Genomic DNA, 144,179 nt, shown 5'->3' with positions numbered 1-144,179 from the left:
AAGTCCAAAATATGCACATGTAAGTTACTTGTGCCGTTTTCTGTATGTTTTAACACCAATAGTTAATGGAAGGGCCCTTTTGCAATAAAATGGTACTTTGAAGGAGTCAAGTGTCACGAATAGTAATTTAATGATATTACAAAATGGGTCTCAATTTGAGAGTAAGTATATTTTTCCATTTTTTTCTTTAAAGATTCACTAAATTAAAGCTTCACTAAACTAACTTCACCTATTGGGCCCAAGTAAAATATTTATTAAACCTAATTAAAGATCCATGGTATTTGAACACCTCTACCTAATTGCATTAGAATAACAAAAAATGAAAGCCTAAAAGAGATTTGAAGAAGTTAGTTATAGAAAAAAGTTCCCCCTAACTATAATTATTTTCAGGTTAATTAACAACTTGATGTTGAATACCTGCCGTGATAAATAGATCTTGAAGATCTTCTAATATTAACAGATTTTCTTTTATATTAAAGCTAAAATAACAAAACACAGTAAAAAATCTGGAGGCGTATATACTATAGCAAGAGGGGGGGAAAGAAAGCAAAAAAATGTACGAAATTTGAATAATGTACCCAATTAATTTACCATGTCTTAGAAGTTATGCTGTAATCACCGAGAGCAAGAATAATATCCAAGTACATGCAGAATGTCAGAGCTCTAATTGGTATCCTCTGACTCAGTCAAAAACCACCTATTGAGACACTCGGAAGCCTTTTTAACCTATAATACAAACAAGTGAAATTGAGGGATCTGGATCTGCAGTAATTTCGGTAGAAAATTTAAGATAGTTCTTATAGGATTCACTTGCCCTAGTAGGTAGGTACACTGTCCGAGATCTGTTGGGACAGGTGAATCTCATAGAGACTCTCATATTTGCTGTCTGAATTGCTAGCAATCCGAGTAGCAAAATTGTTGAAGATCTCTATCCGAAATGGAGAAAAGTCATTTCATGGTCAGAATTTAATTTTGTTGCATTTAACAGTGTAAACATTAATGCCACATTCTTTAAATTTTTTGAATGGTATGCCAAGTCGCCAACAGATTTATTACGTAGCATCATCTACACCGTTAAATACAACAATATAAAATCCTGACAATGAAATGAACATTCCTCCATTTCACTTAAAATTGAAAGAATCATGCTATTAGAACTTCACTTATTTACTTCAACTTAAAATTGAAAGAATCATGCTATTATAACTTCACCTATCTACTTCAACGTACCTGGTCATCCCAATCCAGTCTCCATATCACGATGGAAAGCACAAATGTTTGCATCAGCACTCCGGATAACAACCCAATCCACAAGCCCTACAAATTTAAATAAAGAAAAATGAAACTAGGCATAAAATACAAACAATTGTAGAAAAGAAAATATATATAATTTTGTTAAGAATGTAGAAGCCAACCCTGAATATATAAATCTCCTCAAGTCATTGAGAATGTTGTAACTAAGAAGGTGATACATATATATATATAGGTCTTAATTAGATGCAAAACTCCCTAGGCAGCTTTGCCACATATCTACAAATCATGGCCCCTAGAGCCAAATCCTTTCTTTGCCACTATCCATGACGATTTTTTTTTTTTTTTTTTATTTAAATTTAATTTAATATATATATATATATATATATATATATATATATATATATATATATGCTTCATTTACTAAAACAAACAAACCATTACAAAAACAATCCAAACCTACCCCTCAACTCAACCTCCTTACAAATCCTCTGCTAAACAAAACAGAGCAAACCACCTACCAACTACCCTTTACATTGAAATTTTGACACAAATTGGCAATTACTATAATTCCTACAAACAGACCACCTTCTATAGAAACCAACCAACAACAATTGACAGTATATTTGCTGAATCAAACTGAACAGATCATTTACAAAGGATTCTATCTTGCAGCCCCCATCTGCTTTCATATCAAATTTCCCGAATTTCCCAGTAAATAATTTCAGCACATTATCATGGCTAATATCATTCCTATGCTTCCAAATGTGATAAACCACAGTCCCAAATGGTAATTTGCACAATATTACTCTTAGAGTTTTTCCTTTCTCATCTTCAACTCCCCATTCCACAACCTCATTGGAATGGAGTTCTCTATTTTTAGAATTTTATAGAATTGTGTTTGTGATGAGATATTAGAAATGGATAGAAAATAGAAGAATTGTATTGATGAATTGAAGAAACAGAAAAGATAGCTGATTCGAGTTCAGCAAAACTCCATAACTGGGAGGATTCGAGCTCACCCAAGGCTCCAAAGTTCAGACAAAACTTGCAATCAATTTTTCATTCCCTCCTCCCAGATGCAACTGGGCTTTTATCACTCTTCTATCAACTAACCAACGAACCACTAACAAACTCTAACAACAAGCCCAAAGAAGGCGTAACAAACAAGCCCAATTACAACAATGAAATGGTGCGACTACAATATCAAAACGGTGCACTTGAGGACTTAATCGAAACGGTGCGTATCAAGCTTTCTATCAATACTCCAGAGTCTTCTTCTTCTGACGACTGAAATGACACTCCCCATCAACTCACCTTATTGCTACACTGCCCGAAGTCTCACCAGTTCAAACCACAAAGCAACGTTCAACTCCATTACTGCCTGACCTTGTCTTCCTACCTCCATTACAATCGCTCCCTCTTCAAAGCACCTTGGCTCAAGGTGGGGATACTTTGCTTTCAAAGGCCAAAAATCCTCCCAAGTGGCATCCTCCGGAGTTGTACCTTGCCACTGTACCAAAACCTCAGGACCAGCCTGGTTCTAAAACTTCCGAACACGCCTCTAAAGTATCTTCTGTGGCTCCGGTTGGATTGCACCCCCACTATCCACCGGAGGTAAGGTTGGTAACAAAATGGAGCGTTGACCCAATTTTTTCTTAAGGCACGAGACATGGAAAACTGGGTGGATCTTGGATTCTGATGGTAGATCCAGGCGATAGGCAACCTCTCCAATCTTCTTAGTTACCAAGAATGGTCCATAAAATCTGGGAGAAAGTTTCAAACACTTTCTGATGGCCAGTGTCTTCTGGCGATATGGCTGCAACCTCAGGTATACTAAATCTCCTGGAACAAAACTTCTCTCGGTGTGCCGTCGATCATACTGACTTTTCTGTCTTTCCTGTGCTGCCAACAGGTTATGCCGAAGCAAGGACAAAGTCTGCTCCCTAGACCGAAGGGTGTCGTCTACCGCCTGATTTCTGGAAGTGCCAGGTATATACTCTATCAACTTAGGTGGTAAAATACCATATAATGTCTCAAAAGGTGTAAGCTTTGAAGAAGCATGGTAATTGGTATTATACCAATACTCAGCCATAGCCAACCAGTGAGACCATGCTTTAGGTGTCTCCCTTGCATAACATCTCAAATAATGCTTTAGGCATTTATTAACCACCTCAGTCTGACCATCTGACTGAGGGTGATAGGCCGAACTCATAGCCAAAGACACACCCTGTAGAGTAAAAATTTCATGCCAAAAAGAACTTGTAAACACGGCATCTCTGTCTGTGACTATTGAAACTGGCAAGCCATGTAATTTAAAAACATGCTGCATGAAAAGACTAGCAATTTTAGAAGCTGTAAATGGATGTGCAACTGAAATAAAATGAGCATACTTGCTCAATCTGTCCACAACCACCATAATCACACTAGCACCTTGAGAAATTGGCAGACCCTCAATAAAGTCCATGAATATATCAGCCCAAACCTTAGTAGGAATTGGTAGGAGCTGAAGTAATCTAGTTGGAAGAAGAGTCTCATGCTTTTGTCTCTGACACATATCACATTCTCTGACATACCGCTTAAGATCAGCTCTCAGCCCTGGCCAGTAAAAATCATGCTTGGCACGATGAAATGTCTTCTGATAGCCTGAATGCCCAGCAGCAGGGCTATCATGAACTAAATGTAGGATCTTAGTTCGAAGAAACTCATCATTACCCACTACAATTCTACCTTTATATAGCAACAAGCCACCCCGTAAACTGTATTTAGACAAGCCTTCTGTATTTGCCAATAGATCAGAAATTTTACTCTGCACATTAGGATCTGAGTTATAACTTTTCATGATGTCCTCCACCCAAGTCGGATTAGGAAATGTGATACTGAATAACACCTCGTCATTAAGATTCTGTTCTGGAGTCTCCTCAAACTCTCTGGACAAGGCATCAGCAACCTTGTTTTCAATCCCCTTTTTATACTCAATCAAGAAGTCATAACCCAAAAGTTTGGTCAACCACTTCTGTTGAGTTGGAGTACCAACTTTTTGCTCCAGTAAATACTTCAAACTCTGATGATCAGTTTTGATTTTAAAAGTCTGACCTAACAGATACGGTCTTCACTTCTTCACTGCACAAACCAATGCAAATAACTCTTTTTCATAAGTAGACAAATGAAGAGCCTTGCCTTTCAAAGCCTTGCTGAAAAAAGCAATTGGTTGATGATCCTGCATCAAAACAGCCCCCACTCCTAAACCAGAGGCATCACATTCAATGATGAATGGTTTCTCAAAATCAGGAAGAATTAACACAGGTGGTGTCGCCACTGCCTGTTTAAGCAATTCAAAGGCCTGAGTAGCTTCTTCACTCCAAATAAAAGAGTCTTTCTTGAGTAAAGCCGTCAAGGGTGCAGCAATGATTCCATACCCCTTAATAAATTTCCTGTAGTAACCCGTTAAACCCAAAAATCCCCTTAAGGACTTGAGGGACTTAGGAACAGGCCATTGGAGCATACTGGCCGTCTTCTTAGGATCAGCTCTAACCCCATCAGCCGAAATAATATGGCCCAAGTATTCAATCTCAGAGCAACCAAATCTGCACTTGACTTCTTTAGCATACAGTTGCTGATGTAGTAACACCTCTAACACCATCTGCAAATGTACTAGATGATCCTCCTTAGTGCGACTGTACACCAAAATGTCATCAAAAAAGACTAATACAAACTTCCTCAAAAAGGGTTTGAACACATGATTCATCAACCCTTGAAAAGTTGAGGGGGCATTGGTCAAGCCAAAAGGCATGACCATAAATTCATAATGCCCCTCATGTGTCTTGAATGCCGTTTTAGGCACATCCTCAGGTTTAACCCTTATTTGATGATAGCCAGACCTTAAGTCTAACTTAGAAAAAATTCGAGACCCATGTAGTTCATCCAGTAGTTCATCTACTACTGGAATTGGAAATTTATCCTTGACACTAGCTTTGTTTAAAGCCCTGTAATCCATACACATTCTCCAACTACCATCAGCTTTCCTCACTAATAACACTGGAGAAGAAAATGGTGACTGACTTGGCCGAATAGCCCCTGATTCGAGTAATTCCCTCACAATCTTCTCAATTTCGCCCTTCTGATAATGGGGATAGCGATAAGGCCTAACAGAGATTGGAGCTGAACCCTCCTTAAGCACAATCTGGTGGTCATGAGATCTGATAGGCGGTAAACCTATAGGTTTTGCAAAAACCTTCTGAAACTGAGCCAACAATTCAGCAAAATAAGGATTCTTATCGGCATTAGTAGTCTGAATGTCTGAAGACACTAATTGTAAGACCAACCCCTTCCTTTTCACACTAGGCAATTTTGAAAATAACCCACCATCCTCCAATTTGGATTCAGTTGGGTTTAAACCTTTGAGTAAAATAGCCTTCTTGAACAACGTAAACTCCATAGTCAGAGCAGAAAAATCCCAAACAATAGGGCCCAATGTCTATAACCACTGGATACCCAATACCATGTCACAACCACCTAATGGCAGAATGTAAATATCAGCCACAAAAGAATTGCCCTGCATATGAACATTTAACCCCTCACAGACCCCTTTAGTGTGAATAATCTGTCCATTTGCCACCTTAACTGCAATATTACTGACCTGCTGAATCTCTAAAGCCAACTTTGAGGAAATTGATGCATCCAAGAAGTTATGCGAACTCCCGGAATCAATTAAAATGATTACCCCTTGATATTTAATCATGCCCCATAACCTCATAGTTCTAGGGTTAGGAGACCCTGTAATAGCATGTAAAGAAATTTCTGGATTGTCATAACATCCATTAATTCCTTCCTCAGCCATACAATCCGTGTTTTCAAGGAAATCTTCCTCACTCTGTTCACCAAACAAATCACACCCCTCCAAAACATAAATCTTCCCCTTAGTGCACACATGGTTCCTATTCCATTTTTCATCACAAGTGTAACACAACCCTTTTTTCTTCCTATCCTCCATTTGGGCTGAGGATAATTTCTGTATAAGAATATTAGATCGTGGAACCATACTAAAAGAATTATCTTTTTTATACCCCATCTCTACTTTGGCATCACTAGCCATATTACTTCTATTACTCTGCCAATTCAGATTCGTATAAGAACTGAATTTTGAGGTCCTTCTAGAATTTAAGACACATTCCTTCTGAATTTTAGCAATTGCAAATGCCTTATTCAAATTTTGGGGATTCAATAACCTCAAGGGCAGTCTAATGTCATCTTTAAGGCCACTTAAAAAACAACTCAATTTGTACTTCTCAGATAAATTTTTCAATCGATTAGAAAGTACCTCAAATTGGGTTTTGTAAAGAGTGACAGTAGAAGTCTGCCTGAGTTGAGTAATTGCCTCCATAGGATCATCGTAGGCCGGTCCAAATCTCAACAATAAAGCCTCTGAAAAATCATTCCATGTAGAAAAATATCCAGACTCATCTGATGGAGTTGAACGTTGCTTTGTGGTTTGAACTGGTGAGACTTCGGGCAGTGTAGCAATAAGGTGAGTTGATGGGGAGTGTCATTTCAGTCGTCAAAAGAAGAAGACTCTGGAGTATTGATAGAAAGCTTGATACGCACCGTTTCGATTAAGTCCTCAAGTGCACCGTTTTGATATTGTAGTCGCACCATTTCATTGTTGTAATTGGGCTTGTTTGTTACGCCTTCTTTGGGCTTGTTGTTAGAGTTTGTTAGTGGTTCGTTGGTTAGTTGATAGAAGAGTGATAAAAGTCCAGTTGCATCTGGGAGGAGGGAATGAAAAATTGATTGCAAGTTTTGTCTGAACTTTGGAGCCTTGGGTGAGCTCGAATCCTCCCCCCATATGAAAAGCAATCGTCTTTAATTTCTGTCGCTCTGTAGATTGATAACAGTCAAAATATTGCTCTGCCTTGTATAACCACCCAGTTGGATTGTCCCCATTAAACTTGGGAAAATCCAATTTTGCTGGTCTTTGCTGCTGACTTCTCTCCCAACGATCCTCATCAAAATCCCGGCCATACCTCCTCCTTTCTTGACGATTTTGGTGGTCAGATCCATACTGATTGTCCTCCTCATTCTGCCTCATCCACCTTTGCTTCTCTTCATGATAACCAGCTCTGCTTCTATTAGCTTCAGGAATTTCATCTTCTTGAAAATCTTTTTAATAAAAACTTCTGGTTACTCGTCGTGGTGGCACTTCATTATCATTTCCTTGCACTTCTTTATCTTTGCCTTTCATGTATTTCTCCATTCTTGCCATAGCTTGTTGTAACATTAACAGATTATTGTTGGTTTCATTTTTGTCAGCCGCCAAAGAATGAAATGACGCTGTCAACTGATCCAGTTGATTCTTGTTCTCCTGGATTAGCACAAATTGCTGCTTCATTGTCTCTCCCTGGTGCCGAAAACCATCTTCCAGCTGCTTCACAGAATCAGACAAATGGGTCATCCGTGTACCTTCCGCCATCAAGACCGAGTGCTCTGATACCACTTGGAATGGAGTTCTCTGTTTTTAGAATTTTATAGAATTGTATTTGTGATGAGATATTAGAAATGGATAGAAAATAGAAGAATTGTATTGATGAATTGAAGAAACAGAAAAGATAGCTGATTCGAGTTCAGCAAAACTCCATAACTGGGAGGATTCGAGCTCACCCAAGGCTCTAAAGTTCAGACAAAACTTGCAATCAATTTTTCATTCCCTCCTCCCAGATGCAACTGGACTTTTATCACTCTTCTATCAACTAACCAACGAACCACTAACAAACTCTAACAACAAGCCCAAAGAAGGCGTAACAAACAAGCCCAATTACAACAATGAAATGGTGCGACTACAATATCAAAACGGTGCACTTGAGGACTTAATCGAAACGGTGCGTATCAAGCTTTCTATCAATACTCCAGAGTCTTCTTCTGACGACTGAAATGACACTCCCCATGAACTCACCTTATTGCTACACAGCCCGAAGTCTCACCAGTTCAAACCACAAAGCAACGTTCAACTCCATTACTGCCTGACCTTGTCTTCCTACCTCCATTACACTCATCCCATTTAATTTTAGGATTCTCCACATCACACTTTCTTAATACCGCCCTCCAGATTCTCTGAAACCCCACTGAAAATATAGGTGATCCTTCCTTCTATACATCCTCTGCAAAAGGTACAAAATATTTCTCCTTTCTAGGTACCCCAATGCAGCAATCCCTCCCTAGTAGTTAGAGCATTCACTACAAAAATGCATGCATTTTGACGCGTGTCTACAGTACCCGTTACTGTAGACACGCGTCCAATTTGACACGTGTCTTTGGAGACACGTGTCTAATTGTACAGCCGTCACAAATTGACACGTGTATTTAATACACGTGTCCAATTGGACACGTGTATTTCATACGCGTGTCAAACTATTTTTTTTCAAATATAATTTTTTTTTAATTAAATAGAATTTCAACAATTAGACACGCGTATTAAATACACGCGTCCAATTTGACACGTGTATTTAATACACGTGTCCAATTGGACACGTGTATTAAATACACGTGTCAAACTGTTATTTTTTTCCAAATATAATTTTTTTTTAATTAAATAGAATTTCAACAATTAGACACGCGTATTAAATACACGCGTCCAATTTGACACGTGTATTTAATACACGTGTCCAATTGGACACGTGTATTAAATACACGTGTCAAACTGTTATTTTTTTTTCCAAATATAATTTTTTTTTTATTAAATATAATTTCAACAATTAGACACGCGTATTAAATACACGTGTCAAACTGTTATTTTTTTCAAATTTAATTTTTTTTATTAAATAGAATTTTAACAATTGGGAACGCGTATTTAAATACACGTCCCGAATTGGGCACGTGTACTCAGTACACGTGCCCAATTGTTTGGTTTCTCCCGGTTAAAAGTTTATTTTTCCCGCTTATATATGTGTGTATATATATATATATATATATATATATATATATATAATTTTTAAAATTCAAATAATATAATAATATAATAATAGATTAAATATATATATATATATATATATATATGTACATACAGATCGGAACCCATTTGGGTTCCGATCTGAATTCTCTCTCTCTCTCTCCCTCTCTCTCTCTCTCTCTCTCTCTCTCTCTCTCTCTCTCTCTCTCTCTCTCTCTCTCCGTCACAGTTTCACCTGCCAACGTCCGGCCACCGCGCATCAGCCCTTCCCGCCGGTGAGACGCCCTCTCTCCACCTCTCTCTGCTCGGTACAGTGTTCTCGGTCTCTCTCTCTCTACCTCTCTCTCTCTCCCTCTCTCTCTCTCTCTCTCCCTCTCCGTCACAGCCGCAGCGGCCAGCTTCCGGCCACCGCGCATCCGCCCTTCCCGCCGGTGAGCCGCCCTCTCTCCAGCTCTCTCTGCTCGGTCTCTCTCTCTATCGCTCTCTTCCTCTCTATCTCTTTCTCTCTCTCTTCCTCTCTATCTCTTTCTCTCTCTCTCTCTACCTCTCTCTCTCTCTCTCTCTGTGTGTATCTCTCCCTATCTCTCTCTGCCTCTCTCTCAGTATCTCTATGTCTCTCTCTCTACTCTCTCTCTACTCTCTCTCCCTATATCTCTCTGCCTCCCTCTCTCTCTCTACTCTCTCTCCCTATCTCTCTCTGCCTCCCTCTCTCTCTGGATCTCTATGTCTCTCTCTCTCGAAAATAATAAAATTTGGAAAAAAAAAAAACAAAAATTTATTAACCCAAATAAATTTAAATAAACAATAACAAAATTAAATTGAAAAAAAATTCCAAATTTGGAATTTAAATAAACAATAACAAAATCAATTTGGATTTTTTTTTAAAAAAAAAAAAAACGTTTTGACACGTGTATTTAAATACACGTGTCAAACCGTTTTGACACGAATATTACAAATACACGTGTCAAAATGTGCAATTAGAGTCTTGCACATCTGACACGCGTAAGACGCGTGTCAAAATACTCGTGGCAAACATTTTGACACGTGTACAGTGCCGTACACGTGTCAAAATGCACGTGGCAATTTGACAATATTTTTGTAGTGATTCCTAATTGCTTTAAATTTATTCAGTTAAAACAGAACAATGATTACTATAAACTTAGATCCTGTTTAGGATTGCGTTAACAGTTTTAAAAGCAATACATCACAAGTTGTAGTGGTCCGTACAATAAAAAAGCCCAAAACTGCGTTTTTGGAAAAGTTTGAAAATTAAGTTTTTTTAAGAAATTCTTTCAAGCTTTTTTTCATAAACGAAAGCTCTATTTTTCAACGCAATCCCAACATCCTCTTAGAGCACTGTGATGATTTTATATTCTGCATGTGGACTAATGAGTTATTACGTACCTTTACTGAAAGATCGGCCACATAACCGAGCAACAATGCCACGGGTACGCCAAAAGCATAGTAGAAGCCAATGTTAATAAAGGCAACAGTGCCTTGAAAACCAGCACCTATAGCCACACCTGACGACAAGAACCTAGGCAGTGGTGAGTCTTCTGATAAACATGTTTGTGTAACGAAGCTGTCGAATCACAGTAAAGAAATGAAAGTATTACCTGAAAGTACTGGCTGAACACTATTTAGTAAGATTGAGAAAGCAAGTAGAGTAGAGAGATTTGAAACTGATTCTGCAATCTCTTCATTACTTGTAAATATGTATGAAATTTGCTTCCCAAAAGCTTAACAGAGGGCAAAAAATATCACCCCAATACCAATTGATATACTGAGGACAACTTTGATGGCAAATTTTGCAGCTTTAGAATTTCCTCTCCCGAGCTCATTTGATACACGCACACTGTACAAATTACATAACCAGAATTCGAGGATAAGTGACGATTTAACAGAGAACTCGAGGATAAGCGTTGATTTAATAAAGAGAAATTAATGGTCATATATGGTGATAAAAGCCTTACCATGCAGCACCTAAGAATCCGAGGCATATCATAAATTCCCATGCACAGATATTGAGGCTACAAGCCTACAAAGAGAGGTTAAAAGTTGAAGAATCTCTCAAGTAAATGGAATAGTAAAAGAATATATATATATATAGATGGAAAATAATATAAATCTTATTAGATGGAGAAAGCTGAGATCGCCACCGTTGCATTTTGCAAATATCCAGCGAACAGAACTAGGACAGAATTGTACCACAGCTCTAAACTACTGAAGATAAAATAAAATTCAATAAAATGCATTTGATAATTCTCCCTAAAATGTTTATAAAGTGTTCCATGCTTCAACGAATGGCATAAACAGAAAAATAAATAAATAAATAAACAAAATAAAATAAAATTGGGTTTTTCCAGCCCAAACAGAAAAAAGATCTATGGATATATCACCTAAATTAGTGTGAATGGATGTGTTCATAGCTGGATTTGATGATGCAGAACATTTATAATTAATATGTTGACATCTATTGGCTGGTTTCAAGGACAAGATGAGGAAAATCTTTATTAACAAAGGAAGAACAGAGGCTATTTAACTTAACTCTCTCTCTCTCTGTGGTTAAAAAATTAGAATTAAATCTGAACCGTTAAAAAAGACTTATAGCACAATACCTAAGCCAAATCCATGACCACCGGATGAAACTTAGGTGCTGTGAGAGAAACGACACTGTAGTTTTTTCAACAGTTCAAATTCAACTTCATTCTCTTTTTTTCTCTTTCTTATAAAACACTTGAAATTAATCCGGACTTTAAAAAAAAAAAACAACACAGCACCTAAGCCAAATCCATGACCACTGAGATAAAGCTTAGGTGCTGTAAAAAAACAACCTATCTGCTGTAGCTTTTTCAACTGTCCAAATTTAATTCTACTATCTCTCTTTCTCATAAAAAAACTTAAAAACTAAATCCAAATTTTTTTTAAAAAAAGAAAAAGAAAAATAAGTATTGGAGCTGTAAAAAAAACTACAGCATATGTGCTGCAGTTTTTACAACTATCGAAATTTAACTTCACTCTTTATCTCTCTTTCTTATAAAAATCTTGAAATTAAATTTGAACAGTTAAAAAAATTACAAAACCTAACCCAAATCCTTACTCTTTCTTTGAGTTTTTCAAAACAAAGTATATGGTCTATAGACTATATGCTCCTTATAATTAAAGCAATCAAGGGATCATGGCAAAATATTGAAGACAATTTTTATGCAATGTACCACAGAAAGGAAGAAACGGAGGCTAATGAAATTACCAAAGCATGACGCCAGAGGATATTGAGAGCTTTATTACAGGTAATATATCATAGAAGGCAGCTTTCGTGAATCCTTTCCACGTATTTGGGCACCAACCTCCGAAGACGTACACATACTCTCCAAAGACCAACAACCAACTAGAAATGCTGTAAGCCCCCATGGCACCAGAAACACCCCAGTCAAGTATGTTCACGAATATCCACGACAGGAGTATATGAACTGCAACGAGGAAGTAGATAGAACTCCGACAATCATGTTCTTCAGCTGGGCTTGTAAGAACATCTGGATAGTCAAGGCAAAAACAAAAGAGTAGAGAATAGGAATCATCCATAAGGCTATAGGTCCAGATGCTACTGCTATCTCTTCTTCCTCGCCAAATACTATAAAGATGGGAGTTATGAAGACGAAGAGAGGGACCAGAATTGTTGCTGAAACAACATCAACTATCCATGATCTTTGCAAGTAAATGCCCATCATGTGGAGCTGTCCGGCTCCAAATGCTTGCCCACATAAAGTCTCTGTCGCACTGGACATGCCCAACTTCACAAAAGATATCAACAGAGAGATAAATTAAAGTACTAGAAATATATGACAATATAAATTAAGAGTACTAGTGCTATTTAGCAAACTATTATATGATTCTCATCCAACTAGAATGACGTGATAAAAAAAATCAACAAGAACTTGACCAATTTTCACTACCACCTCGTTTCAATCATACAACAGAATGATCGGAGACCATCGTACGTATGATCAGACCAAATCCCTCGAGAGGGCATTCTTGTTATTTCATTGAGCATAATAATTCTGTCATTCATGAATTTTTGGTACTTCATTTACATTATGGTTTTATCCAAAATGCACTCACTTCAAATCTGGTTTTCATTTTGCTTTCACTTGTGCTTTGTTCTGTGATCATGCATTTTTTTTTAATACATGTTTGTTTGTCTAGGTGTGTCTCGTTTTCATTATGCTATCTTTCCTGTCAATGTCATAGTGTCTGTGTGTGTCTAGGCAGTTGGTCATAGGAAGTGTAGGCAGTTTTACTTCATTGGGCTATGGGTTTGTTATGTGCATGGTTGATTGATGGAGATTTTGTTGCTTTTTGTGTTGTTATTTTCAGATCTTCATGGCGTCTTCCAATGGAAATGTGCGCCCCCACCTTGACATGAGCATTCCACGGTCCATAATGACAAGGCTGCAAGTCTTTTTCATTCCAAATCCTTACAAATCTCCCTGTTCCTGTGCCTAGTCTGGTCCCTGAATTTTATTTCAAAATTTATGATATCGGGGACGATTATTCATTTCATGTGTGCTTGATGATGTCTTGTTTCTCTCCATTGTGAGAGAGTGACCACGTTTGAGATCTGTAGTTCACATAGGCTGTTTTTCTCTCTCATCGATTTCTTTCTCGTCTTATCACCTCTAACCTTGTTCCCATCAAGCATTACGGTACAATCGGGATAGAAAGAGCTTACTTGCAATATGCTCTTAGCAACAGTTTAACTGTTGATTTTGGTAGTCTTTTTTGTGGGGTTGTAGTTGATCGCTTCGGGTCCTAGCTAAAATGAAACGTGGTCTTTCCTATATTTGCTTGATCACTCGATTAGCTTAGTTTGCACATATTACTTTTTCTGATTACGAGCACTGAGCACCTCTTCAGTCTCCCTTAAGTCTTGTGTGATGTCCCACATTATTTGGATATGAGAATAGGTATGTGCTTATAGTACATTCGCACCATTCTTGACACAGGGCGTTTTAAAGTCATGATAGTCATGAATTTATCAGAACTTTGCAGTTAAGCGTGCTTCTACGATAGTAGTATCGGGGTAGGTAACCTCCTAAGAAGTCTATTTTGAGGGAGCCAAAAGTATACAATATTGTGTCATTAGGGATAGATCGTTACTTCTTTGGACTAGTTAGAGGAGTCGTTCTCATGTGGCATAGCCCAGTTGAGTTGGAGTTGCTGTCAATGATGCTGATGATGATGATGTTGAGGTTGCTGATGAGGATGCTATTGAGTAGATGAGGATGATGACTTGGATAGGGACATTGATGACATTGCAACTATTTTTGCTACATAGAGTTGTTGAGCAGGCTGGTCCTTTTTTTGTCTCATTATCTTCTCGAGCTTAGCCGTCTTTATCTGACATTATGGATTGCATAGCAATGCTGATGCAGAGTCAGACTGAGTTACAACACTTTGTTATTTGCATCATAGACTTGATGCTAGAGTGCTTTGAGCGTCTAGAGCGTGAGATTAGAGATTTGTATATTTTGACTGTCTCGGTTGTATTTCTCGTTTGTCATTTCGGGACAAAAAAGTTGAGCAATTTTGGGAGTGTTTTCATCTATGTTGAAATTATTGGCTTATCTTAGAATCATGCAAATTTTGTGATTTTTCAGTGATAATATTCTATTCAAATATGTTATCTTGATGACACTATGATTTTTCCTATTCCACGTCTGTTTGATATGTTTCATTTAAACCACAAGAGTTCGTCATCAACAATAGCTTGAAGTCTACCGGCTAGTACCGGGTCCATAAGGAGATCAAGAAGAGGAATTGCGTAGCGAAGAACTGGAATTGCTACAACAAGAGGCAAGTAGGGGTGCTTGTTTGCGTACAAATATACCTAAGTCATTGCAGGGGTTGTAAGCAAGTATACTTTGCATGGAAAATGTTAGATTTACAACACCAATACAACAACTGTACAACAATCCCTCACATGAGGGTGGGTCCCACATACTGGGGCCCACCCTCATGTGAGGGGTTGTTGTATTGGTGTTGTACAAAAATCAAATCTCACTTTGCATATACTACAAATTCTCCTTAATGTTCATTTTCTAAATTTGACTGCTTTGATGTGGCTTTACCTCTAATGTATTATCCAAAGAAATTCGAATTTATACTTCGTCAACAAAATTTGTGTGGATTTTGCTGTGGCTTGTTAATTGTGATATATTTTGCTGCATATATACTTTTAATTAGCTATTATTGTTGCACCCCACCTAGTCATCTACATGTTATTTTTCAGGATAGTTAGGTGACAGAGTAGCCTCGATCATCTTCATTGTCACGATCGATGGTGGCGATCGAGAAGGGATTAGAACATGCCTCTTATCTACCAAGCCAAATTGTTTACCTGTTTACCATTTTTTTTTTTTTTTATTGAATTGCACCAATCATTCTTAATGGCTTATGTGAGGGATGACATCAGAACCTATTACAAAGGTTATTCATCAAGGTTTAAATCATTTATTAGGGTTGGAGTTTGTCGCATTAATCAATTAGCGCACTGTTTCTTGTACTAATTAACAAAAAAAGTCACATGGCTTGGAAGACCCATTACCCTAGCTAAGTGCTTTTCTAATTCCTGCCTTCAATTATAATATACTTCACTCTTATTTTACTAGATGGGTGTGATATAGTTTTTTATTTTTTTTATTTTTTATCCATTAGGAGTTGATTAGAAGGTTAATGAGCACTATCATATCAATGCATGCAATGAAATGAGGGTGAAATGGGGTATATCAAATGTTAAAGTATTAATTAAATAACTAAATTTATTTATTCCTATCAGCTTAAACTTTTTATACAAGTGATGGTTTAACATGATATCAGAACTAGGAGTCATAAGTTCAAACCCTGACTCCATCATTTATCTTCTATTTTAATTAAATATTATACGTGTTAGACCTAACATATTAAAAGGAAATTTGAGCCAACACATGGGGAAGAGTGTTAAAGTATTAATTAAATAACTAAGCTTTTGGGACAAGCGGTCAGTTTAACAATATATAATATTTCTCAAAAATAGGGAACAAAAGAAACAATATGCAAATCTTGAGGATGAAGGTGCAATTTTCCATAAAATAAAAAATAAAAATAATTAAAGCATATAATAATGGCTTACCAGTATCCCATTTGAGAATCGTAAAATGAGACTTTGTACGAGTGCATTAGCTGCAAGCTGGAGTTTGCCAACATGTCCAATAAAACTGTGTCACCACTATCATTCCAAAAGCAGTCACTCTAGCCAATATGGAAGGAAATGCAATCCTCCACAAAAGTTTTAATTCCACCCAGATCCTTTGCTTTAAATCACTCTGCTCTGCTGCTTCCAATCCAAGCAGCCTTTCTTGATCCACTCCATTATTTTCCATTCTTCAATTATGCAAAAGAGCATGGAAATGAGCCAATTGAGTCGACTTGGATTTCAATCTTCTTATACCAATGAAACTGTAACGCCCCCAAACCGCTAAGGATTAGGTTCGTCCATTTTCTTACACTAAAACCGCAAAGATTCATAATTTACTAGAAAGATAATTATTAAATTCAGAGTTTCAATAAATCCGGAAACGGTTAGTTTGAGAAGAGTAATTATGTTTGATACAATAAATGAAAATTCAAAGGAAATTAAATTTATCGTGCAAGTGCACTTATTAAGGTAACAGAAATGCAATATCTTAATTCTAGCTTATATCCCATCCCGGCTGCCTAAATCTCTCAACTCATAATCTGAAAACAAAACAAAATAAGGAGTGAGCAAGAAATGCTCAGTAAGGTAACCTTCAACTATAAAACGGTTGAGTTAACTTCATTTTCTTTAAAACAATTATTAAAACACACTTGAAACCTAAATTTCCAGAACACAAATATAAATTCGGCATCTTTACTTAACACATAAAATTTCTGCTTGATAAATAAAACTTCTCATATTTAGGGTCCGTGTACATTATTACACCATGTATACTATTATAACCGGAAGACTTATAAGTGAGAGAAAATATGTTGAAACAAGAAAAAAAGAAAAATTGTATGAGCCATTGATGTCTGATTTATGCCAATAAAAAGGAAATATCCAAGACAACTAAAAACAAAGGGGGCCATCAGGTGACGTTAGGACAAGAAAAAAGGAAGAAAAAAAAAAAGGAATACAATAAGGACAAAGATGATAAATTACAAGTCATGATGGATAGAAAGGAGAGAGAAGAGAGAAGGAAAAAAAAAATAGAAACTCTCCATTAGGTGGCGTCAGGAAGGGTAATAAGGAAAGAAAAAAAAAATCAAATAAAATCAAACAAAATCACAGGAAGGTGGTACTCATAAGAGACAAGGAATAAAAGTTCAAATGAAAAGGTCTCTCTCCTCAGTTTTCGCACGGTCAAGCACGCAACAACAATTGAAATTCCACAATAAAGTCTTAAAGTATATACATATATATCTATATCCTAGAGAGCCGTGACTCATTGCATCAGTCTGAGAGGAAGTCATTCAAAAAAAGAACGTGCAGAGAGGTCATAACGAGAGAGAAGAAAGAATATTATACCTGCAGCTTAGTGGCAATAGTAGACAAATCACAATCAGTGTACGAGGATGAGAGAGACGGCGCAATATTTCTAAGTTAAGAGCATAGGGCGACGGCTGAAAAGTGTATTTATAAGCTAAAGGTTTTGTTCATTTTGCATGGTAGCGGCTAGAGTTACGTAAATTAAGATTTTATAATAATAATAAAGAAAACAATATAACTTATTAAATATAATAATTGCCTTTAATATTAATATATCTATAAAAAAATAAGGAACCGGTATTTAATAAAATATAAAAACGGATATTTTCTTTTAGGATAAATTAATAAAAAAAAAAAATCATGTCTAATATTAATTAAATTATATAGTGTCCAATCTCATAGGTAGTAAAAGATTATTTTACCCTCGAAAGAAGGTCGAAATTATTACAGAAACTATTTCATAAAACTAGTGAATAGTATTATTTAGCACACTGGTATACGACTGTCTTACAAATAGAATGACATGGTAGTAAAAATCAACCCTTAATTAATATTTATTTTTCATTCACTATCATATCATTAGATTGTATATCAATAATATCACAGTATACCATACTCCAACTCAAAACTAGTTACAAAGAAATTAATGCATGTCCTATTTTGCCTACAACAATGAAACTTCTTATTGACAAAAGGAATTGACAAAAGGACACCACCAAGAGTGGAGTTTTCGCAATTGTTAATATATTTATATATAGGGGGCGGAAGTACCTCAAGGCTACGGGGGGTTCCGGGCCCCTCCAAATTTTTAAAAAAGTTGTAAATTTTTTAAAATCTTCTAAATTGTAGGTATTTTTATTAAATGGACCCCTCCAAATAATCAAAATGTTATTTCGGTCAATCAAAATGCTAAATTGAGATTAAAATTAACTAAACCCGACTTAACAGATTGTTAAAACGTTTGGTGAACTATTAATTTGATAAGCACTATTTACTCATAATAATTGAGGGAAAAAAAAAAATAAAAAAGGCGTTAATATTTTTTTAACATTCTATCTACCCTCAAAGAAAAAAATAAAAAAATTATTAAATATTTAAATAGAATAGTAAAAGTAAATAATTAAAACAGAGGGCCGAAAGTATGTACTTTAAAAAGTGAATAACTAGCTTCAAAAAAAAAAAAAAAAAGTGAATAACTAAAATAAATAAAAGTTATTTTTTAGTTAAAACAAAAAATTAAGTAATTGAGCCAGCCGTAGATACTTTTAGGGCTCGTTTGGTTCGCGGATTAGACCCATGAAAATGAATAGTTATTTCTATGAAATAGCTATTCCTTTGTTTAGTTTTATATTATTTAAGGGAATAGTTATTCCCACGGAATAGCTATTCCCTTACGAAGATAAATAGGTATTCCACTCAAAAATGAGTGGAATACCTATTCCTTTCTTGTATGAATAAACAAAATTCGTCTTTTGCCCAAAAGCTCCAACCCTCTCAACATCCAAGTCTCTTATCACTCTCTCTGTTTCTCAACTCATAGTGTGTTTGGATACGAAATTTTGAAAATAAAATATAATTCTAATTTTACTTTTTTTTAAAAAAAATAAATCATATTTTTTTTTCAACTTTTTATAAATCTATCATATTTTATTCAACTTTTTCTAAAAAATCAAACCTCAAAATTCACAAACAGAATAAGAATTTAATTCTGATTTTAAAAATTCAACACTCAAATGCACCATCAGTATCTCTCTCCATCTTTGCAATTATATTCTCATCCCCCTCTCTCTGTTTCTCAACCCAACTTAATTTGTTATGGGTTACTTCTTTTTTCTTTTTTCTTTTTTCTTTTTTTTTTAATTTTTTTTTTCCTATGATATAGCCTACAGAATGCACTTAGACATAGTAAAACGAGTATCAGGGGGGGACTCCAATTGCCTTGTGGAGGCTTAGGAAAAATTTTGTAAGCAAAGAACGAATGTTTGTTGCTGGAAAACAAATAAAAAAAGAATAAAATAAAAAGGGTTTTGCAGATGATCTACTCTTTTATGATGGTGATATGATGATTATGTATTTTTTTTTTTTCTTATAAATCATTTTACTTTGTAAGCAAATAACGAATGTTTGTTGTTGGAAAATAAATAAAAAGGAATAAAATAAAAAAGGCTTTGTAGATGATCTATATTTTTATGATGGTGATATGATGATTATGTTTTTTTATTTTTTATTTTTTTTCCTTATATATCATTTTACTTTGTAAGCAAATAACGAATGTTTGTTGCTGGAAAACAAATAAAAAAGAATAAAATAAAAAGGGCTTTGCAGATGATCTATTTTTTTTATGATGGTGATATGATGATTATGTTCTTTTTTTTTTTTCCTTATAAATCATTTTACGTTGTAAGCAAATAACGAATGCTTGTTACTAGAAAACAAATAAAAAAGAATAAAATAAAAAGGGCTTTGTAGATAATCTATTTTTTTTATGATGGTGATATGATGATTAGTTTTTTTTTTTAATTATTTGTTTTCTTCATATAAATCATTTTACTTTGTAAGCAAAGAACGAATGTTTGTTGCTGGAAAACAACTAAAAAAGAATAAAATAAAAAGGGTTTTGCAGATGATCTATTTTTTTATGATGGTGATATGATGATTATTTATTTATTTTTTTCTTATAAATCATTTTACTTTGTAAGCAAATAACAAATGTTTATTGCTGGAAAACAAATAAAAAAGAATAAAATAAAAAAGGGCTTTGCAGATGATCTATTTTTTTTTTTTTTTTTTTTTACTTTTGTAGGATGGTGATATGATGATTATGTGTGTGTGTGTGTGTATGTGTGTATGTGTGTTTTTTTTTTCTTATAAATCATTTTGTAGCGTAATTGTATATGAAAAAAAAAAAGAAAAAGCCATGAACTTTGAAATTAAAAAAAAAAAAAAAAAAAAAAAAGAAAAAGAAAAAAAAGAGAGGAAGAAGTCATAGTATGACCGTTTATGTTTCTAAAATAAAGAAAAAAAATGTCCTTAAGAATATAAATTATATTTGTGTTATAAGTGTGTTTTAAGAAATTTGATTATAATATGATTCCATTTACCAATGTATTTCACTGTACCAAACAAAAGAATACATATGCAATGTTCCATTCCACCGTTACAACCAAACAAAAGACTAGGAATAGTTATTTCATTCCACCTTCATCTATTCCCAGGAATAGTTATTCCTTTTCCTAATGGAATAGACATTCCGTAAACCAAACGAGACCTTAGTATCTCAAGTATTAAGGGCCTGCCTCGCATTAAAAATAACATGATATCTTCAGTTTGTTTTGTTTTGAAGTGATATCTTCAGTTATTGAATATGAACAGAATTATATCACCGAGCATTAAGTGAGTATGTTATAAAAATTTACGGATCACAACCAATAATCGTTGTCTAATTAGGTAAGGAATTATCTTATGGGAAATGATACTTACACATCACCCTCACAAAAACTACACTTACACAAGACACATTGTATTGGGGTTCAGTGTGTGGACTCCACTCTAATGTGTCTTGTGTGAGTGTAGTTGTTATGCACAAAAAGTGTAAATATCATTTCCCTTGAAACTAAGGGCTTTTATCCTGGACAAGTTTCCATCAAGTAGCTGCAAGGTTATTTGCAAAAGGTTTATAATGACCTTTTCTCAAAAGAGTGTAGTTGTGTGACCAAAGTGTGTACGGACATTATGCTTTTAATGTTATAAGGCTTATAATTAAGTCATCTACTTTGACTCTTCTTGTATGGATAAGAGATTTGCAAGAGGCCGGTCCATAAATTTAGATTGGGTGTAATGACCAATCAATACATTGAAAACAAAATAGTATGCAATATGTCACAAATAGAATACTACAACAGTATTTATTCAATAATAAAAAAAAAAACCTCGCAATCATGGTACAACAACAAAGCAACAAGAAAAGTACACTAAAAATATTGAAGGTTTCTTCACAATTCACACCATCATTGAAATTCCACCATTGCCCTCTTGCTCCATCGAGTTTTCGGTAGATGCTTGACGAAGAGGGTTGAAAATATGTTGGAATTTGCTGAATACTCGACATTTGAAAGCATGGAGCAACTCAAATATCTGCCAATATGAGTCGTGTAATGCCTTTATGAATACCAATGCACATAAAAACAAAAGGAATCTTCCAATAGGAGGAAAGAGGATGAAAACTAGTAAAGAACAGGCCACCGCATACAAAATGTCACAAAAGAGCATAGCAATAGGGAGGTAGCTCCAATTTGGAATTGCTCGAGTGATTCGAAATATCGCTTCTAACGCTCTTGTGTAAACATATGTGGTTACAACGAAAGTCGACATGATTGTAGCGTGTGTGTTGAATGGAGATTTGCCAGAATTTTGATACTTCATTTGGATAAGGGTAAGCAGCATTGAAATGAGAAATTGACGGCTGTTGTTGGCGTATCTATTTACTGATTGCTCACTTGCAAAACCAAAAAAAAAAAAAAAAATGAGAATTTTACCACTTTTATTATGAGTCATTTCTAAGTTTTTATTTTTTAAAATAAAATCTAAAAGGAATTTAGTTATGTATTGATAAGCTACGAATTTTTTGATGTTATAAGATTAATATATGTTTTGTAAAATTTAAAAGAAATTTTTAACCAAGAGAGGAGATAGTTGTATATCAATATTTGTAAGAAATAATAAAAGGAGGTTTGTTCCAAAAAAAAAATAAAAAATCCAGGTTTGTTTACGGGCAACAATGTTTATACTAATCAGATCAACATTCAATAATTCAAGTTTATTTATAGTGGGTGAAGCTTGGGTTAGCTCGTCAACAAGATATATCCTTGGAAGGCCCATTAGTTCTAGAATTGAGTGGTCCATTTCTGTTTTGATTTTTACCTCTATCTCTAGGTAAGTTGAATAGAAGCATGGGAAGGCACATACATAAGCAATTGCTACTTCAAAAGAAAAGAAAATGATAAATGAAAGAGAGCTCTAAAGGCCAAAGAGAAAGAGAAAAATGTAACACCAAAATTAAAAGCTAAGAAATTTAAACCAACCTTTCAAGATTGGCCAAGTTGGTGCCTTCCATTTTCTCCAATATTTTTGCTCTCTCGTTTCTGCGAGTGAAGAATTTGATATTTTTCCCCTTTAGGTACTTGCCAATTGCTATATATAATAGCCTTAATAGGTTCCTGGATTGAGTCGATTCAGACACTTTCTTTGAGGTTTCATTATATTATAAAAATATTAATATTTTTCTTTTCTAATTATATAGAAAAATATTAATAATGCATAAACAAAGTCATTCTATTGAAAGGAATAAAAATGGTTTCCCAAAAGAAATAGATCACTCAATTCTACAAGTTTGTCTTGTGTCTTTTTTATGTTTCTTTAAAAATGATGTGACTTTTAAAAATAAAACTACACATAAAAAAAAAATGTAATAGTAATCAATTATAAGTATAACAGTGATGTTTGAGATTAAGATTCCTTAAATTATGGTGAGATAGATAATATTTTAAATAGTAGTCGGACACTTGTACCATTAAAAATGCCGCAATTGGTCCCGTGTTCCACTGTGTATAATATTTTATCTGCTTTATTAGAAGACAAAAAGCACATCAGGTCACTCCCCTTAGCTTATTCGATCAGATCACTCTCTCTCTCTCTTCTCTAAACCATGGTTCTCTCCAAAACTGAATCCGAGTCGGATGTCTCTGTCCGCTCAACCTTTGCCTCTCCATATGTTCGAACATCGCTTCCTAGGTGGTTGATCATATCTTATACCGTTCAATTCCTTCTTCTTCTTTTTTCTTTTTTTTTCTTTTTTTTTTTTAATTGGTTTTTAGATTCAGTGATTGTCAATGACCACGCATTCATATATAATCAACCACTCGAATTCTCTCAAATTTGGGTAGATAATTTGAGAGAATCTTGATCTAAAAAATTGTCTCATTGGAGAGGAAAAAGAAATCCACCGCTAGAATAGGAAGAATAAGAAACGATTTGAATAAATTAAGTTCTCCCTTCTCAGAGGTGATTCGTGTATGAATAATAAACGATTTGAATAATTTTTTTAACTACGGTGATTCTACAACACCCATACCAGTTCTAATCGATTATCATATGTTTATCATTTCCAACAAAACATTCCTACTAATTTTAAACCTCATGGGTTTCAGTTCTTTTGTTCTTTTCTTTTTTGTTGAATTTTTTGTTAACGAGTTAATTAAGCTTGTTTCTTATCTGGATCTGTTCTTGCAGCGTACAACTGGAACCTCCTTCAGCAGATCTTCACAAGGCGTATGGGTCGACAAGACAAGGTATAGATTGGAATCTTCCCACACCAAGTGTTCGATGATTTTACTGTCTTAATTAAATTTTCAAATAATTTTTTTGTTGGGATCTAATTCTATTTCCCCTTTCTAAATATCCAATATTTTCATTTCTTATTTGCTAAAGGTTATCTTCTTTGTATTATCTGCAGTTTATGAGAACATTCTACTTGGAAATAAGCGGCTTTGGGAAAATGTGTTGGTAATAAACATTACTTGAAGACGTAAATAGACCGATCACATTCCTCGATGAAGGCCTTGAGTTGTTGCTTCATCTCTTGCCAATAGAAGACAGATTTTGATACGTTGTAGCCCCTTTTGGTACCCTTCATGAGCACTGTTATGAAATTCTTCAAGGATGGTGTGAGCTATTGGAGATGTTGCTTTGACAACAATTCGTCTTTAAAGAACAACCCTGATTGGTAAAGCCACGGCCCTACAGCCTCATCCTCTTGAATTCTTTTGACTAGCCCCTGGAGCACTTAATCATGATTCACTTTGGCATGGAGAGGTTCTATCCACTGCGGTACTGGTTGTGTAATAGCGAGTAAGGCTCCTTCTTTTTGGCGTGATAAAGCATCCCCCATAGATTTTTCAGTTCCCTTCTTGTATAGGGCAAAGGTCGTAGGTGAAAAATGATACACTGATCTGCCAGCTAACTAACGTTAACCAAGCGAGACTCGAATGTTCATTTACGATTTAGGGTTAGACGAATGTTCGTTGTACGATCTGACACACATGCCGAGCAAGCATATACCAAACGTGAATACCCCCTGAAGCAACGGGCAGAATACCAGTACATGTCATCGAACGTTATCGGTGGGAACTTCAAACATTCTTGGTAAGAACTTCAAATGTTCTTGTCTTAAGGCAAAAATTCAGTCAACCCAAAAAAAGTCAAGAAGGACTAATTTTCAATTAAGACCCAATTAACCCTAAAAAATAATTTGAGGCACTACATAGAAAGAGGTAAATTTAATCATTTAACCAAAACTTTAACATAGAGATCAAATCCAAAAGCTCAGTAAGAAAAATCTTAAACAGGCATGTGACGAAATTCGTTTATCTTCACTGGGCAGAGCACGTATTTTAGGTTTGAGATTGTGTATACCTTTAGTTACAAGCATAATGACAATACTCTATTAGTACACGATGTAGCTTGAGCAGGTTATCCAGCAAGTTGGGAAATTTGCTTACAAGCTTGATCTTCCATACAAGGCACACTTGTACTCCATGTTTTGTGCCTCAAAAAGAACTAGGATCAAACAAAATCAACAAACTTTTTCACGAGTCATTAAAGAAGGAATTAATTGTCCAACCTCCTGAAACAAAGCAATCCTGCCAAATGATACAAAAATAAGGAAATTAAGCTGCTACAAGCCCTAAGGGGTTGCTAAGGGGTTGGTTCAAGTGCTGAAAGCTTTGAACTTGATGGCATCCCCATCAGACCTAAGGTTCGAATCTTTTTGGGTGTAAAAAACTCTTTAGGGCTACGCTTGCGGCGAAGTCGAGTCTTATCGGATCCATGTGAGGGCACTTTATACGTACGGGTCCAAAATTTATATTTCAAGGATAGGTACATAAAATGACCATACTTAGAGATTTCGTAACCTTGACAAGAAGGTTGATTGAGAAAAAGAATTTTGTCTAATGATTGGGGAGTTGTGATAACACAATCCCAAAACTAAAAGTACTAATGTAGTAATGTTTTGCATTGAGATGCCCAATATAAAGATAAAATCACTTAACTAACTAGAGTAAAATATAAACTAATAATTAGAGCGATAATTTAAAGCTACAAAATCTTGTTGTCTTAATAAACTTAAAGAAGAATAAAAATAGTCTTTTACATCACATTTATTCATGTGCCAACAAGACACTTATTCTACTCTAATCACTTTATTTTTCATGCATGTCAACCGGTTATCCCGACATTTTGCCGCATCTTCAACTCTGTGGAAGGAAAATGAAGATGGTGAGTTTCGAAACACATCATGAAATACAACCAAACAATAAAATGGCCATGTATGTTAAAAGTTTTGTTTTTTCATCTTAAAAGAAATACATTAACAAACAATTAAAAATATAAAAATATTTTTATTTTTTGTCTTCTTTCCTTGTTTATCTTATCCTTTGCTTGATAAGATAATATAAAAATTAAAAAAAAAATAATAATAAATTAGGATGGCCTAAGTGAAGGAGGGATGGTCACAGCCACCCCTATGGTGGCCGGTCATGGTGGCCATGCGGGCACCCTAGTGCTGGTCGGGTTGGCTAGGTGGCCACCCTACCTTTTTCCTATTTTTATTTTTATTTTTATTTATTTATTTTTTACAAGTAGGGCTTTATATCTGTTTGTTTTTTTTTTTTTTTTTTTTTTTTTTTTTTTTTTTTTATCAAAATAAAGTTGTACTTTATAGAATATATTTTCTCATATGTGAACCTTACCAAAAATCAATTCTCAAAATTGTTTTCAATTTTATGTCAGACACTTTTTCAATCCAAAAACAAAAAAATTGCCCAAAACACATTAAATTTTACTTGGTTAGTTGGTTTCTCAAATTTAGGTTAATTCTAAATTGATTCAAATATAATAAAGAATAAAAACATTTAGATCTAACCAATAAACCAAAGAATGAAATTTTTCAGTAAAAAATTTTGGTTTGAAAACAAATTAAAGTTTATCTCGGCTGAAATGTCTAGACCGTTTTCTTTGATTTTTGTTTTATCAATTATAATTAAATCATATAAACTAATAACCCTATGACTATGATCATGCATTTGTGTTTATGAAATAAAACCCAAAAGATTTAATATTTAACTTCCTCTAACTAACACCTCTTTTACAAAGACTACATCAAGTTACCGTTTGTGACATTTGACTACCATTAAATTACAATTTGGTTGCAAAAGAGTCCCTCTATTAATTGTTAGCATTAAAATGTTAAAAAAAAAAAAAAAAATGGTGTTCGTGACCTACTACACGTGTATATTTTGGACTTGAAATGCCCAAATGTCTAAAATATGGATGTGTAAGTTATATAAGACATTTTCTATCTATTTTAATACAAATATCTTATGGAGGGACCGAATCTAAATGAAATAGTAGCTTGAAGAGGCCAAATGTCATTGGTTAATTTGGTTGGTAGTTTAGAGTGTATTTCCCAATAATAGTTTAGGGCAATTTTAGTATTTGAAGTCCAAAATATGCACATGTAGGTCAGGAGTGCCCTTTTTGTCCGCTTTAACACCAATAGCTAAAGGAAGGGCCCTTTTGCAATAAAATGGTATTTTGAAGGAGTCAAGTGTCACGAATAGCAGTTTAATGATATTACAAAATGGGTCTCAATTTGAGAAGAGTAAGTATATTTTTCCATGTTTTCTTTAAAGATTCACTAAACTAACTTCACCTATTGGGCCCATGTAAAATATTTATTAAACTTATGCTCCGTTTGTTTCGGCGTAAAATGATTTCTGGAAAATGGTTTCGGTATTTTCCGGTGTTTGGTAGGGGCGAATAATGGTCAACCGAAAAATGATTTCCGTTTGACAAAAAATGCTTAACAAATTTCGAAAAATGATTTACGCTTTTTAAAAGCATAAATCATTTTCCGTAGATGGTAGATGCAGTCGACTCTCTTTTAAAAAACACAGTCGACCTTTATGTTCAAGCAGTTGACTATTGCCGAATTTCAACAAGTCAAATTCCGACTCCAGTCGGTGCTGGAATTCGACAAATTAAGCCGAAATCCGGCGATGTCCGGCAGATGTTGCCGGATTTCGAGGATACCATGCCAGATTCCGGCCGGATCCGGCCAGAACTTCGGAGATCCGGCCATCTGGGCGGAATCCTGGATGGATCCAGCCGTCTAGCTGAGATACTGGCCGGAGAGGCCGGATCTGGCTGTTCTGGCCGAATCTTCGGCCAGCTGGCCGGAAACTGGCTAGGACGGCCGGCTTCTGGTCAAATGGCTGGGATCCGGCCATTTTTGCCGGATTTCGGCAAAGATCGCCGGATTCCGGCAACTTTTGCCGGAATTTGTATATGTCAAATAGAAAAAAAAAATATTTTTATATTATTTTATATTAATATTTTTTATTTTGTGAATAAAATTTAATTTTTTTAAATTAATATGATTAAATTAAAATATAAAAAACATTTGTAATTTTCTGTACGCGCCAAACACCGAAAAATGATTTCAACGGAAAATATTTCAGAAAAATGACTTCCCTAAAACTATTTTATTACGGAAACCATTTTATAGCGAAACAAACAGAGCATAAATTAAAGATCCATGGGTATTTGAACACCCCTACCTAATTGCATTAGAATAACAAAAAATGAAGAAATGTTATAACTCATTCTAGCGTATTTTTGGTGTCCTTCTGAATGATGTGGATTTAATTTTCTTGCTTAAAAAATTGCATTTCGTCGCCTTTTGAGATTTTTTTTTTTTTTTTTTTTATTTTTATTAAATCCATGTAACTATAATTATTTTCAGGTTAATTAACAACTTGATGTTGAATACCTACCGTTATAAATAGACCTTGAAGATCTTCTAATATTAACAGATTTTCTTTTTACATGCAGCATATTCAAGCTTCTAGGGGTGTAAACAAGCTGAGCTACTCGTGAGCTTACTCGAGATCGGCTCGAATAAATTCGACTCGTGCTCGAATCGATTATTAAATGAGCTACTCGTGAACACGAAAATCAAACTCGATTATTAAACGATGCAAACTCGTATAAACTCGACTCGACTCGACTAAAGCTCGTGAACCCGCTCGTATAAGGATCGACTCGTTTATTAAGGCTCGACTCGTGTATATATATATATATATAAAACTAGTTTTATAATATAGTATATTAATAAATAATATACTATATGTAAGCATAAATTAAGTAATAAATAATAATAGTTATTAGTTAGTATATATTAATTGGTTATAGGTATATAAAATAATAAAAGTGAATAATATCAATAATTAATTATTAGTCATATGATATAATGATAATTTGTATACTTAATCATATTATTCATGTTATATAATAAGATTATATGGCTATATGATCATATAATAATATAACATTGTGCCATATGACATGTAAATATAAAATATGCAATTACTTTATTATATGTTATGAGTTTATCATTAAATTCTTAATAATCATTACATCACGTGATCTAAGATCTAAGATCTAAGATTTAAGATCATACGAGTTGTTAAATCATGTTAATACATTAAATATGCTATCATATGATAATACTTAGATCGTATGATCATATAATATTAGTATTATTAGTAGGTAGTTATAAATTATGATTTATGACTCATAAATTCATAATGATCAATTTGACCATATTTAATTACTTATTATAGATTCATAGATAATTGTAATTCAGATTCTAGACTCATTGGCAATTGCCTTATTGTTTGCTTTTATTGCAAAATTCTAATACGTGCAAGTGCACATTATTTTGAAAATTTGTGGTTTAATTTTTAATTTTTTTTTTTTGGCTAAAGTCAATAATTTAAATTATGATACGAGCCGAGCTCGAGCCGAGTACTCGAGCTCGGGATTGACCAAAATGGCCGAGCTCGAGCTCGAGCTCGGACAATAGTTTTTGTTACGCGAGCCGAGCTCGCACAAGATTTTTCAGCTCGTGTCGAGCTCGAGCTCGAGCTCGAGCTTTACTGTTTGTTAAACGAGCCGAGCCCGAACAGGCAATACCCGCTCAGGATCGGCTCGTTTACACCCCTACAAGCTTCTAATCATTTTCAGAAGATAAATATCTACTTAAAGCTCATCTTTTGTTCTTTTATATTAAAGCTAAAATAAAAAAAATAATAATAATGAAAAAAAAAAAACACACACAGTAAAGAAATCTGGGGGCGTATATACTATAGCAAGAGGAAAAAAAAAAAAAAAAAAAAAAAAAAAAAAAAAAAAAAAAGCAAAAAAATGTACGAAATCTGAATAATATACCCAATTAATTTACCGTCTTAGAAGTTATGCTGTAATCACCGAGACGAAGAATAATATATATCCAAGTACATGTAGAATGTTGGAGCTCTAATTGGTCTCCTCTGAATCAGTCAGAAACCACCTATTGAGACGCCCGGATGCCTTTTTAACCTATAATACAAACAAGTGAAATTGAGGGATCCGAATCTCTAGTAATTTCAGTAGAAAATTTAAGACAGTTTTTATGGGATTCACTTGCCCTAGTAAGTGGGTAGACTGTTCGAGATCTGTTAGGACAAGTGAATCTCGTAGAGACTCTCATATTTGCTGTCTAAATAGCTAGTAATCCAAGCAGCAAAATTGCTGAAGATCTCTATTTGAAATGGAGATAAACCATTTCATGGTCAAAATTTAATGTTGTTGCATCTAACAGTGTAAATGATGTCACATCCTTTAAATTTTTTGAATGGTACGCCAAGTCGTCAACATATTTATCATATAGCATCATCTACACCGTTAAATACAATGATATAAAATCCTGACCATGAAATGAATCACGTAAAATTGAAAGAATTATTTTATTTTAACTTCACTTATCGATCTACTTCAACGTACCTGGTCATCCCAATCCAGTCTCCATACCACGATGGAAAGCACAAATGTTTGCATTAGCACTCCGGATAACAACCCAATCCAAAAGCCCTATAAATTTCAATAAAGAAAAATGAAGTTAAGCATATAATACAAAATATAGTAGAAAAAAAAAAATTATATAATTTTGTTCAGCATGTAGAAGCCAACCTTGAATATACAAATTAAATCTCCTTAAGTCATTGAGAATGTTGTAATTAAGAAGGTGATATGTATTATATAGGTCTTAATTAGATGTAAAATTCCCTAAGCAGCTTTGCCACATATCTACAAGTCATGGCCCCTAGAGCCAAATCCTTTCTTTTCTTTTCTTTTTTTTTTTTCTTTTTTTTTTTTTTTAAAAAAAAAAAAAACCCTCCTCCTCAACTCAACCTCCTTACAAATCCTCTGCTAAACAAAACAGAGCAAACCACCTACCAACTACCCTTTACATTGAAATTTTGACACAAATTTGCAATTACCATAATTCCTACAAACAGACCACCTTCTATAGAAACCAAGCAACTACAATTAACAGTATCTTTGCTGAATCAAACTGAACAGATCATTTACAAAGGATTCTATCTTGCAGCCCCCATCTGCTTTCATATCAAATTTCCTGAATTTTCCAATCTCCATAAATAATTTTGAGGATCTTTTCCACTAATTTCAGCACATTATCATGCCTAATATCATTCCTATGCTTCCAAATGTGATAAACCACAGTCCCAAATGCTAATTTGCACAATATTACTCTTAGAGTTTTTCCTTTCTCAGCTTCAACTCCCCAGTCCACAACCTCATCCCATATAATTTTAGGATTCTCCACATCACACTTTCTTAATACCTCCCTCTAGATTCTCTGGCTGAAACCCCACTGAAAATATAGGTGATCCTTCCTTCTATACATCCTCTGCAAAAGGTACAAAATGTTTCTCCTTTCTAGTAACCCCAATGCAGCAATCCCTCCCTAGTAGTTAGAGCATTCCTAATTGCTTTAAATTTATTCAGTTAAACAGAACAATGATTACTATAAACTTAGATCCTGTTTAGGATTGCGTTAACAGTTTTAAAAGCAGGACATCAAAAGTTGTAGTGGTCCGTACGATAAAAAAGTTCAAAACTGCGTTTTTGGAAAAGCTTAAAAATGAAGTTTTTTCAAAAAGTTCTTTCAAGCTTACGTGCTCTTAGAGTACTGTGATGATTTGATATTCTGCATGTGGACTAATGAGTTATTACGTACCTTTACTGAAAGATCGGCCACATAACCGAGCAACAATGCCACGGGTACGCCAAAAGCATAGTAGGAGCCAATGTTAATAAAGGCAACAGTGCCTTGAAAACCAGCACCTACAGCCACACCTGATGACAAGAACCTAGGCAGTGGTGAGTCTTCTGATAAACATGTTTGTGTAACGAAGTTGTGGAATCACAGTAAAGAAAATGAAAGAATTACCTGAAAGTACTGGCTGAACACTATTTAGTAAGATTGAGAAAGCAAGTAGAGTAGAGAGATTTGAAACTGATTCTGCAATCTCTTCATTACTTGTAAAAATGTATGAAATTTGTTTCCCAAAAGCTAAACAGAGGACAAAAAAAATCACTCCGATACCAATTGATGTACCGAGGATAACTTTGATGGCAAATTTTGCAGCCTCAGAATTTCCTCTCCCGAGCTCATTCGATACGCGAACACTGTACAAATTACATAACAACAATCCGAGAAGAAGTGGGCATTTAACATAAAGAAATTAGTGGCATATATGGTGATAAAAGCCTTACCATGCAGCACCAAAGAATCCGAGGCATATCATAGACTCCCATGAACAGATATTGAGGCTACAAAAAAAGGTTGTTGAAGAATCTCTCAAGTAAATTGAATAGTAAAAGAATATATATATATATATATATATATATATATATATATATATATATATCGAGAGAGAGAGAGAAAATAACACAAATCTTACCAGATGGAGAAAGCTGAGATCGCCACCGTTGCATTTTGCAAATATCCAGCGAACAGAACTAGGACAGAATTGTACCACAGCTCTAAACTATTGAAGATAAAATAAAATTCAATAAAATGTATTTGATAATTCCCCCTAACATGTTTATAAAGTGTTCCATGCTACAACGAATGGCATAAGAAAAGATAAGACAACGATTTGTGCTAAAAAAGATTTTTGGGTTTTTTCAGCCCAAACAGAAAAAAGATCTATGGATATATCATCTGAATTAGAGTGAATGGATGTGTTCATCGCTGCATTTGAGGATGCAGAACATTTATAATTAATATGTTGACATCTATTGGCTGGTTTCAAGGAGAAGATGATCAGGAAAATCTTTATTAACAAAGGAAGAACAAAGGCTATTTAACTAAACTCTCTCTCTCTCTTTTTCGTAAATCAATTGGAATTAAATCTAGACGGTTAAAAAAATTTACAGCACAGTACCTAAGCCTAATCCATGACCACTGGATGAAGCTAAATTAGGTGCTGTAAAAAACTACAACACAGCACCTAAGCCAAATCCATGACCACTGGGATGAAGTTTAGGTGCTGTAAAAAAGCTACAACCTATGTACGTACTGTAGTTTTTTCAACTGTCCTCTTTCTTTCTCATAAAAACCTTTAAATTAAATCCATATTTAAAAAAAAAAAAAAAAAAAAAAAAAAAAAAAAAAAAAAAACTACAAAACCTAACCCAAATCCTTACTCTTTCTTTAAGTTTTTCAAAGCAAAATGTATGATCAATATAGACTATATGCTCCTTAATTAAGGCAATCAAGGGATCATGGAAAAATATTGAAGACAATTTTTATGTAATGTACCATAGCAAGGAAGAAACGCAGGCTAAAGAAATTACCAAAGCATGACGCCAGAGGATATTGAGAGCTTTATTACAGGGAATATATCATGGAAGGCAGCTTTCGTGAATCCTTTCCACGTATTTGGGCACCAACCTCCGAAGACGTATATAAACTCTCCAAAGACCAACAACCAACTAGAAATGCAGTAAGCCCCCATGGCACCGGGAACACCCAAGTCAAGTATGTTCACGAATATCCACGACAGGAGTATATGAATTGCAAACGAGGAAGCAGATAGAACTCCGACAATCATGTTCTTCAGCTGGGCTTGTAAGAACATCTGGATAGTCAAGGCAAAAACAAAGGAGTAGACAATAGGAATCATCCATAAGGCGATAGGTCCGGTTGCTGCTGCTATCTCTTCTTCCTCGCCAAATAGTCTGAAGATGGGAGTTGTGAAGACGAAGAGAGGGACCAGAATTGTTGTTGAAACAACATCAACTATCCATGATCTTTGCAAGTAAATACCCATCATGTGCTGTTGTCCTGCTCCAAATGCTTGCCCACATAAAGTCTCTGTCGCACTTGACATGCCCAACTTCACAAAAGATATCAAGAGAGATAAATTAAAGTACTAGAAAAAAAAATATAAAAAATAAAAATAAAAATTGTTAGCATATGACAATATAAACTAAGAGTAATGTTATTTAGTAGTCTGTTATATGATTCTTATACAACTACAATGACGAGATAAAGAAAATCAATAAGAATTTGTAAAAAGAAAAATCAATGACCAATTTCACTATCACATCGTTTAAATCATACGACTGAATGATTGGTCCTAGAAAATAGACCAACGTAAGTATGATCATACCACATCCTTCGAGAGGGCATTCTTGTTATTTCATTGAGCAGAGTAATTCTGTAATTCATGAATTTTTGGTACTTCATTTACATTATGGTTTTATCCAAAATGCATTCACTTCAAATCTGGTTTTCATTTTGCTTTCACTTGTGACTTTGTTCTGTGATCATGCATTTTTTTTTTCTTTTTAAATACATGCATGTTTTTTTGTTTGTCTAGGTGTGTCTCGTTTTCATTATGTTGTCTTTCCTGTCAGTGTTGTGTCTAGGAAGTGTAGGCAGTTTTACTTCAATGGGGGGTTTGTTATGTGCATGGTTGATTGATGGAGATGTTTTGTTGCTTTTTGTGTGGTTATTTTCAGATCTTCATGGCATCTTCCAATGGAAATGTGTGCCCCCGCCTTGACACGAGCATTCCACGATTCCTCTTTAGGGCTATAATTGAACCAAGCCCAGCTGAGTATTGAATGTTCAAGCTCAGTTTATTTAATTTATTTCAAATATGAGCCGAGCTCAAGCTTATCATTGAACCAGATAATCTGTTCAAGCTCTGTTCATTTATTTTTTCTAACGGATTTGAACTTGTTCATGAGCTACTCAATTTATTTAGTCATTCCATATATAAAGTAAATGTTGTGTTTGTTTGATTTTTTTTTTTTTAAAAATTAATATTAGTTATTAGTTACTTATAAGGGGGGAGGTCGAGAGGCATCAAATGCCCCCCCTCACCTCCAAAAAATTCTTCTTACTCCAGGTTGAATTTTTTCGAATGTCTTAGTTGCCCACCCTCAACCATTAATCAGGGGGTAAATCTTTTTCAAGAAGAACGAGTTTTACGACCCCTGTCATTTTCGTTATGTTACTGTAATTAGGTCAGAAATTCAAATAATCTAACGAAAGTTGAAGACGTTCTTTTAGTTATTGAAAAAACGCACCGCTTAACTTTGTCAAAACTATCGTTTTAATGTTGCAAAAGCTTTGTTTAATGCACGCAACACACCGTTTGGCCTTTAGCATTTTTTTTGTTTTTGTTTTAGTCGCTGGACTTTGTTGAAAAGAGTACTGAATCGTTTCAAAATTACGACTTACAAGGTTTTTTTCTTTGGGAAGTGCTAGAATTCCCACCCCAATCCCACCAACCCTAAGTGTAAAAAGTTGAAAATTGATTTATTAAATAAAAAAATTAAAACACTTAGAGTTTGTGGGATTGGGGTGGGATGGGGGTGGGAATTCTAGCATTTTCCTTTTTCTTTTTCTTTTTCTTTTCTTTTCTTTGTTTAAGGATCCGAGATACTAGGAGGGTGGGTCAAACTGTCAAAGGCCAATATTTTTCTTTTTTTTTTCACTCGCTTTGGCCTTTGCTAATGGCCGGGACTTTGTCAAAATGAGCCATTCTGCCCACTATCATTGAGGTATAAAAACCTTGATTTTCAAAACAGTAAAAGTTGTAAAAATGAGTGTATTTTGGTTATTTGCATTTGTCAAATTGTCATTCTTCAAAAAAAATAGGAAGCGTTCAACAATTTAACAATTTGTAATTTGGATTTCTTTTTATAATATTTATTCTTACTTCAAGCCTTCGACAATTTAAATCAATTGCTTAGCTTTTTTTTTTTTTTTTTAAGCCTTAAAAGTATGTAATCAAACTTTTACATTGATTAAGATTTTATGTTTAGATTACTCTTCTAAATTAACTATCTATGAATATATATAGTTTTTGTTGCATATTTTAATTGTATGAAATATATAATTGTAATTACATGAGATTTTGGAGAATAACGAAGATTCTATTGAGCTCCAATCAAATTTTAAACGAGCTCATGCTAATAGATCCTTAAAGAAAAAAAAATGATTAACATCCTAATTAATGATAGAAACCAAATCCGAAAAGCATATCTATAGAAAAGACCTTGTCAATTCCAGTTAACCATAATTGACGAAATAAATTGTAAGTTACATTTATATGCTTTAAATAATAATTAAAATTTATTGAATTGCTTATTTATTTCGTTAGTTATATTCTTTAACATGTTATATTACGAAAATCTATTGAATCGCTTATTTAAAGTTATATATTATATTACGAACAACATTTTTTTTTTTTTTTAAAAAAAAAAATTAACATGTTCTCATTACAAAGCTAAAAATAATACAAATGAAGTTATACGAACTTATACAAGCCTATATGAGCCGAGTCAAGCCAAGCTTATACCAACCGAGCCTAAATTTTTTGTTTAAGCAGCTCTGTTCGAGCAGAGCTAATTCGAGCATGTTTACGAGTAGCTCTGCTCGCTTACAGTTCATTCCTGTTCCTATGCCTAGTCTAGTCCGTGATTTTTATTCCAATATTTATGATATCAGGGAGTATTATTCATTTCATGTGTGCATGATGATCTCTTGTTTCTCTCCATTGTGAGAAAGTGACCACGATTGAAATTGCAGTGATCACACCAGCTGTTTTTGTTAAATTACCATTTAATAGGTGATGCCCAACATGTGAAATATTTAATTGAAATTTGGGTAAATAACGGAGACAAAGTTTAAACTCAAGACCTTTGATTTTGATACCATATTAAATTATCACTTATCTCCAAAGGTTAAACTGATAGAAAGAAGTAAATTTAATTACTTAATCAATATTTTAAATGAAAGTAATCAAATCTGATTGATTTAATTATAATCAGATTTGATAGTAATCAAATCACATTGATTTGGTAACCATACTTATCTACCAAAATTCTCCATAATTCTCCTATAAATAGGAGTTTCATGTATTGTGAATTCATTGAGAGAAATAAAAGAATAATGTAGCCCTTTGGACTTTTCTCTATAGATGTAAGTCATAGACCAAACCATGCATGTAAAATTTATTGTTACCATTTTATTATTTCTACTATTGTCTTTATTTTCCTATATGATTATCTTTTCTTTATGTTTTTCTGTCTCTCAACAATTTCTTTCTCGTATTATCACTTCTAACCTTGTTCCCATCAAGCATTATGGTACAATCGGGATAGAAAGAGCTTAATTGCTATATGCTTTTAGCAATAGTTTAACTGTTGATTTTGGTGGTCTCTTTAGTCGGGTTGTAATTGATCACTTCGGGTCCTTAGCTAAAAAGAAACATGGTCTTTCCTATACTTGCTTGATCACTCAGTTGGCTTGCTTTCCACATATTACTTTTTCTAATTCCAAGCATTGAGCACCTCTTCAGTCTCCCTTAAGTCATGCAACTAGTTAAAGGAGTTGTGCTCATGTGGCAAAGCCTTATTGAGTTGGAGTTGATGATGATGTTGAGGTTGCTGATGAGGATGTTGTTGAGTAGATGAGGATGATGACTTGGATAGGGACATTGATGACATTACAACTACTCTTGCTACAGAGAGTTGTTGAGCAGGCTGGTCCTTTGTTAATTTGTCTCATCATCTTCTCGAGCTGAGTCGTCTTTATCTGACATTATGGATTGCTTAGCAGTGCTGATGCAGAGTCAGACTGAGTTACAACAACCTGTTATTTGCATTATAGACTTGATGCTAGAGCGCTTTGAGCGTATGGAACGTGAGATTAGAGATTTGTGCGAGCTTCAAGACTGATTTGACTTATGGTTGTATTTGTTTATTTTGACTGTCATGGTTGTATTTCTCCTTTGTCATTTCGTAACAAAAAAGTTGAGTAATTTTAAGAGATTTTTTCATCTATGCTGAAATTATTGGCTTATCTTATAATCTTACAAATTTTGTGATTTTTCAGTGATAATATTCTATTAAAATATGTTATCTTGATGATACTCTGATTTTTCCTATTCCACGTGTGTTTGATATGTTTCATTTAAACCATAAGATTTCGTCATCAACAATAATAGTTGAAGTCTACCAGCGAGTGGGTCGGTAAGGAGATCAAGAAGATGAATTGTCTAGTGAAGATTGGAATTGCTGCGACAAAAGGCAAGTAGGGGTGCTAGTTTGCATACAAATGTCTAAGTCATTACAAAGGTTGTACGTATACTTTGCATATATACTACGAATTCTTCTTAATCTTGATTTTTTGGATTTGGCTGCTTTGGAGTGGCTTTACCTTTGATGTATTATTCAAAGAATTTTGAATTTCCACTTCCTTAACAAAATTTATGTGTGGATGTAGTGATATATTTTGTTGTGGTTTGTTAATTGTGATATATTTTGCTGCATACTTTTAATTTGCTATTTTTGTTGCACACTGGCCACCTAGTCATCGAAATGTTCTTTTTCAGGATAGTTAGGTGAGAGAGTAGCCTCATCTTCATTCTCACGAACATTCCTCTTATCTACCGAGCCTTGTCATGGCATTCCAAAAACAAATTGTTTACCCATTTACCTTTGTTTTTTATTGACTGGGAAATGATTCCTATTACCTAAAGTTTTTTTTTTTCTTTGAATTGTCGAATCATTCTTAATGGCTTATGTGAGGGATGACATCAAAACCCATTAAAAAGGTTATTCATCAAAGTTTTATTGGGGTTAGAGTTTGTCGCAATCAATTAGCAGTGTTTCTTGTACTAATTAAAAAAAAAAAAAAAAAAAGTCACATGCATGGCTTGGGAAACCCATTACCCTAGCTAAATGCTTTCCTAATTCCTAAATATTGGTTATATGTCTCCTTCCGGTTGGCTGGCGTAGGAGGTTTTTGTCCCATCTCTTGCCTGATTGCTCTTCTCTGGTGTGAGGGAAGTGACCATGGAAGAGGAGCAAGGTGTTTTCAACCGGAAAATTCCTCTTATCAGGGGTGAAACAAAAGAAATTGAGATTGATGAGGACAATAGATGGGATCTATTTCAAGGAGATCCTGGACAATCTGTGGATTTTCGAGTTTGAAAAGGATACCGATAGAAGAAGGGTTCTGGATGGAAGGCCGTGGTCCTATGACTGCACCCTCTTGGTCCTAAATGAAGTTCACGGAAGAGTTCCACCCTCTCAGATGAAGTTCAACCAGATTCCTATTTGGGTGCAGATTCATGACATGCCTCTTGCTTGTATGAATAAGAAAGTGGGATATAAGATTGGTAGTTCTATGGGGGAGGTGGAAGAAGTTGCAGTGGCAGAGGATGATGTGGGGTGGGAGAGATACCTTCGGGTCCGGGTGAATGTGGAATTATTCCAACCACTAGAAAGGGGAAGAGCGCTGATTCAAAAAGGACAAACTTGCTGGATGACATTCAAATACGAGAAGCTCCTTATTTTCTGTTTTCAATGTGGCCGAATTCTTCATGAGCCAGAAGGATGCCATATTCGCTTTCAAAAACAGAAGAATCACCAGAGTGGAACCACTAAATGGGGCGCTTGGCTAAGAGCCGCTGATCTGTACAGAGGTCCTGAGTTATCTAAGGGCCACCAGATTTGAAAGCATTCCGCTAATTCAGGGGAGGAGACACGGGCTCTGGTGAAGGAAGGCCCCATTAATGCGGACTCCAACCAAAAAGGAAGGAGGGCGAATTCTGCGCCACCCAGTCCGGATGTGTCGGATGCGAATTCAAAATCCCATTATTCTTTCCATTCCAAGCGGAATCGCGGAAGGACAGAGACCGTTACGAAGAATGACTATTACGAAATGAAAGAGGAGAAGAAAGGAGGGAAAAGAAAGAATTCGGAGGATTTTGTGGTGAAAGATATTCAAGGACCATATACCAGCTGTCTTAAGGGGGAGAAGACCAAGCCTTTCTTTTCTTTTAAGGCCCAACGTGAGAGGAGTCAACCCAGAATGGTCTATAAGCCCAAAAAGGATGGCAAGTCAGCTGGGGGATCAAGGGGCAAAAAGGATAAAAGCCCACGTGGCAAGTTGTCAACTTATCCCTTAGTTACTTTATCTGATCCGAACAATTCCCTGGTTCTAGAAGGTAATGGCTCAGGTGAAGATCCCAAATCTTTCCAACAAGGAAATGGGAAAGCCTCTGAGACGACGCCAACGGGAGACCAAGGAAGCATGTAGGGGACACAGGGAGGAACCAAATCAGGTGGCAAGAACAAGTCGTGGATGAGATCGCGAGAGGGGATGATTCGGGAGTGGAAAAGGAGAAAGAAGGTTTTTCTCTCCCCCTCAAAAGGGTGCCCGAAGATTATGCAGAAGGAATTTCAGAGTTTAAACGTTACAAAGAAAGGAGGTATGACCATGACCTTCCATATTCCTTTTCTACATCGGTGGAGGCTGTTGAACAGCCCCACTGACAACAATGAGTTGCCTGAGCTGGAAGCCTGGAACTGTCGAGGGTTGGGGCTCCCTTAGACAGTTCATGATCTTCACCTGATGGTGAAGGAGAAGAAGCCCAAGCTTTTGTTTCTTATGGAAACTAAGCTCATGAATAAAAGTATGCAACGAGTGAAGTATAAGCTTAGTTTTTCAGGAATGTTCACAGTAGACCCTGTGGGGCGTAGGGGAGGGTTAGCTTTATTTTGGCAGGATACAAACGAGGTCAATATCCAGAACTTCTCCTTGAGACATATCAATGCAATGGCTACTCTCAGGGGGTCGGTCTATTCGTGGAAGTTTACAGGGTTCTATGGGAATCCGGATTGTGCGTTGCATGGTGCTTCGTGGAGCTTATTATTCGATCTTTGCCAGTTGACCCTTGACGATTGGCTATGTTTGGGTGATTTTAACAAAATTGCTAATCAAACTGAAAAGGTGGGGGGAAGGATCCGAAATGAAGCACAAATGAGAGCTTTTCAAGTTATTCTGTCAAATTGTTTGCTTAATGACTTGGGATACAGGGGCTCTAAATTCACCTGGAGCAACAAAAGGTATTCAAGGGAGTTCATCAAGGAAAGGTTGGATAGGGCTCTAGCCACGGCTGGGTGGTGTGCCAATTTTCCAGAAACTACTGTGTAGGTGATGGCTGCCCGAAGCTCTGATCATAGACCTCTCTGGGTTTCTTTCACCTCTCCCCCAATCCGGATCCCCAGAATCTTCAGATTTGAGGCCAGTTGGAATGTTAGTGAAGAATGTGCGGATGTGATCAAGAAGGCATGGTCTGAAGTATAGGATACTGGGCCATCTATACAAGCTGTTTTCTAGAAGCCGCGACAATTTCAGCAGGCTCTTTCTTGTTGGAGTTCCTCCAAATTTGGTTCTTTTACAAGAACTCTAAAAGGCTTGACTAGAAGACTTGAAGGGTTACAACATAAGGAGCATCCGAGTAATTTGGAGGAGATTAAACATCTGCAGCAAGAGATCCACCAGTTGATGGAGATGGAATATCTTAGATGGATGCAAAGAGCGAAGAGAAATTGCTACAAAAATGGAGACCAAAACACCTAGTATTTCCATGCTTGGGCCACTCAAAGAAGGAGAACTAATTTCATTCGATCAATTATTGATCAGAATGGGCTTTCTTGGTCGAATCCAGAGGATATTGGGCGGGCTTTCAACCAACATTTTTAGTCCCTGTTCACCACAACGAACCCGGATGGTATTGAGGAAGTTCTCTCAGGAGTCCAATCTCTGGCCATTTCTTAGATGAATGCAGGGCTCACAAGGTGTTTCACAATTGAGGAGATTAATGATGCCTTGACACAAATGCACCCTTTGAAAGCCCTGGACCAGATGGTTTTGGGGTTTGTTTTTATCAACAGCACTGGGACACAGTTGGTGAAGAGGTTAGAAAGGCAGCTCTAGAATTTTTGAATAAAGGTACTTTTGACCCTTCATTCAATTCAACTTTTATTGTTCTAATCCCTAAGGTGCAAGATTCTATTTTTGTGGGCGATTTTCGTCCCATAAGTCTACGCAACGTGTTGTGCAAACTAGTGGCAAAGGTGTTGGCCAATCGCTTAAAGAAGGTGTTGTCGACTCTAATATCCCCAAACCAAAGTGCCTTTGTTCCTGGCAAATTGATCACTGACAATATCATTGTGGCATATGAAGCTCTCCATACCATGAACACAAGAATGAGGGGGAAAAAAGGGTACATGGCAGTGAAGTTGGATATGAGTAAAGCTTACGATAGGGTGGAGTGGGCTTTTCTGGAGAAGATGTTGAGGAAGATGGGTTTCGCGGAATAATGGATCAAGCTAATAATGAACTGTGTTTCCACAGTCTCTTACTCAGTTCTGATTAATGGCCAGCCTATGGGATAGTTTTCTCCATCACATGGACTTTGGCAGGGTGATCCACTCTCTCCCTATCTTTTTTTCCTTTGTGTAGAGGGTCTTAGTCCTCTTATGGAAACTGCGGAGAAGGAGGACAGGATTCCGGGTGTGCCTATAGTAGTTGGGGGTACTAGATTGAGCCATCTCTTCTTCGCGGATGACAGTCTCATCTTTTTTCGGGCAAATTCCATGGAATGGTCCACAATTCTGGACTTGCTGAATTTATACGAGCGCGCTTCAGGCCAATAGTTGAATGACGCCAATACTTGTGTTTTTTAGTAGGAACACAAGGAATGATTTCAAAGATTGGGTGAGTTCTACTGTTAGTCTGTCAGTTGTATAGGGTTTTGAGAAATATTTATGGCTCCCAGCTATGGTGGGAAGATAAAAAAAGAGAACTTTTGCCTCCCTTGTGAGCCGTGTTAGAAAGAAGTTGGAGGGATGGAAGGAGAAGTTCTTGACACAGGCTGGGAATGAGGTTTTACTTAAGGCAGTGGTGCAAGCTATTCCCACTTATGCTATGAGTGTGTTTAAATTGCCCAAGACCTTGTGCAAGCAACTTAATTCCCTTATAAGCAATTTCTGGTGGAACCATAATAGGGAGTCAAAAAGGGTGAATTGGATTAGTTGGAAACGGTTGGGGGTGGCTAAGCAACAAGGGGGAATGGGTTTCCGTGATATAGAAGCCTTTAATCTTGCATTGCTAGCAAAGCAAGGTTGGAGAATTCTCCAATATCCAGATTCTCTGGTAGCTACAATCTTGAGAGAGAAATACTTCACTTCGGATTCCTTTTGTACAGCCAGTGTGGGTAATCGGCCTTTTTATGCTTGGCTAAGCTTCTGTTATGCTAGGGAGACTCTAGAAGGAGGTCTTTGGTGGAGGGTTGGAAATGGAGAGAGCATTAAAGTTTGGAAAGATAAGTGGCTTCCTTTTTCCTCAACACCTTAGAACCTCTCCCTAGTGAATAGGCTGGATAAGGAGGCTAGGGTGAGGTCACTCATTGATCCAAGGTCAGGAGGGTGGAATATACCCCTTCTCAGATCCATCTTCTCCCCATAGGAGGTGGAACTTATTGGAAGCATCTCTTTATGCCCTTTGTGCAAACTTGACAAACTGACTTGGCAAGCCACTAGTCATGGTTGTTTCTCTGTGAAAAGTGCTTATCATGCGGAGATTTTGAGGAGAACAGCATCTGATGGGGAGTCTTCTAGGAGGGCTACAGAAAGTATTATGTGGAGGAAAATTTGGTCCATCCCTGGAGCTCCGGTGCTAAAACACTTTATTTGGAAGCTGTACCACAATATTCTCCCAACTAGAGTAAATCTTTTTCACAAGAGAATTGTGACTGACTCTCTTTGTCCTTTGTGTTCAATAGAGTTGGAAACGAGCTGCCATAGTATTTGGAGTTGTCCCTCTGCTGTGGCGGTTTGGCAAGATGCTAATCGAAAAGTACAGAAACTCTCCACTGAAGCTAATGAAGGATAGGAACTTGTGGAGGAATTATAGAGCAAACTGGAGGAGGATGAGTTTGTAGAAGCCATGAAGATTGCTCGGTTGTTGTGGTTGAGAAGAAATAAGTGGGTTTTGATGGCCAATTCCCCCCCCCCCCCCAGTACAGGTTCTGAAGCAAGCTCGTGAAGCACTGGACTCGTTTGCAATCACCCATACTCCATCGACACAGGCAGATTAGGTACCAGATAGATGCATGGCGAAGTGGATCAAGTCAAGCCATGGAAAAGTGAAATGCAACTGGGATGCTGCCATAAGTTCTAAGAAGAGGTGCATGGGGGTGGGAGTGGTGGTAAGGGATGACAAGGGAAGAGTTGTAGCTGCAAAGGCTTGGTTTTTTCCAGGAATTGTTAATCCAACTGTCGCTGAATCTATGGGGGCTTGGCGGCTGTGGTTATGTGCTGTGATATGAGATTTCCACAAGTAATCTTTGAGGGGGACTCATTGAATGTAGTGTCTGCACCCAATAACAAAGATCCCTGTTGGTCCTCCTTTGGCCAAATCATTGAAGATATAAGAGCCAAGCTTCAAGACATACCTTCTGTAAGGGTGCATCATGTGCCGAGAGAAGCGAATAATGTGGCCCATTCTTTGGCCAAAGCTATTGTTTCACAAATGCTAGATAAATCCTGGATAGAGGAATGCCCTTTTCTATTCAGAGTTGTGTACTTGCTGAGCAAGAGAACTAGCTTTATAATGATATTCATCATTTCTCAAAAAAAAAAAGTGCTTTCCTAATTCCTACCTTCGATTACAATAGATATACTTGTAGTCGAAAAAGATGTGAGTAAAGCAATATACTTCACTCTTACTTTCTGACTGATGAGGTAGTGTTGATTGATCAATACTTGATTTTTTTTTTTAATAAAATGAAATGGGGGTGGAATGGGGTATAGTTTATGTTAAAGTACGTATTGATTAAATGAATAAATTTACTTCTTCCTATCAGCTTAATTAAACTTTTGAAACAAATGGTGGTTTAATATAGTATCGGAGCCGAGGTTATGAGTTTAAACCCTAACTCCATCATTTATCTCTTATTTCAATTAAATATCCCACATGTTGGGCCTCACATATTAAAAGGGTGTTTGAGCCCATACGTAAGAAAAAGTGTTAAAGTATTAATTAAATGACTAAGCTTTTTGGACAAGTGGTGGATTTAACAATATATAATATTGAAGAACTCTCTCTCAGCCAGCCCTAGAGAAAAAACTCTTAGAAAATAGATCTAAGAGTAGGAGGGAATAGATATACTCCCTCCTCCTCTCCCTTTTTCTTTCTACTCCCTGCTTCTATCCTCCCCTCCCATTTTGGTCTTTTCTTTTGTTTGCAGGTAGTGTCTAACCAGATCAACAATTTTAGCCTCTTTGCTATGCATCCGTTCATCTACCTCTGGGTTGTGCCGTTCATCTGATCAATGGCCGCTGTTTCTGTTTGCTGGTTATGTTTTTTCTTTGAATAAGAGTTTTCTTCTTTACAGATTTGCCATCATAGACGATCTATGGGATGAAGGCTAGTCAAGTGTGAGGGTTATCCCTTACGGCATGGATAGTTCGGTGTGAGGGGTTATCTCTCATGGTCTAGATAGTTCAGTATGATGGGTTATCTCTCATGACTAGTTTAAATAATTTTGTCTAGGATATTTGGCTACCATTGTCTTAAATCTAGTCTGCACTGAGCAGATCTGTTCTTTAACTACTTTTGTACATGAGTTAGCGGAATATGAAAGTCATAGATAACACTTTATTGTAAAAATTTTATTTATATCTATGACTTTGTAACCTCATAGCATTTGGCCATGATTTTACAGCCCTTTATGCTCGTGATCTTTAAACAATGAAATATTCAGATCTTTCGTTAAATAATAATAATAATAATAATAATAATAATATTTCTCAAAAATATGGTGCAAAGGAAACAATATGCAAATCTTAAGGATAAAAATGCAATTTTCCAGTAAAAATAAAATAAATTAAAACATATAATAATGACCTACCAGTATCCCATTTGAGAATCGTAAAATGAGACTTTGTACAAGTGCAAAAGCAGCCAGCTCCAGTTCGCCAGCACGTCCAACAAAACTTTGTGTCACCACTATCATTCCAAAAGCAGCCACTCTAGCCAATATGGAAGGAAATGCAATCCTCCACATAAGTTTTAATTCCACCCAGATCCTTTGCTTAAAATCACTTTGCTCCACTGCTTCCAATCCAAGAAGCCTTTCCTGATCCACTCCATTATTCCCCATTCTTCTGCAAAACAGCATGGAAATGAGCCAATGGAGTGCACTTGGATTTCAATCTTCTTATACCAATGAAACTATTTTATAAAACTAGTAAATAATGCTATTTAGTATACTGGTATACTACTATCATATTAATAAGATCACATGGTAATAAAAATTAGTTCTTAATTAATATTTATTTATCATTCACTGTTATATCATAAAATTGTATATCAGTAATATAACAGTCTACCAACACAACAAAAAACCGGGATTTACTGAAGTGGCTACAGTAAACAACTTTTTACACGTCACTAATTAGTGACATGATAAATTGTCCCGCGTCACTAAATATTTTAAAGACGCGGGAAAGTCAACACGTCACTATTTAGTGACGTGGAAAACTGCAAAGTCAGTATTTAGTGATGTGCCAACGTTGACAAGTCACTAATTACTTCACCGAATATAATTTTATTTTTTTAAAAAAAAAAAATTAATTAATTAATTTAATTTAAACAAGTAATGACATGTAAATTTTGACTCGTCATAAATTAGTGACGTTCCAAAATTTGCCCGTCACTAATTTTATGATGTGTAGTATTGGCACGTCACTAATTGGTGACATGTCAAAATAGGCCATCATTTATTGGTGACGTGTCAAAACAACCCACCACTTATTAGTGACGTTTCAAAATGGCACGACTTTAACTATTGACGTGTCACCATTCTACGTCACCAATTGAGCGACGTGTCAAAATGACACGTCACTATTTACTGCCGTGTAATAATACCATGTCATCGAATTTAGTGACGCGTAAATTTTACACGTCACTAAAGTGTTGACTATCAGATCGGCACTTCAGTAATTGATGATGTGTCTTAATGGCACGGCAGTAAATAGTCATGTGGCAGATTGACGCGTCACAAACTAAGCAACGTGCCAAATTGACACGTCACTAATTAGTGACATGTCAAACTAAAATGTCATTATTTATTACCGTGTAAAAATGCCACGTCACCAAATTTGCTGACGTGTAAAATTGGCACATCACTAAATAGTGACGTGTCCAATTTTACATGTCACCAATTTAGCGACATGGCATGTTTGTCGTATTTTTATATTATTTTGTTAATCATCAGTGGTATAGACTTGTGTTATATATTGTAGAGATCTTCCACTTGATCGAGTGAAGCTACTATTGATCAATTGAAATGCCGCATGATTTTAGCATCGGTTCAGAGTCATTTGTACGTATCAATGTTGTCAAGTGCCACTAAGAATAATTAAGTGACTATTTAGGATTATTTTGTTAAGAGTTAAATACAAAAAAACCCTCAAACTACCACCCATTCTTCGGATGGGCCCCTGAACTACCAGTGCTTCCAGTTCGGCCCCCAAACTACAAATTGCTTATTTTTTGGCCCCATCTGTCACTTTGTGCACAGCACGTGACTCTTTTAACCCAAAAGCTAGAAAATACCCGTCTTCTTAGACTTTGAAATTCCCATTGTTTATTTGATTTTAGCCTCAACTCCAACGCCTATCACCTTCGACCTCTCCAACAATGACTGCATCGTCGACACCTACAACCGCATCACCATCATCTGAGAACAATTTGTCACCCAGAGGCAATCTCAGACTTTCTTGTGGCGCAATTTTTGCGGAAGAAAAGCGAGGCTTCATGGGTACCTACTATATGGGCCAAACGCTGAGCCTCTCTTTCTCATATGTCACATACATAGCCGCAATCGCCGCAATAAAATATATCTAAATTAGTACGATATATAGTCAGCGTGTGATAATTTATCTCGCTCTTACTCGTGGCTAGCTCCACCAATAGCAAAGCCGATAGCATTAGAATCATGACCCGCCCATTTATCCTCTCACTGTACGGGCTGAACCCAAAAACCACTTTCAACACGCTCAAAAACTGATTCTTTCAGTGACATTGGCGGCAGGTACATTCCCGACCCGTACGATCCGTCCCAACCCTTCCTGGCCCTTTCGGAGCTCCGCTTTCTTCCCGGTCCCAATCTCGTTCCTGTAACAGAGACAAACTTGCATGAGGCGGTTCTCGAAGGATTCTGCATTGGAATCGGACTCGGGCTGAGATGGCTCTGGTTCAGATTCAAATGGCGATGTTTGTGGATCTGTGGCCCGAGTGGTGAAGGAGAGTGAATGCTTGGGAGTGTGGGGCTTGGGTGGGGATGAGACGAGTGGGAAAGTGCTTGAGAGTTGCAGAGACGATGATGGTATGGTCGCCATCTCTTTCTCTCGCTCTATGTTTTCTTCTTCTAGATAAGAACTCCTATTTCTATCTCATATGTCTTTCCTTCCTTTCATATTCTACTTTTACGCAGAATGCATATCTAGTGGTTCCCACTGTTTGGGCTGCTTTTGTGGCTGCCTTCCCTTCCTTGGCTTGGACTCTACTCCACTAACACGTTGAGCTATTGTGGCATTATCTCCTGCTGTGGCTTGTGTCTCAGTAATGTTGAGGTACTGTCCAAGAGTAGGAGATTCACTAACAGAAATTGCAAAAGGGATTGCCGATGCATGCACGACCACTTTATGATAGTAGTGGCATCAACCTCTTCACATACTCAACAGGTCTTTCCAGAAGCCCTTCTTATTCAACTACTTCTCAAAGAAGCAACTTCATGAAGGGCAATAACCGGACAACAACCATTACCCCGGCCCTTGAAACAATACTACAGCAAGCAGAGAGTTTGAAATGAAAAAAAATCAGGACATATATCGTTGAGGAATAAACATTCGGTTAGAGTATTGAGGTGGATTCCACTCATCCCACGACTATAGAGGTTGTTTATGTCGGAGCATACTGCACTTTATATGAGGTGACATGCAAAAGATTGTACTTATGACTGTTTATTGAGGCATCCGGCTAACGGTGAAGCAGAATTCAGCCAACAGTAGGAACGTGAGGCTTGGTCTAACCTCAGATGAATTTAATCCATTTGGGAACATGAGCATGTCGCACAACACTTGGCTAGTAATGCTTATTCCGTACAACATGCCTTCTTGAACTCTTGAGGGGTGTATTGCAGAGGATTACATAGCAACTGAGTTGGTGACGTTTTGGTCGAGGTATTTAGATAACGCACCAACCTTCCACAACAGGCCCCAAAGAAATCTTGATGGTTCAAAGGGGGCAGGAACTCGAGTCATCCTCAACCGTATCACATTGATCCAGCTTCACCGATATATTATGTTCAACTCTGACGAGTTTTGTCAACTACGAATGTAAGCTAATAAGACTAGCATATGCGTGTTCAATAATGTATACATACTATAGGGTGGATAATAAATAATGGAACTAATTTTTCCGTATTGTAGGATGCACCTGGACATGCTTAAGCGATCATGCACTATAAGGGGGCAAAATATGGACGATTAGCCCAACATCATGAGCAGTTGTGCGTATGTTTAGCTATTACATGCCTCGTATGTTGTTCATATCAACTAATCAAACTAAAATATTGTTTTACATTGTACTTAATATACTCACAGGTCGAACGATTGGACGATTGGCGTAAGATGGAAATGGGTGAGAAGCTGGTTATGCATTGTAGAAGGCCAAGGGAGACAACAATCAGATATAACATATATGTGGTTAATGGCAAACTATTTTGCACTATTGCACATGATGTTGGGAAAAGGACTCAGAATAGCGGCGTGTGTGTGCCAACTGTTGATAACGATACGTACTATGGGGAAGTTAACAGATATAATTGAGGTCGAGTACTACAGTACGTCATGTTCAAGTGTGATTGAGTGGACACCATGAGGGACAAGGGGTACAAAGTGGACGAGTATGGCATAGTACTTGCCAACTTCAAAAACCGCGGGGAGAGCTGGTTACAGATGAGTCGTACGTGCTAACTTCACAAGTTGACAAAGTATTTTACGTCGAAGATGAAAGGAACCCAAATTGGGCTTCTGCCGTAAGGACTAAACCAAAGAATGTATACGACGTTGGTTAGGGTGAAGAGTCTCATGATGCATGTGCCAATTACCATGAGTGCGAGCCGCTACTATTAACCAGTAATATTGATCATGATACGCATGATGACTTCGACCACGTTCGATCGGACTTAGCTCCAAGCTTAGCGTATGTGATTCAATAGAATTTGTAAATTTATAAATTTCACATTAATAATTTATCATTGTCGAATATATTAGTCATCTTTTAATATATTTCGCAGGTTACCATGAGTTATAGGGGTAAACACACATTAGCTCCTCCCACATGCCAGCCCATGTAGTCCACGGCATAGGGGTCAGGGGATCGTCTGTCAGTAGCGGATCAGGTAACAATTAATGGATTTTGTTTTGTTTTGGTTTTGTTTTTGTTTTTGGTTTTTTGTTTTTTTTTTTTTTTTTTTTAAGTTTATGACATTTGTTTACATCCACATGTTGCTCAATCCTTAAGAAATCATATGATTCTATCATATTGTTTGCTGATTGCATGTGTTTGTTTTATCATTCATAGGTTATGCAAAGCATGATGCGCATTCGCACAGTGAAGATATTCGTGATAACCTCAATTGAGCATATTACTTTGTGTATCAGGTCAGTATATATGAACTATTATTTTTTATTATTTTTTTTTTGTATAAAATATTATTGAAATTTGGAATAATATTGCAACTATTGTCAACGTTGCTCATATATATCTTGGTTGGTTTGGTGTTGGCTTGTTTGAGTGAAGACTTGATGGTTGTTTTGGTGAAGATTTGATGGTTGGTTTTGTGTGGATGTATAATTGATTCTAATGTATTTAATATTTGTGTTGATCTGCAAAGGTGGCAATTTGAAGGCAGACGGACATGCCCTCAAACGCAACTATTACTGTTGATTGTTGGTGAGATCATGAAGTACTTGTATTTTTTTTTCGTGTTTTGGAATCTGTATGTAGATTGTGTTTTGTTCATATACATGACAGAGATTGATTGTATGTTTGTTGTAACTTGTGTTTTAATTTTGAATAGTTGTGATTAATGATGATTGATGAAAATAAAAATTGTTGTGATTGTTGGTGGAAATGAAAATTATTTTGATTGTTGATGGATTGATGGAAATGTAATCTGTTTATAAGGTCAACTACCAAAGTGTGAAATATATAATTGGGGTTGGAAAAAATAAAATAAATAAATAAAATCTAAAAAAACAGACACGTTGCTAACTTTAGTGACGTGGCAAATTGCTACGTCACTAACTTTAGTAACATAACAATTTTGCCATGTCATTAACTTTAGTGACGTAGCAATCTGCCACGTCATGAAAGTTAGTGACGTAGCAATTTTGCCATGTCACTAATATTAGTGACGTGAAATTTTTACACGTCACTAATGCTTACTAAACGTGGAACTTTTGGCCACATCAGTAATTAGTGACGCCGGAACAGAATAGCGATTATTCTGTAGGCTAACTAACAGGTAGTTTGCAAAGAAGAAAACAGGAAAATTACCCCAAAGAAAACAGAGACAAACTCTGAATTTGATAAAATTATCAATAATCAACAAAGCTGTTGAAAAACGTCCACAAGCCGGACTTAAATAGCTGAAAATTAGGTCTTTAGAAGAATTTTGCCAAAAATAGCAAAATCCCGAAAAGCCTAATAAATCTTGTAAGACTTGAAATAAATACAAATAAGCATATTATGGAAATACTTTGTACCAAAGAATATCTCCAAATTAATGGAAAATACTTGGTGTCAAAGAATGGCCATATTTTAGGGAAAAAAATAATAACTATAATATTACTTGACGACAACGAAAATATAAATATGGAAATTCTTTAAAAGATGAATCAAGAGATTTGTCGATAGTCTCTTCTTTCCTTCTTGGTCTTTCTCTTGATGGATGTTGACAACTCGGTAGAGAATATCTTCTAAATCACAATTTGCCAAAGATCTCTTCTTTCCTTCTTGAGTAGTTGACCCTTCATTTTCTTGCTTAAATCAAACCAATCACATCGCCACATCATAGACTAATTAATTCTATAGTTGCGTCCGATTTCCTCCTGCATCAATTAGCGACCCGGGTAAAAAAAAAAAAACACGTCACTAAACCTGAATTAGTGACGAGCATATTGACCACGTGGAAAACACGTCAGGTTTTGCCTGTTACCACTAGTTTGTGATGTGTCAGACCCACTGTCACGTTACTGACCGCACGTCACTAAAAACCAAGATTTTTGTAGTGTAAATAGCATTACTCCTACTCAAAACTAGCTACAAAGAAGTAAATGCATGTCCTATTTTGCCTACAACAATGAAACTTCTCCACAATGCATTACTCTTACTGGAATTGACAAAAGGGCACCACCAAGACTCCAAAAGTTAAGCTTGCGCAATTGTTAATATATGCATATATATATATATATAGGGGCGGAGCCACCCCAAAAATTGGGATTCAGACCTCTCCAAATTTTCAAAAAAGTTCTAAAATTTTGAAATTTTCTTTTAAATTGTAGGTATTTTTATAAAATGGACCCCCCAAAATTATTACTCCTATTTTATCAATATATATAGATACACAATGAAAAGGAAATATTAGACCTGGCTCTCTCCTTCTCAGAAATAGAAATTGATTAGTTATTTTGCTTTCCCAAGGAACAAAATGGAGCTCAAGCCAAAGGCCTTCAAAGAGAGAAACTCCAACGCTTGGAACTCCTCGCATTTAAAACAAACCCAACAAAAATTTGTGGAAAAAAAAAAAAAAAAAACCTTATCTCACAAATAATGACAAACTTTCATTAATATATTGTGGAATTAATTTGGAAGTCAATGTCGGAACATAATAAATTTTTTCAGAATGTGGTCCCAAAAGTATTTTGGATCTACGGTGCCTATATATCGATCGGCTCCAAGAAACGTACGGTCCTCGTGAAAGCATCAACATATATTTTCTATAAAATGAAAACAAACATTTATATGAGCTCTACCCATTTATATCTCATTTATTGCACGTAGAACCACCATTTCCATGAGCGTATATATACACAAAGCTTCTTTTGGTTATTTGTTTGGATTTAGCTTAGAACAATTGTAATAATGCCAGCGCAGAAGCAAGAAGCAAGGTCACGATGTGGCAGAGGACGATCCGGTGCAAGACAGCCACATCAACTACCAAGAGCACCGGCCTGGAGATTTTCATGACCAAAGTCCAAAGAGATAGCTTCGCTGTCACACAGTACTTCGCATGTCGAAAAAAAGGCCGGCCTGAGGTGTTTTGAATAAACGTTAGCCTCGCATTACGTCGGGTTTAACTATAAAATCTGAACTGTTCTTTTTTCTACGGCATGGAAGTCGGATCCTGGCCTCATCATCTACCACCTCTTAAATAACTCTATTTTTTTTTAGTAAAAATTGATGCAAAAGCTGATAGGCACGGATAAGTCAGCGGTCTCACCATTTATAAACTCTAAACTTTGTTTCTTTAACAAGAATTAATGGAAATGGTGGTAGGCACGGACACGTCAGCTCAGGGGTGGAGCCACTTTGAACCTTGGGGCCTGTCTCTCCAAAGCTCAAGGTTCTTTTTAAAAAAACAATTCCTAAAAGAAAATAAATTAAATTTTACTCTTGAATTTTTTTTTTTCAATTGACCTCTCAAATCTCAAATACTAGCTCCGCTCATGCAACAGCTCATTGAGATAGAGGCATATTATATATATAACATTTTTTGGTCAAAATAATACGCTAAAACATATTTGATGGCAGGCCCTAATTTTGGTGGTAGATGACGATCAGTGGATGCCCACGCTCAACCCGTCCTCAAGGACATCGAAACTAACATTAGCGATAAGTGTCAAACGTTGTTTCACAGTTAGAATTTTTGTTTCAAACTGTTTCACTTTCAGAGATTAAGAAATTAGGTTAGTCTTCACCAAGAAGATGATAGAAACTGAAACGCTCGGTTTCAATTATAAAGCTCGACAAAACCGTAGCACGCAAGTCGCTAACCAAAGGTCTTCCCCCCCAAAAAAAAAAATCTTAAAAAAAAATTAATTAATTTTTACCTCTATTTTTTAAAAAATTTAGTTTTGGTCCCTCCAAATTATTGTTTTTCAATTTGGTCCTCCTAAAGCCTAAAAACTGGCTCCGTCCCTGCTCTTAAGTCTGACCGAGACATGAGCCCGTGAGCGTGAGACCATAACAATGATTAAGTGAGTTGTGTGATCTTTTAAAGTCTTTTAATAGATAGAATAGCCACTTATCTTTTATCTTTTAAAAGGTAAAATAAAAAATTGTACGCTTTTATATTTAGATTATTCAATATAAATTAATTGTTTATAAATATAAAATGCAAAAATAAATCGTCAGATGCTTTTATATGTTTTAAATAACAATTATTATTTTAAAAAAAATTGTTTCTATATTTTGTTAATTACATTCTTTAATATTTTTAATAAATTTTTGTTCAACTTTATTTTTTAATTTTGATCCTTCTGAACTAAAATCCTAACTCCACCACAATCTAACATAATACAGTGTTGTAAATTTGAGAATTTTTCCATTCATATCTTTGATTTGGACGAAAAGTTCAGCTCTATTCAAGTTTGAGCTCTTGATTTGGCATTTGAGTAGTTCTGATTCATTGAATTTAAGGTTTGTTGTCGGCTTTAGATTACTATAATAAAGATGAAAAAAAAAAACAAATTTAACAAGTTTTTTTTTAAAAAAAAAAAAAAAAAAAAAATAGGAGAAAAGCCAGCGACAGATTTGGGAGGTGATATAGGCCATGTCTCCCAAATCCAAAGAAACAAAAGTTTTTGAGGGGTATTTTATATATATATATATATAAAAGGATAAAGGAATTGACCTACTTGCCCTTGGAAACAAATTTTTTTAGCCCCGACTCCTATCCATAATATCTTTTGGTTCCGTCCCAATGAGGATGGCGCTGTACGTAGTGACGGACCTTAGGACCATATTTGGTATACCCTCCCCCTATTCCCTCCCATTCTCTTCCTAAAAGAAAAAAAAAAGAGTTGAAAAAGGAGCAATCATGCACACAACTAGCTTGATATGTTTAAACGAAAAACCGAGTCTTTGCAGTTAAGTCAACTCGGTAGATTAACATATGATTCTACAAAGCTTTTGAGACAAGGCTTGTTATCAGGCTTGAAGAGTTAAGTGTGTAACAAGCAAAGTGAAATGTAAAGAAGAAGTAGAGCAACATATATATATATATGCTAAAGTAAAACAAGAGAGAGACATAAAAGGGTAACTTCTTCGTAAATTTATATGAGTAGGAGAATAGATACCTTGGCCTTCTGAGAATAGATAGCTAGCTGTTGGGAGCAGAGATGCCTTCTCAGTGAACCCAACTTCTCTTCGATCAAGAGAGAGAGAGAGAGAGTAGTGACGATGGAACCTGTTTGTTTATAAACAGATGGTTCAAACAAAGAGCAGCTAGCATGCATGCTAAACCCGAAGAGCTCTAGAGAGAGAGAGAAACTTTTTTTTTTTTTTTTTGGAGAAACTTAATTAATTAGTTTGTCGTCTGCAATGAGTACTTCCTCTTTGTTGCCCCAACACTAGCCACAAAAATTTTTCTTAGAGATGCCATATATATATATATATATATAATAGAAAGTGACGGATGGCTTTATATGTATGAGCTACCAAGCGAGATGATTTTATTCACTTATAAGATACCTGTCATCTATAAAATATTTTAAGAAAGAAATGTTTTACTAAGAGAAGCTGTTATCATAAACGTGTAGAAGAATTAAATATCCTCTCATTGCAAAACTTTTTGAATTTTATACTATTAAGGTTGTGGACTCATTAATCAATCTATGTGAACGTGGCAACTACTACAATCGTGTAAGAGATAATGTTTTGGCTGCAGGCACCGTAAACCACAATGAGAATCCTGTAGCGTTATATTTAGAATACTACGACTGAAATTCTTTGCGACGGTTATATGTTTTGGTCTTGTGGATAATCCACCTTTTGTATAGACTTTATATATTTATGGTTTGTGTTGCATATGACACTCTTTTTGTCACATTCTTGCGTGCCATTCATAAGTACTTTTACTTTCAATTTTTAGTTTTTTACGTCTTTTTGATGTTGCATTGAAATTTGCAATTTAATAATCAACTTATTTTTTTAATTTTTGTTTTCATCATTATGTTTTTGAAATTTTTACGTTTTTTTATGTTTTATTGAAATTTGCAATTTAATAATCAACTTTTATTTTTTTTATTTTTTTTTTCATACCCAAAAAAAAAAAAAAAAAAAAAAAAAAAACAAGAAACAAAAGAATCTACGATTCAGCATGTTCCATATTTATGAAAGAAATTGTTCAAGTGGGAATAGAATTTAAGTAGTGTCAGATATATACGGGGCTGGATACTGACTTGTTAATTGAGGTGACGTTGTGTGCCGGCCAAGTTCTTTCCTTGGTTGAGATGATTCCCTTCTAAAATATTTAATACGGAAAACAATAGTGGCCCATGGGTGCATTTGGATTGAGATGTATGATAATAATTTGTGTTGGTACAGTTTCTGGTATGATGTGAATCTGCACGTTCTTCTGATATTCTTCACGTTTCTTAATAATTCTGCAAAACAAAAAAAACTAAGGGACCCTTCCGGGGGTCCTCTCCGATGCCTAAATTAGCTTCTGTAAGAAAATAATGCTCTGTGCATAAAAACTGAGTCTTAGTTTATACTTGGGGTATGAGTCTATTTATAGGCAAAGAGGTGCAGTCAAACCTGGATTAGGACTCCTGCTCCTTGTTGATCTAGAACTGCTGTCAGAGTTTTAATTGAACTTTAATCCTTTATTAAACTTCTAATTGGATATCTTCTTAGACTTCTGATATGATAATTCTTCTTATTTGATTGGACCATAAGTCTTATCCCAATTCTCTGATTTATCTGAAGTAGTTGTTAAATGTCTATCTCCTCCTTGGATCGGGTTGAGTGGAATTTATCACCAACAGTTACCCCACAATTCCCTTATCCGAAGCTTGCTTGAATAATGGGAATTCCATGTCTAAGAAAACCCGAGCTTTGTCTCCTTCTGAAAACCTGCTAACTTGCAAAACCTGAGGGTTAAATCTTACCCCCCATTACTTTCTTGTTTTTCCTTAGGGTTTTCTCCCTGTCTCTTGAAAAACCTGCAAAACCCGAGGGTTAAATCCGACCCCCTGGCTCTCTTTATTTCTCTCTCTCGACAAGGATTGATCCGAGAATGCTTCCTTCTTGCTCTCGGCTAGGATTGATCCAAGAGTTTTCTTCTTGCACTCGGCTAGGACTGATCCGAGACTCTCGGCTAGGACTGATTCGAGAGTTTTCTTCTTGCACTCGGCTAGGACTGATCCGAGAGTTTCTTCTTGCACTCGGCTAGGACTGATCCGAGACTCTCGGCTAGGACTAATCCGAGAGTTTTCTTCTTGCACTCGGCTAGGACTGATCCGAGACTCTCGGCTAGGACTGATCCGAGAGTTTTCTTCTTGTACTCGGCTAGGACTGATCTGAGACTCTCGGCTAGGACTGATCCGAGAGTTTTCTTCCTGTACTCGGTTAGGACTGATCCGAGAGGCTTTTTCCTGCAAAAGAAGCGACATCAATGGGTTCCCGGTCCCTAGACCGGGAACACTCCAATGCTTAAGTCAGCTCTATTCTTTTATTCTGAAAATACTTATTCCCAAAATCTGGGGAATTTTCTGTCTTTAATTATAACATGTCTGAGTTAAAAAATAAAAGTCTAGTTCTTTGCAAACATAAATGCTAAAAATAAAAGTCTAGCCTGAAATTCCCGAGAGTCCTTTTTATGGGATCACGGGCAGATACTGCTGTTGCCTCGGCTCTCTATGCCGTGGGCTTCTGCTTCCTCGGTCTTCTCTTCTTTCTATGTCATCTTGGGGATCATTCTCTTAATGCCTCTCGCCTAGCCGAGGACGGTCTCGAGGATAGTAATCCCGTGGCTGCTGATCTCGGGGCTGATAGTCCTGATGATTCTAAGGCCTGTTATTTCCTTGCTGGTTTCGTTTTTCTCCCAAGAACCGAACCAGCTTGCCATTCTTTATGAATTCTTCTATTAACAACCTTAGGGTTACGCACCCCTCGGTGTAATGACCTGCTTGTTTATGAAAATCACAATATTTGTCTGCATTCCTGTAAGGAGGATTACCTGGTATCTTTTGTGGTTCCCAAAACGCCGGATCTCTTTTTATCTCCATAAGGACTTCTGATATCTCGGCATTGAGAGGTGTAAAATTGTAATCTTTGAACTTCTTTACCTGCCTCTGCTCTTCCCCATCAGCTTCCCTGAATTCTTTCATTTTCTTTTCTGGGGCTGTCTCTCGGGGTGGCCTGGAACTGGACATAGACTTCAGCGTTTCTTCCTGATTGATGAATTCTTCTATCTTATCCATGAGGCCCTGCAAAGGTACTCGGTTGCTTCCGGACCAACTTCTTAATCAAAGTCTCCTCGAGTGAAATTCCTTGATAAATGGCAGGAAAGACTATATCCTCGGTTGGATCTTCGACCGTTACCTTCTCTCGGTTAAACTGAGCCATGAACTCCTTAAAACTTTCGTTTCTTTGCTGGTGCAATAATAGCAAATATCCCGAAGGCTTCTTCCTTGTTCGGAAAGCTAGAAATTCGGTTAGGAATATTTTGGACAACTCATTGAACTGATCAACGGAATTCGGGGGCAGCTTCCAGAACCAGTCTCGGGCATTCCTCGAAAGAGTAAGAGGGAAGGCCCGACATGCTACTTCATCGGGTGTCCCGTGAAGGTCTAGATGAGCTCGAAAATTCTCTAGGTGATCCAAAGGATCTCCGTCTCCTGCATAACTTAGAATTTGGGGTACCTTAAACTTCTCGGGAAGCCGATAGTCTGCCACCCGTCTGGTGAAAGGTGAGTCTGTACCCATTAGGAGCTTGTCCACCACTACGGATCTGCTTTTGTCCTTTCTTTCCATCTCCATGTACGTGCACCTTCTCTCCAGCTCGGCAATAATTCTGCTCAGATCTCCTTGGCGATCATCCTCCCTCTGAGGATTAGTGTTGTTGTTGTGATCTTCTTCCTCACGCTCATCCCTGTTCATCTCGGGATTGGGCTGTTCCGGCCTCCTTCGCAGCAACTCGGCATTCTGCTGTGTTAAGGATTCAATATGGGCTTCCAACGCTGCTATACGATCTTGATCTCCACCCCCCGGGGTAGGGTTCAGTGAAGGCTGCAAATTATTCTGAATAACTGGCTCCTTTCGGATTATGGGCTCTCGGTTGGTCTGGCTTCCGGAACGTGTGTTCATCACCATGCTGGATCTTATTTTTCTTTTATGAGGAATGAATAATCGTTTCCCACAGATGGCGCCAAACTGTTTGTATAGTTTCTGGTATGGTGTGAATCTGCACGCTCTTCTGATGTTCTTCACGCTTCTTAATAATTTTGCAAAACAACAAAAACTAAGGGACCCTTCCGGGGGTCCTCTCCGATGCCTAAATTAGCTTCTGTAAGAAAATAATGCTCAATGCATAAAAACTGAGTCTTAGTTTATACCTGGAGTATGGACCTATATATAGGCAAAGAGGTGGAGTCAAACCTGGATTAGGACTCCTGCTTCTTGTTGATCTAGAACTGCTGTCAGAGTTCTAATTGGACTTTAATCTTTTATTAAACTTCTAATTGGATATCTTCTTAGACTTCTGATCTGATAATTCTTCTTATTTGATTGGACCATAAGTCTTATCCCAATTCTCTAATTTATCTGAAGTAGTTGTTAAATGTTTATCTCCTCCTTGGATCGGGTTGAGTGGAATTTATCCCCAACAATTTGTTCAAATTGTTACTAATTTAGATAAATAATATGATTTTTTGATATCTGCCCAGACTGTCTACAGCTAGAAGGAAATGCAATGCAAATTGTGCAAGACTGTGAGACACAAATGCCTAATACAGGTCGTTATAAGCATTTAGACTTAGTGGAGGGAATAAAATCAGGATTGCACTCTTTCAAGTCTGCGAACATTACCCATTTTAAGCGGGAGGCAAATATGGCAACTTATGGTCTAGCTCGAGAAGCTGTCACTCATATTGTAGACAAAATCTGCATGGAAAAAGTTCTTTCCTGGATCTATGATATTGTAATTAGGGAACTTGTCCCTATGACATGATCCCAATTTATGTTGTGGCATTTTCAATAAGAAGAGAATTTGTTCAAAAAAAAAAGGTGGTTGGGCAGTTCAAAATTTATTTAGGTAAACGAATTTTATATGAACTCTCATATTACGTGCCTAAATTACTAGCAATTCCAACAAGTAATTACTATAAATCCCAATTCGTGTTGGCGTGGTGGTAAATTATCAGGATTTTATAGTAAAGACCTTGGAATTATTGTTTCATACGCATAAAAAAAAAAAAAAAAAAAAAAAAAAAAAAAAAAAAAAAAAAAAAAAAATTGCACCATTTATCCTTGTGGTTGACCTAAATTAAACATCATTTCTTATGGTATCAAATTTAATTCAGAGACCCCTGTGGTTCGCATAATTTACAAATCGCTACCTAAAGTCAAATGAATTTTATATGAACTCTCATATTACGTGCCTAAATTACTAGCAATTCCAACAAGTAATTACTATAAATCCCAATTCGTGTTGGCGTGGTGGTAAATTATCAGGATTTCATAGTAAAGACCTTGGAATTATTGTTTCATACGCATAAAAACAACAACAACAAAAAAATTTGCACCATTGATCCCTGTTGTTGACCTAAATTAAACATCGTTTCTTATGGTATCAAATTTAATTCAGAGACCCCTGTGGTTCGCATAATTTACAAATCGCTACCAAAAGTCAAATTCTGTTAAAAATTTTGACAAATTCCATTAGGCGCTACTTCAGCGCCAAGAAGATAGTGACATGTGTCTATCTGAATAAAAAAAATATAAATAAATAATACTTCAAAAATTATTTTTTTAAAATAAATTAAAAATTGAAAAGGGGTGGCTACCCACTCGACAGCCACCCCTTTTCTATTTTTAATTTAAATTTTTATAAATATATATATATATATATATTAAATTTTTTTATTCTGATCAATACATGTCGCCATCTTATTAGCGTTGACGTGGTGCCTAATGGAATCTATTAAATTTTTTAATGGAATTTGACTCTAGAAAATAATTTGTAAATGAAGCAAACTATAGGGATCTCTGAATTAATTTTGATATCATAGGGAGTGATTTATAATTTAGGTCAATTACATATACTAATGATGCAATTTTTCCAAAAAAATTAAATGGAATATGGAGGATATCATTATTATTCTGAATATTTTATTTTTGGTGCATAGCTTGGATGCGTACCTAGTCAACCTTAGAACTTCTATTGAGTTTGGTTCTCATTGCGGGTAGAACAACCCATAATAGTAGGGCTTGTTTGACAATTTTTTTTAGGGCAATGTTCTTTTCTTTTCTTTTTTTCCTATATATATATATATATATATAACAGTATTAACAAATAATTCAAAATACAAAATAGATAAAAACCATTTTTCTTTATTTTAATCATCCACTTTTTTAGAACACCTCAACAATCTCACTATTTTAACTATTCACTATCACTATTTCATTTCAATAATCTTTTACGAAATGGAGGTGGTATGTGATGCATGAGAGATAAATAAAAAAAGAAAGAGAGATAAAATTTTAATAATTTCTTATGATTTTGGTGAGTGAATACTGTTCAATATTGTTGGTTAGTACCGTTCATTTATCAAAAAAATTTCAACAAATTGGTGAGGCATGACTCATTTTGAGCCACTCCAACAAATTGACTTACCAAAAAAAATTATTTTGGGGAGCTACTAAGAATTGGACATTTTAAGGAAAATTCAAAACTAATCCTTGGGTTTTCGTCCAACTACAAACCTACCTGAGATTTTAATTTTTGTAATTAATCGTAAGGATTTTGCCCTATTTTCAAATTACTATTTCTTACATATCAATTGTTCTACTAAAATTAATATGGAATTTCAGCTATTTTCTAAAACTATTAAATTACACACAAAAAAAAAAAAAAAAAAAAACACCCAGAGTGATGGAGGGTCTCTCCACCCTTTCACTCCCCCACCCTTTCGTGGAGAGTACGTAGAGAGGGTTGAGGGATGGAGGAGGCCCTTTTGTTTGCTTTAGTTTAGAGCATTTACATTCTGCTTGCTAAAAGTTATTTGGCTAGCCTTAGAACATAAACTTGATGGAAATAATTTTGATGGTGCAAAATACTTTTGTTGATATAAAATAATATCAATCCGAAATAATAATAATAAAATAAAAAGGATGCAATAGAATAAAATAGAATAAGGAAAGATTGATCTCACAATGCTATAAAATTATGCAAGAACGTTGTTCTTAAAATTTGATTCGTGCCTCCCGGAATGTATAATTCGGTGTGATCGAGTCACTTGACACGCAACCTCCCAAGATTAGACTATAGCATCTACCTTCGTTAAGGACACACTTATAAGAACGAAGACTAATAGAACAATCCTTTGTATAGTTTCCCAAATGAAATACAAAGTTCAGAAAAATAAATATAGTGTTTTTTTTTTTTTCAACACACATGTTGCAGACATGTGTCAGTGTCACTAGTGATATTTGGAGAAAAATTTATTTTATAGATGTAGTGAGCACATCAACATGTAATAAATATACTCAGTCATAAAAAGGTTTAAAATTTTAATACATGTTAATGACCAAACGGTTAAAGTAAGATTTAATGATTTGTAAACACCAAATAGTTATAAACTAAAATTGTTAAAGCTAATTTTTCCATTCCCATAAAAACTCATGAATATAATATCAAATGATAAAGCGTTTATAAACGGTTGAAAAAAAATATTGTTTGTAACACTACAACAAAACTTACCTAAGAGGATGCTCTCGAAAGTTCTAGAGAAAGAGAAAGAGAGTTAAAGATGCTGGTTTTTGCCTTGGGGGGTGGGGGGGACGCCTCCCTCCTCTCAGTGGTAAGTTCCTCCAAGTCCTCTAGGCTTTGGAGGTTTTTTGTTCCTCCCTGGAGTGACCTAGTGGAGGTTAGGTGTTCTCCCAGCCATTAGGGTTATGGAGTTTTTATTCCCCCGGGTTAGATCCGATAGTGATTGTGGTTCCCTGGTAGAAAACTTCACGGGACGAATGTGTTGGGGAGTGGCTTTTTGGTGTGTCTCCGGCGAAGTTTCTGACTGTGCTCTTTTCGTTTTGTTTCTTTAGAGTTAGATCTACAAACTTCAGCTGAGTCTTTCAAGACACACTCCTCTCCACGGTGGTCGTCGGCTTCTTCTAGTCTAGTAGCCCCCAACCATGGCCATGTCAACCTTTCCTGCTCTGCGCAATGCCAACACGCGCCAAAGAGGTCACTCCTTGGTCCAGCGCATGAGGGTCACGATTTGTCTTCCAATGCGTGGATGGTGGTTTTTTGGTGGTTCCGGTGGTTCTAGTGGTCGACTGCTACAGAGGATGGTTCCTGGTGGTGGCGCATGTTCTACACGCGCTATCGCCGTCGGCGGTAACGGCGTTTCCTAATGCTAATTCTGTTTTGGCTTATGTTTTTGGGCTGTTTGTTTTTATTTTTTCTGTTCATAGTTTGTCTTTATAATGCTCAATTGTTACCAGACTGTTTGTTGGCATATGTGTTAGATCTATCATCTTTTATTTGTTGATTGTACTTAAATGTAAAGTGTAGCTCAATGCTGTTCATGTTATGTTTGTATATTGTTTATGTTGCTGTTTTAAGTTAGATTTATTTAGCTTAGGGTACAGGGGGTCTTGTACTTTTATTCTATGTAATTTGCCCTTGGACTTTCTTCAGTATTATATGATGGCACATGCTATTTGTTTAAAAAAAAAAAAAAAAAAAAAAAAAAAAAAAAAAAAAAAACTCACCTAAGAGATGACTACATTGGGCTCTGTAATTTGGGAAATTATTTTGTTGTAGTGACTAATTACAGAAGTAATTCTTGCGTTATTATTGTGTCCCACCAAGAATTACGTGACTTTTAAAATCATAACTTAATCAAAATTCAATTGTAATCAATCACAAGCTCAATGGTGATTTTAAAAGTTACATTATTCTTGAAAGGACACAAGAGTGACAAAAGAGTAACTTCTAGCATTACTCGTACTATAGCACCTAACAAAAAAAAAAGGGGGGGGGGGGGGGGAAACTTCACTCAACCTCCTTGAATTTTTATCACATTTGTAATTACCTCCCTAAACTTCAAAAACTCCAAATTTAATGTATCTATCTTTCAACTTTTTTCAATTTCACCAATTGTTAGGATTTTCTGTTAAAATCCTAACGGAAAGGTGTTAAAATTCCCAACATACCCTTCTTTTTTTAGGAAAAAATTGCAAGGATTAGGCTTTAGCCAGAATTTAATGAAATTTGCAAAAATACTCACGCTTGGATATTTGAATATTTTGTTTATATATTTTTTTTTAAAAAAATAATATGGGTGTTTTGAAAATTTTGACAAAATTGAATTGAAAATCATAATGGAAGGATGAAATTAAAAAATTGATATACTAAATTGAGAGTTTATGAAGTTTAGGGTGGTAATTTCAAAAGCAATTACAATTCAAAAGGTTAAGTGAAGTTTCTCAAGAAAAACATTTTTTTTTTTATTCTCCATTCTCTCTTGCATCAAGTGGATTTGTAAAGAAAAAATAAATGAATATTATTTAAATAGCGTTAAAAAAAAAAAAAAAGATTTAGAGAGTAAAAAGTACGATGTTTTTAAAATGTCCGTAGTTAAAATTAAAGAAAAAAGAAAGTAAAATTATTAACTAAACTTTAGTTAAAATTTGGAAAGTGGGGTGTGAATGCTCTATTAATATTTGTCATGCTTTGCTTTCCATATCACATATACAAAAAGAGATATATTATTTAGTACGGTCCATTTTCTATCATCCCAGAATATTTACTGCCCACACAGAATCCATGTGTTGATTTTCAAAACCGACCAATTAAAAGACATCCCCTTACATAAACAAATGGTAGGTGAGGCACGTGTTTGATCCGCCATGAGTGCGCATGAGTTGCAACTTTCCCATTTTAAAGACGCAATTTTTTTTTTTTAAAAAAAAAAAAAAAGAAAAAGAAAAAGAAAAGAAATTAAAGAAAAAAAAAATAGTGGGAGTATCAATCCATGCTTAGATTTTGTATACCACTGTAAATAGATTTGTCTCCTCAAATTTCCATTGAAATTAATCTCTTCACTTCGCAATACCATTCCTTGGAAGAAATTGGAGAGATACCCATCTTTGACCATTATGAAAATTGATGATTTAGCGTCGACATTCTTATCCAGTCGTAAATTGCTTCTCTCTAAATTATTATTTCATTGTTAATATCCTATTTAAATTATCAATTGTATTAATATCCTTCACTAAACTATTAAAAAATGTCAATATTTTTTCACTACAAAATTTATAGTAATTTGACACGCGCATTTTGACACGTGTACAGTGCTGTACACGTGTCAAAATTTAGACACGTGCACTTTGACACGCGTGAGACGCGTGTCAAATGTGAACGACATTAAGTGCACAATTTGAGACGTGTATTGAGATACACGTGTCAAATTTGACACGTGTATCTCAATACACGTCTCAAATTGGTTATATTTTTTTAAAAAAAAAAATCCAAATCGAATTTTTCATTTAAATAAAATTTTAATTTAATTATTTAATTGTATTTTTAAATTAAATTAAAAATACGATTAAATAAATAAATAAAAAATTTAATTAAATGAAAAATTCAATTTGGATTTTTTTTTTTTTTTTTCAATTTAGTTTTGGTATTGGTTATTTAAAATTATTTGGTATAATAATTTTTCGTAATTTCAAATTTTATTATTTCCGACAACAAATAACGCAATATTGATTTTACCGAAAAACAGCACAAAATAATATTACACAAATCATAAGTTAATAACATATTCGTTAACTAAGCAAATATTTACACATAAAAATTAATTACACAAAATATATACAAATCTGAAGGGCGTCCCTGCGAATGAGGAGGTACCGTCCCAGGCGTGTTCTCGCCAACCGGCGATTGCTGCGCAAGGAATGGTATACCGGGCGAAGGTGTAGCGACAATGGAATGCTGGCTCAGCCGTCGTCCAACAGGCGACAACGTACTAACCGTTGTCGAATTACCTGCAAATAATATAGACAATTAAAGTATATAATATTACTTGCAAACTTAAAGGGGTAATTAAAACAAATTGAAATTAATTTTGTCCTACACACAATATAAATCATACCTGCAGATGCACTACTAACAGACGACGTACTACCTACGTGTGCAGGTGAAGGCGTACCAAGACATGGTGCTGATGCTCCCATGGAGGACATGAAGACCTCAACCTGTCGCAGGCGCTGCTCCAACAGGTCATTCCTCGCTCGCTCAGCCTGTAGCTCCGCTTGCATCTCTTCCATCTTCCGAGTGTGTTCGGCCCAATCCCGAGACGTGCCCTGAGATGGTCCCCCTTGTGACAGAGGCCTATATGAGAAACATGTCCCCCGAACAGGTGTGACGTTCGGCCCAACCTGCCGAACCCTCCCTGCATACTCAGGCCTCCCAACCGCCTGTTCGTAAGCGTCGTTCGGTGCCCAACGCACCGTGTCTGCGGAGACTCTTTGCGTGGCGGCTGGATCACTGGATAAACTCTGCGTCATCCTCTCCTGTACGTCGTCAACATGAAAAAGTCATATATTGAATAATGACAAATCACACATAATTTTAAAAATAATAGTAAATTAAATCAGTAGCATACGCATAGGACCCGTGTACGTTCGTTCACGTGAGTGCCGTCCTTCCTTGTGTGGGTCTTCACGAACGACGCGGCGCGAGTGGGGGGCGTGCCAGATGTACATGTCTGTCGTCATGCAGTTGACATTTATAACAAACAGATAGCGATAAAAATAGTATAAAGAAAAATAAAAACAATTATCAACAAATATATATAACATAAACATATATATTTTCATACCTCCTCGTGATTAAATCTAGCATAACTTTTAGATCCCGTGCAATGAGGAAGGTCATTCTGCTCGCGCAGCCTCTTCATCCGTTCAGAGGTTGCCTACGCATTTAACATGAAAATCAAAATGTAAGCATTGACACACTTAAATTAAAACTAAAATTAAATAAACTGTTATTAAAAAACCACAACATTTTCTTGGCCTACATACGATTTTTTGCTCACGGCACCAATCTCTCAGCAGGAACTCTACATCTTCTGCGTCATAGTTGCCAAAAAAATTGTCCGGCATTCTCGCACGGATACTCTCGGGCGTGTCACCGTCTCTAATACATAGTTTGGTTTTGAACCTCGACTTCCACGAGCGGTGCTTACAGCCAATATCACATAAAGCCTCCTGTTGTGCCCTGCGCACGTCTACTGATACAGGTAGATAGAACTCCTCCTGCACATTCAACACATTTTTATAGGTTTAAAAACTGCAAGAAATACATTAATCTCAATTTTAATTCAAATAAATAATTAAATTATATTCATAGACATACCATCAGCGCGTCCCACATTGCCTTCTTAATTTGCCTATTTACCTTCGCCCATTCGTCCCGCATGTGTATGTAGGACCCACTCCTGATCAGCTTGCCCTCAGCCCGCCGAAATCGATTGCAGGCCCGTCCTACAGGTTGTATAGCAGCATTGTACTGCAATACAACCTTCTTCCCCCTCGGGAGGACCCAGTTTCTCGCTGGGTCGTCAATCACCTCATAATAAATGGTCCCGTCTGGGTTGTACCCTAATTAAAAAAATATTCAACATTTAATCATAAAATTAAAGAACATATATATATATATAAACAATTTGTAATCAAATATTTATTTATTTCAAAACCAAAAAAAAAATATTTTGGTAACAGAATATGAGTTTTAAGGATGTCTAAATATGTACTTACCCATCAACCGAATCTGCTCAATCCGTATGTGCTGGGTCGCTGGGTCGCCCGCAACCTCCTCGCCAACCCCTCCGGCCTGTGGATCCTGCTGATCATCATCTGAATCCATATCCTGGGGACTACCGGGGGCCAACTGATCGGTACCCAACATCGCAACGTCCTCCTCATGGGTACTCTGGCTCCCCCCCACATTTGGCATCTGACTCTCACCGGAAAGTGGCATCTGGCTCTCACCAGATAAAGGCATCTGGCTCTCTACATGCCCCGGGCCCTGACTCGCCCCCGATGCTGGCATCTGTCTCGGCCCCAAAATCTGGCCAGGCATCGCCGCCTGTGCCGGTATCTGTCCCAACCCCATAGCCGGCATCTGCATCTCCCCGGTCTGTGACAATGGAAATCTACAATCCTGCGTCTCACTATCAGGGTTACACGTCATAGGTCGACTATACGTATACGGAAAGTACGGCGCATAACCCTGTGACCCCATCCCCTCTTGCACCCACCATCGATAGGCGTTACCCGGTTGGGTGAACTCTATCTGAGATAATGTCGGTAGCTCCGACAATGGAGAGCTGCAAGGTCCAGCTGTGGTGCTCTGCCCGTGATCTGACGTGGGCACGGCCACCGTACCCGGCAACAATGGTCTATAAGCCCCGTCTGGGTGGTGTGGCCACGCTGCAGAATACAATGCCGTCGAAACAGTGGCCGTGGTCATGGGGGGCACGGGTGGGCTAGGTGCCCGATACGCATAATGAGGGGGTCTCTGGTCCATCAATACCTGCGAACAAATGCAGACAAATTAATTAGAATATGTTTTAGTTTAATATGTTTTTAATGAAAATACTAAAGAACAACGAAGTTTATGCAATTAATAAAAATTTGTATCGAGTACAAGCGAATTGTACAAACAATATATATATATATATATATATATATATATCAGTCAAGTGTATTGAGTTCAAGCTAATTATACTCACAACAAATACATCAATCATTGTATCACGGGAGCTTCAATCGGATCTATGTCGGGCCTGTCGTACTCGAATTCATCATTCGTATCTGGTAGGTCATCAGTGGCTAGTACGAGCGGTACGCACTCATGGTAGGTTATACCATCCTCATTACTCCCATCCCCCTGTCCAACGTCGTACACGTTGCGCGGTTTGGTCCTAACCGCACAAACCCAATTTGGGTTCCTTCCATCTTCTACGTAGAATACTTGATCCACCTGAGATGTAAGCACGTACGGCTCGTCCTGATTTAAGGATAAGACTTTTGTTTTTAGTGTTAGGGTTGCTTTTTTTAGAAAGTGTAGGATTTTTTTTTTAGGCTTTAGGGTTTAGGGTTTGTTAGGGTTTAGGGTTTAGGGTTTAAGGTTTAGGGTTAGGGTTTTTAGGGTTTCAAAGTGTAGGAATTTTTTTTTTAGGGTTTACGATTTAGGGTTTGGAGTTTAGGGTAAGGGTTTTTTTTAAGAACGTGTAGGATTCAAAGTTTATTTAAGGGTTTATTATTGTGTTGGTTTTATGGTTATGATTTTAAGATATAAAGTTTAGGGTTGGAGTTTAAGTATTTCTTAAAAAGTAGACGGTCAATTTTAATTTTTTTTCTTTTTTTATTCAAACCCATTTTATTTGTTGTTCCCATTTATTATTTTCAAAAGTGTCATCGTTGGTTTATAACGTTAAACTAATATCGGACATTGTTTGATTTTGTTTGACTAACAAAAAAACATTGTAATCCATAATAACACATTCAAAATATATATATATATATATATATATATATATATATATATATATAACCTCTCAAATAAAAAATTAGGACAGGAAAAATTAAAAACATAAAAAACACAACATGGCAAAAAAGAACATGGCTTTCAAAAAAATAAAAATACATATAACACTAAATGACACAAAAATACAAACGCCTACACAATTTCTAAATATCAAATGTGTACTAACACAAAAATACATGCAGCATTGTTAAAAAAAAAAAAACACAAACTATAGCAAAAATGAAATACCTACTCCAAGAAAACCCCAAAAAAAAAATAAATAAATAAATAAACAGTAATTTAAGCTTACACTGATTCAGCAAAATTGAAAAAAAAAATATAACATAGTCCAAAAATTATTACAATTATCAATCAAGAACAAATGTCCAAATTATTACAATAAAAATTATTACAATATATATTCAATCAGTATTTCATTTACATGTTGAAAAAAAAAAATGAAATACAAATTTAAGGAGAAATTACTCACTGTCGACGGTAGGTTGTGGATTTAGGGCTCCTTCTTTATATATATACCTGCATATTCGGATATACATTATGGAGAAAGAAAAAAAAAGTTAGCAAATGTATATATATATAACACTAAATTTATCTGCAATATATATTAAGAGCACCGGCGACTAAACAGAGAGAGAGAGAGAGAGAGCCACTGACCGGACCGGAGGAAAGGGAACCGACGGTCTAGCCAACCCCTGCCGGAGGGACGTCCCAGTAGAGAGAGAAAGAGAGAGAAAGAGAGAGAGAGAGAGAGAGAGAGAGAGAGAGAGAGAGAGCGAGAGAGCTAGAGGGAATCGGTGAGAGAGAGACAGTCGGTGAGAGGGAGACGTGACGACGCCGGAGCTCACCACACCGGCCGGCTGAGCTCGCCGGAGAGACAGAGAGAGAGAGAGAAGAAATGAGAGAGAGAGAGAGAGAGAGAGAGAGAGAGAGAGAGAGCGAGAGAGAAGAAATGGGTAGCTTCCAGACCCATTTCTTATATATAAATATAAGTATATAATTTATATAATATAATATATATTTATATTATTAATTTGTTTAACGTATATAATATATAATGTTTGGCCAGGTGGCGCGCGGGAGAACTCCCGCGCGGCATCTGGCCAAACAGTTGGGCACGTGTACGTAGTACACGTGCCCAGTTGGAGACGTGTTTATAAATACACGTCTCCACATGGTATATATATTTAATATTTATATATATATATTATATCTATTTTATATAAACCCATGCAACCCTAAGTTCATGCAATGCATGTACTGCATGTACATGCACTGCATGAACTCATGTTGCAAAATTTTTTTTTTTTTTTTTGGGTCTACATATATGCTTCACAAAGTTGGTTTAATTATGCATATAGTACAATATGTCAATTTAGGGTTAGGGTTTACGTACTTATAAGTACACCATATATATATATATAACTCATCATATAAACCCTAATCATAAGTGTATGTATTTTGTATAGCAAACAACCATAACCTTAACTGTATGTACTATATATAGCAAAAAACCCTAACCCTAAAATACACGTCCCCCATAGTAGAAATTGTATTTAATTTAAAAAGTAATAAATATATCTATATATATAATAAAAAATAATTATATATATAAATAAATATATTATTTAAAAAATAATAATTTAATGGTCCAAAAAATTAAACTCTAACCCTAAGTGTATATACTATATATAGCTATAAACTATAACCTTAAGGGTACGTACTATACTAAAACCTAAAACCATAAAAAATAAAAACTAAAACCTAACCATAAAATTAAACTCTAATCCTAAGTGCTAGACTATATATAGCTATAAACTCTAATCATGAGGGTACGTACTATATCTAGTCATAAACCCTAACCCTAATCCTCTATCCAAAAGTATATAATATATATATATATATATATATATATATATATATATATATATATATATATATATATATAGCTATAAAACTAAACCCTAAGTAAATGTACTATAACTATAACTATATATATATATATCGGAACAATCTAATTTTGAACTACTCATGATTTAATATATATATATATATACTTAAAAGTGTACAATAATGACACGTGAAAAATATATTGACATTATTATTCATTAAACGTAAAATCAATAAAATTATAACACATAGCCCTAAGTGTATATATTATATATACCTATAAACCCTAAAACCCAAACCCTAAGTGTATATACTATATATATCGATAAACCATAATCCTAAGTATATATACTATATATAGGTATAAACCCTAGCCCTAAGTGTATATACTATATGCTATAAACCCTAACCCTAAGGGTATGTACTATATATAGCCATAAATTTATGAGGGACTAAACTATAAGTATTTAATTCATTATGTAGCGCAGAACTCTAAAAATAATTGCATTTACTATATATAGACATAAATAAAAAGGTTACTGTATATAGTTTCTAAACCGTTTACATGCATGCATATCTATATATATAGTATTAATTATAGGTTTTTTAACTTTGTTATGTTTAAATTTTTTTTTTTTTTTTTGTTTCTAAACGTAGATGGTGTACAAAACTAAACCCTAATTTAAACTATTTAGTTTAATTATATATTTAGCACCAAATTTGTTTAATTATGCATATAGTACAATATGTAAATTAGGTTAGGGTTTACGTGCTTAATAGTATACTATATATATATAAATAAGGAACCTAAAAACTATAAATTCCAACCAACAAATTTACATATAGCATATAGTACAATATGTAAATTAGGTTAGGGTAATCTACACCGTATTTTTGGATTAGATTTGTATGATTAATAATGTAAGGAGTTTTTTTTTAAAATAATTAATACAACACAGAATTTTTTTTTTAATATATATTTGGCGAATTAATAAATTTTTGACACGTGTATTACTACACGTGTCCATTTGGACACGCATATGAAATACACGTGTCCAATTGGACGCGTGTATTCCATATGCGTGTCCAAATGGACACGTGTAGTAATACACGTGTCCATTTGGACACGCGTAAATAATACACGTGTCCATTTGGACACGTGTATTAAATACGCGTGTCCAAATGGACACGTGTATTAAATACGCGTGTCCAAAATGGACACGTGTATTACTACACGTGTCCATTTGGACACGCATATGAAATACACGTGTCCAAATGGACACGTGTATTATTTACGCGTGTCCAAATGGACACGTGTATGTAATACACGTGTCCATTTTGGACGGCTTCACAATTTGACACGTGTCTAAAATGACACGTGTCAAATTGGACGCGTGTCTACAGTAACGGGTACTGTAGACACGCGTCAAAATGAAGGTATTTTTGTAGTGTTTGTAATGACAAAAAAACTCTTCATAAAATTATTAAAATTAAAATATATATATATATATATATAAAATAACAAAAATTTATACAATAAAAAACAAAAATGAAAAAAATGAAAATGAAAATAAAAAACTGGTTTTTTTATTTTTAATTTTGTTTTCATAATTTTCAGTTATTTTTTTAATTTTTGTTTATTTTTCGCTTTTTTAATTTTCTTTAATTTTTTTAATTTTTTTAATTTTAATTTTTTGGTTCTTTTTTTTTTTGAATTTATAAGGACATTTTTTATTTATTCAAAAAAATTTAGGGTTATTTTTGTCTTTTTGTTGGTCTTAAAGAGAACATTGACAATATTTAATAATTTAAAGAGAACATGACACAATTAATAATTTGAAAACTAAAAAACATTAATAATTAAATAATAATTTAAGAGAGATCTAGTACTTTACTTTTCTCTTTTTAGTTTTTCCTTTTTCTTTGGGGGAGGTTGTGGTGAATCTCACAAAGTCCACAGTTACGGGACTGGTCAGTGCCAATTCAAACTGACGTTAATTATGGTCCTTATGGAGTTCAGTGAATATGGAAACAGGAATGTTATTTGCATTATAGGGGCACAAGACCCCTTACATGGGGTGGGCTCCCATATTGTGTCCATGTTGTATACCTGTAGTGCAAATAACAAGCCCATGAAAATTTGACAACCGGCAGAAATACAGCAGGTGGTGAAAACATGAAGTGTTTCCATAATAACCATGCATGCAAGGTGGCAGATGTTTCAAGAAAGTTGATTGGGATGTGATTTTCTATATATCTTACATCAATTTTACATCAAGATACATTAGGTGTGAAATTCATGTATATGAAATTCACCTATATGGGATCTGCATATATGGATCTTACACTCTATGTGTCTTGATGTAAAATTGATGTAGGGTAATTTGAAGTAGAAAAATCATTTTCCGTTGATTATTGTGGGCAAGTGTCAATTGGCTGACGTGGCAGGGCTTGGTGATGGGCAAGTTGATGCAGCCCATGCAGAACCCATAGGCCGAATCGGCACTAGGGATTCCAGGCCCACAGTGCATGGAGTTCAGGCTGCACCTGGAGAACGTAAGTATCAAGAAAGTCCAAAGGCAACAGGTGGAGGCTCTCTGAGGACGAGGAAGGGTCGGGATTTAACCAAAGACGAGTTTGCACCCATGCAGAAGAAGGTTTACATGGATAGAATAAAGCAGAAGATGGGCTTTGATGGTCTCTTTGTCGTAGAGCCGGTGGGGAGAAGTGAAGGATTGGCTTTAATGTGGAAGGAAGATTCTGCTCTTGAAGTTTACAACTATTTCCGAAGGCATCAATGCTCTAATAAAAAATGACGATGGCAACCCTATTTAGAAATTGACCGGCTTCTATGGTCATCCGGGTAGCACACGTAGATCGGAGTCTTGGGCCCTGTTACAACACTTAAAACACCTCCAACCTCTCCCTTGGTTATGAGTCGGAGATTTCAATGAAATCTTGGATAATACGGAGAAGGAAGGCCGAAGGGGCGAACATGAGACGGGAAGCCCAAATGGACGGTTTTTCGACCAGCTTTGGAGGTATGCCAGCTCAGTGATTTGGGCTATTCTGGGTCCCGTTTTACTTGGAGCAATAGGCGCACGGATGGATCATTTACCAGGGAGCGTTTGGATCGTGCGGTGGCAAATTTGGAGTGGTTTTCATGCTTCCAATCAGTGCAGGTAAGGACAATGGCAGCCCGAACCTCGGACCACTGCCCTATTCTGGTCAGTGGCAGTGAAGATGATGCTGCACCGCAGCACTACAAGCGTGGCTTCAGATTTGAAGCCAATTGGTTTACTAATCCGGAATGCCAGAAAATCATTCATGAAGCATGGGGCCCCGTAGGTCTGGGGGTACCTCCTACCCAAGTTGTCCAAAGCCGTCTCTCGTACTGCCAGCAAGCACTCTCACAATGGAGCTGTTGGAAATTTGGCAATGCAGGTAAACAGTTGAATAAAAAGACAAAACAATTGGAAGAGCTCCAGCAACGAGAAAGGCCTGAAAATGGGGTTGCCACTAGACAACTACAGGCTGAGGATATTAAGTGGAAACAAAGAGCAAAACATAACTGGTTTTGACATGGGGACAGGAATACACAATACTTTCATGCTTGGGCAAATCATAGAAGAAAAATCAATGGGATCCGTAGCATTTGTGACGGGGCCGGGAAGGTTTGAAGAAGCTTAAGGAGATTGGTAGAGCTTTCATAGGTTTCTATGAGGGCCTGTTTACTTCCTAGGGCCCAACAATGATTGATGAATGTCTGCAACACATACACGGTAGAGTAACCCATGCCATGAATGTTCAACTCTTGAGGCAGTTTACGGATGAGCAGGTTAACACAGCCCTAGCTCAGATGCATCCATTAAATAAATCTCTGGGACCCGACGGTTACTCGGCAGTTTTCTACCAAAAAGCATGGGGGACAGTAGGTCAACAGGTCATACTTGCCGATCTTGACTATCTAAATGGAGGCCAGTTCGATCCGGGTCTCAATGCCACAAACACTGTCCTCATCTCCAAATGTCAAGCACCTTCTAGGGTAACCGGTTACAAGCCTATCGGTCTTCGTAATGTTTTGTACAAATTGATAGCTTAGGTACTCGCTAATCATCTCAAAACTATCTTGCCTTTTATTATATCCCTGGAACAAAGTGCTTTCATTCTGGAAAGTTTGATTACTAACAACATCCTCGTGGCTTTTGAAGCTCTTCATACAATAGATTCCAGGTTAAAAGGTAAAGAGGGTTTTATGACGCTTAAGCTCGACATAAGCAAGGCCTACGACCTGGTTGAATGGGGTTTTTTGAAGGTAGTGATGTGTAAGATGGGATTTGTGGAACGGTGGATACAACTATTGATGAAATGTGTGACCAATGTTTCCTACTCTACACTTATTAATGGGCAGCCACATGGTAATATCCTACTCTCTCTTTTTGTCTCAAAATGACAAAGGGTAAACAGAGTATGAAAAAAAAAACACACAACATAATTACTAATATCCAAAAAACATGAATAAAAGTAAATTGTCTCAAGAGTAGCCCAAATAAATAGAAGTTTGTAAACCAAAACAACTGAAATAAATAAATAAATAAGTGATCACAGCACTTAATCATCATCAGCATCATAATTATGAGGCTCAAAGTGCTTGAGGCACTGTTTGATGTCGATCTGGCATTGCTCAACCTTGGCACCAATAGTGCTGGCCTCTCGCTGAAGTGAACTCAATGCATCCATAATCTGAGAAAAAATAGCATCAAAAGATGGAGAAGGTGGATTAGTCTGAGATGAAGAAGCTGCAATAGGATCAGCATGAACTGGAGAAACAGAAGGAGGAGACTTGGCTTCCCTCTAATCCCCAAAATGTAGTTGTGCATTGGCCTTCTTCACTATATGTTTTCCAAGGGTGTCCTTGGTTTTCTCCTTTGGCTCCAGGTATGTGATCTCTAGTACAAAGCTCATGTAGATCTTCGTGACTAAGCACACAAAAGGAAGACTTGTTTGATGCTCGTCTCACATTTCGAGCATAGTAAGCACAATGTGCTTGTAGAGGGAAAAAGGTACCCGCTGTATAAGGGCATATAGAAACCTAACTCTCTTGAGCACTAGCTCACTCTGTCGAGCTATAGGCCACAAATTGTGTTGCACAATCTTTGCAAGTAACTGATGAGGAGAGGAGAATACACCAATCTTGATTGACTGAGGGGCTTTATCTTGAGCTCAATGATGAGGATCAAAGAACTCAATCATCTCTTCCATAGAGGGGGAATCCACGAAATTTGGATAGAGAACACCCTCAAATGGCATTGGATCGGTCCCAATGAAGGAGCTGATGAGAGTAGCATTGATCCTGAAAGTCACTACTATGATTGTGGCTTGCAACGTGAGGCTGCTCTGCTCATCCTGAATTATCTCCATGTATCCATAAAAATCCTGGACCAATCTGGGATAGACAATGCTTGAGCAGCTGTAGAAAAACTGTCGATGATTCTCCTGGATCATTTGATCAATGAAGGAGAAGGGAGATACCATAACGTCGGCTCTAATGACGTTTCTCTCAATAATTACTTGCTTATGTTCTACCTTGGCTCTGGTAGCCTCCAAATCTGCCTCAATCCTCTGGCGGACTCAGCGTTGGGAACTGCTAGAACACATTGTTTAGAGAAAAATTTAAACACAAAAATTCCCATGAAAAAATAATACCAAAAACAAATTAGATTCTGTCAGTTCTAGAATTTTTTTGGCATTATAACAGTTGTAAATTGGATGCCCAAAAATTTATACAATGCAATTTTAGCAGTCCAAATAGCACAAATAAATCATACCAACTCCATCACACAGACAGAATAAATATTTTTCATGCATAATATCTCAAAAATATTCAAGATCAAATAATTCAATATTCTTAAGAAGCATCAAAACCTTTAAAAAGAACACAGGGAACAATAAAAATACCTAGAATGAGATAAAGTATGCAGAAAGAGACAAAAAAAGGTCGGAAACTCGGGAGAAATATGAGAGGAACCGCACAAAAATAGACAAAAATAAAAAATAAAAAAATAAAAATTTAAGGGGTGCAGCAGCTTGTGTGAGAAAGCAATGGATTTATGCATGTAGGGATTGTGTCCAGACATGTTACTAATTCTTCCAGAGATGAGACACTTCCCCTGAGATGAGACACTTTTCTTTTACTTAGTCCGTTTTGTGACCGTCTATTTCTGCAATGATTTGGTCACTTTCTCAACAGAATGTAGCGAATAAACTAACACGTCCCCATCGAGATCTCTACAAGAGCTCATCAAAATTGAGATTCCAACGAAACAAGAAATGATATAAATATATATCCTACACATCTCATTTTCAAATCTATTTTTGGATTTATGGGACCTACATTAGGTCCCACAAAATCAATGGTGGACTCGAAACTTTGCTGTAGGGAGATGTGTAGGGAATGTATCATCGAAGTGAAGGAAACTTTCATGAGCCAAGCACAACTTTACCGTATGAAAGTGTCATGCTTATTCACAACTCAAGCCATGATAATACTAAAAACATCCCATCATCGTAAGCTCATGACAGTAAATTCTGTTTCTTTTGTAGTTAAAAATTATATATTTATGTTTTTCTTTTGAATTGTTCAGGAATATGGTGGGATTTTTGTGGCAATAATCTCCCTAAATTACAAAAATATTCCATTTGAGTTAACCTTGTAGCTCTTCATTGTGCATGCAATTTCCGTCAGATGATTGTTCATTTCTAATGAATATAGAGATAATGGAAAGGTATAAATCCCTAAAAACAGAAATGATAGAGCCAATCATTCTTAACAAACTTGGTAAAGTTTCTGATGATGAATGGGATGATGAAAATTATGAATCTTCATTCGACGATTTCTCTACATTGCTCAGGGTGAGTTCATATTTTCGTGCTAAATTGATTATTTCATTTGCACAAAGAGGGGTAGATAATTTATGCTATGTTTTTGTTATTGACCTACTCCCACAACACGTCATTATAACGATATTAATGATAACGGTAGTGATGAGGTCAGTTCAACAAAGGATATACTTTCTAGAAAGTATTTTTAGAATTACTTGGCCCCGTGTGCTAGTAGTGGGTTTGGATTTCTCTTGAGAAAAATATATAATGTTCCTTTTGATTATAATACAACTCAAGTAGCGAAGTGGATAGTTTTATATATTTACAAGCATAAAGTTAATGTGTCAATAAGTAGAGTACACAAAAAGAAAGATTTTCTTGCTTCCGATTTTTCTATGCTCAAATCACTTTTAGAAGTTGAAAGTGAATTGCAAGCTTTCCAGGTATCTATTGTAACGTTGTCTAATGATTGGGGTAAGCCACTTAATGACAAGCAGGCAACAAACCTTTTTAGAGGTGCAAGCTTAATTGATCATGCTATTCGTTGCAAAGAATTTTGGAGTCGAGAGAAAATTGTAGCACAAGTTATGCAACCACTATTTCAAGCTCGTTGTCTGGTTCATTGTGATGGCCCAACATCAGGATACTTATATGAGATGATGGAAAGAGTACAAGATGCAGTTAAGCAATGTTGTGACAGTAATCAAGTCCTTTATGATGATATATGGAAAGTTTTAAATGAGGTTTGATATGATATTATTCGTCCAATACATGTAGCTGCTGGCTTTTTAAATCCTATTTACATGTGTAGTGAGAAATTTAAGGAGAATGTTGAAATGATGGATGGTGTAAACTATATGGTGGAACATTTAGTTGCTGTGGAAACGATGGTAGAGCCACATTAAGACCAGTAAGGGTCGTAGCCCCCTGCAATTGGATTTAAAATAAATAAATAATTTTATGAGAAAAATTTGTTTAAGTAATTGATTCATGTCCCCATCAAGATCTCAACAAGAGCTTGTCAAAATTGAGAATCCAACAAAACAAGAAATGATATAAATATATATCCTACACATCTCATTTTCAAATCTACCATTGAATTTATGGGACCCATAATAGGTCCCACAAATTCAATAATGGATTTAAAACTTTGTTCTACGGAGATGATCATGGAAGAGAAGGAAACTTTCATGAGCCAAGTACGACTTTACCGCATGAAAGTATCAAGCTTGTTCACAACTCAAGCCATGATAATACTAAAAACATCCCATCCTCTTAAGCTCAATATAATGGTAAGGTCTAAATCCCTAGAAACACAAATGATAGAGCCAATCATTCTTGACAAACTTAGTGAAGTTTCTGAGGATGAATGGATGATGAAAATTATGAATCTTCTTTCAATGATTTCTTTGCTTTGCTCGGGGTGAGTAGATATTTTCATATTAAATTGATTATTTCATTTGCACAAAGAGAGATAGATAAATTATGTTGTGTTATTGTTATTGACATTCTCCCATAACACGTCCTTATAACAACATTAATGATAACAGTAGTGATGAGGTTAGTTCAACGAAGGATATACTTTCTAGAAAGTATTTTTTGAATTACAAGAGCCCATGTGCTCGTAGTGGGATTGGATTGCTCTTGAGAAAAATATATAATGTTCCTTTTGTGTTTAATACAATTCAAGTCGCGGAGTGGATAGTTTAATATATTTACAAGCATAAAGTTAATGTGTCGATAAGAAAAGTACACAAAAAGAAAGATTTTCTTGCTTCTGATTTTTCCATGATCAAATCACTTTTAGAAGTTGAAAGTGAATTGCAAGCTTCACAGTTATCTATTGTAACATTGTCTAATAATTAAGGAAAGCCACTTAATGACAAGCAGGTAGCAGACCTTTTTAAAGTTGCAAATGTAATTGATCATGCTATTCGTTGTCAAGAATTTTGGAGTAATGGAAAAATTGTATCACAAGTTATGCAACCACAATTTCAAGCTCATTGTCTGGTTCATTATGAAAGCCCAACATCAGGATACTTATATGAGATGATGGAAAGAGTAGAAGATGTAATTAAGCAATGTTGTGACAACAATTACGTCCTTTATGATGTTATACGGAAAATTTTAAATGAGGTTCGATATGATATTATTCGTCCAATACATGGAGCAACTGCCTTTTAAATCCTATTTACATGTGTAGTGAGATATTTAAGGAGAATGTTGAAATGATTGATGGTATAAACTATATGGTGGAACATTTTGTTAGTTTGTAGTTGGCCGCATTCTGATTGGACAAAATCACATATATGTAAAGATGCTTTTTAACAAGGTTTTCGCTATTCAGCAATGTTTTCAAGAGATTTTGCACAGTTTGCAAGACAAAAAAATGCAGTTCCTTGTCAGCCGTCCGGACAACTAGTCTTTCCGTCCGGACACCCAGCTGTCCAAAGCTCCAGCCGTCCGGACGACGTGTCATACCGTACCATCATCCGTCCAGACGACATGGATTTCTGTTCGGACGCTCCTCTGTGTCAAGACGCTTCGAACTGCTCCAGCTTGCATCTGTCTGGACGTTTCAGCATCCCATCCAGACGACTCTCAGTGTTCGACCAGCTTTAGATTTTCTTTCCTAGTTCAAATATGGGAAGATTGATTCATCCGTCCGGACGACGTGGATTCCCGTCCGGACAAGCTCATCCATAAGGCAAGTATTGCAATTCAAATTCAACCGTCCGGATGCACGTACAACAGATATGAAAATTGCGTGTGGAAGATCAACCGTCCCGACGTCCATCACCATTGGCCGGACGCGCGAAGCCTTATATGGAAATTACTTGCAGTGGACGTGCGACCATCCCGACGATAGTGCATCACTGTCCGGACGCGGCTCTCAAACAAGAAAGATTTTCAAGAAAAATCTCAGAATTTCTGTGGTACAGTTGTCTGTCTAGACAGCCTATTACCACCGTCAGGACGACGCCCGTATTTATCAAAGCAGTCGCCCATTTGAACCCCCAGCCTATAAATAGAGGCCTCTGGGCTTGAGAACTGCAAGAATTCGGTAATGAATTCCATTAGAGCTTAGAGAGTTATTTTGTGAAGTTATTGAGCTGAGGATCTCTCTGAAGCTGTTGCTGTGTGCTGTTGCTACGCTTTAACTAAAGTCTATCTTAGGGGTCGGCCCTAAGGTAAAGGATTCCATTGAAGACCCTTTCAGGTAGGAGATCTGGTTGGGACGCGTTCGTGTTGGGTTACACGTTAGAGAGCAAGGTACGACCACTGCATCAGAGGTATGTGATTGTTACTACTTTGTATCTAGCTTTGTCTTCTGAATAGTGGGTATCCTGGGTTTGGTTGCCCCGGAATGATTTTTCTCATCTTGAGTTTCCACTTCGTTAACAAAAATTCTTGTGTTATTTATTTTCAACATTGTTATTTTTGTTAACACTTTAAGCACACACTTACATTATATTAGAAGTCAATTCCATTTTTCAATTGGTATCAGAGCTTGGTACACTCTGAGAAGGTTAATTTCTTGAGTGTTATTCTTGACTTCTATCATATCTAATTTGAGTATGGATAATGTTGCTTCTATTTCTTATGATATGTCTGCTCATAGAACCATGTTCATTAAGCCTATCATGTCTCATAATCATACTCAATCTGTTTGTGGGGGTAAAGGGGCAAATCAATCTATACCTACATGTCACCACTGTGGTATTATTGGTCATATTCGCCCAAACTGTTTCCAAATTAGGTCTCAGAAGCCTTGGAACAAAACTCTTGTCCCTAGAAAAGATAAACCAGGTTTTGAAGAACAAGTTAAAATGTTAAGTGATCAAGTTAAGCTCATTAGTGAGAAGTTAGCATATCTCACCCCTAATGAGCAAATATTTGTCCTGGTCAATAATCATAAGAAAACTTTCAAACAAGTCTGGGTCAAAAAGGAAGATAATATGTGTTTAATTTTTCATACTACACTGAAAATTCTTGATACTTGTTTGTGGTATTTGGATAGTGGTTGTTCTAAACACATGACAGGTGACAAGACTTTACTGAAAGAAGTTCAGATGGGCAAAGATGGACAGATCACCTATGGAGATGGGAGCCAATCCAAAGTCATTGGAAAAGGAATCATCGATATTCCAGGTCTCAGAACATCCCAGGAAGCTTTGTATGTAGAGGGGCTCAAGGCAAATCTCCTCAGCATCAGCCAATTTTGTGACACTGATTTGGTGGTGCAATTCTCCAAGAAGGAATGTAATATATTTGACAGTAGTGGCAAATGGCTTATAGGGGGAGAAAGAACTGCTGACAATTGCTATAGTTTTCCTGGCCTTACGATAGATCCTCAGATTTTCTGCAACAAGGCAACCATAGATGACAGTGAACTGTGGTACCAAAGGTTAAGGCATCTGAATTTTTTCGATATGTTAAAAATTGCAGGCAAAGACATTGTTAAAGATCTGCCCAAAATGGAGAAAACTGGGAAAGGAATCTGTGGTTCTTGCCAACTGGGGAAGAAGATTCAGGTTGAGCAAAATTGCCAGATTATGAGAATCTGCAGTGATCATGGAAGAGAATTCGAAAATTCCAAGTTCGAAGAATTCTGTCTCTCATATGGAATCAAGTAGGAATTTTCTTCTCCTATCACTCCTCAGCAGAATGGAGTTGTTGAAAGAAAGAACAGGGTAATTTAGGAGATGGCTCGTGTGATGATCCACTCAAAGAATCTTGCTTAACATTTCTGGGGAGAAGCAATGAACACTGCGAGTCATATTATCACCAGGGTCTACCTGAGACCTGAAACAAACAAGACTCCCTATGAAATTTGGCGAGGTAAAAAGCCCACTGTGAAGTACTTCAGAACCTTTGGAAGTAAATGTTATATCCTTCGTGACAGGGAGAATCTTGGAAAGTTTGATTTCAAGAGTGATGAAGGTATATTCTTAGGGTATTCCACAAACAGTCGTGCTTTCAAGGTCTTCAATAAAAGAACAAAGACTGTGATGGAATCTATAAATGTTGTTATTGATGATGAAGAAGTTGAAAGACCAAGCAGCAGGGAGGAAAATCAGATCGATTCAGTTGACCCAGCAGCAGCTTCAACTGATACAGTTAAGGCTTCTCCGAGTATGCCTCCAGATGAATCTCCTTCTTATCCCACGACTTCAGATACCACTCCCATTACTTCCGAAGATGAGGCTACTTCTGCTAATCCTCCTAAGCGATCATGGGTGAAGAACAACCATCCTTCTCAGCAGCTTCTTGGGACCATTGATGTGTTTTAAAATAGTTACTCGCAAGTGCACGAATCGTTTTTCAATATAGCGTTATGCAAGTGCGAGGTCGATCCCACAGGGAATTGTGTTGCGAAAATTAATCTCTATTCAAACTAATCCTACTTTAACCTAGTTCCAAATTTAGGGTTTTTTTGATAAAAGAAAACATGAACAAAAATAATGAAGATAAAGGGGCCTAGGGTTTCGGAATCCACACTCACCAAATCACAAGAACATAATCTCATGCTCATCACACATATTTTGAGGTTGTCACATTCAAATCTTAGGTATGCTCTATATTGCTTCAAAAATCATTTAGATCATTCAATGATTTCGTTCATAGCACAAATCACAAAGAGTACCAATTGAAATCCAAACATCCAATGTATCATTCAATCACAATGGATATCTTCATTCGAACCGATAAAACAATGTATTAGTCAAACGACGCACAATGAATGTCCAATGTTTTGATAGATGAAAAACCAAGCAACCGATTTAATGAAACTTATTCCACATCATCACTTGTATCCGGAAACCACAAGAGATATCAAAACATCATTTCAAGAAAATCGAAGTAGAACAATGAGAAATCAAACCCATAAACTCAAATAGCATGAACAAGCAAGAAACTCGGTTTCTCTTCAATGGTGAGGTCTCATCCTCAACCCCAAACGAAAATATTAGCTACACATGATAAAATAACTACAACTTAAAACATTAAAAGCATAAAAATCAAAGAGTTGCAAAGGAAAGAAATAAGCTACAAGAAGAAGAGAAGCAAGAAGTTATGTACAAAGAGGCTCATGCCTCTTCTCCTTCCTCTTGATTTTCAGCCTTGGTCTCCTTTTATAGCCAAGTGGTTTGTGTGGAATGGGTGAGTGGGTGTATGAGTGGAGAGATGAGTGATGAGTGTTTTATGGAATGAGTGGTGAGTGTTTTATGGAATGATGTTGAGTGGAAAAAAAGGTGATTAAGTGGCTGAGAATGTGGAGAAAAACGTGTATTGGCTCTAGCTTTGGGGAGACAAGGGATGAAGCAAAAGAAAAATAATAAGAGAGATGGTTCCGGATTTTCGGGATGATCCGACGACTGAAATTCAAACAGCCATATATTTTTCCACGCATCTCCAAATTGGCTGAAACTTGTTGCGTTGGAAAGCTGACATCTTGAACTTCAATTTAGACCTAAGAAACTCCCAAAACGGATATCTTTTGGTCCTGTTATGATCAGTCTAAATGTACTGGTCTGCTGCATCCGAATTTCCTTGTATTTTGCTTGAATTGTATCATTTCTCTCTTATTGTCCTACAAAATATAAAAACACTAAAACTAACCAAAGCATTAGAAAATAACAAAGCTAAAGGTTTAACTAATGTAAATTAAGGGGTCCAAATACACAATATTTGGTACTCATCAAATACCCCCAAACTTACATTTTGCTAGTCCCTTAGCAAAACAAAATGAAAAACAAAATCAAAGCATGAAACATAAATCCTCTTTCGTGGGAGACACGATTGCATTTAGCATATGCAACAAGCCTTTTAAACCCCTAGGACTCCCTAGTGGACGAGTGAAGTCTCGTGAGGGTTTGCCAGAAATGATACCCACAAACATTCAAACACTACGTTGTCAACGAGAAAAAGTTTTACCCAGACCATGGTTCATACATCATTGGCATGCTTAAAAAGACAAACCCCATCATAAACATCAACAGGGGATCCAATCATCAAATCACTCATAAATGGACAGTTAAGACATCACATTTCCTCAAAAGTGTAGAGTGAAATCAACATGCAATTATGAGGTTTCATTTTAATCTCAAGATAAGTACTTCAAAAATCATTGGAATCCCTATCAAATGAAACAACCAAGGCAAGATATGCAAATTATTTTATTTTATTTATATATATATATTTTTTGTTTTTTTTTTTTGTTTTTTGTTTTTTTTTTAATATGTTGGCTGTGCAATGCTCGGCTCCCTTAAGCTTTCTAATTGACCCATGTAACGAGTGTTGGGCCAGTGGCTCCCAAACCAAATGGTCTTAGGGCACTAGATGTAGAAACATCCCTAAGGGCTTAATTACTCAAGTCAAAAAGACTACGAAGCCAAACTAGCCATACAATTAACCAAATTGAAATTCTCACCTTTTGACGCGAACACTCAATGCTTAGTGAGGCAAGAGGCCCGGTTACTCAGTGAAAAACTCAAAATGATCTTCTTTTTCTTTTTTTTCTTTTTTTTTTTTAAATATATATATATCTTGCAAGCCAAGGTTATTTATCAATAAGTCATCCAACAACTCTCAAAATACACAATTAAGCACAAATTCATACCCCACAAATTACATGCTAACGTGCTCGTGATAGTTCAACTCAAGTGAAATCTTACTAGCCCAAAAATAAGTCAAAAGACTCAGATTCCTAAAGACATGATGTGTTCAAAAACTTAAGCAAGCCGATGAAATGCAAACCACAGCTATGACTTAACTCAAACTTGACAACATAATTTTTTTTTTTTTTTAATTAAAACATTTTAAGAACAAAATGACAACTAAAAATAACTAAAAACAATTAGAAAAATTAAACAAACACACAAATGGAAACTTAAACAAACAGAAAATTTAAACAAACAAACAAATGAAATAAACAAACAAACAAATGGACAGAGTGCTTTTCCATACCCCCAAACTTGAATTACACATTGTCCGCAATGTGTAGTGTAGAAATACATTACCAGAAATACGGAAACATCGAGGTGTGAAAGGTCAAGGCGTCCCCCAAACTTAAACACAAAAACACCTGTCAACAAAAACTGACAGCAACATTTCTCATAGACACAAACATCAAAATGTTAGTTGCTGTCAGAAACGAAAATAAAATGAAAAGAAATAAAAATGAAAGAAATCAACTGTACAAAAAGGTAAGAGAAAACTTACAGCGCCTTCCCCGATCATGTGGATGTCCAACCAATCCCTTCCACCCTTTCTTCTTAAAGAATTGATGTCCCTCGAGAGAAATGTTTCGCCATCTTATGTAACTAACTTGCTTGCTTCGAAGGATCTTTGTAGGACGATGGTTCCTAGATTTGCGCGGTTGTGTGCATAGATCCTTGACAGTTTTGGCATAAGATGGCTCTTTGAGACATGTAAGAATTAAAGCTTGGGGCTCATGAAATGTCTCAAGAGGGATGGTGATGAAGGAATGAGCTTCAGTACTCATTCCGTATTCGGATGTATTTGGATTGGGCGGGGGCGCTGCTTGCTCCGGGTGCTCCTCTCTTCCTTCCCCTCTGATGCTATCCACAGTTTCTTCATTCTCCAATAAAGTGATGGCAGGGACATGCTCATGATCAGAATGGCTAGCATCATCCTCATCAATCATGTAGTGCCCTTGAGCCATCAGCTGAATTTGAAGCTCTTCTTCCTCCAGTCTGTTAAACTCAGCAACCAGATATTCGAACTGTCCTTCTATCCTGGCAATCGCCTGAGTGTTTTCCAAGGTAGCATTATTCACGTCACTAATAGCCTGCTTCACTTCATTAATTGTTTGGCTTGAAAACTGCATGAAGGCCTTGAGAGTGTCTTCTAAAGTGGACTGTGAAGAAGAGGCTGGCTAAGAAGCAAAGTTATTCAACCTACCAGTGAAGTAGCTAATCAAGTCTCCTATAGCTGCTACCTTGCTCAAACAGAACCCAAGAAAGTTGATGAAGCCCTACAAGATGAAGGTTGGGTGTATGCCATACATGATGAGCTCCATCAATTCACTAGAAATGATGTTTGGACCTTGGTTTCTTGTCCTGCAGAACAGAATATCATTGGTACTAAGTGGATCTTCAAGAATAAAATAGATGAACATGGTACTGTTATTAGGAATAAAGCCCGTCTTGTTGCCCTAGGATACATTCAGATAGAGGGAGTAGACTTTGATGAAACTTCTGCCCCAGTTGCCAGGTTAGAATCAATCAGAATTCTTCTCTCCATTGCTTGTCATCTTGGTTTCAAGTTGTATCAGATATATGTAAAGAGTGCATTTTTGAAGGATGTTCTTCAAGAAGAAGTTTATGTAGAATAGCCGAAGGGTTTTCAAGATCCTCATCATCCCCATCATGTGTACAAGCTGAAAAAGGTTTTATATGGGCTTAAGCAGGCTCTTCGGGCATGGTATGAGCGTCTCACCACTTATCTCCTGGCTAAGGGATTTATAAAGGGACAAGCTCATCGAACCTTATTCATCAAAAATCAAGGTACTCACAAACTCATTGCTCAAATCTATGTTGATGACATCATTTTTGGAGCTACCTTAGACTCTCTTGCCCACGAGTTTTCTGAAGAAATGAAGCAGGAATTTGAGATGAGCATGATTGGTGAGCTGAACTATTTTCTTGGCCTTCAAGTCAAGCAAACTGCTGAAGGCATCTTTATCTCTCAGTCCAAGTATGCCAAGGATCTGGTCAAACGGTTTGGTTTGGATGGAAAAAGTCGTGCCCGAACTCCCTTGAGCACCAGTGTCAAGATTAGTAGTGATCTTGCAGGAAAATCCGTTGATCCATCCCTTTACAAAAGTATGATAGGGAGTCTCTTGTATCTTACAGCCAGCCGACTAGACATTGCCTTCAGTGTGGGAGTTTGTACTCGCTTTCAGGCAAATCCTAAGGAATCTCATCTCACTGCAGTTAAGCTGTAATGTCCGGGACATTATTTAATAATTAAAGTATAAATTTGGATAAATAATTGATTAAACTTAATTAGGTATATTTAAATGCAAGAGGATATTTTTAAAGACCAAAATTTATAAAATGAGTTTATTATGATTAAATAAAAATAAATTTATTTAGTGTGGTTAAACAAAGTGTTTTATTTTTATTTTATGAATTTGTAAATGGTAGTCCTAAAAAGAATAGTTTTGAAGTCCAAAGAAATAGAAAAATAAATAAATTAGAAATTAGAAATATAAAAGAAAATAGAATACAAATGAAATCATAAAGGAAATTAGGAAAGAAAATTTAAAAGAAAAGAAATTAGAAAATAAAATGAAATAATATGTATATGTTTATAGAAAAAAAAAAAAAAAAAAAAAAAAAAAAAAAAAAAGAGGCCTCATGGCCTTTAAAGCAAAAGGGCCATACGGCCATTACCTTTAATAATGGCCAAGTGGCCATTAAAATAATAACAAACGAAAAAAGAAAAGAAAAGAAAAGAAAAATGGTGTAAAAGAAAAGTTGAGGAAAAGAAAAAGAAAAATTAAATTAAGAAGGCATGTTGTAAAGTGAAGGGCTGCCTGGCCCTTCACGAAAAAGAAGAATGGAAGGGCCATCTGGCCCTTCCCAAAGAAAAAAAAAAAAAAAAAGAAAGAAAAGGGAAGTGTGAGGCGCACATGCGCCTCACTTAAAAACAAAAGGGAAAAGAGCAAACCTCTTTCCATCAGACCCGAGAGAGAAACAAAATAAAATGGAGACATTTTCCTTAAGCTTTTTTCATACAAAAACCTTGATCCACGAAGATCCAACGGTCCGATCTTCGATCCGTCTTCGAAAATGTGATCCTTGCACTCGGATCTACGTTTCTACCGATTGGTTTGAGGTATTTTCACAAACTCTTGGTCTTTAAGATTTTAGATTAAATCTAAAGATATGTGAGTTTAATTTTATGTGTTCTTAGGATGTGTTATGAAGATCTTGCTAAACACTCTCCAAGTGTTGGATTTACATTTGGTGAAATTTTTGGTGAGTTTCTTCAAACCCTAACTTTTAGGTTATGTATTTTAATTGCGATTTTTGTGTCTAATCCTAAGTAAACCTTATAGGTTAGTGTTGTTAGTGTTTAAATATCAATATTATATTGTGAGTTAGTAAAATAAATTATGGGTTTAAGTTTGGAAGCTATAATTTGATTGGTTAAATTAATTTAGGATTTTTAAGTGTTTAAAACCTAAATTGTTAATTTGTAAAAAAATAAGTATTTATGGGTTATGTTTTAATGTTAGTAAAAAAAAATACATAATTATAGGTATTTAGTTTAAATAGTATTTTCAAGTTTAACCCTAAGACTTTTTATGGGTTAATGTTATTTTAAATGTGTTAATAAATTATGTTAATAAGTAAATAATTATTGTAAAAGATTAATGAAAATAATTTTAGGGTTAATAATATTAGTAAAAATAATTTATAGATTAGTGAATATAACTTGGGATTAATATTTGATGTTATAGGTAATTATTTTAGATGGTAATTTTAATGTCTAACCTCAAGTAAATACTTTGGGTTGGTGTTAATTGAGTTTAGTTAGTGTATAGATTTATGGGTGTGTAATTGGGACCCTTAAAATATTATGGGTTTTCCAACGGTTTAGCCTTGAGCGATTCAAGTGCTAATTAGGGTGTTAATTATTTAAAATGCTAAATAGTGCAATGTGTTATTTCATAGTGATACATTGCAAGGTGGTGTTTAGTGATGTGTTTTAAAATAGTTACTCGCAAGTGCACGAATCGTTTTGCAATATAGCGTTATGCAAGTGCGAGGTCGATCCCACAGGGAATTGTGTTGCGAAAATTAATCTCTATTCAAACTAATCATATTTTAACCTAGTTCCAAATTTAGGGGTTTTTGATAAAAGAAAACATGAACAAAAATAATGAAGATAAAGGGGTCTAGGGTTTCGGAATCCACACTCACCAAATCACAATAACCTAATCTCATGCTCATCACACATATTTTGAGGTTGTCACATACAAATCTTAGGTATGCTCTACATTGCTTCAAAAATCATTTGAAATATTCAATGATTCCGTTCATAGCACAAATCACAAAGAGTACCAATTGAAATCAAAACATCCAATGTATCATTCAATCACAATGGATATCATCATTCAAACCGATAAAACAATGTATTAGTCGAACGACGCACAATGAATATCCAATGTTTTGATAGATCAAACACCAAGCAATCAATTTTAATGAAACTTATTCCACATCATCACTTGTATCCGGAAACCACAAGAGATATCAAAACATCATCTCATAAAAATCGAAGTAGAACAATGAGAAATCAAACCCATAAACTCAAATAGCATGAACAAGCAAGAAACTCGGTTTCTCTTCAATGGTGAGGTTTCATCCTCAACCCCAAACGAAAATATTAGCTACACATGATAAAATAACTACAACTTAAAACATTAAATTAAAAGCATAAAAATCAAAGAGTTGCAAAAGGAAAGAAATAAGCTACAAGAATAAGAGAAGTAAGAAGTTATGTACAAAGAGGCTCATGCCTCTCCTCTCCTCCCTTGATTTTCAGCCTTGGTCTCCTTTTATAGCCAAGTGGTTTGTGTGGAATGGGTGAGTGGGTGTATGAGTGGAGAGATGAGTGATGAGTGTTTTATGGAATGAGTGGTGAGTGTTTTATGGAATGAGTGGTGAGTGTTTTATGGAATGATGTTGAGTGGAAAAAAAAGGTGATTAAGTGGCTGAGAATGTGGAGAAAAACGTGTATTGGCTCTAGCTTTGGGGAGACAAGGGATGAAGCAAAAGAAAAATAATAAGAGAGATGGTTCCGGATTTTCGGGATGATCCGTCGACTGAAATTAAAACAGACATATCTTTTTCCACGCATCTCCAAATTGGCTGAAACTTGTTGCGTTGGAAAGCTGACATCTTGAACTTCAATTTAGACCTAAGAAACTCCCAAAAAGGATATCTTTTGGTCCTGTTATGATCAGTCTAAATGTAGTGGTCTGCTGCATCCGAATTTCCTTGTATTTTGCTTGAATTGTATCATTTCTCTCTTATTGTCCTACAAAATATAAAAACACTAAAACTAACCAAAGCATTAGAAAATAACAAAGCTAAAGGTTTAACTAATGTAAATTAAGGGGTCCAAATACACAATATTTTGCACTCATCATTTAGGAGACCTAATGATTAAATCCGCGCAGTCAAGGTGAGTATTCTACTCACTGAGAAGTATTATTTTCTAAAATGATGAATTGCAAAATATATACTGTTTTACAAACCTGAACCAACTGTATGTTGATTATTAATTGTTTTGGATGATTTGAGTACTTTGGAGTATATTGAAATATTGATGATGTTTTGAACTATGAATATGATTGGTGAGTTTAGAGTGAGTATAAAGATTTAAGTTATGCAAATTGTGAAAGAAATGACATGTTGAATTGATTATGTTTTGTAAAGAAAGCATGTGTTAAAGGCATAATTCATAAAATGAAATGTATATTGTGTATATTGTTTTAAAGCATGATGCATATGCATATGAACGCTAAACGTGCATCGAAGTGAAGTTCACGACTCACGGGAAACAATGCTTGGGGTAATTCCCATGATGCTTGGGGTAACCCATGATGCTTGGATTTATTTCCATGATGCTTGGATTTATTTCCATGATGCTTGGGGTAACCCATGATGCTTGGATTAATTTCCATGATGTGCATTGCATAATCATTCATAGCATGGTTTTGATGAGTGATGTTTTTATATTATGAGTAGTTTTGCTATACGTATTGGTATGCATAAGAGTTTTAATGGAAAAGAGCTTATGTATATTTCTATCGGATAGTTGCATGATTTAAATGCCATTGATTTCTAACGTAAGGATTATGTAAACCTAAGCAAATAAACCTTAAAGTATTATCGTAGGTGAGGTCGTACGTAGTTGTTTCTACAACAGAACTTCTGCGTATAATCTTAGCTGCCAAGTATGTTCAAATGTTTTCTATTAGCCGGTGTGTGCTATATCAGCTATGGGGGTTTTCAAACAAAAGTTTATAAAATTGGTGGCTGTTATAGTGTACGCATGACTAGAAAAGAAAAGTTGGTTCTTTGCGAAAACTCAGTGAATAGTATACCTCTGAGGTCTTAGTATATTTATGTATGCTAAGATGATGGGCTCATAATTCCACCTATACGGATGTGGCAAACCCCCACAACCGTATAGATGTTCCTTTGGCTGCAGGTACTCCGGTCATAGGGGAGAGTGTTGTAGATGTGCACTTGGGATAATATGACCGAAGCTCGCCGCGACAGTCGTAATGGTTGGACCACAGTTGTCCACTATTTTATAGGTTTTGTTTATGGCTGGTGACGCTTTAGTCACTTGTTATTGTATAAGCCATTCCTGTTGTTTAAATATTATGTTGATAGGACTTAAACATATAGATGTTAAATGGCTCTGTATTGTAAATAATTTGTAATATATTTATAAGCTATGCTTTTTGCTATATTCAGGTTTATGTTTCCGCTGCATAGTTAGTTATATGTTATACTCTGATTTACCAGGTGTATTTATTATGGGATATATACCATATGTTGGCTTTGCGACGCATCGTCGTGCCACTGTGAGGACTTGTTTATGTTTGTATATATATATAAAAAAAAAAAAAAAAAAAAAAAAAAAAAAAAAACGGGTCGTCACATAAGCATATCATCAGTGTTAGTTTTTGTGTTGGCTGCATTCTGTTGGACAAAATCACTTCTAGGTAATGTTGCTGCTTTCACAGGGATGCTGCTTTATCCAGAGTCTACTCTTCAGCTATGTTCTTCGAGAAGATTCTGTGAAGTTTTCAAGGATTTATTTTGGTTCCCTGTCAGCCGTCTGGACGCTCATCAGTCAGCAACATCTGTCCGGAAGATGAAATCTTTCTGTCCGAACGCCCATCAGTGTCTAAAAGCTTCGAACATTTCAAGATTGCATCCGTCCAGACGTAATGGCAAATCGTCTGGACACTCTTTAGAGTTCGAGAAAATCCCAATGGTTCAGTGCATCCGTCCAGACGATGTGGTTATACCGTCCGGACGCCATTCAGTGTTTGACAAGAATTAGGGTTTCTTCCTTAAGACACAGTTATGGAAAGACGGCTGCTACCGTCCAGATGATGTGTGATGCCGTCCGAACGATGTCCTCTATAAGGCAAGAACGTGCATACCAAGTTCAACCGTCCGGCTGTCAGCCTTCATGGTCCTGACGATCAAGCTTTATATATGGAAATTGCGTGCACTAGTTCAACCATCCGGACGCTCCAAGCCTTATTATAGTAATTTCGTGCAGCCGAAGTACAACAGTTCAGACGCTAGGGCAACACCGTCCAGACGCGGCCTATTATGGAAGCTTCCGATGCTATTTTGGAAAGGCGGTTGCAGTTGACCGTCTGGACGCTCGGTCAAGCCGTCCGGACACCTTCCGGTATTTTAGTCATAACGTTTTACTCAAATATCGGATTGGGATGAAATTGGCGTCGTTGGAAAGCTTAGAAAAAATGCTGTCAACTGACTATCCGGACGGCCACTAGAAGCGTCCGGACAGACCCCGTCCAGATGGAAAGATTTGCCCGTCCAGACGGCCCTGCAGAAAATTCCAGAATTACTTTTCGGACAAGAAAAACTTGACCCGTCCGGACGGTCCTGGCTCCCGTCCGGACGCGCGTGCCCCAGAATCTGTTTTTGACTTAATTTTAGGTTTCCAAAGCCAATAAATAAGAGGCTTGAGGCATGCTTTCAACACAGAATTTGGTGGTGAATTCTCTACAGCTTACAGACGTGATATTTCCTCTAAAGCCTTGCCAAGTGTGTGATTTGATCAGCTGTGAAGTCTATCTTAGGGTTTGGCCCTAAGGTAAAGGATTCCATTGAAGACCCCTTCAGGTAGGAGACCTGGTTGGGAAGCGTTCGTGTTGGGTTATACGTTAGAGAGCAAGGTACGACCACTGCATCAGGAGTATGTGAGTGTTACTGCTTTGTATCTAGCTTTGTCTTCTGAATAGTGGATATCCTGGGTTTGGCTGCCCCGGAGTGGTTTTTCTCTTAATTGAGTTTCCACTTCGTCAACAAAATATTTGTCTCCTTTAAATTTCGCATTTAATATTTTGTTGCACACTGTTCACACACACTGTTAAATTTAGAAGTCCATTCAATTTTCAATCAGGTATGTAAATGATACCCTTCTCTATGGCATTTGGTATTCTAGATAAGCAAACCTTGTTGTTGTAGGATACTCTAATGCAGATTGGGCTGGAAATGCTGATGATAGAAAGAGCACCTCGAGAGGATGTTTCTATGTGGGGAACAATCTTGTATCCTGGATGAGCAAGAAAAACAAGCCTTTATATCTCTCTCCACTGCTGAGGCTGAATATATTGCTGCGGGCAGCTGTTGCACGCAATTGTTGTGGATGAAGACACTACTAGGTGACTACGGATTCTCTGAAGATACCATGATTATCAACTATGATAATACTAGTGCTATAAACATCTCCAAGAATCCTATTCAGCACTCTCGGACTAAGCACATCGACATCAGACATCACCTTTTGCGTGGCCTTGTGGAATCCGAGGTAGTATCTCTTTCTTTCATCCCTACTGAAAACCAATTGGCTGACATCCTTACCAAAACTCTAGATGGTAGCAGGTTTGAGTCTCTTCGGAAAGCCATTGGTGTTTTGTAACATGTCTTAGACATGTTTTTCCATGCTAGTATAAGACTTTTTGTTGTTGTGTTTCTTAAAGTCTTGTCTAGCATGTTGTCTATAAAAAAATAAAATAAATAAATAAATAAATTTTGGGTTTTGTAGCAGGGTAGTTATTCACAAGGTATGTCAACTATCTCATGTATCTTTTCTGGTTTACTAGTTCATTGAGCTTTGATGTATTATGCTTACATGTGGCTGAGAACATAAGTCTGACATATGCAAAGTTTTTCCTACTCATTGTTTTGTTTGATAGTTGCTTGCCTCATATGATGACTTCGTACACTATCCTAGGCTCCCCAAAGGTGCGTACTTTTCTTTCTCTGACTCTTTGCTCCTAAAAATTCTGGATAAGAGAAGAGGTTTTTGATAAGATGATCAAATTAACCACATGCTAGTTGAACCTTGAACCTAAAAACTCTGGCTTTCCCTCTAGATTGCAGCACCATAAGAATCAAGCGGTAAAACATATAAATTTTGCACTTTAAATTGTCTAATCACTGCTTATGTGCTAAACTTGCAATATGCCTTGCCCTTTACGTGCAAGTAAAATTTACCTTGTCCTTCATTGTACAAGTAAAACAATTAGTTGCTGCATCTCAGGGAGAGTGTATCAGATGAGGGTGGCTAGGCCCTAGTAAGTTATAAGGTTTAACTTTTGACTAATCTTGCATTGATTTTCTCTCTTGTCTAGAAAATCTGGTTGCTTCTTGTCACATTTGTAAAAATCAAACCTTATGGGAAAAGAGTCTTCACACAAACACGCGTTGCATGAGTTGAGCAAGCTATTTTCATTATTATGTTTGCAGGGTAATCTTTGTATATGTTATACTTGTCTATCAACTCCATGTTTGCATAATTTTGACTTGCTTCTTGACTGATTTTTTAGACAGATATACATGCGTGAGCTACTATAATTGTGAAGAACCTAACCTTGTTGCTTTTCTCTTTTCAATAACTTTTTCAGTCCATGTTGGTTTAATTTTTAGACTATATTACTCTGTTTACCCTGGTCCTTCTGAGACCGTTAGGGGGAGTAATTTTTTGTGTTGATTTTTTTTACTCTGTTTACCCTTTGTCCCTTTGTGACAAAAAGGGTAAGTAATTTTTATTTGGACCGGGAATGTATTTCCAAACTGGTCAAGTGATTTTTGTCCCAAAATGGCCAAAGGGGGAGTTTGTTAGTTTGTCATTGGCCACATTCTAATTGGACAAAATCACTTATATGTAAATATACTTTTTAACAGGGTTTCCGCTATTCGGCAATGTTTTCAGGAGATTATACACAGTTCCCTGCTAACCGTCCGGACGACATGTCATACCATCTGGACGCTCATTAGATTAAAGCATCATCTGTTCGGACAACGTGGATTTCAGTCCAGACATTCCTCTATGTCAAGAAGCTTCGAACTTCTCTAGCTTGCATCCGTCCGGACGTTTCAGCATCCTGTCTGGACGACTCTCAATGTTCAACCAGCTTCATATTTTCTTTCCTAGTTCAAATAAGGGAAGATTGATTCATCCGTCCGAACGACATGGATTCCCGTCCGAACGTGATCATCCATAAGGCAAGTATCACAATTCAAATTCAACCGTCCGAACGACATGGATTCCTGTCCGGACGCGCGTACAACAGATATGGAAATTGTGTGTAGAAGATCAACCGTCCGGACGTCCATTACCATGGTCTGGACACGCGAAGCCTTATATGGAAATTACTTGCAGTGGACGTGCGACCGTCTGCACAACAGTGCATCACCGTCCAGATGTGGCTCTCAAACAGGAAAGATTTTCAGCGAAAATCTCAGAATTTCTGTCACACAGTTGTCTGTCCGGACGGCCTATGACCACCGTTTGGACGGCGCTTGTATTTATCAAAGCAGTCGCCCATTTGAACCTCCAGCCTATAAATAGAGACCCATGGGCTTGAGAACTGCAAGAATTCAGTACTGAATTCCATTAGAGCTTAGAGAGTTATTTTGTGAAATTATTGAGCTGAGTTGATCTCTCTGAAGCTATTGCTGTGTGTTGTTGCTGCGCTTTAACTGAAGTCTATCTTAGGGGTCGGCCCTAAGGTAAAAGATTCTATTGAAGACCCCTTCAAGTAGGAGACCTGGTTGGAAGGCATTCATGTTGGGTTACACGTTAGAGAGCAAGGTACGACCACTGCATCAGAGGTATGTGAGTATTACTACTTTGTATCTAGCTTTGTCTTCTGAATAGTGAATATCCTGGGTTTGGCTGTCCCGGAGTGGTTTTTCTCAACTTGAAATTCCACTTCGTTAACAAAAATTCTTGTGTTATTTATTTTCAGCATTGTTATTTTTGTCAACACTTTAAGCACACACTTGCATTATATTAGAAGTCAATTCCATTTTTCACATTTAGTTGTCGTGGAAGCTGTGGCACACCAATATTAATTCATTTTTTAAATAAACAAATATTTAATAAGAAAATTTGTTATGTAATTTATCTACGTCCCCATTGAGATCTCAACAAGAACTCGTCAAATATACATCGTACCATTGGATTTATGGAACTCACATTAAAGGATTTGAAACTTTACTTTACGATGATGTGTAGGGGATGTATCATGGAAGAGAAGGAAACTTGCATGAGCCAAGTACCACTTTACCACATGAAAGTATCAAGGTTGTTCACAACTTAAGCCATGATAATACTAAAAACATCCCATCCTCCTAAGTTCAGTATAATAAATTGTGTTTTTTTTGTTGGTAAAAATTATATATTTTAAGTTATTCTTTTGAATTGTGTAGGAGTATGGTTGGAATTTTGAGGCAATCATCTCCCTGAATTACAAAAATATGCCATTAGGATTTTGAGTCAACCTTATAGCTCTTCATTGTGCAAGCAATTTCCGTCAGATGATTGTGCAATTCTACTAAATATAGAGATAATAGAAATGTATAAATCCATACAAACACAAATGTTAGAGCCAATCAATCTTGACAAACTTGGTGAAATTTTTGATGATGAATGGGATGATGAATATTATCAATCTTCATTTGATGATTTCTCTACATTTCTCATGGTGATTTGATATTTTGGTGCTAAATGGATTATTAAATTTGCACAAATAGGGTTAGATAATTTCCGTTGTGTTTTTTCCCTTGACCTTCACTCCAACACGTCATTATAACGACATTAATGATGACGGTAGTGATGAGGTTAGTTCAACAAAGAATATGCTTTCCAGAAAGTATTAATGAATTTATTAGACCTTGTGTGCTAGTAGCAGGATTGGATTGCTCTTGAGAAAAATATTTAATGTTCCTTTTGTGTTTAATACAATTCAAGTATCAGGGTGGATAGTTTTATATATTTACAAGCATAAAGTTAATGTATCGATAAGAAGAGTACACAAAAAGAAAGATTTTCTTGCTTTTGATTTTTCCATACTCAAATCACTTTTAGAAGTTCGAAGTGAGTTGCAAACTCTGCAGGTATCTATTGTATGTTGTCTAGAGTTTGGGGTAAGCCACTTAATGACAAGTAGGCATCAGACTTTTTTAGAGGTCCAAACTTAATTGATTATGTTATTCGTTGCAAGGAATTTTGGAGCCGAGGCAAAATTGTAGCACAAGTTATGCAACCACTATTTTCAAGCTCGTTGTCTGGTTCATTGTGATGGCCCAACATCAGGCTCGAGGGCATTAGGCCCCACGGCATCAAGCTTTTCGGCACTATGCTCCTCAGCATCAGCGGCAACCGCAGAGATTTGTTCCTGCCAATCAGACAAACAAATCAAGGCACCACATGAAGAAACTGCAGAAGGTTAAGGGTGATCAATTCTATAGAGAACTATCAAGGTTGTTGCAAAGCATGATAAAGTGGATGGATCATCAGATGAAGTTCTGTCAACAACCCCTACAAGGAAGGCAGGCATGGGTAAGAAAGAATGAAGATGTTCACCCCTTAAGGGGGAGTGGACTCACCTAGATGGTAAGGGTACACATGCCTATAATTTGGTTCCTAATCCTAGAGCATCAAGTTTGATTGCATTGCATTATTTTCTCCTTGACATATATTTGATTGCCTTGCAATCTAGGAACCATTATTGTTTTATCCCCCCATTTCTCTTGTTGTTCTTGAGAAAGTTATGCATGTACTATTTGGGGATGACAGAAAAGGCACGTTGGGCGGCTCCCTTTTCTGTCTTGGTTTTTTTGACCCTCTCTCCTTGAGCACAAGTTTGATTTTACCATACATACTAGATTTAGTTGTATTTCTTTACCATTGAAGCATGTTTTTATTTTTTTTCATTAAAAAAAAAAAAATTGGGGGAGAAGATTCAGAATTTTATTTTTTTCTTTGATAGCTTTCGCAAATATTGTATATATTTTTGCTTGATATCTTAGTTCATTGTGCGTTGATTAATTATGCGTATATATGATTGAGAGTTTATGGCTAATATCTACTAAGTTTTCCTGTGCATTTTAATGATAGACAGTTACTTTGCTCATGCGATGAAAATTGTGCACTATCCAAGGCTTCCTGATGAGTACCAAATATTGTGTATTTGGACCCCTTAATTTACATTAGTTAAACCTTTAGCTTTGTTATTTTCTAATGCTTTGGTTAGTTTTAGTGTTTTTATATTTTGTAGGACAATAAGAGAGAAATGATACAATTCAAGCAAAATACAAGGAAATTCGGATGCAGCAGACCAGTACATTTAGACTGATCATAACAGAACCAAAAGATATCCGTTTTGGGAGTTTCTTAGGTCTAAATTAAATTTCAAGATGTCAGCTTTCCAACGCAACAAGTTTCAGCCAATTTGGAGATGCGTGGAAAAAGATATGGCTGTTTGAATTTCAGTCGTCGGATCATCCCGAAAATCCGGAACCATCTCTCTTATTATTTTTCTTTTGCTTCATCCCTTGTCTCCCCAAAGCTAGAGCCAATACACGTTTTTCTCCACATTCTCAGCCACTTAATCACTTTTTTTTCCACTCAACATCATTCCATAAAACACTCACCACTCATTCCATAAAACACTCACCACTCATTCCATAAAACACTCATCACTCATCTCTCAACTCATACACCCACTCACCCATTCCACACAAACCACTTGGCTATAAAAGGAGACCAAGGCTGAAAATCAAAGGAAGAGAGAAGAGGCATGAGCCTCTTTGTACATAACTTCTTGCTTCTCTTCTTCTTGTAGCTTATTTCTTTCCTTTTGCAACTCTTTGAATTTTATGCTTTTAATGTTTTAAGTTGTAGTTATTTTATCATGTGTAGCTAATATTTTCGTTTGGGGTTGAGGATGAAACCTCACCATTGAAGAGAAACCGAGTTTCTTGCTTGTTCATGCTATTTGAGTTTATGGGTTTGATTTCTCATTGTTCTACTTCGATTTTCTTGAAATGATGTTTTGATATCTCTTGTGGTTTCCGGATACAAGTGATGATGTGGAATAAGTTTCATTAAATCGGTTGCTTGGTTTTTCATCTATCAAAACATTGGACATTCATTGTGCGTCGTTTGACTAATACATTGTTTTATCGGTTCGAATGAAGATATCCATTGTGATTGAATGATACATTGGATGTTTGGATTTCAATTGGTACTCTTTGTGATTTGTGCTATGAACGAAATCATTGAATGATCTAAATGATTTTTGAAGCAATGTAGAGCATACCTAAGATTTATATGTGACAACCTCGAATAAGTGTGATGAGCATGAGATTAGGTTGATATGATTTGGTGAGTGTGGATTCCGAAACCCTAGACCCCTTTATCTTCATTATTTTTGTTTATGTTTTCCTTTAGAACAAAACCCTAAATTTGGAACTAGGTTAAAATAGGATTAGTTTGAATAGAGATTAATTTTCGCAACACAATTCCCTGTGGGATCGACCTCGCACTTGCATAACACTATATTGCAAAATGATTCGTGCACTTGCGAGTACTTATTTTAAAACACATCACTTCCCTAAATAAAAAGATCCACTGCTTATTGTGCTATAAATCTGTTCTTGAACTTGTCCCTATAAAAACAGTCATTGACCAAATTATTGCAGAAATAGACAGTCACTAAGTGACTAAGTAAAAGAAAAGTGCTGCATCTTAGGGAGAGTGTATCAAATCAGGGTGGCTAGGCCCTAGTAAAATAAGGTTTCACTTTTGACAGATCTATCATTGATTTTCTCTCTTGCTTAGAAAATTCAGTTGCTTTAAGTCATATCAATTAATTTCATACCTTATTGAGAAAATCTTCACACATACACGCATTGCATGAATTAAGTAATCTATTTAAAATTCCTATATGCAAGGAAATTTGTGCTAATTGAACTCTTAACTCTAAATTATGTCTTTTCATAATTTTGAAATGATATTTGATTATTGTATCAGTTGATTATACATGCGTGTTCTGAAGCTAACTTTAGAGAAAATAATTTTTCTGCAAATTTTCTTTCAGTTTCTGTTTTTCAATGTGAAGCGTCTGGACGGTATTCTCTTGAGTCTGGACGAGTGTAGCTCAAACTGTCGGACGGTCAAGTGACACGTCCGGACGGACATGGCCATGACCGTCCTATCGGGTAAGTTCCGCGTCCGGACGGATACCCTACCGGTTTTAAAACCACATCTCTTTCTCTCTAGCCGCCACACATGCCTTTTACTTTCACATTTTTTTTCTTTTGGTTTTGGCTTTTTGTGTCGATTTTCCATGCCTTTTCACGAGTTTTTTGTCCTATTTTGTCATTTTGTGCTTTTTCTCCCCATTCCAAGTATTTTGCTCTATTATTTGCAATCTTTTCAATTCTTTTTAACTGTTAGACTTTTAAGTTATATTTTGGAATATGGTTGAGATAAATATTGCATGATATTTATTATTTTCTCTGATGCTAAGATTGGGATATTTCTTCTGTCATTTATTTGGACTGTTTTGGGATATTATTGTGTATGTATTTTTTTTTTTTTTTGGAAAGTCCAAATTACTGCCGTTATAATGCCCATTTTTTTTTTTAGGGACTAATAATTTTTTTTTTTGAAATTATTGTTGGCAATCTCTTTGGTTATTCTTTACATAACCATGTCTACTGGTTGTTCTCAGCGCAGAGTCCGACAGAGAACTGAGGAAGGCATAGCTGCCACTAGAACCAAAATTGAGAATCGGCAAGCTATCCCAGAGAGGAATGTGGTACGAGGAAATGTCATGGTGGCACCTCTGGATGTTATTGATGATATTATTCAGACTTATCATTGGGGCTACCTCTACAATTGTGCTTGGATTGTGCTCCCTAGGCTGGTTAGAGAATTTTATAAGCATCTGGAGGTTGTATAGGATGAAGACAGTGGCATTGTTCTTCAGTCTACTATACAAGGGCATGTTTTTCAAGTTGATCCACAGGTCATCAGCAGGATTCTTGGTGTACCTGTGCTTCACATATCAACAAGTCTTTTCAATGAGGTTGTGGAGCCTCCTACTTTGGAGCAGTTTAGGGAGTTCTTTCATGCTATTCCACAGGGCGAGGAGCGAGCACATACAAACATCAAAATCAATGCCCTTTCTCCTCCGCACCGCCTGCTCGCGAAGATTGTTCAACACAATCTATGGCTCACTGTTCATAGGCGTGAGCTGATTCTGAAGAGGGCTCAGTTCTTATATGCTATTGTCATAAGGTTGCCTTTTTGCTTGTGCAAGCACATCCTCAACATTATGCTAGAGTCCAGAGATGAGCATACTACAGAGCTTCCTTTTGCATGCTTGGTCACGAAAATTATTCTTCAGTCTGAGTTAGACATCTTTGCAAAGCCTAAGATGAAGATACAGGATCCCTTTGGCAATCAGACCTTAATGAAGTCAAATGCCCAGCTGATGAAGGCCAAGATGAAGCTCATCAGCCTCCTCCTGTTCATGGTAAGCTGCCTACTGGAGAGTCCTCTTCTTAGACTGCTCCTTCGCCTCTATAGTATGATGCAGGTTTTGCTCAGATTCTAGCTGCTTTAGAGTCCATTCAAGGGGGGGGGGGGGGGGGGTATGAGTTTTATGCAGCAGGAGGTTCACTCTATCAACCTCTGAGTAGAGCAATGTCAGCTTGACATCCAAGAGTGTCTCCAGCATCATTATCCGTCCCCTGATGACGAGGATCATCCATCCCTTACTGGAGATGATTGATTGTTGATCTTTTTGGTGTTATGATGGCTTATTTGAGATAATCTTTATTGTTTTCCTGTTTTCAATTTTTGTAAACTTTTATACTCTAGATTTTATTTACTTTATTTACCCTTGTCCTGCTGAGACATTAAGGGGGAGTAATTTTTTGCTGGTTTTTCTATACTTTCTTTTACATTTTGTCCTTTTGAGACAAAAATGAGGAGTATTTTTTGTTTTAGACCGGGAATGTATTTTTAAACCGGTCAAATATTTTTGTCCCAAAATGGCCAAAGGGGGAGTTTGTTAGTTTGTGATTGGTTACATTCTATTTGATAAAATCACAATTACATAATGTTGCTACATAATCAAGGATGCCATTTATTTTAGAGTTTTCATTTCAGAAATGTGCTTCAAAAAGTTCAAAGAAGATTTTGTGCAAATTCCAAGTTAGAGAAGTCAGATCCCAAGCTTCCGTCTGGACGGCCCAGTCTTAAGTCTGGACGCCCATCAGTGTCGAGAAGTTTCGAACAGTTCAAGGTTGCATCCGTCCGAACGGCATGGCAACACGTTCGGACGCTCTATAGGGTTCGAGAATGAAAATTAGTATGATATTGTGTGCAACAAAATATCACAATGCGAAAATTAAAGAGACAGATATTTTGTTGATGAAGTGGAAACTCAATTAAGAGAAAAACCACTCCGAGGCAGCCAAACCCAGGTTATCCACTATTCAGAAGACATAGCTAGTACGTAGACAGTAACACTCACATACCCGATGCAGCGATTGTATCTAGCACTCTAACGTGTAACCCAACACGAAGGCCTCCTAACCAAGTCACCTACTTGAATGGGTCTTCAATGGAATCCTTTACCTTATGGTCAACCCCTATAAACTTCAATTCCGCACTTGGCAACGGCTTGAGAGTGAGCGGATCAGCACAATAACTTCTAAAATAAACTCTCTAAGCATTATGGAATTCACTACCGAATTCTTACAAATTACATGCCTAGAAGTCTCTATTTATAGGCCACAAAAACCTAAACCGCGGTCCTTATTATGGATATTACGTGCAGACAAAGTGCAACCGTCCGGACGCAGCCTTATTCAGAAAAGATTGTCAATGCATTATGGAAAGCCGGTTGCACAGTTCACCATCCGGACGGCCTCAGCTTACGTCCAGAGACCGCCTAGAGAAATTTGTTTCAGACTCGTTTTAGGTGTACTGAGCCTATAAATAGAGGACTCTAGGCATGTATTATTTACAGAATTCAGTATTGAATTTTTCATAACTTAAAGAGTATATTTTAGGGAGAAATTGTGAAAATCTGCTAGCTCTCAAACCATTGCCATTGTGTGTTGTTGTTGTTGTGCTCATCATTGAAATCTATCTTAGGGATGAGTTTTAAGGTAAATGAATCCATAAAAGACCTCTTTAAGCAGAAGACTTGGTTGAGAGGCGTTCACGTTGGGTTACGTGTCAGAGTGCTAGATACGATCGCTGCATCGAGTATGTGAGTGTTACTGTCTATGTACTAGCTTTGTCTTTTGGTAATGGATTTCCTGGGTTTTGCTGCGCATTAGTGATTTTTCTCTTAATTGAGTTTCCACTTCGTTAATAAAATATTTGTGTTCTTTAAATTCCGCATCTACAATATTTTGTTACACATCGTGTATATTCACAAGTAAATTAGAAGTCTTTTAATTTTCATAAAGTATACAACTAGTTCATGGTTGGATTGCTGGCCAAGATGTGAATCCAATTATCGAAATAAAAAACTATTACCTTTTTGTTTGTAGCATTAATAAAGAGTGAAATGTTTTTCTTTTTGTTTCATATTTTTTTAGTGATACTTTTTGTATCTTAATGTGATAAAATGATGTTTTCTGATCAATCAATGCTATCTCCTCCTAGTTTTACATTTTCTAATGTTTTTCGATTAACTTATAATTTACTAGCTAGGTTTGTTGTGAATGCATTTTTTTGGCGCTGCAAATACAGTTTAATGTTTTTCAACACAGCAGACAAATCATCTTATGTTTTCTGTTAGAAATAAAAATGTGGAAACTACAGAAATTAATGAAAGTAAAATAAAAACTGTATAAAAATCATTGAACTTTTGGACAATAAAGCGAATATTAATCGGTTTCTTAGACAAATATTGTCTCCCACTTATACAATAAATTTTGCAATAGAGAATACAATAATTCTGTCCTCATGATATAATACTGCTCGAACTGAAAAATATATTTGATAAATTAGAGAAGCAATTTATTATAGTTTCTGACTGTTAAAAATGTTAGAATAGCAATTGTACACACGTAAATAATAAGGTTGTTGGGTGCGTGCAATGGCTAGTGTGAAGCACTGGGTGACACAACTATCATGTGTGTACTCAAAATCTAATCTAATATGAGAGTAAGATAAATGCTTATAAAGCACACAAAAAACTCATAACTTTTCAATGTGAGACAAAATATAATTGATAAAATAGAAGGAAAGTTGAAATATTGAAATTGTAAGGAAACTTAAATTTTCATGAAATAATTTTCAACATTTTCTTAGCATAGTTTCGTAAGTTAATGCTCACTATGAAAGTAAGATTATTTGAATTTGTGAATCAGCTATAATTATTTGGAAGTGTTCCATGTAACATACGAAGCATTTCAAATGGAGACTATGCCTTGGGTTCAATAACTCATTTAGATGAATTTGTCAGTTTCCATATAAATCTGTCGTGCTTGTTGAGATCCTACCCAATTGAATTCTTTTTATCACTATACAATCAATTTTGTAATGTTCAATAACTTTAAATGTAATATTTCAGCCAGTCCCTATTATTCAAATTCTGATGTTATAATTTTTGTGGGGATGTAATTAATGACCCATGAGTCCTATTTTAGTATCTAGGTATTAAGGGCCTGCCTTGCGTTAAAAATAACACGATATCTTCAGTTTTTTTTTTTGTTTGAAGTGATATCTTCGGTTATTGAATATGAACGGAATTATATCTCCGAGCATTAAGTGAGTCTATTATAAAAATACTGAATTTTTAATCTTGACCGTCTATATTTAATAATCAGAATTGTTCCGTTATTTTTAAGAATAATGATTCAATGCCACCTAAATATACAACTTTTCACCACCTTGTCTATGTGGCAAGGTGGTCCCCCACTACTTTTTGAGTTTTTTTATTTTTTAAAAATAAATTAAAGTGAGGGACCACTTTGCCACATAGACAAGGTGGTGAAAAGTTGTATATTTAGGTGGTAGTGAATCATTACTCTATTTTTAATACGTCATAGGTGGCAAGCTATACCCTATTTACGGATCACAACCAATAATCGTTGTCTAATTAGGTAAGGAATTATCTTATTAAAAATAGGAACATCTGGTCTGTATAAGGTCAGCCAATCATTATTCTTCGACCTAGCAATATGTCACAAATAGAATACAACAACAATATTTATTAAAAAAAAAAAAAAAACTCACAATCATGGTACAACAACAAAGCAACAAGAAAAGTACACTGAAATTATTGAAGATTTCTTCACAATTCACACCATCGTTGAAACACCACCATTACCCTCTTGCTCCATCGAGTTTCCCTTAGATGCTTGATGAGGAGGACTGAAAATATATTGGAATTTGCTGAATACTTGACATTTGAAAGCATTGAGCAACTCAAATATCTGCCAATATGAGTTGTGTAATGCCCTTATGAATACCAATGTACATGAAAACAAAAGGAATCCTCCAATAGGAGGAAAGAGGATGAAAACTAGTAAAGAACAGGCCAGGTAACACAAAATGTGACAAAAGAGCATAGCAATAGGGAGGTACGTAGCTCCAATTTGGAATTGCTCGGGTGACTCGGGATATCGCTACCAACACTCCTGTGTAAAGATAGGGATTTGATTCTTGTATAACATCAATACAACAACTGCACAACAACCCCTCACATGAGGGTGGGCTCCAGTATGTGGGACCCACCCTCATGTGAGGGATTGTTGTACAGTTGTTGTATTGGTGTTGTAAATCTAACATTTTTCGTAAAGATATGTGGCTACAATGAAAGTCGACATAATTGTAGCATGTGTTTTGAATGGAGATTTGCCCAAATTTTGATACTTCATTTGGATAAGGGTAAGCAGCATTGAAATGAAAAATTGACGGATGTCGTGGCGTATCCAATTACTTATTGCTCACTTGCAAAACCATAAAAAAAAAAAAAAATAATAATAAATAAATAAAAAGAAAGATAGAGAGAGAATTTTACCGCTTTTATTATGAGTCATTTATAAATTTTTATTTTTTAAAATAAAATCTAAAAAGAATTTAGTTATGTATTGATAAGCTACGAATTTTCTGATGTTATAAGATTAATATATGTTTTGTAAAATTTAAAAGAAATTTTCAACTAGGAGAGGATAAAGTTGTCAATCAATATTTGTAAGAAATAATAAGAGGTTTGTTCCAAAAATAAATCCAGGTATGTTTGCGAGCAACAATGTTTATTCTAATCAGGTCAACATCCAATGATTAGGATTTGTTTATAGTGGGTGAAGCTTGGGTTAGCCCATCAGGCCCATTAGCTCTATCTATATGATCGCATATCAAAATTAACATGTTATGAAAATGAGTAATGATTTTTGTACAACTTTTACACAATTCTAACAATTTTTTTTTAAGATCAATCATTAAATATTTAGCGCCCATATGTAGAAAAACAAATTCAATTATTGATCATAGAAAAAAGTAATTAAAATTGTGCAAAAGTTGTGCAAAAAAATTACTCTATGAAAATATTAGGTGTTATTATATATATATATAGAGAAATGATCCCTACACTTATTTCTCACAACAGCTCCACAACAAGCTGACGTGGTTGGTAATATTTTATTTTTCTCTCAAATGAATTCTCTCCAAAATACATAGCCCATTCCATTACGATTAATTTCTTAAATTTGACGGAAATTTAAAAAATGACAATAATGTCCTAACTGTAGGTAATTTTTTTATTTTTAAATAAAAAAACTGCCATGGGTGGTCAAAACCCATATATGTGGGTCTCCGTAGCTTGGATGCATTCCATAGCAAGAAATATATATATTTTACTTTTATATATATATATATAATTAAAAATCTATATCATTTTTCTTATAACATTTGATTATATATATAAGTTGAATAGAAGCAGGGTCGAAGCAACATACATAAGCAATTTTTACTTCAAAAGAAAAGAAAATGATCATGTAGATGCATGTAGGTAATTGTTGAGACAGATTCCCGGTAGGTGACGTGTAGATCAGTGATTCGTCAGAGTACTCATTCTATCTGCAAACAAGAACAAACACTGCGTCGGGGGATGCCGACAACCCCACTCCAATGCTTAAGTAAGTGTATTGTTTGAGAGTAAATGAACAGAATAAGGTTATAGAGATTAATCAACGTACCCCAACATTCAAAGAGTCTCAAGTATTTATAGAGATCGAGGAGCAGTTGAGATTGCTCCCGGTATATGCGATGATCGGCAGTTGAAGAAGACGTGGTTTCGGGCGCACGATCTTATATGGGCGACATGTCGTTGATGAAGCTCCAGGCGCACGATATAACTTCGTATCGTGCGTCGTGCTCCTTAGATCCCGGTTTATCCGAGATAGGCGTGGGCGCAGGTGCCACTGAGTACCCAATTCGGTTACCTGGGTCGGATAATCGGGTCGGTTGAACCGGTTGGGCCTTAATGCTTTTGATGGGTTCGAATAGATTAATTTCTCTTGATCCAATTTGACTTGGCCGGGTGGACCCGATGGGCCTGGTGTTCGGGTTTGGCCAAACACCCGAGAAGGTGGATCTGGTGTTCGGGTTGGGCCGAACACCCGAGAAGCCAATATTCTCCCTAACAGTAATCATAGTTAAAATTTAGTGCAAAAATGAAAGAGAGCTCAAGGCCAAAGAGAAGAGAAAAATGTAACACCAAAATTAAAAGCTAAGAAATATAAACCAACCTTTCAAGATTGGCCAAGTTGGTGCCTTCCATTTTCTCCTATATTTTTTCTCTCTCGTTTCTTCGAGTGAAGCTAGACTTTGATATTTTTCCCCTTTAGGTACTTGCTAATTGCTATATATAATAGGGTCCAGGAATTGGCATGTAGGTAGTGTCTTTGAAGTTCATTATACTATAAAAATATTAATGTTTTTCTTTTCTAATTGTATAGAAAAATATTAATAATGCATAAAAAAGTCATCCAATTAATAATGGATAAACAAAGTCATCCTATTGAAAGGAATAGAAATGGTTTCCCAAAACAAATGGACCACTCAATTCTAGAAGTCCGTCTTGTATTTTTTGTCCTTTTAAGAATGATGTGACTTTTAAAATTACCACTTAATTAAAATTCAATAGTGATCAATCACAAGTCTAATTATGATTTTAAAAGCCACATCATTCATAAAACGACACAACAAAAACACAAAATAGACTTCTATCATTACTCCTCAAATGATCTATTAAGATTTTAATGCAACTTGAATTCTCTATTTGTTGAGGTTTGAGATTAGGATCCTCTCAAATTATTTGTTCAAATTTGAGAGAATTCGAACAAGTGATAGTGACTTATTATTTTTAAAAGTGGTTGGACACTTGTACTATTAAAAATGCCGCAATTGGTCCCGTGTTCCACTATATATATATATATATGCTTTATTAGTAGACCAAAACCATGGTTCTCTTCCAAAACTGCATCAAAGTCGGATGTCTCCGTCCACTCAACCTTTGCCTCTCCATATGTTCGAACATCGCTTCCTAGGTGATTGATCATATCTTCTACCGTTCAATACCTTTTTTTTTCCTTTTTTTTTTCTTTTTGGGTTAATTGGTTTTTAGATTCAGTGATTGTCAATGACCCCCCATTCATATATAATCAACCACTCGAATTCTCTGAAATTCGGGTGGGTAATTTGAGAGAATCCTGATATAAAAAATTGTCTTATTGGAGAGGAAAAAGAAATCCACCGCTAGAGTAGGAACAATAAGAAACGATTTGAATAAATTAAGTTCTCCCTTCTCAGAGGTGATTCGTGTATGAATAACAAACGATTTGAATACTTTTTTAACTACGGTGATTCTACAACACCCATACCAGTTCTAATCGATTATCATATGTTCTTTTGTTCTTTTCTTTTTTGTTGATTTTTTTGTTAACGAGTTAATTAAGCTTGTTTCTTATCTGGATCTGTTCTTGCAGCGTACAACTGGAACCTCCTTCAGCAGATCTTCACAAGGCGTATGGGTCGACAAGACAAGGTATAGATTGGAATCTTCCCACACCAAGTGTTCGATGATTTTACTGTCTTAATTAAATTTTCAAATAATTTTTTTGTTGGGATCTAATTTTATTTCCCCTTTCTAAATATCCAATATTTTCATTTCTTATTTGCTAAAGGTTATCTTCTTTGTATTATCTGCGGTTTATGAGAACATTCTACTTGGAAATAGGCGGCTTTGGGAAAATGTGTTGGCAGTAAACATTACTTGAAGACGTAAATAGACCCAATCACATTCTTTGATGAAGGCCTTGAGTTTTTGCTTCATCTCTTGCCAATAGAAGACAGATTGATACGTTGTAGCCCCTTTTGGTACCCTTCATGAGCACTATTATGAAATTCTTCAAGGATGGCGTGAGCTATTGGAGATGTTGCCTGGACAAAAATTCAGTCTTTAAAGAACTACCCTGATTGGTAAAGCCAGGGCCCTACAGCCTCATCCTCTTGAATTCTTTTGACCAGCCCCTGGAGCACTTAATCATGATTCACTTTGGCATGGAGAGGTTCTATCCACCGGCGGTACTGGATGTGTAATAGCGAGTAAGGCTCCTTCCTCTTGGCGTGATAAAGCATCCCCCATAGATTTTTCAGTTCCCTTCTTGTATAGGGCAAAGGTGGTAGGTGGAAAATGATAAACTGATTTGCCAGCTGGCTAACGTTAATTAAGCGAGGCTCAAACGTTCATTTACGATTTAGGGTTCGACGAATGTTCATTGTACGATCTGACACACATACCGAGCAGGCATATGCCAAACCTGAATACCCCCTGAAGCCATAGGCAGAACACCAGTACATATCATTGAATGTTCTAGGTGGGAACTTCAACCGTTCTCGGTGGGAACTTCAAACGTTCCTGGTAGGAACTTTGAACGTTTTTGTCTTGGGGCAAAAATTCGGTCAACGCAAAAAGTTAAAAAGGTCTAATTTTCAATTAAGACCTAATTAACCCTAAAAAAAATAATCTTAGACACTACATAGAAATAGGTAAATTTAATCATTTAATCAAAATTTTAACGTAGAGATCAAATCCAAAAGCTCGGTAAGGACTTAAACAGGCATATGACGAAATTTGTTCATCTTCACTGGGTAGAGCATGTATTTTAGGTTTGAGATTATGTATACCTTTTTTTGCAAGCATAATGACAATACTCTATTACTACACGATGTAGCTTGTGCAGGTTATCCAGCAAGTTGGGAAATTGGCTTACAAGCTTGATCTTCCATCTAAGGCACACTTGTACTCCATGTTTTGTGCCTCAAAAAGAACTAGGATCAAACAAAATAAATCAACAAACTTTTTCACGAGTCATTAAAGAAGGAATTAATTGTCGAACCTCCTGACCGGAAGAAATCCTGCCAATAAGGATACAAAAATGAAGAAATGAAGCTGCTAAAAGCCCCAAGGGGTTGGCTCAAGTGGTGAAAGCCTTGAACTTGATGGCATTTCCATCAAACCTAAGGTTCGAATCTCTTTGAGTGTAAACAATTCTTTAGGGTTACGCTCGCAGCGAAGTGGAGTCTTATCGGATCCGTGTGGGAGCACTTTACACGGGTCCAAAGTTTACATTTCAAAGATAGGTACACAAAATTACCCTGCCTAAAGATTTCATAACCTGGACGAGAAGGTTGATTGAGAAAAAGAATTTTGTCTTATGTTTGGGGAGTTGTGACAATACAATCTGAAAAGTACTAATGTAGAAAACTCTTGTATTGAGATGCCCAATATAAAGATAAAATCACTTAACTAACTTGAGTAAGAATTAAACTAATAATTAGAGCCATAATTTAAGGCTACAAAATCTTGTTGTCTTAATAAACTTAAAGAAGAATAAAAATAGTCTTTAACATCACATCTATTCATGTGCCAACAAGACACTTATTCTACTCTAATCTCTGTATTTCCCATGTCTACTGGTTATCCCGACGCTTTACCGCATCTTCCAACTCTGTGGAAGGAAAAAGAAGATGGTGAGTTGGGAAGCGCATCATGAAATACAACCAAATAATAAAATGGTCATGTTTGTTAAAGTTTTTGTTCTTTCATCTTAAGAGAAAAACATTAACAAACAATTCAAAATATAAAAATACTTTTATTTTTTGTCTTCTTTTCTTGTTATCATATCCTTTGCTCAATAAGATAATATAAAAATTAAAAATTAGGATGGCCTAAGTGAAGGAGGGATGGTCGCAACCACCCCTTCGGTGGTCATGGTGGCCATGCGGGCACCCTAGTGCTGGTTGGGGTGGCTACGCGGCCACCCCTACCTTTTTTCTATTTTTTATTTATTTATTTGTTTTTATTTTTTTTTTACAAGTTGGGCTACATATCTGTTTGGTTTTTTTTTTTTTTTTTTTTATCAAAATGAAGGTGTACTTTATAGAATATATTTTCTCAAATGTGAAACTTACCAAAAATCACTTCTCAAAATTGTTTTCAGTTTATGTCTGACACTTGTTCAATCCAAAAACAAATAAACTGCCCAAAACACATTAAATTTTACTTGGTTTCTCAAATTTAGGTTAATTCTAAATTGATTCAAATATAATAAAGAATAAAAATATTTAGATCTAACCAAAGAATGAAATTTTTCAATAAATTTTTTTGGTTAATTTGAAAACAAAGTCTATCACGGCTGAAATGTCGATCTAGACCATTTTCTTTGATTTTTGTTTTATCAATTATAATTAAATCATATAAACTAATAACCCTATGATCATGCATTTGTGTTTATGAAATAAAACCCAAAAGCTTTAATATTTAACTTCCTCTAACTAATACCTCTTTTACGAAGACTACATCAAGTTACCGTTTGTGACATTTGACTACCTTCAAATTACCATTTGGTTGCAAAAGAGCCCCTCTATTAATTGTTAGCAATAAAATGTATGAAAAAATGAAAGCCTAAAAGAGATTTGAAGCAGTTGGTTATAGAAAAGAGTTCCCCATAACTATAATTATTTTCAGGTTAATTAACAACTTGATGTTGAATACCTGCCGTGATAAATAGACCTTGAAGATCTTCTAATATTAACAGATTTTCTTTTTACATGCAGCATATTCAAGCTTTTAATCATTTTCAGAAGATAAATATATATCTACTTAAAGCTCATCTTTTGTTCTTTTATATTAAAGCTAAAATAACAAAACACGGTAAAAAATCTGGATGCACCAGTATATACTATAGCAAGAGGGGAAAAATGAGCAAAACAATGTATGAAATTTGAATAATTTACCCAATTAATTTACCATGTCTTAGAAGTTATGCTGTAATCACCGAGAGCAAGAATAATATCCAAGTAAATGTAGAATGTCGGAGCTCTAATTGGTATCCTCTGGCTCAGTCAGAAACCACCTATTCAGACGCTCGGATGCCTTTTTAACCTATAATACAAACAACAAGTGAAATTGAGCGATCCAAATCTCCAGTAATTTCAGTAAAAATTTAAGACAATTCTTATGGGATTCACTTGCCCTAGTAGGTGGGTGGACTGTCCGAGATCTGTTGGGACAGGTGAATCTCATAGACTCTCATATTTGCTAACAGCAAAATTGCTGAAGATCTCTATCGGAAATGGAGATAAACTATTTCATGGTCAGAATTTAATGTTGTTGTATTTAACAGTGTAAACGATGCCACATTCTTTAAATTTTTTTGAATGGTACGCCAAGTCACCAACATATTTATCACATATCATCATCTACACCGTTAAATACAATGATATAAAATCCTGACCATGAAATGAATCATTCATTTCGCTTAAAATTGAAAGAATTATTCTATTTTGGCTACACTTATCGATCTACTTCAACGTACCTGGTCATCCCAATCCAGTCTCCATATCACGATGGAAAGCACAAATGTTTGCAACAGCACTCCGGATAACAACCCAATCCACAAGCCCTACAAATTTAAATAAAGAAAAATGAAGTTAAGCATATAATACAAACTATAGTAGAAAAAAAAGAAGAACAAATTATATAATTTTGTTCAGCATGTAGAAGCCAACCCTGAATATATAAATTAAATCTCCTTAAGTCATTGAGAATGTTTTAATTAAGAAGGTGATATATATTATATAGGTCTTAATTAGATGTAAAATTCCCTAGGCAGCTTTGCCACATATCTACAAATCATGGCCCCAAGGGCCAAATCTTTTCTTTACCACTATCCATGAAGATTTTTGTTTTAAATTTTTTTTTTTTCTATGAATATGCTTCATTTACTAAAACAAACAAACCATTACAAAAACAATCCAAACCTACCCCTCAACTCAACCTACTTACAAATCCTCTGCTAAACAAAACAGAGCAAACCACCTACCAACTACCCTTTACATTGAAATTTTGACACAAATTGGCAACTACTATAATTCCTACAAACAGACCACCTTCTGTAGAAACCAACCAGCTACAATTAACAGTATCTTTGCTGAATCAAACTGTGCAGATCATTTACAAAGGATTCTATCTTGCAGCCCCCATCTGCTTTCATATCAAATTTCCTGAATTTCCCAATCTCCATGATTTGAGTTCTAATTTCCCAATAAATAATTTTGAGGATCTTTTCCACTAATTTCAGCACATTATCATGCCTAATATCATTCCTATGCTTCCAAATGCGATAAATCACAGTCCCAAATGCTAATATGCACAATATTACTCTTAGAGTTTTTCCTTTCTCATCTTCAACTCCCCATTCCACAACCTCATCCCATATAATTTTAGGATTCTCCACATCACACTTTCTTAATACTTCCCTCCAGATTCTCTGGCTGAAGCCCCACTGAAAATATAGTTGGTCCTTCCTTCTATACATCCTCTGCAAAAGGCACAAAATATTTCTCCTTTCTAGTAAACCCCAATGCAGCAATCCTTCCCAAGTAGTTTTACCATTCCTAATTGCTTTAAATTTATTCAGTTAAAACAGAACAATGATTACTATAAACTTAGATCCTGTTTAGGATTGCGTTAACAGTTTTAAAAGCAGTACATCAAAAGTTGTAGTGGTCCGTAGGATAAAAAAGTTCAAAACTGCGTTTTTGGAAAAACTTGAAAATGAAGTGTTTTTAAAAAGTTCTTTCAAGCTTTTTTTTTTCCATAAACGAAAGCTCTATTTTTCAACGCAATCCAGAGCACTGTGACGATTTGATATTCTGCATGTGGACTATTGAGTTATTACGTACCTTTACTGAAAGATCGGCCACATAACCGAGCAACAATGCCACGGGTACGCCAAAAGCATAGTAGGAGCCAATGTTAATAAGGGCAACAGTGCCTTGAAAACCAGCACCTATAGCCACACCTGATGACAAGAACCTAGGTAGTGGTGAGTCTTTTGATAAACATATTTGTGTAACGAAGTTGTCGAATCACAGTAAAGAAAATGAAAGTATTACCTGAAAGTACTGGCTGAACACTATTTAGTAAGATTGAGAAAGCAAGTAGAGTAGAGAGACTTGAAACTTCTTCTGCAATCTCTTCATCGCTTGTAAAAATGTATGAAATTTGTTTCCCAAAACAAAAACAGAGGACAAAAAAAATCAATCCGATACCAATTGATGTACAGAGGATAACTTTGATGGCAAATTTTGCAGCTGTAGAATTTCCTCTCCCGAGCTCATTCGATACGCGCACACTGTACAAATTACATAACGAGAATTCAAAGATAAATGGTGATTTAACATAATAATAATAATAATAAAATAAAAAATAAAAAATTAGTGGCATATATGGTGATAAAAGCCTTACCATGCAGCACCTAAGAATCCGAGGCATATCATAAATTCCCATGCACAGATATTGAGGCTACAAAAAGAGGTTAAAAGTTGAAGAATCTCTCAAGTAAATTGAATAGAATATATATATATAATATAGAGAGAGAGAGAGAGAGAGAGAGAGAGAGATATGGAAAATAATACAAATCTTACCAGATGGAGAAAGCTGAGATCGCCACCGTTGCATTTTTCAAATATCCAGCGAACAGAACTAGGACAGAATTGTACCACAGCTCTAAACTATTGAAGATAAAATAAAATTCAATAAAATGCATTTGATAATTCCCCCTAAAATGTATATAAAGTGTTCCATGCTACAACGAATGACATAAAAAAAGACAAGACAACGATTTGTGCTAAAAAAGATTTATGGGTTTTTTCAGCCCAAACAGAAAAAAGATCTACGGATATATCATCTGAATTAGAGTGAATGGATGTGTTCATAGCTGCATTTGAGGATGCAGAACATTTATAATTAGTATGTTGACATCTATTGGCTGGTTTCAAGGAGAAGATGAGGAAAATTTTTGTTAACAAAGGAAGAATAAAGGCTATTTAACTAAATTCTCTCTCTCTCTTTCGTAAAAAAATTGGAATTAAATCTAAGCCAAATCCATGACCACTGGGATGAAGTTTAGGTGCTGTAAAAAAGCTACAACCTATGTGCTGTAGTTTTTTCAACTGCCCAAATTTAACTCCTCTCTCTTTTTCTTTCTCGTAAAAACCTTGAAATTAAATCCATATCATTTTTTTAAAAAAAAACTACAAAACCTAACCCAAATCCTTACTCTCTCTTTGAGTTTTTCAAAACAAAATATATGATCTATATAGACCATATGCTCCTTAATTAAGGCAATCAAGGGATCATGGCAAAATATTGAAGACAATTTTTATGTAATGTGCCATAGCAAGGAAGAAACGCAGGCTAATGAAATTACCAAAGCATGACGCCAGAGGATATTGAGAGCTTTATTACAGGTAATATATCATTGAAGGCAGCTTTCGTGAATCCTTTCCACGTATTTGGGCACCAACCTCCGAAGACATACACATACTCTCCAAAGACCATCAACCAACTAGAAATGCAGTAAGCCCCCATGGCACCAGAAACACCCAAGTCAAGTATGTTCACGAATAGCCACGACAGGAGTAAATGAATTGCAAACGAGGAAGCAGATAGAATTCCGACAATCATGTTCTTCAGCTGGGCTTGTAAGAACATCTGGATAGTCAAGGCAAAAACAAAGGAGTAGAGAATAGAAATCATCCATAAGGCTATAGGTCCAGATGCTACTGCTATCTCTTCTTCCTCCCCAAATAGTCTAAAGATGGGAGTTGTGAAGACGAAGAGAGGGACAAGAATTGTTGCTGTAACAACATCAACTATCCATGATCTTTGCAAGTAAATGCCCATCATGTGGTGCTGTCCGGCTCCAAATGCTTGGCCACATAAAGTCTCTGTCGCACTTGACATGCCCAACTTCACAAAAGATATCAAGAGAGAGATCAATTAAAGTACTAGAATTAAGAGTACTAATGCTATTTAGTATACTGTTATACGATTCTTATACAACTAAAATAACGTTATAAAAAAATCAAAAGAACTTGTAAAAAGAAAAATCAATGGCCAATTTTCACTGCCACCTCGTTTCAATCATACAACAGAATGATCGGAGACCAACGTACGTATGATCAGACCACATCTGTCAAGAGGGCATCCTTGTTATTTTATTGAGCAGAGTAATTCTGTCATTCAGGAATTTTTGGTACTTCATTTACATTATGGTTTTATCCAAAATGCACTCACTTCAAATCTGGTTTTCAGTTTGCTTTCACTTGTGACTTTGTTCTGTGATCATGCATTTTTTTTTTAATACATGTTTTTTTGTTTGTCTAGGTGTCCTGTTTTCATTATGCTGGCTTTCCTGTCAATGTCATAGTGTCAGTGTTGTGTCTAGGCAGTTAGTCATAGGAAGTGTAGGCAGTTTTACTTCAATGGGCTATGGGTTTGTTATGCGCATGGTTGATTGATGGAGATGTTTTGTTGCTTTTTGTGTTGTTATTTTCAGATCATCTTGTGGCTAGTTCAAGGAGTCGTGCTCATGTGGCAAAGCCTAGTTGAGTTGGAGTTGCCGTCAATGATGATGTTGAGGTTGCTGACGAGGATGCTGTTGAGTAGATGAGGATGATGACTTGGATAGGGACATTGATGGCATTGCAACTACTTTTACTACAGAGAGTTGCTAAGAATCGAGGTTAGTCCTTTGTTTGTCTCATCATCTTCAATCTCGAGCTGAGCCGTCTTTATCTAACATTATAGATTGCTTAGCGGTGCTGATGCAAAGTCAGACTGAGTTACAACACTCTGTTATTCGCAATTCGCATCATAAACTTGATGCTAGAGCGCTTTGAATGTCTGGAGGGTGAGATTAGAGATTTGTGCGAGCTTCGAGATTGATTTGTCTTTGGTTGTATTTGTTTATTTTGATTGTCTTGGTTGTATTGCTCCTTTGTCATTTCATGACAAAAAAGTTGAGTAATTTTGAGAGTGTTTTCATCTATGTTGAAATTATTAGCTTATCTTATTATCTAACGAATTTTGTGATTTTTCAATGACAATATTCTATTCAAATACGTTATCTTGATGATACTCTGATTTTTCCTATTCCACTTGTGTTTGATATGTTTCATTTAAACCACAAGAGTTCGTCATCAACAATAGCTTGAAGTCTATCGGCTAGCGGGTCGATAAGGAGATCAAGAAGAGGAATTGCTTTGTGAAGAACTGGAATTGCTGCGACATGAGGCAAATAGGGGTATTTGTTTGCGTACAAATGTCTAAGTCGTTATAAGGGTTGTAAGTATACCTTGCATATACTACAAATTCTTTTTAACGCTAATTTTCTAAGTTTGACTGCTTTGGTGTAACTTTACCTTTAATGCATTATTTAAAGAAATTCGAATTTTTACTTCGTTAGCAAAATTTCTGTGGACATAGTCATATATTTTGATGTGGTTTGTTAATTGTAATATATTTTGCTGCATATATACTTTTAATTTGCTATTATTGTTGCACACCAACTAGTCATGTACATGTCATTTTTCAGGATAGTTAGGTGAGAGAGTAGCCTCGATCATCTTCATTCTCACGATCGATGGTCAGGATCGATTTGTGGCGATAAGGGAATAGAACATGCCTCTTATCTACCAAGCCTTGTCATGGCATTCCAAAAACAAATTGTTTACCTGTTTACCTCTTGTTTTTTATTGACTGGGAAATGATTCCTATTACCTAAAGGGTTTTTTTTAAAAAAAAAAAAATTGCACCAATTATTCTTAATGGCTTATTTGAGGGATGACATCAGAACCTATTACAAAGGTTATTCATCAAAGTTTAAATCAATTATTAGGGTTGGAGTTTGTCGCAATCAATTAGCACTGTTTCTTGTACTAATTATTCCCCAGCAAGTAAAAATTGATAGATAAATACCCTAGCTAAGTGCTTTCCTAATTATTCCTACTGTCGATTATAATAGATATTCTTGCGGTCGAAAAAAATACAAGTAAAGCAATATAATACACTCTTATTTTATTTGATTGATGCGATAGTGTTAATCAACACTTAATTTTTTTTTTTTTTTTTTTGGATAACTTCACGTAAGGGTACTGAAGTATCAACCATTTTGATTTAGGCATACTGAACTTCTAAATTTCTTAAACTATGGTATTTAATTTTCTAAACGTCTTAATTACATGTACTCCATTAAGATTTGCTGTTAAATCTTACCAAAATTTAAAAATTACTCCTCACTTTTTTAGGAAAAAAAAAAATCTAAGATTTAGATATTGGTCAGAATTTAACGAAATTTGCAAAAGTACCCATGCCTGAATCTTTGAAAAAATTTATAATTTTTTTTTAATAAAATAAATACAAAGGTATTATGAGAATTTTGACAGGATTTAATGGCAAATCTTAATGGATTACCCTTTATTGAGACGTTTGGAAACTTGGATATAATTTGAGACGTTTGAAAGTTCAGAACTCCTAAATCAAAACAGTCGATACTTCGGTATCCTTATATAAAGTTATCCCCATTTTTTTTTAACAGGGGTTGATTCGAAGGCTAATGGACACCGCCACATCAATGCAATGAAATGACGGTGGAATGGGTATAGCATATGTTAAAGTATTTATTAAATGACTAAATTTACTTCTTCTTATTAGCTCAAGCTTTTGGGACAAGAAGTAATTTTACATCATATCATAGCCAAAGCTTATGAGTTTGAACTCTGACTCCATCATTTATCTTTCATTTCAATTAAATATTTCACGTGTTGGACCTCATATATTAAAAGTGAGTTTTAGCCCACACGTGAAGAAAGCATATTAAAGTATTGATTAAATAACTAAGCTTTTGAGACAAGTGGTGGGTTTAACAACATATAATATTTCTCAAAAATAGGGAACAAAAGAAACAATATGCAAATCTTGAGGATGAAGATGCAATTTTCCATAAAATAAAACATATAATAATGGCTTACCAGTATCCCATTTGAGAATCGTAAAATGAGACTTTGTACGAGTGCATAAGAAGCAAGCTGGAGTTCGCCAACATGTCCAATAAAACTTTGTGTCACCACTATCATTCCAAAAGAAGTCACTCTAGCCAATATGGAAGGAAATGCAATCCTCCACATGAGTTTTAATTCCGCCCAGGTCCTTTGCTTTAAACCGCTCTGCTCTGCTGCTTCCAGTCCAAGAAGCCTTTCCTGATCCACTCCATTACTCTCCATTCTTCAATTCTGCAAAAGAGCATGGAAATGAGCCAATTGAGTCGACTTGGATTTCAATCTTCTTATACCAATATTGAAACTATTTCATAAAATTAGTACATAATGTTATTTAGTAGACTAGTATACGACTGTCATACAAATAGGATGACATGGTAGTAAAAATCAGCCCTTAATGACATGGTAGTAATATAACAGTCTAATAAATATCTTACTCCTACTCAAATCTAGTTACGAAGAAATTAATGCATGTCCTATTTTGCCTACAACAATGAAACTTCTCCATAACGCATTACTCTTACCGGAACTGACAAAAGGGCACCACTAGGAGTCGAGTTTGTGCAATTGTTAATATATGTATTTATAGGGACGGAACCACCTTAAGGCTTGGAGGGTTTCGAGGCCCTCCAAATTTTCAAAAAAGTCGTAAATTTTTTTTAAAAAAAAAAAATCTAAATTATAGATATTTTTATAAAACGGACCACCCAAAATTATTTTTCTAGTTCCGCCCCTATTTTATCAATATACATAGACAATGAAAAAGAAATATTAGACCTCTCTCCTTCTCGGAAATAGAAATTGATTAGTTATGTTGCTTTCTCTATGAACAAAACGGAGCTCAAGCCAAAGGCCTTAAAGAGAGAAGCTCCAACGATTGGAACCCAACAAAAATTTGTGGAAAAAAAAAAAAAAAAAACCTTATCTCACAAATAATGACAAACTTTCATTTATATATTGTTGAATTAATTAATTTGGAATTCAATGACGGAACATAAATTTTTCAGTATGTGGTCCCAAAAGTATTTTGGATCTACGGTGCCTATATATTAATGGGATATATGTGGATCGGCTCCTAGAAACGTACGGTCCTCGTGAAAGCATCAACATATATTTTCTATAAAATGAAAACAAACATTTATATGAGCTCTACCCATTTATATCTCATTATTATTGCACGTAGAACCACTACTCAAAGGTGTGACCTGGTAATTGTGTCGTGTTCTGTTAGCATTCAAGCCACCTCGCTGTCTTACATGTCATTTACCTATAATAATTTATTACAGAAAAAATGTTTTAGACATTTAAGATTTATTGGATTTAGATTTACAAAAATTATTTGTTCGAATTGTTATTATAGATTTTATTAAATTGAGATTCACAGCAAGTATCTACTCAAACTTTTGTATAAAATTCATTTGTCTGGGTCAATGGCCGGACAACCTAAAATTTATTTGGACACGTGAGTTTCAAATTTCTAGTAATTTAGACAGATAATTGTTGTATGAAATTCATTTGTCTGGGTCAATGGCCGGACAACCTAAAATTTATTTGGACACGTGAGTTTCAAATTTCTAGTAATTCAGACAGATAATTGTTGTATACAATTCACTTGTCTGGGTCAATGGCTGGACAACCTAAAATTTATTTGGACACGTAAGTTTCAAATTTCTAGTAATTCAGACAGATAATTGTTGTGGATCCCGCTCCTAATTTTATTATAAGTACTTATAAATTAGTGTCAGTTTCATGTAACTACAATCAAATGCCAAAAATTTGTAATAAAAATTATAGTACCCAAAATATATAACTATTAATTAAATAAAAAGGTTTGCGGTGATTAATCGCCCTTTTTTAACTAGTAATATTATGCAGCAAAAATATATTTCCAAAAGGGCAAGATTAAAAGAAGAGTTTAGTTGGTACTTTTCTCCACAACTTCCTCTTCTGTGCTTCTTCATATCCTAATTTTGGGCTCCTCATACTTTTTCATATTTTAAATAAAAAAATTGGCCCCTCGGAAAAGCCATGAATTGCCTCACACACTTCATAATATCCAACATAAATATATATATATATAGAGGTCGTCTCCGTTGATTTGTACTTTACAAATTTGGTATAGTCACTGTTTAATTTTTCATTTTTTATTTTTTATAAATACTTGAAAAAGAAATTACAAGAACGAAACTAGAGAAACTAGGGGCTGAGCAACTCAAATACAAATAAAAGCCTAAGAACGTAAGCAAGTGAGGGCAATACTTTCTAAGATGCGGGTCCAATAATTTTTGGCATGAATGCCTTAAAACAAATCACCAATGAATGGGTTTTAAAGTGGTGTATAAAACCCAAAAGATCCAAACACCGGTTGCGGTACCACATGAGTCACAGAGTACACAGAAGATTATGAAAACAAAAAGCCCAAAAAAAAAAAAAAAAAAAAAAATGTGATAGAGAGACCAAAGGAAAGCCATAACTCACATAAAAGAACAAAAAGCAAAAAAAACAAACAAAAGGAGTAAAAAGTTCCAACTACCTTTCAGGAGACTGGTAGTTGAAAATTGAGTATAGCTAATAACTGGTCTCAGTCAAGCAAGATCTTTACAATTATTCACTTCAAATGTAGAGAATTCATGTTGGTAATTTTAATAAATCACTTATGAGATTTATCGATCGAATAAATAGTTGGATAGACAACCCAATTTTTTTATTTGGTCAAATTGATCTCATAATGGTATCTCACAATCACCTGTTCGAATTATCTACACTTCAAACAGATACTTGTAGACGGAGTAAGTAGTTGGATGGACAACCTAATTTTTATTTAGTCAAATGAGTCCTATAAATGGTCCCTTACAATCACCTGTTCAAATTCTCTACACTTCTGGCAAATACTCGTAAACGATCGAGTAAATGTAATCATCTAATCAATACTTTAACACTTCCTTCACGTGTGAGCTCAATTAATAAATGAGGCTCAAACAAGGTTCGAACTTAAGACTTCTCATTTCATATCATGTTAAATTATCACTTGTTTCAAAAGTTTAAATTTATAAAAATAAGTAAATTTAATAATTTAATCCATTAAAAAAAACAAATAGAGAGAGAGAAAAAAAAAAAGCCAAGATTAAATAATAGTTTACTTAAGAAATAACTTTCTCTACGTACTATCTCTCTGTTCCCACGTGCTTCTTCATATCCTAATTTTCTGGCTCGTCGTTCCATCTCATACTTTTTCATATTTTATAGAAAGAAAGATAAAGGTCTCTTTGGGATTTGGAAAGCCATGATTACTCACAGAAAAATAAATAAATAAATAAAAAAAGAGATTAAAAAGTTCCAACTACAACTGCATGCTTAGAAGACTGGTAGTTGAAAATTGAATAAGGGCATTTTCGTCCCGCCAGTGAAAATAATCAAAATACTAAATTGAGATTAAAGTGAACTACACCGACTCAACAGATTGTTAAAACATTTGGTGAACTGCTAATCATTGTTTACTCAACATATCTGAAAAAAATAATTAAAAAAAAAAACAGTATTAAAAAAATTTCTAATATTCTATTTTCTCTCATAGGAAAAAATAAAAAATTATTGAAAATAAATATTTAAATAGAATAATAAAAATAAATAATTAAAACAGAAAGCCAAAAGTATGTGCTCTGAAAAATACATAATTAAAATAAATAAATATAATTTTTTAATTAAAACAAAATAATAAATTTATTGAACCGGACGTGAATGCTCAGGCTAAGTACGTTGTGTTTTCTTAGGTTTCAATCCTCAATGTTTAACCTTATTGGAATTCTAAAAAAAAACATACAAAAACCAAGAAAGTATATATATGATAGAGACCAGGATCAAAAGCCGCCATCACGCACAGAAAAGGAATAAAAAGTTCCAACTGCCCTTCAGCAGACTGGTAGTTGAAAATTGAATAAAAGCTAATAAACAAGTGACTTTCTCGACCTCTTTGGTTGTTCCTTTATGTGGTTGGGACTTCGGCCACGGGTAACTTACTCGATCACATCATCTTTATAATCAAATGACCAATCTTTCTTTTCTCTTTTATAACGTCTAAGCTTGGCCTTTAACCTTTCATGAGACGGGATAGAATAATTGCTATATACTATTCTTTTATCTCATCATCTATCAACTCTCAATTAATTCTATTTTCTAATAAAAATTGATGTAAAAGCTTATAGGCACGGTACGTCAGCGCTCTCATCATCTATAAACTCTAAACTTTGTGATTTTAGAAAATGGCTCATGATAGACACGGATACGTCAGCTCATTGAGGAGAAATGATAGACGGAAACGAAACGTTTGACCATCTCCTGTTTATCTTTTAATATAAAAAAATGTATAAAGGATAAATAAAAAAATGCATAATATATTTTTTTTAATATTAAAAGAAGGACAAACGACGGTTAAACGTCTACGGTCTATCATTTGTTGCTCATTAATATAGAGGTGTAATATATCATTTTTGGTCGAAATAATACGCTAAAACATATTTGATGGCCGGCCCATAATTAATTATTTTGGTGGTAGATGAGAATGGCGGTGTCGTGACGGCCGGACAGCTTAGGACCATATTTGGTCTACCCTCCCATTCTCTTCCTAAAGGAAAAAAGAGCAGAAAAAGGGGCAATCGTTCACACAACTAGCTAGCTTGATATGTTTAAACGAAAAACCGAGTCTTGCTCTTAAGTCAACTCGGTAGATTAACATATGATTCTACGAAGCTTTTGAGACAAGGTTTGTTATCAGGCTTGAAGAGTGCTTAAGTGTGTAACAAGCAAAGTGAAATGTAAAGAAGAAGTAGAGCAACATATATATATGCTAAAGTAAAAGAAGAGAGATATATAAAGGGTAACTTCTTCGTTAATTTATATGAGTAGGAGAATAGATAGATTACCTTGGCCTTCTGAGAATAGATAGCTTGCTGTTGGGAGCAGAGATGCCTTCTCAGTGAACCCAACTTCTCTTGGATCAAGCGAGAGAGAGAGAGAGAGAGAGAGAGAGAGAGTAGTGAGGATGCAACCTGTTTGTTTATAAACAGATGGGTCAACAAAGGAGCAGCATGCTGAACCCGAAGAGCTCTAGAGAGAGAAACTTTTTTTTTTTTTTTTGGGAGAAACTTAATTAATTAGTTTGTCGTTTGCAAAAAGTACTTCCTCTTTGTTGCCCCAACACTAGCCACAAAAAATTTTCTTAGAGATGCTATATTTTATATTTGATAACATTTTCGAGCTAGTTTGGCAAACTGTTTTGATTCTCCCTTTATTTCTTTTCACTTCTTTCAAAAATATCAAATCAAAAACATTCTAATTTTTTTACACTTTTTATATCACATCAATAATTTTTTATTATTATTCAAATAAAAAAATCCACTACAAAACAAAACTTTTTTCACTTTTCTATAAAACATTCTTAAATTTTATATCATATCAATCACTTTTTACTATACAATACACAAATATTCTCAAACCCAATTACTTAGACCACTCCCACCAGCTTATCTAAAATTTTATCTAGAATAGCTAACCAAAATCAACTTTTTCTAGTTTAACTAATCACTTTTCAACCCTTTCTCCATCAGTTTATCTAAACTTCTTCTTTATTTTATAAAATAATCAATTTTAATATTTTTATTCATTTTAATTAAAAATACATCTCCACCCTCCAGTATTTTGTTCTCTACCGTTTCGGAGTCGCCGTTCATCGACCGGGACCCGGAACTGTGCTCGATCCTCCTTTCGCTTCTCCGAACCGGGAATCTTCCGTCGAAGGCCAAGGCTTTCGACATCCAGGACCTGATCGATGAGTAGCAGTTCTACGGCGTCGAGCCCCTTTTGGTGAACTCGCTCTCGAACCCGTCCCAGTTCGACGCGTTCAACCTCGAGAAGTCGCTAGTTCTGCCGCTTAACGACCGGGACTCGCCTTCGGCGATCGTGACGACGCCGTTCGGGTCAGTTCATGTCGCGCCGGACTCCTCTCTCTCGATCTCTCTCACAACTCTCTCTCCGGCCCCATCCCGTCCCAAATCGCTGCCCTCAGAACTCTGAGGATCAGGGGCTCCATCACGGCGAGGTAAGGAGGAGCTGCATCGTTTGAGGTTTTATAGGGAAAGGGAGAAGGTAGGAGAAAAGTTGGAGAGGAAGGTAGAAGTTTCGATAGACTCAAAGGGAGAGAGAGAGAGAGAGAGAGAGAGAGAGAGAGAGAGAGAGAGAGAGAGAGAGAGAATGAAAAATAATAATAAAATAATTATAGGTCTGTGAACAGTATCACGCCTCATGTAGCGTGATACTGTTCACAAATGCAGCATTCCTCTATCCTGGCGTTAGGTTACATAATCTGATGGAGTTGGCTTTTTGTTGTTTTGCTTGGCTACTTTAACTAAAAGAAGGAAATAGCTACTCTGCTGTGAGTGCTCTTACCAAACAAGCCCTTCTATTTCCTTTTTTCTTTTTTTACTTTATATATGTATATTTTTTATTAAGAGTGACCGATGTTATTATTAGTATTTTTATTTTAACAAGAACATATTCAAAAATTGGTTGACATTATTATATCAATATTATGAAATAAAAATACAATTTGTAGCATTTCTAGTTTTACCAATAATGCATTGAAGTACTTGATATCATATTTATCATAATCAATTCTATATGTTTCATAGATGTTATGCAAAGGGGTTGTTGTTTCCTTTACTTTAGCTGTGCCCACCCCTCAACTTTTCCAAAGGAATTGTGGTTCTCGACAGAGTAGAAGGCTCTTATGAGGGTCATGCCACTGCCCTCTACTGTTTTGATGCTTTATCCACTTTATGCGACTCAATCCTTGGCTTTGTCCAACGTAAAGAATGTAACGTCCAAGATATTAATTAGGCATTAAAAACATAAATTAGACTAATTAAGTGAGAAATCAGGCTAAGTGTTGAGAAAGAACTTTTAGAAATCGCTTAAACTTGAGTTTTCTGGGTTAAGTGTCTTGATGGACCATTTTTGTGTCTGGACAGCTAGCGGACAGATTGTATCGAGAGTCCCAATTCACGCATGTCCGGACATGACAATTTCATGTCTGGACAACTTTGGCTGAGAGTCCTTTCTTCACGCGTGTCTAGACGAGACATTTATACATTCAGACAGTGTGACCCGACAGTGTTGGATGCACATATTACGCTTGAGTGTCCGAACAACCTACTAACCTTTCCAGGCAGATCAAGACTTAAGTTGATGGGTGAGTTCCCTAGCCCATTTCACTTCTCTCTCTCTCTCTCTCTCTCTCTCTCTTTCTCTCCTCGAGTTTGATATAAAATCTTAGATCTTTGTCGTTTGAAGCTTTCAAACACAAATCTGACTCTGAAAACACAATCATTTATACGAAATCATTGTTTTAACCGATCGATTTGAGGTAAATCCACAAACCCTAGCTTTTCTTAGATTTGTGTAGATTTTGAGAGTTTGAGCTTGATCTCTCAATTTTCTATAGTTATTTGGTATTTTGTGGAGTTCTAGATCATTTACAAATATTGGATTTCACTTTTGGTGAGAAAGCAAGGTAAGATACAAAATCCTAATTTTTTATTTATTTATTAAGTGTTCAACACTAAGACTTCCTTATGGCTTAGTAATGTTAGTTTTTGGGTTGTCAAATGAAACCCTATAATTTCTATGAGTTTTCATGGATTATGGCTCTTGGGAAAATCAAGAACCTAAGTGAAGTGGGATTTAGAGTTAGAAATGTGTTGAGTTAGTTTTAATGTGTTATTGCAATGTATTGTACATAGGTACATTGCGTAGCTTTCATTGAAGATTCCTTCTTAAGCTTTAAATCAAACAACCAATGTGAGTATTTAACTCACTGAGAAAAGATACTATGTTTTGTGGTTTTCGGATATTGAAAAATGCTATATTTACTTAAACCCGAGCCGGTAATATTTTGTGATTATGAGTTCTTAAGATTGCTTCTGATACCTTGAATTATGTTAAGATATGATGTTGATGATTATTTATAAGACAAGTCCCTTGAGGTGAGCCCTCGATGCTATTAACTAAATGGTGATGTTATGGAGGGCGAGTCTTCAAAATGAGTGAGTCGCAAACTCTCACTACCTAGGGACAAGTCCCTCATGATGATAAGTATGTATGCAAAAGAATATCATAGAAGCCGTCAAGACAAGTCCCAAAGTGATGAGAAAGAAAGAATGTAAAAGACGTATGTGCAAGAAAGTAAGCATGACATAGATTTATATGATGATGCTTTATGATATGTGTTGAGTGGGTTTTCATGCTAGATGTGTCTATATGTCTATAAGTTTGAATGGAACAAAACATATGTATATCATTACAATTAGACTGCATATGATGGTTTTCATGCAATGTTATGCTTAGATGTATTTGTATTACTATAAAAAAAACTCTGCATTTAATGGCGTGTCTATAGTAAAGTACTTTTTAACACTTTACTATTTAGTGGCGTGTTAAAAAGTAACACTTACTAAAATAATTAGTGGTATGTTAGATGAACACACCACTAAATTTGTGGCGTATCTGGCAGACACGCCACTAATTTTGTGGCGTGTCAGACCGACATGCTAGCAAAATTGTGGCATGTCCGTCTGACACGCCACAATTTTGTGGTGTGTCAATCCGACAAGCCACAATTTTAGTGGCGTGTCAATCACTGACATACCACAAATGTGGTTAAATCCCATACAGTCCCACGCGGCAACACCCTGCCCACACACCCCTACTCTATCACTCTACTCTCTCTCTCTCTTGGTAAGTGATGAGTGCCAAATATTGTATATTTAGACCCCTTGATTTGCACTAGTTAGACCTTTAGCCTTGTTATTTTCTAATGTTTTGGTTAGTTTTTGTGTTTTCTATTTCTGTAGGACAATAAGAGGGGAATTGCAAATTTCATAAGGAAATGACTAGAAATTCGGAGGTCCTGAAAAGTCGATCGATCAAAACTTTTCCCGAAGTCGATCGATCGAAATTTCCCAGAACTTGCTTTTGCAAAGTGCGCCAGAACACCCAATCAGAAGCCAAAAAGCAGTCCTCCCTCTGATTTTCGCATCAGAACACGCTGGTTTCGTATTCTTGGTTGTCTCTAGCAAGAGAGGAACCCTAGAGGAGGGTAGATAAGTCATTGCACATGGGTTTCTAGCCCTAGTTTTCTTCTATAAAAGCCATAGCCATGCCTCCTTATAAAATGAGGAGAATAGAGCAGAAAAACAGTAGATATGTTTAATTTCATACATCTTGTAGTGTATTTCACTAGTTTTATTCTTAGACACTTTCTCTTTGTAAAGCTTTTCTTTTATTCCATGGTTGTTCATCATTCTCTTGTGGTGTTCTTAGTCATGGAAGGCTAGTAACCTCAACTAAGGTTGAGGATGAAACATTTCCATTGATGACACTCACAATCTTGCTGTACCACTTGCACATTTAATGATATATCATATTAGTTGTTCAAGTTCCATTCATTTAAAGCTTTATCTTTTGCAATGAATGTGGTTAGTGGTGGAAATAGGACATTTTATGTGTTTCAACCGATTGATACATTGTTTTATTGGTTTGAATAATGATATCCATTGTGATTGAATGATACATTGGATGTTTTGATTTCAACTGGTACTCTTTGTGATTTGTCTAAGTGTTGAATTTATTTAATGGTTCTCGGGTTTATGGTTAAGAAACTTGAATGACACCCTAAGCTTAATATTCTTTGGGTGTTCAAGTGGAAACCAAGAGTGTGAGTTGTTGGATTTGGTTTGGTGGATTCCTTAGCCTTAGTTCATTTTAATTTGCATATTTCATTTCATCTCTTTTATTTAGTCTTTTGTTCTTGAATCAATCTTAAAACCTTTGGAACTAAGTTAAAATGAGATTGATTAAACAAGACACCAATATTTGACCATTTCCCTGTGGATTCGACCTCGTACTTGCACACACTATATTGCAAACGATTCGTGCGCTTGCGAGTACTATTTAAACCACACATCAGCAAGCCACACTACCACACAACAAGAGCCATCGCCGCACAGCAAGACACACCACAGGTAAGCATCTCTCTCTCTCTCTCTCTCTCTCTCTCTCTCTCTCATCTCTCACTCTCCCAGCTAGCTCCGCCCAAGACGCCGCCACCCGCCAACACTGCCCAAGACCACTTACGGTTAGTGCATGCATGCCTCTCCTATTTTTTTTTTCAATTATATATTCAATATCTTTATATATGTTTAATATATGTAAAATACATTTTTTGTTTTGTGTTGTGTTTCAATTTTTTATTTTTGTTATTGTTTGGTTTTCTGTTTTGAATTGTAGGCATCGTTCTATTGCTTGGTTTTTTATTTTTGTTATTGACATGTTGGATACTGCAATTTTTGCATAAATATACACTCTGAATATACAATGAGTGGATGCAATTTTTAGAAATTAGGCTTTCAAGGAGGATCAAATTCTTATTACTAGTATTGATAGTAATTGTTGCTAATAAGTAACCAACATGTATTTTAATTGCAATAACCAACATGCATTTTAAATTTAGTGAGATGATTTCTTGATTTAAATCATTCGAATAAATATGTAAATAGTATGTATAATAAACACTTTCTAAATTTAATTCGAACTGGTGATAATATTTAAGTATCTATTTTTTAAAATATATAAAAAAAAATGTAAATTACTATTTTTCGTGTAATTATTTGGAATATGAAAATTGTTCCATTGAATATCTTAAATTATTACAATTTTTTATCAATAAAGATAAGAATGTGTAAACCGTAATTAAGATTAATATTCAAAATAAATATTAATCATAGTTTCTCCCTATGGATGGATATCTTAACCCTTCCTAATACATCTTCCACGCACAAAATAAAAACAAAGACTTTTAAAAGATTAAAAAAAAATATGTATATAAAAAGAAAAGAGAGAAGAAGAAGAAACAAAGAGATAAAAAATCCTTTTGCCTTAAACTTATATACTTTCAATAATAAATTAAAATAAGGAGATAAAATTGATGGTATGTTTACATAACGACTGGACGTATGTACCGGCTCGTAGGCAGGATGATATATGGGAAGCACTGATGGTATGTTTACATAACAAGAAATAATATATATATATATATATATATATATATAATCTTGTGTGTTATAATGTTTTATTCCTTCGGCAGGCTGTCAAGGATGACACTCCTCCGACATGAGCAAAATTGTACATAAAAACTCACACAAGGAAGGATGGAAGCTATCCAAATGACATAGTGAATGAAAGATATGTATGTTACTCACATTTTATATATTGCTACCCTGCCGAATTGTCAAGCATAACACAAGGAACAATACGCTGAAGATATAACGACGCGTAAGCCCAGGCACTCGGCAATAAGCCGGAGTACGCAGGCAGATTTTGGCATGTTGGGCCAAATATTTGGCTTGTGCAGGAGTCCATATGCTCATAGCATACACCCTCACAACCACGATCACATAATCAATCGCTCGCCATCTTCTTGCAAGAAATGGTCGCTTTTGAGATCGAGAAAGCACTTGAGGGTGAGTCGGCACAACACAAGGCACAAATGGATGAGGTGTTGGCAGGACAGTCTCAAATTATATCCTATTTTAGCCAAATAGATGAGGTGTTGGCAGGACAATCTCAGGTAATAATTAATGACCTTTTTTTTTCTTGGTGTAATTACGTTTGTTTAAATTCACGCGTTGCTCAATGCTTAGGATTTGATATGAGTCGATCATATTGTTTACTAATTATGTTTGTTTTATCACTCGCAGTTGCTACAGAAATTGTTGTCCAATTACTCGGTCAAGAAAATGTTGTTGACAACTTATATTGGGTAACATTTAGGATTATTTTGTTCTTGTATTGTAATTTGTATAATTTGTTATGAACCATTTGACAAAAATTGATTGTATATTTTGTTTGTTGGAACTTTTTTTTTTAATTGTTATAAATCTATGATATATATATGTTTGTGATTGTTGATCATCGATAAAAATGTAAATTGTTGTGATTGTGTTGATCATGGTTTGATAAAAATGTAATGGATTGTAGAAACATTTTTTTTTTGATTTTTTAATAGTTGTGATTGTTGATTATAGATAAAAATGTAGGCTTGTTATGATTATGTTGATCATAGATTGATGGAAATGTAATAGAATGGATTGCAGAATGAACATGTAAAAATGCAGGGTTTTTAACAGATGAATTGTAGAATTTTTTTTTTTTTTTCAAATTACCTTAATTGGTAACACGCCTCTAAATCATAATTACTGACTCCCTTATTACTAACCTTCTAGAAAGGCCACTAATTAAAGGTCACTATTGTTTAGTGACCTTTCAGACATCCTAAAAGGCCACTAAAACTCAGTGACAAAAATCATTTTACTTTTGTAGTGTATGCTTGTATTTTATGAAGGTTTGGAAAGCTTGTATACAAGTATAGCTAAGATATGATATTACTTGTTTATCTCTTGGATGTATTCATCTGCTAGTATTTCCCGAAGGTTAGAAAAACTTGTATATGAGTATAGTTGAGTCAAATGATATATATATATATATAAAATAGAAGGTGGCGGATGGATTTATACGTATGTGCTACCAAGCGGGAGATTGGAACATGTATATATATATATATATGGTGTGTGTGTGTGTGTATGTGTGTGTGTGTGTGTGTTTATCTCTTGGATGTATTTACCTGCTAGTATTTTCCGAAGGTTTGGAAAGCTTGTATATGAGTATAGTTAAGTCATTATATATATAAAATGGAATGTGGCAGATGGGTTTATATGTATGTGCTATCGAGCGGGAGATTGGAACATGTATATATATATATATATATATATATATGATGTGTGTGTGTGTATGTGTGTTTATCTCTTGGATGTATTTACCTGCTAGTATTTTCCGAAGGTTTGGAAAGTCTGTATATGAGTATAGTTGAGTCATTATATATATATAATAGAAGGTGACGGATGAGTTTATATGTATGTACTATCAAGTGAGAGATTCGAACACGTGTGTGTGTGTGTGTGTGTGTGTGTGTGTGTGTGTGTGTGTGTGTGTGTGTGTGTATGTATATGATTTTATTCGCTTCTAAGATGTCAGTGTTTACCTCATCAACTACGAAGTATTTTAAGAAAGAAATATTTTACTAAGAGTAGATATTATCGTAAACATATGGCAAAAAAATTAAATGCCAGCTCATTGCAAAATTTAGTGAGTTTTATACTACTGAGACTGTGGACTCATTAATCCACTTCTATGAACGTGGCAACCACCACAATCGTGTAAATGATGATGTTTTGGATGTACGTAACGTAAACGCCGATGAGGACCTTGTGACGTATTTAGGATACTACGACTGAAACTCTTCACAACGGTCGTATGTGTTGGACTTGTGGATAGTTCACTTTTTGTATAGATTTTATATATTTATGGCTTGTGTTGCATGTGATACTCTTTTTGTATAACCATTCTTTTTTGGTAACCTTTTTCTCCATCAACTACCAGCCGTTGTCAATATGCTACCATGAACTAACACATCAACCAAAAGAGAGTATGGAACTACTATTTTCATACCATTACCTTCCTTCCATCAATCAAATTTGTGAAAAGACTCAAATATCCTAACTTGAAATCAAAATTTACATAAAATACCTTTAAAATTAAACAAATAAAAAAAATTAAAGAGCAAAAAAAGAAAAGGAAAGAAAGGGGGGTGGCTGCCACTAATGGGAGGGAGGTGGCTTGTGGCCACCCCGGGATGAAATCCGTAGGCCTAGGGTGGCCCTCGAGCCACCCCAAAGGTGGCTTTAGGGTGGCGCACGGCCACCCCATAGGCCGAAGGTGTAATTACTCTTTCTAGTTAATAAATTTAGTTTCGATCCGCTGTTATGTAAATTACCTTTGATCTGTTAAATACATGTTATGAGATGTGTGTATTTTATGTTGGTTCATGGCCAAATGTCATGTTACTATGATGATCTGTTTTGTAAAACAAAATAAAAAATTGGGTCTCCATAAAGAGGACCGGAAAATTTTTGACTCATTTTGAGTTAAAAAAAAAAAAAAAAAATACCCATTTTCTAACTAGTGTGTTTTTTTTTTTTTGCAAAGCATCTTGATCCTTCTGTATAACTATACTCCTTGATGAATGAATGTGGTATTTAAAAAACAAATGTTATTGATGAATTGGAATTCTCACAAATTCGTAAATAATGGATCGTGTTGAGACAGTTTCCGGTAGGTGACGTGTCGATCAGATGTTGGATAAAGTTGCTCCCGGTTGTATCTGGTTCACCTGAAAAGTAGAGCTGCGTCGGGGGGTTCCGACAACCCCGCTCCGATGCTTAAGTAAGTGTATGGTTCTGAGAATAAATGCACAGAATAATGCCAAAGAGACTGATTAGCATGTACCTTAGCATCTGAAGCAGTTCTTGTATTTATAGAGGTTATGGAGCAGTTCTATTAGCTTCACAATTCGTGCATGAGGCGGTTGGAGGAGACGTGGCTCCATGTAAACAACTCTTCCAGATTCCGTAGATCTCGGTGGTATCATGGGGTCCCATGACATGCGTCGTGTCCTTAGATTTAGGGTACTGCCGAGACGCATGACTTCCATGACGTGCATCGTGTCCCTTAGATTCCGGGTACTGCCGAGACGCATGACTTCCATGACGTGCATCGTGTCCCTTAGATTCCGGGTACTGCCGAGACACCTGCAGATACGGATACCAACTATCATTTGGATCGCCAACTCAGTCCAGTTGCAACAGACTTGGGCCCAAGTGGCCTCAATGGGCCCGGGTAGATTATATTTCTTCCGACATTTGGGCCTGGTCGGGTGGATCAGAGAGGGCCCATATCCCGGATTGGGCCCAACATCCAAGAAGATCTATATTTGTCCCAACAGTTACCCCCCAATTCTTTTAGGTAAATTTTATACTTGAGAGAATTTAGGAATAATTGATTGATCTTCATTTTGATGTATCTTGAGTTTTGGATCGGGCGTATAATACCGAGAGCGATCAATGACCCTTCTCCGTATCCGTCTCGGAAGTATTGTTTTGCCGGTTGCTTTGACTTGTTCATACCTTATCCGCCCGAGACCCTTCGCATGCTATTTTCTTTTTACGGAATTCCCGCTTTTTCCTTTCACCTCGTAAATCCAAATTTTCAAACTTTTGAAAATTTCCTTGAAATCCGTGAGCCGCGTGTTAAATATGACTGAACGCCGGTTCACTTTTCGAGGCGCGTCTTGTCTCATTTAACACAGGCCACCGGGGCTTTTGAACTTCCGGTTTTTAGAAGAAGAAACTTTGACGAGACCGTTCGTCTTCCAGTGGACTGCAACCGGTCAGGTTGTACTCCTGTCGGCGTGTGTCAGCGGCACATAAATTTGATTTGACGTCGGTTCGCCTTTCAAGGAGCACTGTAGTTGTCAGATGCGTGACCGGCGACGGTTCAACTGCCGGTTTGGAAGGATGAGATTCAATGGTGTCTTTCTGTCTCCCGGTTGTTTGCGACCGGCTAATCCCGGTTGCACTGGAGTATAAATAACCTTCCCCCCTTGTATCTCTCATTCTTGTTTTGAACTTTTCTTCAGCTTTTCCCTTTGAATTCGCGTCTCTCTCTTGGAAGTTCATCCTAATCTTGTCTTTTCTGCACCATGTCCGACGCAAGGGAACTCCCAGCAGTGGCCGTCTCGGAATCTGAGGAAGAGGAATTACTATCCGAGGACGAGGTGATACCCCAGCAAGGGGAACGTCAGATGCCCCTCGTGCCTCTCGACCTCCGAGGAGTCTCAAAGGTTGGTACCGCCGATGAATTTCGCCTCCGGAATAATTACGATATTCCTCCCTTGGTTCTGTTACATTTCCAGAATCCTGTTACCCGGGAGATTCGTGGGGGCGATCTCGTTATTTACGAGAAAATGCTTTTAGCTGGCCTGCGATTCCCTTTACCGGACATTGCCCGGGAGTTGGTTCTATTTCTTGGGGTATCCCCAAGCCAGCTTACACCGAACGCGTGGAGATACCTCTTCGCCTCTTTCATACTGTGGCAAACGGTGTTGGGGGCTCGGATGACAATTCCGGAGTTCTTCAACATCTACCGGGCGTCATATAAAAGGGAAGGGGTTGTTGAGTTCACTGTTAGAAACAATCCTATCTTCATATACCTTTCTCAGAGTTATTCTAACAACCGGGGTTGGAGGTCAGATTTTTTTCGTGTCTCAGGAGATTGGGAGTCGGTAGCGCCCTTACCGGCCGACCAAAGAGTATCAAGAGTCTGGAATCCTATTCAGGTTGACCTGCGGGAAGCTCCGGTCTTGAATGCGACCGGAAAGAGAAGGGTAGCCGCGATGCTGTTGTTTTCTCAGACTCCGGGGAACGATAGGAAGATAGACTATGACAACATAGTCACCGACGAAAATATGCGGAAAGTTCTTGGGTATCAGATTCCTACCGAGAAGGTTTGGTATGATCGGAAAGGGAAACAAAAGCTGAAGAAATTTGAGGGTGGAGCGGCCGGCACTCCACAACCGAAGGCGTCGAAGGTAGCTCCCGGGACTAAGAGGGTTGTCAAACCAAAGAAGACTGGTAAGGCGACCCTCCCTCCGAGGATAATAAGTAAGGCGACCCAAGCTCCAAGGACGGCGATTGTACCTCGGGATAGCCTTACCTCAAACTTTTCTGCCCCTGCGACCGATCTCGTGAGTGACTTGATTAGAGCTCCTGAGACTATAATCCCGGCTACCTCTTCATCGGCCGTCATTAATATTGTTGAAGTCGGAAATCCAGAGGAAGAGTCTGGTAGGGAGACGGTGGTTGTTCATGCACCCGATGTAGTAGAAATCGGGGACGATCCAGAGGAGTTAGAGCAAGAGGCTTCTGAGGTTCGGAATGCTTCCAAACGCAAAAGGAAAGAAGTGGCTCCTGAGTCGCCGAAGAGGACCCGATTTGCTTCGGATCCTTTAGAATACGCGCTTACGCGGTCCACTGAAGCCGAGCTTCTTTTTGGTCGGCCGCGTTTTATATTGCCCACATTGCCAGCTACCCGGGAAGAACCGATTGAAAGATCCGAGGCTTCGGGTCGGTCTCCGACTGAGAGGATAGAAGCTCGTTTGGAATCTGATGTTGGTCTAGCCTCCGAGGCTCGCTTACCGGTGGAGCATGAAACATTCTTCCAACCCCAGAGTGGGCCGGAATCTGGAGATCATGTGGTGGTGGCATCGGAGGATCATCTTGAGACCGGGGAGATAGACTCCTCCGTGCCGGCTGGAGAGTGTTTGGACCGGGTTGAAGTGGCGGAGTCCTCTGGACCCGAGACTTGTGAGGACCAACCGGGGACTCAAAATCTTTCTCCGAGAGTTATGGAAGCCGAGACTTCCCGACAGGGAGCATTAATCGGTTCTCTGAGGGAAGGCCTACTGGCTTGCCCCTTGGAGACATTAATGGGCTTAATCCCAGAGGGGTCTTCCTCAATGTCCGGGACCTTGTCCCCCGGAGGACTTATGGAGGCGATGCTCCATACCCAGTTGCAGGCAAGACTTGTGATTTTCATAATACCCCCTTTTTTTTTTTTTCTTTTTTTTTTTTTTGACTATCCTTGGCGTTTTTTCAGTGCGTTATGAGGTCGGTCGCCTTGTGGCGTGACCACCGGGGTGTTATCGGAAGCCAAGCTGCTCTGGAAGCTAAGGTAGCCGAGCTTCGGTCCCGGGTTCAAGAGCTGGAATTCGAGGTGACACGAACCTCGGACTTGGAGTCCGAGATAGAGACCTTGAAACAAGATATTCAAACCAAAGATCAGATAATCAAGGCTCGGGACCTGGATCTGGCTCAAGCCCGGAAGCTGGTGGATACATCTCATGCTCAAGCACTTGAAAGTGAAAAAACCCTTGACAGAGTATTGAGCAATCTGACCGAGGCTAACGAAGCCAAGACTGTGCTGTCTTCCCGGGTGACAGACTTGGAGCGAGAGAAGGACTCGCTGGTGGCCGATAAGCACTCCATGTCCGAGAGGCAGAAAGAAATTCGAGCTCGGTGTAAGAGACTTCGGAAGAAGGCCCATCATTATAAGGCCAAGTCCCGGCGTTTCAAGAAACAACTCGCCCTTGTTCCTTGGCTTCGAGGTCTTAGCTGGGGCCGAGGATCCAACTGGGGTTTTGAGAGATTGAGGACCATGCTTCTTCACCCGGAAGTATTTACGGTTGACCCCGAGACTGTGACTCCTGAGCTCCTCGAATTACCCGAGACAGCAACCAAGGAGCTACAAACTCTGGGAGTGGAATTTTTCCCGGATGTGGAGGACTGGACTGATGATGCTCCCAATCCTTATCGAGATGACTTAACCTCGGGACCCTCTGTCTCAGAATGCACTCCCGGTAGGGAAGAAACCGAGGAACCCGGGGCTGGCGATGCTGGGGACTCGGCAGGGAGCCCACTTATGTAATATATTTTTTCTTCTTTTGGGCCGGTTGTACTTTGCAATGAAAACTAATATAACCCGGTTGGCTTTATGATATAGAATTAATTTTTATACTTTGATATTTCGATTTGTTCATATAAACTTTTGTTTTGCTTACACTACCGAGTTGTATTTGATCTGGTCTGGTTTGATTCGAACCGAGACATTCCTTAATGACTTCGGACAAACTTGACGATTTGTCCGAGTCAATATTGAGAAATGTCCGGGGCGTGCTCCGGGTCGGTTGTATTTTAAACCGAGGGAGCGGCGTCTTGATTTGATCTGGTCTGGTTTGATCTGGTTTGATTTGAACCGAGACATTCCTTTATGACTACGGACAAATTTGGTGATTTGTCCGGGTCAATATTAAGGATATGACCGGTGCGTGCTCCAAGTCGGTTGTATTTCGAACCGAGGGAGCGACGCATTTATTTGATCTGGTCTGGTTTGATCTGGTTTGATTTGAACTGAGATTCCATGCTTTGAATTGATCTGAGAATAAACATATATTGACGGTGCCAGCCCGGTAACAACAGTAAACATAATACAAGCAATTCACATAAAATACTTCTTTAAATGCTCGGCGTTCCAGGCTCTCGGTAATTCCTTGCCGGTAGCATCTACCAGATGATATGCCCCTTTGTCATGGCATCGTATGACTCTGTACGGACCTTCCCATTTTGCTTCGAGCTTTCCTTCGATTGGATCTTTTGTAATCGAGCTCACTTTTCTCAAAACCCAATCTCCCAGTTGGAACTTTCGGGGGCTCACTTTTTTGTTGAAGTAACGGGCGGCTCGGTCTTGGTACGCAGCCCATGTTACCTGCGCTTCGTCTCTTCTTTCCTGTAGCAAATCCAGATTCAGCTTGATTCCTTCGTCATTGAGCCCCGGGTTGTAGTGTGATACTCGGAAGCTGGGTGATCCGACTTCGGCAGGAATAATTGCCTCGGAACCGTAAGTTAAGGAGAAAGGAGTAGCCCCGGTGGGAGTGCGTGTCGTGGTGCGGTAGGCCCAAAGCACCTCGGGTACATATTCCGCCCAAGCTCCTTTCTTTTTGCCAAGCTTCTTCTTTAGTGTTCTGAGAAGAGTCTTGTTCGTAGCTTCTACTTGCCCGTTCGCCGGTGGATATATCGGGGTTGAGTAATAATTTCTGATACGGAGTTCGGCGCACCATTTTCGAAACGGTCCACAGTCAAACTGTTTTCCATTGTCGGTGACAAAAGCATGTGGGATACCGAATCGACATATGATTGAATTCCAAAGAAATTTTACTGCGTTGGCGGTAGTGATAGTGGCGAGTGCCTCGGCTTCAGCCCACTTGGTGAAGTAGTCTACCGCGACAAGGAGAAATTTCCGGCCACCTTTTCCCGGAGGCATAGGCCCGACTATGTCGACCCCCCATTTTGCGAATGGCCACGGCGAAGTGATTGGACTTAGCTTCTCAGGGGGTTGCTTCATCACCCGGGCGAACCTCTGACATTTGTCGCACTTCTGAACGATTTCGACTGAATCTTTGCTCATTGTTGGCCAGTAGTATCCGGCTCTCATCGCTTTGTGAGCCAACATCCGAGAGCCAGAGTGGTTCCCGCAGACTCCTTCGTGTATCTCCTTTAATATGTATTCCGCCTCGGAACTTTTAAGACACTTCAAGAGTGGCTCAGTATATCCTCTTCGATAGAGCACACCTCCGATAAGCACGTACCGGGCTGAATGTATTTTTGCCTTCCGAGCTCGCAGCTTTTCCTCGGGTAGGGAACCGTTGCGGAGGTACTGAATGACGTCAGTAGCCCATTCTGGTTCGTCTGATCCTTCTTCAATTTCCATCATGTCGAGTTGTGGAAGGATTGAAGGCTTGGTCTGTGTCACCACCCCCCGTGTGGATGTTCTGACGACAGGCCCGGTACCGGAACCCATTTTAGAAAGGGCATCGGCTCGGGCGTTCTCTTCCCGAGGAACTTTGGTTACGGCGGTTCTGTGAAAGTTAGATTGGCATTTGCGTACCTTTTCGAGGTATTGGATCATCTTTTCACCTTGTGCCTCGGCCGTTCCCTGCACATGGCTGACTACCACCTGAGAGTCGCTTCTGATCTCTACATTCCTTGCTCCCATCTCCCGAGCTATTGAAAGCCCGGACAAAAGTGCTTCATACTCGGCTTCATTATTGGTGGTCACAAAATCCAGTTTGATCGCATATTGAAAAGTTTCTCCATCCGGGCTTGCTAAAGTGACACCGACTCCGCTCTTATGGTTGGCCGAAGAACCATCTACATATGCTACCCATGTTTCCTTCTCGGGCAGCTCTTCGCTTTCGGGAGTATTGCTAAATTTGAGTAGGAAATCGGCTAGCGCCTGACCCTTGACAGAAGTACGAGGGTGGAACTCTATGTCAAACTGCCCCAATTCTACCGACCAATTTACCAGCCTCCCGGATAGATCCGGTTTTTGTAATATCTTTTTCAGCGGATGCTCGGTTAACACTCGTATAGCGTGCGCCTGAAAATATGGCCTTAATCTCCGGGCCGAGATTATTAAGGCGAAGGCCAATTTTTCAATCCGAGGGTACCTCTCCTCGGCTCCATGGAGTGCTTTACTAGTGAAATAAACTGGTTTCTGAATGCCTGAGTCTTCTCGGACCAAAGCTGAACTGACCGCCGAGGGTGATACTGCGAGATAAAGATACAGGATTTCTCCTTCCTCGGGGCTGCTCAACAGCGGCGGGTTGGTCAGATATTCTTTTAACTTCTTGAAGGCTTCCTCGCACTCACTGCTCCACACGAAGGCCTTTCTCAAAATTTTGAAGAATGGGAGACATTTGTCGGTGGATCGGGAGATGAACCGGTTGAGGGCTGCTATTCTCCCAGTCAGCTGTTGTAATTGCTTGGTGGTCTGAGGAGGTTGCATGCTGAGGACAGCACTCACCTTCTCGGGATTCGCCTCGATTCCTCTCTGTGAAACCATGAATCCCAAGAATTTTCCTGAGGAAACGCCGAAAGCACATTTGGCCGGGTTGAGCTTCATCTTATGACTCCTTAGTGTTTCGAAAGTTTCCCCCAGGTCGGCTATATGGCCGGCGGCTCGTATGCTCTTGACAAGCATGTCGTCAACATAGACTTCCACGTTTCGTCCGATTTGATCTCGGAACATTTTATTGACGAGCCTCTGGTATGTAGCCCCGGCGTTCTTTAGACCGAACGGCATCATTTTGTAACAGTAGAGACCTCTGTCGGTAATGAACGACGTTTTTTCTTGGTCGGCTTCATCCATGTGAATTTGGTTGTACCCTGAGAAGGCGTCCATGAATGTTAAAAGTTCATGACCGGATGTAGAGTCTACAAGCAGATCGATCCGAGGTAACGGGAAACTATCCTTGGGACATGCTTTGTTGAGATCGGTGAAGTCAACACACATTCTCCACTTCCCGGTGGCTTTTTTGACTAAAACCACGTTGGCCAACCACTCTGGGTAGTCTACTTCTCGGATAAACCCAGCCCGCAACAGTTTGTGTACTTCCTCGGCAATGGCTTGGTTCCGTTCCGGTGCGAAAGTCCTTCTTCGTTGTTTAACCGGTCGATAGCTTGGATCCACCATTAGCTTGTGGGCTATTACGGATGGGGGTATTCCCGGCATGTCCTCGTGGCTCCATGCGAATACATCTTTGTTTCTTCTAAGGAATGCAACCAGAGCTTCCTTCATTTCAGGGGGAAGCTGCGCGCCGATTCGGACTTTCTTCTTCGAGTCACCGAGCTCGAATTCTTCCAGCTCCTCGACCGGCTCCCCCAACGGTGATTGCTATTTTTCTTCACCTTTTTCCTTCTCTCCGAGTCTCGCGGCTTCCGGGAGCTTCTTCAAACTTGTATTGTAACATTCTCGGGCCATCCTCTGGTCTCCTTTTTCGACACCGACGCCTTCTTCGGTGGGGAATTTCATGCTCAGGTGAGGAGTTGAGGTTACAGCCCTAAATTCGTTGAGAGCTGTTCTCCCGAGGATAACATTGTAGGCCGACGGTCGGTCGATTATTAAGAACCGGACCATTACCGTCCTCTGCCTCGGGTACATTCCTGCTGTGACCGGAAGCTCAATGGACCCAAGTGGGAGTACTTTCTCTCCTGTAAATCCCACAAGCGAATATCTTGCCGGGATCACCTTACTTCTATCGATCTTCATCCGCTCGAAGGCTGACTTGTAAAGGATGTCAGCCGAACTTCCTGTGTCAACCAAGACGCGGTGTATTTTGTGGTTGGCTATGGCCAGACTCAGCACCAGAGCGTCGGTATGCGGGAGTGATACCCCTGCGTAATCATCGTCCGAGAACCCGATCACTTGTGCGTCTCGTTTTTGGGACTTT

The 144,179-nt window shown here is 36.6% G+C and overlaps 3 protein-coding genes, 1 long non-coding RNA gene and 2 pseudogenes across 5 annotated transcripts in view; 1 reads left to right on the top strand and 5 right to left on the bottom strand.

The window, feature by feature from the left end:
- Positions 1-586: 586 nt before the first annotated feature.
- LOC133879637 (protein DETOXIFICATION 24-like) lies at positions 587-12,978 on the bottom strand (annotated as a pseudogene).
- A 13,044-nt stretch (positions 12,979-26,022) lies between these two features.
- Positions 26,023-126,403, bottom strand: LOC133879635 (protein DETOXIFICATION 24-like). The gene is made up of 10 exons (XM_062318271.1): positions 126,253-126,403; positions 121,307-121,567; positions 117,703-118,244; positions 116,918-117,004; positions 116,739-116,795; positions 116,387-116,625; positions 116,174-116,292; positions 114,805-114,891; positions 114,237-114,371; positions 26,023-26,050 (listed from the first exon to the last, which is right to left on the bottom strand). Exons 2-9 carry the CDS (start codon positions 121,556-121,558, stop codon positions 114,309-114,311), a joined length of 1,446 nt encoding a protein of 481 aa, XP_062174255.1. The 5' UTR covers positions 121,559-121,567; positions 126,253-126,403; the 3' UTR covers positions 26,023-26,050; positions 114,237-114,308.
- Positions 30,109-34,080, bottom strand: LOC133879636 (protein DETOXIFICATION 24-like). Its single transcript, XM_062318272.1, has 7 exons — positions 33,564-34,080; positions 32,666-32,752; positions 32,478-32,534; positions 32,152-32,390; positions 31,939-32,057; positions 30,681-30,767; positions 30,109-30,236 (listed from the first exon to the last, which is right to left on the bottom strand). The coding sequence occupies exons 1-7, from the start codon at positions 34,040-34,042 to the stop codon at positions 30,174-30,176; spliced, it is 1,131 nt and encodes a 376-aa protein (XP_062174256.1). The 5' UTR covers positions 34,043-34,080; the 3' UTR covers positions 30,109-30,173.
- On the bottom strand, positions 47,916-48,488 carry LOC133879117 (uncharacterized; annotated as a pseudogene).
- LOC133880232 (uncharacterized) lies at positions 89,465-93,335 on the top strand. 2 transcript variants are annotated; one of them, XR_009902220.1, is made up of 3 exons: positions 89,465-89,641; positions 89,720-89,784; positions 93,011-93,335. It is a non-coding gene; the product is annotated as an uncharacterized LOC133880232 (long non-coding RNA). The 2 variants fall into 2 exon arrangements; XR_009902219.1 differs by lacking the exon at positions 93,011-93,335 and adding an exon at positions 90,484-90,508.
- Positions 126,404-140,389: 13,986 nt separating the features above from the next.
- LOC133879116 (uncharacterized) overlaps positions 140,390-144,179 on the bottom strand; it is a 5,421-nt gene continuing 1,631 nt past the window's right edge. The window contains exons 1-2 of the mRNA XM_062317658.1: positions 143,638-144,179; positions 140,390-143,586 (exon numbers count right to left, since the gene is read on the bottom strand). The exon at positions 143,638-144,179 is cut by the window's right edge and continues 1,631 nt beyond it. Of these exons, the coding sequence (XP_062173642.1) occupies positions 140,390-143,586; positions 143,638-144,179 (3,739 nt within the window). The remainder of the gene's footprint in view (positions 143,587-143,637) is intronic.

The sequence above is a fragment of the Alnus glutinosa genome, chromosome 10, assembly GCF_958979055.1.
Source record: "Alnus glutinosa chromosome 10, dhAlnGlut1.1, whole genome shotgun sequence".
Taxonomy (NCBI): domain Eukaryota; kingdom Viridiplantae; phylum Streptophyta; class Magnoliopsida; order Fagales; family Betulaceae; genus Alnus; species Alnus glutinosa.
The sequence above is the reverse complement of the archived record's forward strand: the minus strand, read 5'-3'. Positions and strand labels throughout refer to the sequence as shown.

Coding starts and splice junctions, on each gene's coding strand:
- LOC133879636 (XM_062318272.1), bottom strand. CDS start 34,042: ATGATGGGTATTTACTTGCAAAGATCATGGATAGTTGATGTTGTTTCA. Junction 32,753..33,563: donor TCCTCTGGCGTCATGCTTTG/GTAATTTCTTTA, acceptor TATCTTCAATAG/TTTAGAGCTGTGGTACAATT. Junction 30,768..31,938: donor TGGCCGATCTTTCAGTAAAG/GTACGTAATAAC, acceptor TGAAATTTATAG/GGCTTTTGGATTGGGTTGTT.
- LOC133879635 (XM_062318271.1), bottom strand. CDS start 121,558: ATGGAGAGTAATGGAGTGGATCAGGAAAGGCTTCTTGGACTGGAAGCA. Junction 118,245..121,306: donor GATTCTCAAATGGGATACTG/GTAAGCCATTAT, acceptor TCTTTTGTGAAG/TTGGGCATGTCAAGTGCGAC. Junction 116,293..116,386: donor TGTTCAGCCAGTACTTTCAG/GTAATACTTTCA, acceptor TCTTGTCATCAG/GTGTGGCTATAGGTGCTGGT.